The sequence below is a fragment of the Besnoitia besnoiti genome (assembly GCF_002563875.1).
Source record: "Besnoitia besnoiti strain Bb-Ger1 chromosome Unknown contig00007, whole genome shotgun sequence".
NCBI classification, from domain to species: domain Eukaryota; phylum Apicomplexa; class Conoidasida; order Eucoccidiorida; family Sarcocystidae; genus Besnoitia; species Besnoitia besnoiti.
Window position 1 is genome coordinate 2,943,855 of NW_021703915.1, and position 136,867 is coordinate 3,080,721.

Below are 136,867 nucleotides of genomic sequence, written 5' to 3' on the forward strand. Positions count from 1 at the left end.
GCGCCTTTTCAGGCCGCAGCGGAGATTGCCTGGCGCATCTCCGCCGTCTCGCCTCCTGCGAGCCGCGCGCTCAAGCTCTGCCGAATCCAGAATCTAAGTGTCCACAAGTAGGGCCGTGTATATATATATATATATATATATCTATGCATGCGTATAGGCGCATATATATATATGTATATATATACATTGAAATAGGCGTCTGAGTTTTGCGTTTCTTGCCTGTAAATTTACGAGCACCTGCAGCACCGTTCACGCACAGCCGCGGAAGTTCCACTCAGGTGTTGCCTCTGCGTGGTTGTCTTCAAAAAGCGTCGGGGGCCCTCATGATTAGCCTACACACGTCCATACATTGGCGCATATGTAGACCAATATATATATACAAATATACACATATTTATAGGCTTTTGCCTTGTTTATGTCTGCTTATATTGATCTAATAAATTGTAAATATAAATATTGACCTATGTAGAGAGAGTTACGCATAGACAGATGTGCTGATCCTCGAACAGACCCCCAGAAGCGTGTCAGGCATCGTCGGCTTTTTTGAGCGTCAACTACCACTTGGACTGGCTGCAAAGGAAGCCTTTTGGATGCTGTGCGATAGCATGTTTTTCTGAACTGCATGTCTGCCGCTGAGCTCAATGGACACGTGCGTGCTCACGACGCATGCGTCTAGTGCATTACTCGGTTGTGTGTCTGTGTTCTTCTTGCGGCTTCATGCTGGGATGCTGATGAAGGGGTTTGCGTGTTTCGTTGCCCTAGCCGCTCCGTGGGGCTGCGTCTGACGGCGAGCGAACAGGCTCCTTTTTGCACGCCCTCGGCAGGAGGAATCTCACACGTCTGTGAAATATCCTGTCGAGTGCATGGCGGCCTGCGAGGGAGGCGTGTGAGGCAACATGCGTGTCACGAGAATGAAATACGTTGGACGGATAGACAGCGTGATAACGCCGATTAAGGCGTCCACAGAGTTCATGTAGCCAGATATGCGTCTTTTAGAATGGACGACGCGAGCGCGGACGCGAGGCGTTTCACAGTCGGCGACACCCACGTCCCGGAAGCGGGGAGAGGAGACAATTTCTTCGGCGCCTGGCAGAGCGCACTGTGCGAGTCTCGCGCCGCACGAGGCAGTTCCTGAGAAGACAACGCGCTAGACGAGGATGCAGAGAGAGGAGGAGGCGGAAGGCAGGGGGAGTTGCGCGACGGCATTCCGGGGGCACCATCTCGCTGAGGCTCGTTCTCTCCCCTGCTGCGTCCTTCTCCGCTGCTCTCGACTCGCGGCTGCAGAGCCTGGGGTCTCTCCGCTGCGGCCTCGCTGTCCGCCACCCCGGCAGCCAGCGGCGAAACACTCGTGGACGCCGAAACGACATGCAAAGTCGAGAACGAAGGACAAGCAGAAATCAGTCCCTCGGGGGACGCCGGCGCATTCGAGGACGAAGACGAAGCACAAAACGGAGACGGCGCGCCAGCTGGCGCATCGAGAGGAAGCCGAGACATGGATGACGACGGACGAAAAACAGGAGAAGACGCAAATGCAGAAGAGGATAAAGAAGCAGAAGAGGAGGAAGTGGATGACGCGGGGAAAGGCGTAGTCGCCTTCACGGCAGGCGCTTGTGGAGAGATCGCGGTAAACAGGGGCGCTGCAGACGGGCTCGACAGAGAAAGAGGCCGAGTGCGCGAGAGAGAGGATGAAGACACGCAGCAAAGAGAGTGAGAGGAGGCAGCTTCAGGGCTCGCCGCGGAGAACGCGGGATGCCGAGGCGAAGTCCCCGCCGTGCCTGAGGCACCTGGCGAGACAGGCAAAGAAGGCGAAGGAATCGAGGAAGGCACGCAGGGCTGCGGAGGAGCGGCAGAGGCGATCGCAGGACAAGCCAGCAGCGGGATGTCGCAGACTGCCGCACAACAGTTCCCCCTTCCTGGCATAGACGCGCCCCAAGGAGACTCCGAAGTCCAGCCTCGCGAGCGGGCGGCGCAGGCACAGGACGGGCGCGTGCTGAAGGCAGGCCTGGCCTCGGCGGAGACGCCCGTCGGCGAATAGCCGACAGGACACGCGAGGGGAGCCGGGAGCGGAAACGAAGGCGAGCAACTGGGGCTAGCTCGCCGGCAGCAGAGAGACGGAGGAGGACTCGCGGGCGACGAAGAGTCCCCCTTTCGGATCCAGCTCTCGTCTTCCGAGCCTGGAGAGCAACGCGCGCGAGCCAACCGCGAGGAAGTCGCGAGGGACGAGCGCCGAGCTGCGCGCCTAACATCCGCCTCGGGAGAAGACGCGCACGAAGCGCCCGCCGGTCTCGCCGACGGAGAGGGGGACGGGGAGAGAGACGCCGCGGGCGCAGAGCCGAAAGTCGGGTAGAGGAGACGCGCGGCTGCGGGGCGAGGCGGCGGAAGAGGCGACGCACACGGGGGCGACGGCGAGAGGCGCGGCACAAGGTCGGACTGCGGCGCAGAGGGCTCCGTCCACGATGAAGGCAGAGTCTTCAACGACGAGGCAGGAAGCGAAGACGCGGACGACAGAGGCCAATGCGGCGCCGCCGGTGCGACGGATGGGGGGATGTGAGCCGGAGTGGTTTGTGCGCCATCCGCAGAAGAGTGGCGAGGGAGTCGAGCCGACCCGCGGATCGAGGTGGGCGCGGTCAGCGCGGCGTGAGACTCCGGCGGCGAGGCACACTGCGGAAGGAGTTGAGAAGCACACCTGGCAGACGAAAGCGGAGGAATCTGAGACGCATAGGGCGCGGCCCAAGTCGTAGGAAACGCACACTGAGGAGGAGAGGCAGCAAAGGAAGATGACGAGAAACAGGGGAAAGCTGCTGAGGCGACCACGACGCAAGCAGATTTCTCAGGCGATCGCTGTCTGCAAGGACTCAACCGTGTGGACGCTTCAGGACAAGACGGAGAGCTGCAGGCTTGCGACGCCATTGACCGGGGAGATGCGAGAGTCGCAGAACGTGTTTGGCGACGCAGAGGATAAGAAGGAGGCGGAGGAGGCACTTCTGGGGGGGTTGTATTCGACGAGGGAGCACAACGGGCCGTGTGCGCATTTCTGTCTGTCGCAGGATGGTACAGACCTCCATGGAAGAGGAAAGTTTCCCGCTCAACTTCTAGGCGTTTCAGCGCGTCTTCCAAGGCCATCTTCTGCGCGTAAAGGGCTGCCTTGGCTTCGGATTTCCACCTAGCGCCTTCGTCTTCGTCCCACGTTTTGCACATGAGGCCCTGCCTCGCGATGTTGCAGCTGATTCCTGCACATGCCGGAGTCCCGCCGCCAGGGTCCGCTTCTTGCGCGTGGCCGTCTCTCCATCCTTGTCGCTCTCGTTCTTCTCTCCGGTTCATTCGCGGATTGCAATTGCGCCTTTGTGTCCCACGTCGTGTTCCTTCTCGCGCCTGTCTATCTGTTACGACGCTTGCCTCCCTCCTACTCTCGTCCACCACCCTCAAACTCGCCTTTTCTCTCCTGCTGCTACTCGCCGCCCACGGACCGATTCTGCCCGCTTCGGCATTTTGGCGAGGCCTTCCTAGCGTCCGCCCCGCGTCCTCTCTGTTGTCTGTCTCTCTTCCATGATGGTCGCCTCTCTCGCCGCCGCACAGGCATCGTTTCGGCGCAGTCCAGTATCCTCCGAGCCCGTGCGTGTCGCTAGCTCTTGAGGCACGCGCAATACGCCCGTCCCGGGGCCTCTCTGTCATTCTCACCTCTTCCGCGAGTTCTCCCGTCTCTGCAACCCTGGTTCGCATCTCTGTGTCTAGAAGTCTCTCTGCAGCACCATCTTCTGCTGTGGGCATTCGGTCAGTTGCGCAGAGACTTCTCGTGTGCGCGTCACCTTCAGCTCCTCGCTCGCCCGTCGCGCCGGGGTCGTCTCGCTCTCGCTCCGCCGCGTTGCGAGGCGTCTCAGCGACAGTCGTCAGCGTCGGCAGCTCCAGCGACGGAGGAGAGTCGCGGCGGGAGGCGGATGCGCAGCCGAGCACTACCTTGCAGTCCCAGTCTAGGTCTTCGTCCTCAGCTGCTTCTCTCGCGCTTCGCTCTGCTTGTCCCGGTCCACGTGCCACCTTTCGGGTACTGACCGTCGCTGCCCAGCCTCCAGCGTCGCCGCGAGTCTTCTTCGCTGCAGACTCCGCGTCCCTGGAGGCACTCCCTGGCGGCGGCGCACTTCCGCACTGCGCGGCTCGGCCGGCGCCGCTTCTCTTCGAAAGGTGCTGCGTGCATCTCTTCTCCAGTTCGCGTTTTGCGTCGCCGCGGAGCACCGTGTGAGCGATCCGAGGCCGCTCGAGACAGGCTCGCGCGGGCCAGGAAATGGACTCAATTTCCTTTGCATTCCGCGCGATTTCCGCGCTGCCGGGGAGCGCGAGTACTGGCGGAAGGTGCGCCAAGTCGAGAAGCTGCGCAGAGCTCCCACACGGGCTGTCCAGCCACGACGACGGCGCGACTGAGAAGAGCGGAGGCAGGGGGCACATCTTCGCACTGGACGAATGCGGTAGAATGGCAGAGGAAGCAGGCAGAGATGGCGAGCGCCAAGACGCGAGCCGGGCGAGAGAACGCGAGGACGAAGCCTGGAACACGGGACAGAGAGGGCACGACGCGCACGCGCAAGAAGGCGAGGCATGTGAGGACGAAGGAGAAACGAGCGACGCCGGAAACGCCGTGCGATGATGTCCGCAGGATGACCAGGGATAAGAGGGCGAAATCGACGAAGCAGGTCGAAAGAGGGCCTCGTCCGCACCGCCAGCCGCAGACATGAAGGAACCACAGACGCGAGACGAAGGCGGCCTGAGCGGGGCGTGGCGACACTCAAGAGGTGGCTGCACTCCTCGTGTCGACTCATAGCCTGGGGCCGGCGGCCGTACAGCAGAGACGGCTTCTGCTCGCCGCGCAGCGCCCTCGTCCCGTGTGTCTCCGGCCTGCGCCAGAAAGCCTCGCTCGCGCGCTTTGGGCTCCAGACGAGGGCCTTCCCCTTCGCAGTGTGTATCGTCGCGCTTGCGGCAGCTCCGCCGTAACACTGTCGATAGCCCCGAGCGCGAGGCAGCGGAAGCGGAAGCAGAGCCTCCGAGGCGCTGAGGCGAGGGCGACTGAACCAGCGAAGGATCATCAGGACGCGAGGGAGACGAGGCGGCTTCAGTCAGGGGGGGCGCAGGCGCAGGCATCGCTGACGGCGAAGAGGAAGCCGGAGGCCGCGCGCTCTGTGCAGGCGCCGGCGTCGAGGCCTGCGGCGACTTGCGCGCCTCGGCAACGCCAGCGGCAGCAATGTCGCGGATCGCGGATTCCATTGAGGCGAGGAGGGGACCCAAGGCATCGCGAATACTCACCTTCCGTAAGGCTGGCTCGCGGCTTTCTGGGGGAGGAGACTCCGCGGGAGAAAGAGGCTCGTCGCTGTGTTCAGTTCCTCGCCCCCTCGGCACCGCGCTCTCGCCTTTCTCCCGACGGAGCGACCTGTTCCCCGGTGCTGGAGTCGGCGTCCTGCGGCACCCTATCGGTCGCTCAGTCTGCTCGGCATTGGGGGGATTCGTCGAGCTGCGGGAAGGAGAATATTGAAGCCAGAGTGATGACGATGGCGACGGAGGCAAGACGCTGTCTCTCGCGACTTTGTTGACGCGTGAAACGGCGCTGACCTGAGCCTCTTGTGGTTCGACCTCCACGGTCCATGCGAGAGGCGCTGCGTTGGTGTCGAGCGTGCGTCGTTCGTGTTCGTTTCCTTGCGTCTGCATCCACGAGTTGCTACTCTCTGTGCAGTTCCGCCGCCGTCGCCCCTGCGCCACCGGCGTCTGCCATCGCTCCGCCGCACGTGCCCAGGAATCGAACGCGCGCGGAGGACTGCCAGCGGTCCGGCCGCTTGCCCGCGTCCTGCCTTTGTTGTCTGCACTCACGGATTTCGGCTGCTTTCGATCTCCGGCTTCTTCTCGAGAACTCTCGCCTACACTGTCGCTCTCTCCCTGCGCGGCAGCGGGCAGTGTGCGGCCCCTTTCCTCGGTGCAGCTGCCAGGCGAACCGCGGCGTCCGCAGTGCGGGGCTGCATCCGCAGCGCCTGCACGCGATGCAGAACGAACTGAGCCACGAGGGGTTTCTTGCGGCGGATGCGCAGCGCAGCTCAATGTGGCGGGCGGCCCGGGCGCGCGCGGAGAGCGTGGGGGCAGACAAGCGGGTTTTCTGCGTCGCCAGCCAGCGAGCACTCCCCAGATCAGAAGGAGGCTTTGCTGAGCTTCGGTGAGCAGTTGCCGAACTAAATGTTCCTGTTCCTCCATGGCACGCGAAGTGGGTGAGTGGGTCTGAGCGCTCAGGCGTTCCCCCTCTTCACGCTGCAGGGTGCCCGGCGTCGCCTTTTGCATTGCCACAGCAGCCGCCGCATTTGTGTCAGGTTCTGCGCGCTCCGTGGCTTCCTCCTCGTCCGGTGGCGGCCCGCCTTTCCAGCCTAGCCCGTATGTCGCTCTGTGGGAATTGCGCTTCGTTGTGTCGCGCTCCTCGAAGAGCGGCCGCGGTGCCGATCCTTCACTTCTTACGCCTTCGACCTCCCTCTGTCGCCGCTGCGTGCCTGCGGGCGCAGCCTCAGCGCCGCCTCGGCACGAAGGCGGGCGAGACACTCGAGCCGACGGGGAGAAGGGCTGCGGCGCTGCAGAATGCAGCGAACCGAACGCAGCTTGACGCGAAGACCCCGCGGTGGCGGAGGCGCCAGAGCCCACGGCAGATGGCAGGAAAGACCGAGAACGCGACGCGGAGGCGGGAGCAGAAGACGCATACAATAATGACGGATGCGACGACGGCGGGCACGCCGTAGAGCACGACGAAAATCTCCGAGACAGAAGCGACAGTGACGCCCCTGGCCCCGACCCCGCTACTCTGCTGGTCTGGGCAGGCTGGTCGACCGCACGCGCTGCGCTTGAGGAAGGTCCTGCGTGCGGCGCGAGACTTGCTGGGTCGTCCGGAGGGTGGCGGCGCGCGAGCGGTGCGCCTGAAGTGCGGAATGTGCCTCTGGGTGAGTCCGCTTTCGCACGTGCTCTGCGAGGCCACCCGGACGACCTGCCGAAGCCTTGCGGAAGCTCCGCTGGCGGCTCCGGCTCCGCGCCGTGCAAGGAGACAGCCGAGCCAGGGGACGGCCGGAAAGAAAACGATGAAGACAATGAAGATGCCGCGCACACAGGGGCGCCGGAAGGACACGCGGACGCACTGTCGTTGGACACTCGGTGCCTGCGGGAAAGCAAGCGGGCGCGGGATGGGTCCTGTGAGGCTTCGCTGGCGGCTGCTGCGGCGGACGATGCAGTGGCGAGACCGGCCGGGAACGACGACGCACCTGCAGCCCCCGCGGATGCGGCCGCAGCTGAAGACGCAGAAGATGGAATGCATGGTGGGCAAGGCAATGGCCTCGATGGGGAGTTGCCAGATGACCCAACAAGCCCACATGAGGCATGAGAATGAGGCCGGCGAGGGGCGGCGACGTCAGCGGAGAACGGCTCCTGCGCCAAGGCGCCTGGAACGTTCTGCATGGAACTGCGGTCTGTATGAATGCCGAGCGAGTTCGCCGCCACGTTTGCGGGTGGCTGCGCCGCAGTATTCTCCGGAGAAGCAAGGCTCTGACTCATCGATCTCGCAGTGGGAGAGTGCCTAGTTTGCCTAGCTTCGTGTGGGTCATCGACGTCTCGCACTGTCCTCCAGCCGCGGTCTACGCACGCGACTGAGGCGCGGGACGGTGCTGCGTGAGGCGGTACGAAAGAGGGAGAAAACCGTGGGGATGAAGCAACTATCCGAGGCGCAGTGTCTGACGCTTGAACAATTGACGCCTTTGTACGTTTGCAGCTGCCCCCTTCGCGTTCACTTAACGCACAGGGGCGCGGCGCTTCAGGCGATAACGCCCCGCCAGCGGCGCGCACTCTACAAAGCTCGTTACTCGAACTCCTTGCGCGGCTCGCTTTTTCTCCCGCGCATGTGGTTTCGTTTGGGAATCGCTCGCTGCCTGGATTGCCACTTCCTCTTCTCTCCTCTCGATTCGAATTCGCTGTGCCTTCCTTCGTTTTCCGATGCCCTGCCGCCTCCCGCATGCCTCTGGGGCTATGCTTTCCACGCGTATCAGAACCTGAAACTGCGTGTCTTTCTTTCTTGATGCTCAACGACTTTGGAGTCCCTGTTTGCGTGCCCCATTCGCGCTGCAGCTTCGCATGTCGAACGCCTTTCCCCTTCCACTTCGTATTATCGGCGTTCGCTTTGTGCTCGACTTTCGCTGGTGGCGCCAGAGGGATCTGAGCTCGCAGACCGTTCTCCGCCGGCGGCGTGCGTTTCCTCTTCTCGCTGGCTGTTTTCAGGAGCGAAGAGTTTTCGTCTCGAAGGCACTCCACGGAGGAGCGTTTTCGAGGCGTTTGCGAAACTGACGGCGACGCAGGGCGATGACAAGGGACAGACGCTGGAGTCGAAGGCGCTCGCCGCGGCAGTACAGTTGGCGCATCAGCGCGACAGTGAGAAGCGGCAGGCACAGTCTGGTGAGGAGGCCGCGAGGGCGAAGAATGCGAGTCCCACTCAGGTTGGCTCGGCTCTCTGTTTGGTAGCAACGAAGCCCGTCTACGTGTCGCTCCCGGGTCTCGCGCCGGAAGCGATCTTTTCTGCGTGGCGGCCAACTGGGTGTTATCTTGTCGCTCAGCTGTGGTTGTCGCTCCCTGCTCGGGCTCTGCGCGTCTCTGCACGCCAGCGGTTCCCAAGAAGCCGACGGCTGGCATCCCACGCATGTCGTCTCTGCATGGCTGCGGAGTGTCCTCTTCCGCGCGTTTGGGCGGCGATGCGAACGAGAAAGCACAGCACGAGGTGGCGGGGGAGACGCGCGACCCCCGCCCTCCGCCATCGGCCGCTAAAGACCCCCGTTTCCCCGAAGCTTCGGGCAGCTGACCTCCTGCGTCGGCTGCGGGTCTTTCGCCCGCGGCACTCCGGCGCAGGCTGTCGTCGGCGGCCTCGGGCCTGGATCGCCACGTGCGGTTCCCACGTTTCTTCTCGCTGCATGGTCCCTCGCCCTTTCTGTCAAGGCAGCGTATCTTTGGAGGTGATCTGGAAGGCAAAGCAGCTATCCCGCGTTGGGTAGTTCCACCCGAGAGTGATCTTCTTCGTGTTCGCTTACTCCACCCGTTGATTCTCGCCTCCTTCTTCACCCCTCCCCGGCGCTGTGACCTCCTGGGCGACTCGCTTGTTTGCCTTGTGCGGGGTCCCTGTGGGGACGCTCGCTGTTCACGCGGTCCAATCATGTTCACGGTGGTCTTCCTTTTCTCTGCAGTTGGTTTGCATCCTTCGAGCCTCTTCTGTTTCTCTCTCCTCTCTGATGGAGTGTCGGCGTCCGACCGGAATCTGATCTGCATCTCAGGTGACAGATCACGGGGTCTCCGCCTGTCCCCTGCCCTCTTTCGGGACCGCGTGAGAGATCGCAACTCAGGCGCTGATTTGCCCTTCTTCACTGCGCCTCGCCGTCCTTTTTTCCCCCCTGGTGAGAGTGGAGAGGCAAACGAGGAAGGCGAGCCGCCAAGACGGGAGTGGCGAGCTGGGCAGAGGAGAATCGCGGCACGCGTCAGTGGGCTGGGAACCGGTGTTTCGCCAGTACGAAGGAGTATCGGCGAGCGCAGTTTGCTTGCTCGTCTCCACACGCAGGCATTGTTGGCGAAGCGAGTGTCCCTTGGTGACGCCGGAGACAGCGAGATACTTCGGCTTCGTCCCCGAAGTCGCTCGCTGCTCGCGCTTCGTCTCTGTTGCTTGGGCGGTCTCTGCAAGTCCACATCAAACGCGTCACTCCTTGCTGCCGGTCCGACGCTTTCGCTTGAGCTGTCCAGTGCGGATAAGGTGGAGTCGGCAGTGTGTGAGAAAACGTCTGGAAAGGAGAAGCGCAGAGGAATGAAGCCGAAATCCTGTCCGCTCTTCGCGGGCTGCGCGAGAGTCTGATTTCCATCCTTATGCCCTGCTTCGCGGGCTTCCCCTGTGTTCGTCCAACTCCCCTCCGCGTTCTGCGTTTGCCCGCAACCTCGTACATGCTGCACTCGTGGCCGCCCGAGGCGTGCGTCGTTGGCCCCTAGTCGTGCCCGTTGACTCCATCCAGGTTCACTTGAAGACCAAAAGTGTACGGACGGGAGCAGGGGCGCCTGCAATGGCGTTTGGAAGAAACCAGACGCCGGATCGTTCGGGCCATTCTTTCGGTTTATAGTGTGAGCTGCTGGTGGCGACAAAATGCTGTCTGGCGCGTCACACAACCTGTCGGTGCCTTCTCGTCCCAACGCATCTGGGCTTGAACCGGCGAGGTCTTCCAGGGGAAAGAAAGACCCTTCTCCATCATGTTGGCTGCGAACTGGGGTCGACCTTTTCGTAACGTCTCTAGGAACGCGGGAAATTGCAGAATTGGCCGCATATCGGGAGACACTCAGGGAGGGGCCGGCGTTCCCTTCGCGGCGGTGCCTCAGAGGGTCATTTTTTTTCCACTCTTGCTGCTGAGATGCACCGCCTCTGTTCAGGAGGGAGCGAACACGATCGAGCTGAGGTAAACACCATGACGGCAGTGTATTTGCTGCCGCCGTAATCGGAGAAGGAGTTTCTCGACTGTCAACAAGACAGTTAGATTCGGATGCCAAAACCGGTGTACAGACACTGCTCCCGAGCTCATGTAGAGGGAGTCTATCCACCGTAGGGCGAAAAAAAGGGGACCTGCGCCCTGATGCGTGTGCAAGGAAGACATTCATGGGCACGCTGAAGAGCTAGTTTCTTGTCTAGAAGATCGAACCATCTTTGTTTAACGTCTGCAGGGGCTGTGTTCTAAGGCGCGGCGGCGATGTCTATCCGCGCTGCGTGCCGCACTTCTGGTAAAAGCCAGGTGTAGGCTGCCTAACGGCGTTTCATTGCCCACGCGCGCCTGGACGGGCAGTGGTCCGGCTAGTGTCTACGAGAGCTGCACACATCTCTAGTTTTTTACCCTTCGAAGCAACCTCCACAGAAGTGCGGTGAAACCTTGCACGCGTACATACAGTTTTCAGTTTACGAAGCGACAGAGATAGTCTGTAGGGCGGGCGTCGCTCACGGAACTTTGCGGTTGAAGAATTTGCCAAACGCCAGATCATCCATGATTACGCGTTGCGAGATACAGAGCTTCAGGACACAATGAGTCAGCCAACTCTGGAGAGGCGTCTGATTCTGTTGACTCCACGATCATGCAACTGCGGTGCCACGACGGGCGCATCACGTCCTAGGATTGGTGATCCCAAAGGACACGTGAGCTCATTTGCAGCCGCATCCGTGTAGTTTCCTCAACGTAGCAATAATTCAAAGAGTATAGCATGCGGAGTCGTATATGTTTGCTGGTTGGTTAGCATGCATGAAAGTCCATGCTGGGGTGTATGTTTGTTTTGTCGTACCAAACAAAAATTTCACGACGGTCATGAAGGTGCCCTCCGTGGCAAAAGATAGAGGAAAAACCCCTTAGCCGAGGTACTGGCGTTCGACACATCGGATGATCGGATTCGTCTGTATTACAGTTGCCTTCCGTAGGCGTCCTTTTGCACGCACATGCACCGCCCCTCCCTCTGTGTGGATCGATTTTTGGGGCCGCCCCGCAACCGAGATGGTCATAAGCTTCGTGATCTACACGGAACCGCGGTTCGCGCAAGTCGCGGATCAGTGACTATTAAAAGACATAAAATAAGAGAACTGAGAAGGGTTGCATACCGGTGGCCACCGCATGGTGACGCGTGACGCCTTGCTTTCTGTATCATTGCCGCATCTAGACTAGTCTGCCCCTCATGACGAGTGCAACCTGGACACACGTCACACGAGGAATAACGTTTTCCGGAGAGAGGATACGGAAACGATCAGTAGCCAGTTTTGTCGAAGTCTGTTCGATGGGCACCCTGCGCCAGGCACATGGGTTGCTAGCTAGGACTCGAGGACAAAAGTAGTCCCCTGTACGGTAATAGTGGCATGCAGCTGGACTCACTCGTGGTTAGTCTTCACTTGCAGCACATTAGACCGAGCCGGGAGCACCACCAAGACAGCCTCCAAAAGAAAGTCGTGCAGTGCGTGTTCGAATCATAGACTTGAAATCACAACTCTGACGCGCAGGTGTCACCATTCGCAATTTCAGAAAAAGACGCAGCCTTGCAGCTACTCTATGGAGACCGAGTACCACACACACACACACACACACACACACACGTCTCCACTGATACCAGTAGTCTCTCGTTGTCGGTTTCCCACAGAGGTCGGCCTTCTTTTTCTCAGCCACAAGGAATGTGAAACACATCGACTCCTTTTATTGGCACCTTTTCGGGCAATACAGTCTTGTTGACTGTCATGCACGCGACCAGCCGTGCTGCCATAAAGCTAGAGGCATACGCGGTGGTTGTTTCCCGTTTCAGCCCTACGCTCTTTATCTGTACAGATATTCCTGACCCTGCCTAGGGTATACACGTCTCAAGGGCCCTGGGGAATAAGAGTATGAGGGCAGATGGGTAATTAGAACTTTGCGCCGCCTCTTAGCTGCTGTAAAGAATGTAAAGCATCCGCGTGCTTATCTAAAGGCACTGCTGGTACTCGCGGGCCCACCTTTGTTTCCCATCCTCTGCGCCACATGCGTTAGCACACTGCTCAGCTACGAGTGAGACTTATGGGCCTTTAAAGAAGGGCATCCACGCATGAACAATCTTGTGTTCTATGCTACAACTTATCGCTCCACTGTTTTCCCGTGTCCGCACAGCGATTCTTCTGCGGCTGCTCACGTTGGATCCCGTGCTAACCAAGTTGGCGGGAGGCATCTCCAATGTCCGGAGATTTCGTCAGCAATGCCCAAAACAGAGTCTTCACTGTCCGACTGGACAAGTGTCCCGCGGCATTCCTGCACCTATCGGATTCCGCGTGTCCTATATCCAAACATCCCCGCTGACATAGAACACTATGGAGCATCTGCAGAGAACATATTAAATGCATCACTTCGTTAGTCCCAAATGGATATCTCATGGCCTCGCGATAGCAACTCCTGTATGAAAGCGCAGGATTCGTAGACGGTGTAGATGCGGTTGGCATGCACCCATGGCACAGAAGTCATACGGAAGACAGCACCATTGGACATTCGCTCTGAACCCACACTTGCAACCTACAGTACACTCCCTTAAAAAATTGGCGATGGCCTCCAGCTATTTAAACAGCTGTAGGTCTTAACTAAGAAAACTGCGGGCACACCACTACGCTAGGCGATGCCAATTTTCCCCATATCTACGTCCGACTCCGTCGCATGTATTCGACATCGATGCTATTCAGATGCCGTTTGTCAAGGCGAAAATGCCAGCTTCTGTACGTAACATCCGGTGAACATCAGACTTTGAGATGTCCTCTACTGCGCGAAAGTAGATCGACAGCATCCTCCACACGAGGGCGTCCCACGGGGAGATCATACGCATGTTTTTTGGCAAGGCCGCTTAGTCGCCCTGACGTTCCCGGTATCACGTAGCTTTTTACCGCATTGCCGCTGGCTAGATCGATTACGTGAACCCAGCACAACTTCTCCTTGCCGTTTCGTGCAGCGGCGTGCTTGCTTGACTTGGGGCTACGATGCATATGTTTGAGCTATCACGCTTCCGTCACTTTCCTCTTTGACATACATAAGCCAAAAACGGTCATCTGGTCCCCGCCACGAGAGCAGTGTTACGCAGCTCTCTCGTGATACTAGGATTCTCAGCTACACTTCTCAAACATGGATCCCTGACAATTTTCAAGCCTAGGGGCTGACTCAACTTCTGGCGAGTTGTCGACGTCTGCGCGCCAGCTGTGAACCCTAAACCCTAATTACCAATGGGTATTTGCAAATGTGTTTTGGGCAGACACCCTGGCTCACTACGAACCGACACGGCAATGACTTTAACGCTGTATCGATGTGACTCGCGCAGCGATCGCTTTGCTAGTAGTTTACTCTGTCTGATATAGTGAGCCGCAGCCTGTTTCCCAAGCTTGCGCTCGTTTTAGCGTGTATATTCGTCATTCGTGCACGTGTAAGTGGCGTGGATGATTCATATTGCTGCACTGCAAAAAGCGATTGACCTGGTCAACCGCCAACAGAAACCCGCGCCGCTGGGAAACCTCGACAGCAGAGGATATGCTACCAGTTCCTTTATCAGAGGACACTGGCAGGCAGAGAATAACGCAGCCCAGATATGTATTATCCACCAGCAATCATTATCATCCCTCTCCCGTATTCACCTTCCATTTGAGGGATTCCCATTTTCTGCACTCGGCATATGAGACAGAGTCGAGATAGTCTCTGTTGGTGGCATACCCTGCACAGGCACAATCGCCATCATCATTCCATCTTTCGGCGTTTTGGTGGAGACTGTCCGACGCGGGGAGTCGCTTCAAATTGTTGCCAACAATAGAGCAGCGTGCCACATCGGGTTTTCTTTCAGTTTGTCGTCGTGTTTCCCTTCGTGCCTCTCGGATACACTAGAGATGGACGGCGTCGTTCGCCCTCTAATCCTGCATGAGGGACGGAGACGTAGACTCATCGCTTCGTTGGAAACATCTCCGCTCGAGTCAGAGCGTCTTGCGCTCCTCCGTCAAGGCATAGGCCTTGCGTCCGCTCTTGTCAGGATCGCGTCGTCCTCTCTGTCTCACCGCATCTCGATTGTTAATGACGCACACTGATTCTCCACAACCTTCTGGCCTTGTCGTCAGGGCACAGCGGCAGGCGCCGCAAGATGAGGGTGCGCACAAGTATGCTTCCTGCAGCAGAAATGCCTCCCAAACCGCCGGAACTCGTTGCAGGGGGGCGGGGTCACTTGATGCAGAAGGTGAAGTGGGGGAAGAGAAACAGGAGAAGGGTGAAGCAGCCGTCTCCAGTGTGACGCGTTTGCCTGCTCAGCTGAGGGAAAGATGTGTACAACAAGCACCTTCAAAGCCACCAAAAAAGGCAGATTTCCCGATGGCGTACTTTGCCGAGGCACTGAGTGCCCCTCGGGAACGTGTGAGCATGCGGAAGAACAAAGTGCTGTTTTTCTCTTCTGACACGCCTTCGTCCTCTCCTGCAGCATCGCATTCTCGTGATCGCCGCAAGCCTCCGTGCCTGACCCCCGTGTTTTCCCCTGCCTCACCCTCAGCTTCTGTGTCTTTGTCGCCTTTCTCGAGGCCGTCCCTCTGGCTGTCAACGCCTACTGCTTCGCATGGAAGGGTCGATTCCGATCCTGTTGAGGACACCATCGACAGCGGGGGAATTCGTACTGAGGAGGAGGTATCGCGAAGTTCCTTCGACGCTCCTGAAAAGGTAGCCAACAAGCCGTCTGCTCCTTCGTCTTCGTCTTCGTCTGCTTCCTCTCCACCACCCTCATCTTCTTCTTCTGCGATCCAGTCGCCTCCCGCTTCCAGCTCCGCCCCCACACCTGTTTCCAGTGTAGGTGAGTCGTTATCATCTCTTTCGAACCCGCAGTCGTCGTTCACAGGGTCGCCTTCGGAGCCAAGCGGATGCGATGCTCTGCAAGAACGGCCGTATGATGAGAGCTTTCCGTCTCACAGTCGATCGTTCGCGTCTTCCGGCCCCCCCTCGCTGCTGTCTTCAATTTCCCAAGTCTCTGGTGAAGCACAGGAGCTGGACGCGACGTCGTGTCGCAGAAGTCAGGGCATGAGCAACCCGAGCTTGCTTCGAAGCAATCTGGCGCCTTCCCACGCAACGGCGTGTAGTTCCTTGCCGTTCGCTAGTTCTTCAGCGTCAGGATTTGATAGCGCTGGCTTACAATCTTGGGGCCAGAAGACGCCTGCGGAAGGCGACCCAGGATCGCGCTCCACACGCCTCGACACCGAACCTGTCGCACCGCTCGTGGCGTCGCCTCCGGTGTACGGCCAGTCGGTTGTGCCTCCGGCGCTTTGTCCGCCGCTTGTCAGTCCTTTTCCTTCTAGCGCGCCATTGTCCACTTCTGTTTCCTCCCAGTCATCTTCTTCGTCGCTGCAGAGATCCTTCAACTGGCCGCCATCGTGCATGGACCTGACGCGGCGCGTCCTCGCGGCGACGCTCCACAACCTCCACCTGCGGCAAGCGGCGGCAGCGCCATTTCTGGCTGACGAAAACGAATGGATCGCCACCCAGCTAGCCAACTGTCTGGCGGATCTTCAGCTCCTCCTCACTTGCGTCTGGGACGCCTGTACGTGTCCCGTCATGGCAGCGGGTTCCATCTTTTTCCTCGTCCTCAAGTCCGCTCCCGCTGGAGTTTCACCCCTCGCGGGCAGCCAGGTTGGCCAACGCGCCAGCTCGTTCTCATTGCATCAGGACCCCGGAACCGGGCTCCTCTCCGCAGCGGCTTCAGAAGACGCGTTTGTGACGCGCGAGCTGTCTCGGCTGCCGCTCGCGCACGAGGCACATCTTCGCGAAACGAACCTGCGCACCCCAGGCACGCGGCGAGTTCGCGAGAGACGACGGAGTCTCTGTGGCGGAGAGGCGTGCAGCTGGGCTTGCCGGATGAGAGAAGAAGCTGGGGAGCAGTCCAAAAGGAGGCTGGAGCACGAGGGAAGGGCGCAAGCCAGGCGTGTGGAAAAGGACCTCACTTGCGCGTTGACATCTTCGTGCATCAAGGCTCGGGACATCCTCCACAGGCACCACAATGCCGGCGCCCCGCGTGCCGTCTCGCCGACTCCCCGGCGCGAGGACACAGAGGAAGGCACAGACGCGTTTATCCCCTCTCTTAAGTTGGGCTGGGGGATGAGGCTGGAGAGGGCAAGGCGCTACGGGCCGCGAGCGGAGCATGGAGCGGAACGCGGCGCGACATGCCGAGGCAGTGCGGGGTCGGCCGGGGCTCGTGGCTCGTCGCGGTCGCGGCCTGTGCGCCTACAAACCGCTCGCCAGTACATGGAGACCGTCCTCGCGTGGTGCGTTGACCAGGTTCACCGCGGTCAGCTGTTTCGCGATCCGCCGAAGAAAAGCCGCGAAACCCGACCTGCGTGGTTTGAAGCCCACGAAGAAGCTCGGCGGCCCTGGGAGAGAGAGGAAGCGAAGGCAGACTCAGCGGAGACTCGCGGTTCAGAGCTAGCACCTGACGGCGCGCAAAAGGTTGCGGCGGGGAGCCTCAACCAAGAGGAGGATGGCGCCCCCTGTGCGCAGGCGCCGGACCCAGAGGGGCGGGGAGTGCCTGGAGGGCGCGGTGAGGCGGGGCGCCAAGGGGCAGAGCGTAGGTTGGAGACTGAACGAAAAACCTACGTCCTCTTTCCTTCTTCCAGCGTAGGTTTGTTGTTCCCTCGAGGTCAGGAACAGGGCCGCGTCGCGCGCGAGCAGACAGAGCGCGAGGCGGAGCATTCCTCTCTTCGGGCAGTCTACTCTGCTAACCGAGCAGGGGAACAAACAGACGCGGAGGGCAAACGGTTCTTGGATATTGCGAGGCGGATGTGCCGGCGAGTCTTTCGGTGCTACGCGCATATTTACCATTATCACTTGGATCTCCTCTGTGCGCACGATGTCCTGGCACATGTCAACCGCTGCTTCAAGTTTTTTCTCTTCTTCGCCCACCAGTTTCGCCTCCTCACGCAAACAGATACTCATCCTCTGAGGAATCTCGTCTCCCAGTTGCTGGTCGGCGATTCGCCGCTCGCAGAAGCTAGTGGCCATGCGCGAATCACGCAACTCTTCCCTCTCCCCGCAGCTTCGCCCCTTCCACCTGCTGGCCGTTCCGCCCCTTCTTCGCGGGAGGGCTTGGCTCCCTCGCACACGCTCTCTCGGTTTCCGCCACCTGCGTCGTCGTCGTTCTTCTTGAACGATCCGCTGACGGAGCTGCATGAAACCTACAAAGGGGCGGTCAAGGGTCATATCCGCTGCGCAAACGACGACGGAGGTAGCAGAAGCGAAGACGATGCGTCAACGCAGCTCGCGTCGCCGGCGAGAGCTCAGGAGCACGCAGCGCGGCGGCCTGGAGAATTTCGCGCTGCTTACGAGAAAGAAGCCCTTCAGGGCTTGACAGCGGGCGCGCCACAGGAGCCAACCCCACCGGATGGCCTGAACCCTTCTCGACTGCCTTCCGTCGCTTCCCGCAGCCCATCCGTTTCCATGGCCTCTGCCCTCCTGCCCTCCTCGTCCTCCTCTCAGTTCCCTTCTCCGCACTCGCCTTTTGCCGCCTCATCTTCTCCCCCATCCCCCGCGTGGAGCGAGTCTTCGTCGCCAGGTGTGGACAGGCGCCGCCAGGCAGCCGATCTGTCGTTCCCTCTCGCCTCGCGGTCGTTCGCCGTTTTGCCAGCGCCAGGCAGCGAGGACGCTGTGCATGCGTCTGTGGCGACGTCGTCCTCGTTTCCTTTTGCGTGTTCGTCTGCATATCTCTTGTCGCCGCTGCACAGTCGCGCCGCTTCGCAGTCATCGAGCCAGTCGCCTCCAACAGAGGGCCTTTCATTTCAGCTGGCTCCGCTGCAGGAGGAGCCACACTCGGAGCCCTCTGAGAAGCGATCGGCCTCGCCTGGAGGTGGCGGCGCTGCGTCCGCTGCTTCGTCCCACCAGACTTGCTGCCCCCCGCCGTTCTCCCGCGTGGTCCGCGCGCCGGCGCCAGGGCGAACGGCAGACAGAGGCGACGCGAGCGCTGAAGAGAAGAGCGCAGCGAGCAACCGGCAGGCTGTAGCCAACGGACTGCAGCAGGGACGGGGCAGCGCAAGCACGGAATGCCAGGAGGGGGAGGAACCGCTGCAGAGCGAGGAGAGCGCCGACGCCGCTGAAAGAGACTCTGAAAAGGGCCTGAGCAAGCGAGAACCTGAGGAGGAAGGCGAAGAGGCAGGGCCGCCAGGCCGCACGGAAGGCAAGGCAGTGCCTGACAGGGGGCAGGGAGGCCGCGCTGCACAGACCAGAAGCGCCGAGCAGGACCCGGTCGCCCTTGAGGAGATGCCCGAGCGTGGGAATCCCAGAGAAGAGACCTCGGCTGCTTCTGACAGCGAGGATGAGGAGGTGGGCACACCAGAGAGGGTATTGATGATGGCATTGAAACGCGACATTTGTGAGATGAAGCAGCAGCAATGCGTTGATCACGCCCTCAGTTTGAGGCAGGACCTGGCTGGTTTCGATGAACACGGCTCGCCGGACACCTGCACATGTGGGCTGCGGAGAATCGAGAGCTTCGAAGAGCTGCCGCTCCTTCTAGGGCACGAAGACGCCGCCGAAGGGGAGGGGAGGAAAGAGAATGCGGAGCCTTGGGAGCGGAGAAGACCCACAGGAGCGGAGGAAGCGGAGCGACGTGAAGAAGAAACGAGCAGAGAAGACAACGAAGCTCAGCGAGACGGGAGCGCACAGAGATGGGGAGAAAACCAAGCGATCATTGCGGCGAACGCCCGCGAAACAAACGCACAAGACGCACCATTGATGCCACAAGAGCGTGTGGGTGGCAGACCGGTCCAGGAGGACCTGCTTGCGCCGCACGAAAAAGAGAACTCTCGTTCGGGAACCGAAAAACCTGAAGCGAGGAAAAAACGGAGACCCGTTCTGTCTCCCCTACCTTTCAAAGACGAAGACTTCGATGAAATTCGAACAGCGCTGAAAGAAGCTGAGGCGCTGAAGCCTCAGACGCCGTTTTCCGAAGCGGAACAAGGCCGCAGACGAGCCACCAAAAAGCTGTTGGAGTCGCTGCTGCTTCAGCAGCAGCCGTACCTCTGAGCCGCATGTGCATATGAATTTCCACAGACGTAAAGAGAAAAAGACTGCACTGGTCATGCCCACAACAAGTGACGTATATATGTATATAAGCATATATGTTCATCTGCTGTATAAAGAATGTATGGATAGGTATATTGTTCCTTGTGCGAGACAGCGTCACCGTTCTTCCTTGCTGCGCGGGCTTCATTCTCGAGTCTTCTGACTAGCGAAGATGATTCAGGCTTCCGTCGACTTAACCCAGGCGGGGCCCATGACGCCGTGTTCAGCCGTTTCTTCGCGGTGCTCACCATGGCTCGTGCAAACCGATTAGAATGCAGAGACAACTGCAGAAGAGCTCCTCACCAAGTCTGTATTCGTTTCAGCCTTCGAACGAAAACCGGGGAAGCACGTCGAAAAAGCACATAGCTGGTCACGGTCGCTCAACAAGGAAAATTTCGCAGACTGTACAGCGGGATTTAACGCTTATGGCAATGTTCGCACACTCTAAGGATGAGCTCGTCAGTATATATATATATATATATATATATATATATATATATATATATATATATGTAGCAGATTTTTTACATCCACATATACACACGGCAAAGAGTGGTGCTCGATTCAGCACAGCGTGTTGCCCAAACCTGGGCGTATTTCCAAGACCCGCTCGACGTAGGCGTGGATAGCAGTGCCGCAGTGAGGCCTTTCAAGAAACTATATATATGTATATGTAATGAGTTACATATACATATTGTATATAGCAGTTCTATGCGTCTAGTCTTCAACGTGCAAGTTATGTTGTTTGAGAGGCAGTGATGTGTGGGTGGCTAGTAGCGTATGAGTGGCATCCACCGGGGTTTTACAACAGGCGGGCGTTGGTCGACTGTGGAGCCCGTCCTCCCTGCGCAGGCCGCCCTCCAGGCGTGTCCCAGTGACAGCGGCCGCCCCATTTTTTCAGGGCACCCTAGATGGGCCGTGGTGGAGGCGTGACGATTTCTCGGTAGGACTGAAGCTGCGACTCCGGCAGTTACGCGACCAATCTTCTACGACGGAGCGGTGGCTGCAGCAGGTTCAGAGAGCTCTGATAGGGAATACTTTTGTCGACGGCACCTTGATCGTTCTCTATCCTGAGCGGAAGAGTTCCACGGCGTTCTTTCTCTGCTGCTCTTGTAATCCCCTCCTTGCGTGTTTCCGGGTCGCACTGGACTGCCTCTTCGCTTCCTCCTCTCAGGTGTTCTGCATATGTTTCATTTGCATTTGTTTTTGACACTGCGAGGGACGCGGGGACACGCCGGGGTCTGTTAAAGGATCCAACCAGTACTTCCCTCTCGTCGAATTCTCAGGAGACTCTTTCTCTGCTACCTGTGAAAGCGTTCCTGGCACCGCCTTGGCCTCGCGCTTACAGTGCGGCCGTGAACAATGGTAAAAGGCGTGGCTGACCTCTTGCTTTTGTCGACGCCATCTCGCACCAGCCCACAGCAAACATTTCTTTGGCCTGCCCCCTCGCGCGTGACGGTCAAAGATGCGCATATATCGGTCGGCCCCTCTCCCTATTGAGAGGAACCGGCGACACGGCGGGAAAGCTGGAGCGAAAACTGGCCGCGAGGCAGAGTCCTCTGGGCCAGAGAAGAAGCACGACAGAGTCGAACAACAGTCAGGGCACGAGGATGAACAGCCAAATGGCGGAGGGTATGTTGCAATGAGAGACAGATCGTCGACAGGCTCGTCTCCGCATGGCGGCGAGAGCGATAACGATAGTTTCCCGGAGGTGAATCTACGCTAGCGTGTCAGAACTAATACCGCACCAGAACCTGATTGAGAGTGCTGCAATGCCGTGGTCCCGGTGCTTGTGCGTGTTCAGGCCCAATGCTCTGCTGACACGTCGAATTGACAGTCGCTCGCGCAGTGCGACATGGGTGAACTCTTGCCGTCGGCACTGCGCATGGTGAGGCGTACAAACGAGAGACCTAAGACTTCTAGCTTGATCTCCGCGCACAAGCCCCTGTCTCTCTGGCTTCGTTCCGGGGGGTTCCCTCTCCCGCAGCACTCATTAGTGCGGTTTTCCACGTGTACCCGGTACATCAAAGGCCACGAATTATTGAACCACTCACTCGGCGTTCATGTCCTGGGAGAAACTACGCTACTTTGTTCCGTTTTATATGGGTGCCAAGATGCACCCGACGTCTCATCGTCTTCGCTGTCAAAGTGAGCAGGTTTAACTGGTTTTGGGGTGCCCGTGCAGTTGAGATACGTACAAAGAAAAAAGCTCCCGCTTCTTTCCTCTCCTCTGGAAGTCCACCCCGCACCCTTCGGGAAGGACTTCTCGCCCTAAGAACTTCTTTTCCTCAACAAACCTCGAGTGACATGGACATGCTCGCGACAGCCAGAACGGTACGGAAAGGATGCAGCTCCGCTGAACGACGTGCCTCAAACAAGTAGTGGCCGCTGAATAGTTGGAAACGACTGCACTGGCGGCGCATCCGGAGTACGTAGTTCTCAACTTTTGCACAGATTGCGAAACCTGCGGCATCTTGAGATCAGCTCGGTCCTATCCAGAATTCAGCGCCCGCTGCAGTGGAGACCACCGCTTCACTCGCGGTTACCCTCCACAGGCTACTGAGGGAGGTATGTGGGTCCGGCCCATGGCTGGAAGTTCCCCCCCCCCCCCCCCCCCCCCCCCCCCCCCCGCCCCAATGCGTGTATGTCCGCCCGTGTTCTGCAATCCCTGCAAGGAGACTGCTACCCCGTTGAGCGCGGCTTATAGACGGTCACTTTCTCACGGCTTTGTGCTCGCCACGCAGCGACGCAGGGAGAGACAGGAGGAGATCATGGCACGTGTCTTGGCTGCTCTCGAGTCGGTCCACTGCACGCCTGCGACGTGTACGGGCATGTAGAAGTCCGCAGGCCGCCCTTCCCAAGTTTCGCCGCCACCCTCGCTCAAAGAGAAGGCTGAGGGAGGCGCCACGTGAACGCAGTTGGAATCGCCCCTCGTCCGGCGCAGTTGACCTGCGCGGCCGACTGCCACGCTCCCTAACGCTGAAGGGTCTTACTAAGCGTCCCGGTATGTCCAACCGCAGAGAATCTAATACAAGGCACGTCACTCGATACAAACGAAAGTCTCGACCCCTTCTACGCAGAGGCGAAAAGGCCCTCTCAACACGTATGCAGACCTGCATACTTGGAGCGATTACATGCACATGGCGCGCGGTTATGCACCATCACTGAGCAGACTCCTGTTCGCAGGTCATCACCGCAGAGAAGACAGCGAGGCATCGCACGAAGTTGCACACAACGTGCGAGGAGGCAGCTAATAAACGAAACAAAACGCGCGAAGACGCCTCGCTTGACTGCAGGCGACGAAAGGCGAGAGCGGGCGCCGAGCAGCAGCGACGGGAGACAAGCGCGCGCGACAGAGACAGAGTGCTCAGCGAGGGACGACCGCGAAGGAAAAAACTCAGGTAAGAAGAAAAAACAAAAGCTCGAGAAACAAGTAAAGTCCGCACAAGAGAAGAAAAAATCAAGAGCTTCTGAAGCGTCTTCAACATGACTAGGAGGTGTGAACATCAATACAGGGCCACAAATATGATACGTACGCACACAAGTACAGCATGCATCGAGGAAAAATTGATCCCAAGCGATCCTCGCTCCGCTGATTCATCACCTCACGTGTGCCTTCGTCTCTCCGAGGCACCCCATCCGAATGGAGAAAAACCTAGGCTTCCCGGGCCCTCTGCAGACACATGCCGCCTCTTCAAGCCCCGAGAGAGCCGCCTCCCCGCAGCCCTCTCTCCTCTCTCTCTTCTTCGCCCTCTCGCGCGGAAGCTACCGTTCTCCTCTCAACCCTCCCTTCCCTCTCTATTCTCGTGGCCATTCCAGCTATCTTTCCACCCTTTGTGCGTTTCGCGCGCCTGCTGCCGCAAGGTCGTCTAGTCCCTCTAGACAGCCGCGCTCCCTTAATAGAGGCGACTCGCGTCCTTCCTCGAGTCTGTGACGCAGAGTCTCCGCACGGCTCGCAACCTTCATACATCACCCGTTGAAGCGCAGAGAGACGGCAGCTGTCGCGAGACCTCCTCTTTACGAACTCGCGCCTTCGCGCGCGCCCGAGGGACAGTTTACGCCTTGTCATCGCCTGCCTTCTCATCCTCTTCGTCGTCGTCCTCGAGCTCGTCTTCAGGGATGTCGCCCTCGACGCGACCCATTCCCTCATCCTCTTCTTCCTCTTCCTCGCTGCTGTCGTCTTCGTCGGCCTGAGATCACGCACACACGGGCGACACGAGACACATACATGGCCTGCACTCCCCATGCAAATATATATGTATACACACAGATATAGCTACACAGATGCGCAGAAAGAGGTATCACGAAATGAGAGGCGGTTGCAGCCACCAGAAGAAAAGAGGACTTGGAAAGCTGAGCAAACGGAATGCGGGCAGCTGCGCCCGGATAATGCGCATAACCATGCGCACGGCACGCACTTTTCCCGCAGCGCTTGTGACAGGCAGGCAACGCCTCGCGTGGTGACGCGGAAGAGAGGACAAGAAAGAGAGAACGACCATCCGCAAGTCGCCGGCAGACACGGCACGACGAGGCTGAAAAACGGCTTACCTCCTCCAGGAGCTCTTCCAACCGTCTCTCCTCTTCGCCTCCCATGACGACAATCTGAGTATAAACGCCACACATGCCAACGTCCTCTGTTGCCGTTTTCGCGCAGCTCCACAAACGCAAAGTCACCCCACAAAGACCTGCCTCGAAAAGCGGAAGTCCATATGAGTCTAGAAATATATGTTTTCTGTTTCTACGTGTACACTGTACATAGAAAAAATGCGTGCCAGTTGATCGGCCGAGGTCCAGGCAGGTTTACATCTGCACGTCGCACGAGGCCAATATTTCTACTTCGACCTCTGACAGCAAAATGCATGCATACTTACATCATCCATACGTAATATATCCATATATCTATAGGACTTACCTCCCCCTGCTGCTTGAAGTCGCCTCCGCTGGCGCTCTTGATCTTGTCGCTGATCGCCTTCATCGCCTGGAGGCAAACAGAACAGTCGAGTCACGCGCTGCTGTCTCAGCGGACAGCGGCTCTTTCCACATCCTCCTTATACTCAAGCATAAAGTGCATGTGGATCCTGTCGTCTGCGCCTGCACGCGCATTGAATATACATAGAGATATACACACAGACACATAAATACACATGTACATACAAAAATATATGTATGGCCATGTATTTACCTCTTCGATTTTCCTCATGCCGAGTTCCTTATCGTAGCACGACGTGACGACAACGTACTGCGGAGGCGCAATAAGCTTGATGTTGATAGTCACCTGAAAACAGAGGCGCGCTCGCCGCGGCAGGCGCTTGAGAAAGCCTCGCCTAGCCGCGCAAGTCAAGCCCCGAGGCCGGCTTCGCAGACAAGAGGAAATGGCTAAACCACGCAGCGCGATTCGCGGCTGTCACGTGCGAGACGCGACCCCTGGAGTGCGAACCAATATGCAGGATCGCGAGAAAAAGCAAGACAGATAAGAGAGACGGCCAGTGGTGCATGGCCTGGCTACCTCACCTCCTTGTCGCCGACTTCTTGTCCAGCCTGCAGCGCAGCCTTCACGGCGTCGATGCCATCCTTGCCGAAGCACCACACATCCACGCGCGCGCTGAAAACAGACACCGCGCAGCACCAGAGGAAGCAGGACGCCATGTAGGTCCACAGTTCCCAACCCGAACTCACCCGAGGACTCCCAAGCGTCATGCACGAAGGGCCCCTCCGACGCAGCAGAGAGGCACATCTGTAGCTGGCGGCTGGGAGATCCTGGCCTGTGCGTGCATGTCTGCACGCAGGTACGGACGGAACGCAGGCCTCCCCAGCCCCCTCCCCTGAAGCAGGTTCGCAGCTCGTGTGGGCGCATCGACCACCCGGGACGTACGCTCTTCTCCTTCGACAAACTTTCACCTTTACATGAATATCAATATATATGGGATGTGCACACGCATAGATACACGCGTGAAGACCCGAGCGCCGCTGAGCCGCCTGGGTTGTAAGTTCTTATCTGCTTACCGCAGTTTGAGAGCCTGGGGCGCGAGACGCAACTGGATGTCTTGAATGAGCGACTTCCGGACCTCTTCATCGACTTCGAGGCCTGCGAAAACTTCGTCTGGGCGCATGGCCGCCTCCTGTGAGCAGGGAAAAGTGGCACCAAAAACCCGAGTCCAGTCTTCAGAGGCCACGCGGCGATTACCGAGTCCCGAAAGTCACGCGCACGAACTCGAGAAAATATTTAGCAAAGCGGTGCCTCCCCCCTCCCCCCCATCAGCCGCGACTCGCGAGCCAAAACCGCGTAAGCTAGAAGGCAGGGCGTGTTCGGAGTGCTCAGGACGCTGTACCAACTTGAAGGCGAGTCTCGCTGGCGCAGCGCCAGACATCGCAACCCCGCGGACACAGTCCTCTTCTCTCCCCTCTCCCGTAAAGAGAGAAAGAAGCAAAGTTGGTATCTCCCCCGAATTGACGCCCTCGAGCCGAGGAGACTGCAGCACAGGCGACGGAGGCGCCGCCGTGCACGCAAGTCGAGCGGCTGAGAGAAACACGGGAGGGAGCAAACTGGCAACAGAAACGCAAGAAAAACGGAGAGAGACAGCCGGAGCCCTAACACGTCAACGCTGACGAGGTACAGCGTACGAATGGTTTATGCAGATGCGAAAGAAAGTACGACCCTCCACAGAGCAAGGATATCCTCAGAGATGGCGAGAGAAAGGGGAACAGAAATTCACCAAACCTTACGAAATCCCACCGTGTGTCAAGCTTGAGCGACGCGTTGTTGTTGCCCTCCCCCCTCCCCCCGCGACGTATACAGACAGCTTGTTCAGGTGTATGTACAGACCGTTCAGGGCAACTGCGAGATAACAGCGTGACTTTCCGCCAGTTCTCGAGACGCCAGACATTCGATCCACTGCACTCTCATCCGCTTATCGCAAGCGAAGAAAAGTGAGGAGAGACAGAGCATCCCCTGCGCAGTTTCTCCTCTCATTGACCCTCTCGTCCTATGGACGCAGCAGCGCAGCCAACCGCGAGGTGTCAGACACTCCGCGAGGAGGCGCGCACGCATGCGCAATGCAAGGAAGTGAGGAAACACGGAGAGGAAGAAAGCCACGTGTGCACAGATGGAGCACCTGCACTGCAGTCGCCGCTCTGACGCTACAGCATTGCGCGCGCTCCATTGTTTGGGGCGTTCTAAGCATCGCTTCCTGTCCACGTTTCAGCACGTACCTTCAAGGCGTCAAGCGCGTGGCCGTACTTTCGGTACAGCGGCCAGATGACGGAACGGTTCAGGTCATCAACCTTCATGCCGTGCTTCTGCGCGACGTGGCGGACAGTCTGATGCACCTTTTTGGACTTGCTGAACTTCTCTTCACACTTGACGATATCTTCGGGGCTCACACTGTATACACATCCGAAACGCGCATCGCATGCAAGCGACGACAGCGAAAGTAGGCAATTGCAGAGACCAACGTCCTCACAGTCGTGACGCGACGCCTGTCGGCTCTCGTCGGAGACAGCTGTATGGTCGCGAGCGGGAAGTCAGAGGCCTGGGCGACTCAGCAAGGAGTATGTTCCAGCGCTTTTCAACGGTAAACAGAAGCGTTCCGTAAAAACGCGAAAATCAGAGTCACTTCGAGCGCATCAATATCGAGGAAGACCACAAAAAAACGAATCCACCGATTCATGGGGATCACTTGCTGAGAATGAAAGCTGGTCCGGAAAGGCCATCCGTCCAGTGCATGCTCCCCTTTTTCAATGGCGTTTGCCGCCTTTCAGGAAGAGTGCCGAATATCGAACGACGGGTCGGCTCCACCCCTGGCCGTTCGCGGAGGAGAGTAATAGGCGTTGGTGGCCTTGTCTCCATGTGCTTACCGTCTCTTGCTCAAGTCGATGTATCCCTTCTTGGGATCAACGCGAAGAACCATGACGACCTCGTGGCGTCCAACGCGAATGAGTTTGTTGACACTACGGAATCGTCGCTTGCTCAGTTCACTCATGAGAATCATACCCTCCATGTTGTTGTACTCGAGAAGGCTGACGTAGGCGCCGAGGTCGGCAATTCGGTTGACTTTGACCATAACCAAATCTTCCACATCGGGGAAACGCTCCTCATAGAATCTGCAGTCACCCAAGTCTGCCTTCGGCACCGCAGCCATGCCTCCCGCCTGGGGGGCCGCCACACCGTTTGTAGCCTCCATTGTGAAAGACAACGAGATGAGTTTCAAACAGAAAGTGTGCAACCTTTCCCTCGGTCAAACCCTCCCTCTGTGCTAAAAGAGAAAACTGCAGGTGAAGAAGAAGTCGGGCAGACTGCACAGCGTAGCACTTCCAATGTGCGTACGCCGAAGGGGATACGACCGAAAAAGGCGCGGAAGATACTCCTTCTCAGACGAGAAAAGCAACAACAGCAAATCAAAAACAGCCAGAACGTACAGGAGATACACTTACGGAGAGAGAAAGAGGAAGATGCGAAGAGGCGAAGCTGGTTCCAGTTGACTAAAAAAGAAAAAACGAGGTGTGGGGAAAGCCGCTGTCGGCTGCGTGACCTTCCGTCAGAACGCGCGAAGATTCGCGGAAAAATACAGACGAGAAAAAGGGAGAAGGGGCGCTTTTGAGAGGAAGAGGACGGAGTTTCGACAGAGGCGCGACAGGACAGCGACGAGAGGCAATCCTCGAAAACAAGGTGGGAGAAAACAAAGACGCGGGCGCGCAGTATCGCAAAAAGAGAAGGCAGCGTGCAAGCTGTCAAGATAAAAAACTACCCCCGTTTCCCTACCCGATGGCGGCCGTCCGAACACAGCATGCGCCAACCACAAAAACAAGAAACGTTTCTCGTGAAGGCGTTTAGTTTCTTTCTGTGTTTAACCGGATACTTAATGTTCGGATGGCAAACGAGAGAGCCGGAGGGCGCGACGTCCGGGGCTGCCCGAATATACGGAGCTTCCAGACACTTCCTAAGCCTTGTCTCAATCGAGATTCAGAGGAAAACCAACTTTCTATGTGCTTCGTTGCACCACTTCGCGGAACTATATCCACTAACAGGCGAGTCGCACTACAGAGGGACATGGTGCCAACTGATGCATCGATATATCTTTTGTCCTCAAAAGCATCGAAAGATGCCGGAGGGGAGCGTCACTGGAATACACCCTAACTGGCTTTTTCAAGGCGCAACGTCGGCGCAACATCAATATACTGTGATACTGCCTTCCAAGAGGAAAGTGATACGAGTTCCTAGAGCAGGGCCACACTACGCGGCTATCCAGGCATTCGGCTCGTGGTAGCGGCATGGTAGTGCTACATCTAGATTCTCTTCTTATAATATTGTATTGTTCTTCGGAATTCTGCTTCATCGCTTCCGATGACCTACCTGGATTCCATTCATATTGTATGCTTGGAGGACGGTAAGTGTCTGTGCGATCAATTCGAATGAAAGCATACCGGTAAAAAGACACGGTCGACCACATGTTAACAACAAAGAGACTTACTTGGTTGCCGTACCTGCGGAGCACGTAGCAGCTACTATCTCGGCCTACGCTCCATCTTGGGTTGATTTGGTCCACAGTAAAATTCCTTGTTTCGAAATCACCAGTGGAGTGGCTGTGGACTCTTGCAGCTCTCGTGTAGCGCGGCTGCCCACGACGCTGACAAAACGCATTTCGCGCGCACGGGTGCCGGAGCGCGAAGACTCTCGGTACCGCGCCAGTCCTGAAGCCGTCGTGAACCCCTCTTAATTCACGTTTATCAGCAGAAACAGTACTCTGGTGTGCTGGCCGTGCTCATCCCATGAAGAGCAGATATTCGGTATCGCCGGTGGGATCACCGGGGAGTCTGTCTGTCGTCTGGTGCCTCTCAGCCGAAGCGGAGCGCCTCGTACTGTATCACGCTGAGTAAGTGCAGGTACCGACTGGAAATGCATTACAGTGGGCGGAACAGAGAAGACTCGTTAGCTTGCGCCAACAAGTCATTCTGGGAGTCCAGCCGCCAGCGGACACGGTCGGAAGACCGGTGATGGCAGTAGCTGCAGAGTATACTTGCTCCTAGACCTGCCCAGACTCCCGATAGCATGTGCCGCAGAAATTTGAGAACGCTGATACGATTAAGGGGGAACGTTCTTCGTGCAGCCGCACCGGCACACTTCACGCTCCAGCCCTCTCTGACGAAGTTGGCAAAATGTACGTGTCTTAACACAGCGAGAGTAAAACGGTAGCAAACTAGTCGGACGAGCGACTGTGAAACGCGTGCATGGAAAGTGAGTAGGAAATGATAGTGTGTTCTGTGTAGTTTGGGCACGACAAAGCTGCTTAGATACACGGGTCAGTCAGGCCGCTCTCTGATGGTAGCTCTCAGTCACTGCTTGTCTTCTGCAAGCTTGCTGTTGCTGTCATTACGAAGTCGGTCAAAGAGGCTAGGAGGTCCTCGAGGAAGTCGTCACCGGAATGTCGTTGCCGGAGGCCTGCGTTCACATGGCATGCAAGGCAGAACAGACTTTCCGGCTGTTGACAATTTTTTCCGAGGTTCTTTAGCATAGCGTGACAAGAAGTATGGCAAAGATTTCCGCCAGCGCTGATCGTCGCTGCAGCACCATAGATATGCCGCAAGCTTGCCCATTGCAGTACGGGCACAGCTTCGCTTTCTATTACACACATTTGCGCATCGCCCCTACTAAAGAAACCGAATCCAATGACGTACTGGTAATGTTAAATGGCCGGCACTGAGGAAAAGTTTCCCCCCGAAAGTGGGAAAATCACTCTTACGGTCTACGTCAAGCCACTCCTACGATTAGCCTTGCAGCAAACAATCAAGAAGCCAATCGCGTTTTCAGATACATGGGTGCTGGTGGACTTACCTCAAACGGAGGCTCCAAGCGAACAGTTTTGCGGTGTTCTTGTTTTGCTGCCACGATGACGATGGGAGGCTGGAGTTGAAACTCTCTTAGTCGAAATCCAACACAAGCACTGATGATATAGGAGAGCAGTGCGATGGCGGCCAAGAGACACTGCAGAATTCGGAGGGTGGCATACACAAGCAGATCTGCTGGATCTGCGCCGGTGTCATCCACACGGCTTATTTCTTCCTCGACGGTGATCACTGTGTAAGCGCCGAAGGCGATCCAGATGAGTTGCAGAAAGGCCATGCACAGAGACGAGGCCGCAAAGAGCAGACTGTGAGCCGGATCTGCACACGCAGGCAATGGAAAGTCGCAGCTGTTCTGTCGAGTTTGAAAGGATGCCAAATGAAAGCTCGTACAGAGCGCAGAAAAGCAGAAGAGGTGACGCTTGTATGAGCGCTTCAGATGCGCGGGTCGTGTCCGCTGTCACACTGGATGATGGTCCAGTACCTTCCCCAGTCTACGCGCCAGCAGCTGCTTCTACTTGCACCTTCAGGACTCCCTGTTGGAGGACTACCTTGGATGCTTCTAACTGACGGGTAGGTGGCCCGCATAGTACAATGTCCGAGTATTGCTTCTAATGTCTTAAAAAATATGTTTTCTTCGATTTGCTGTGACCTCGGATCCAAAATGATGGAAGACAGTCACTTATCTCTATCGGAGAGGTGCTCGTGAAACAGCTATTGTCGAGATCTCGCGTGGCGCTCTCGTTCTTTAAACAGTGTACATATGCTTTTCCAGCAGTCAGTACCTTGGTAGAGGCTGGCTTGGCATGCAAAGAATAGAACCAGACCGGCAAGAAGGAGCTCTAGAACCCCGTACGCGTACAGCTCTCTTCTGTAAGCAGTCACGATGGATAGTGCAGCGCATGCCGCGGCCACCAAGAGAGAAACTAGACCAACAATAAGCACTGCCCGAGCGCGGCTCGCTAAGACGTCGTTTTCTGCTCCTCGTCCTTTCAGCACGTTTATCAAACGTGAGCATATTTGGCCTTTCTTACGGAAACCGTCGGCCTCAACTAAATCGTCACTAGACGAGCAGTTCTTCACAGCTGGAGAGTCAACTGGGTGGCTGTTTGTCATGGGGGAGAATTTCTCCTCCTCTGACGAAGTGCCAACGCTGCCAGACATCTCGCCCGCCGGTATGTGAACCTATATATTCCATGGATTCATGAGTCGCCGCTCTTTAGCGGAACACAGCCACCATGGTGGTGAGGCGACACGACTGATCATCGGCGAGGCTTGTAAGCGAAGAAAAGATATCACAGCCCTGCGAAGGCTCTAGGCACCGCAGCTACAGAGATGATACAAAAAGTCGACTGGCCGTGTGAGTGTGACTTTGCCAAGAGAAAACCACGCTGATCTCAGTTCGGGGTCTAGCATCTTGGTGGACCATTACTTCCAGACCGCCCCAAGTCAAGCGGAACTTATGCCCCACTATCCGCAAACATGGCCGCCCCCCAAAAACAGAGTTTTCCCGAGCCGCTCACAAATATGCGAGGTCCTTTGAACCGCCCTCCTCCTCCACAATTCTCCACAATATCGCCACCCTTCACCGTTTCGGCTGGCACTATCCTTTCCATTTCTCATGTCGCTCTACCTTGATTTCCAACTTACCGCAGTGATGCATTTTTCTCGCATCAGCGGGGACCTAGCGCATATGCGAAGCGGAGGAGCCATGGGTTACAATGCAGTAGCGGCCCGCACAGTACCATCCGCCTTTGTAACGGTTTGTCAAGCGGGAAAAGCCCAGACTTGGCGCGAAGAAAGCTGCTTTCGACTGTCGGCGATGTGGAGCAGCTTTGTCTCAAGACGCTGATTCGGCAACGGCCATGGAACACGCACGCTCGCAGCAGCATTCACGTTGCCACCCGCAGGCAGACGGATCCACTCTATTCCCTACAGTATGCGGTTTTGTGAAGGGTAAAGTTGCTCCCACGTCAGTTCGCTGACCGGATTGCTCGAAGATGCCATGATGCTGCCGAGTGGGGGCGAATCGCTGTATTCGTGCTCGCGTACTCAGTTCACCGCTGGTCTATTGGACCGCGGGGTTGAGATCTGTCGTGCGAAGATGCCATATTTTTTGAGGCTCCTCGATGACAGCCCTGATCACAGCTGCTTATACGGATGTGCATAGTCCACGGTTATCTCGAAAAGCGGCACGTAGAAGTGGGCGGAAAGGGTCACATTTTGAATAGCGAAACCGGAAGAATCAGGTGTGTGAGACTACGTCGAAGAAAACAGAAACTGAGTAGCAAATATCGGTTCATGTTGAGACTCAGTACCACAACCACAGGCATCCCAGCACAGCTGCGGGAGGCTATACGGCGTATCGAACACAGGTTCCTTGGAAGGAAGCCTGTTCGGGGATCTCTTCTTTCGCCTGTCTGCTCGTTCAACTGATACTGTACTTCGACTTCCCAATTCTACCGTGGTAATGCCGTTGATGCTTTGACACACTTTCCTTAAAAGAAGCGTGTATGACACTTCGACTTTGATCCCGGTAATATGCGGCTCGGCTTGAACTGATATCCTAGCCCCCAAAGTTCTGATAACTTCTTTGGTACTTCACTGCCACACGCAACTGCATGGGAGTTCAGATGCCCCATATAGAAAGCAGCACGCTGCAAGCACGCTGCAACTCAGCCACTACGTGAGACGCCTCCTTCGCAGGTTCGGTTATACTTGCGTCAGCGTGATGCTGTAAGTATCACTTTTCTGTGGAGGCCTCGCGTGGGATCGCGACCTACAGCTATAACGTTCGTATATCGATAGATACTAGACAGCGGTGCCTCATCGTGTGTCGCGCTGGTCTCGCTCAGAGTGGACGTCGTGATAGTAGTCAGTATTCACTCAGCTTTCGAATCCGATGTCACGAAGTCACCATGCGAGAGAATGAGCGACTATCTCGGAATCATATTCACTCAAGTGCCTGCCGTCTAAGCTGAAGGTGGGGCGTCTTACGGCAGACCAACCAGTTCACCGCTGTTTCGCCTCCCACGTAGGACCTGTAGCCTTAGTCTCTGAAATGTGATCCAGCATACAAACTCACACCTATATTTATGCGTACCAGCATCCTTATACTAGCATTTATCAGGTAACGTGCCAGTCCCAAGCGTACTTCCAGGCCTGCCGTCGTCGGTGACTAGCTGTTGAAGCCCCAATTCATCACTACTTATATATTAAACTTTGCGTGGTGCGGCACCGTGAAAACTGAATAGTCAAGGCCCGAGCCGGAAATTGCGTCGGCTGGCCCATTTTTTACGGCATGTGAGGAATAATCTCATAATTTGCCTTGAATCCCTGTGCGCGCTGGCCAGTTTACTCAGTTGTTGAAGCCGACGTTGCCCGTCTGGCAACCCGAGCTCGTCAACAGAGGAACTCCTCTGCAGCAGCTGCAGAAACCATCGATAGTTGCGGGCGGTGTTAGCTAAAATGCGCAGGCATTACGACCTTGCGGGGAAACTTCAACGCAGGGATGGAGTAGCTAGGCTCACGCCACTCTCGCGGCATGCTGGGACCCGGCCTGCTGAATGACTGATCGCGGCGCGGGATTTGCGACTTCTCCGCGAGGAGACGTCCCACTTTTCGCACAAGGCTGCAGGTACGAGTCACAGCAGACACACATGAGAGTGTCATTTTTCGTGTGCTCTCGGGAGACACGCGTAAAACCCGCCTCTTCTTTCTTTTCTGTTGTGTCCTAGTCCTATGTCCAGGGTCTCTGCCGCCCCCACATGGGAATTTTCTTCGCTGCGCCCAGTTAACTCGCGTGACTCGAGCGCCGGTTGGCCGCCTGCCCCGCGAGGGCGACGAAAGACAATGCGTTCGCAGACGCCTCGCTTAACTTTCTTTTATGTCTGTTTCATCTTTTTGGCTATTCAGAGATACCTGAAACTCACGAATCAGCTCTGTGGGGTCTCAAGGAACGCGCCTTTTGGGGCGGAGAGTCGTGCATATGCCGTGCCCTCGCAGGGGAGTGGCCGCAAACCACCAGTCGCCTCTGACCTCGTTTTCTTTCTCGGCAGCACCCAGCGAAGGTGTCCTTTATTGTATTCCGATTGCCTTTTCGGTTGAGAGGAGTCCAGCGTATCTCCGTCGGGCGTTGGAACAAAAGATACCATGTGGGGACTTGTGGGCAAGTCAGCACTGCCTTCCGCTAGCCGCCTCCCGGCGCTGGGGTCTAGTGCCTTTGCGCCGGGGAAAACTGAGGGCTGGCGAAGCCTTGCTCAGAGGCTGGGGCTGAAGGAGAGGACCCCGATCTGTACGGCTAATGCAAGCGTCTCCGCAGCGCCAGCCTCGCGTGTCTCCGCGCCTCGCTCCTTGTCCGTGCGCCGTCATCTGCCTTCTGCCAATGCGTCGTTTCCCTCGTCTCTGTCCCCCGTCAGACCGCGCTTTTTTTCGAATGCCAAAGCAGAACTGGACTACGGGTATCAGTCTAGCACCGACTACAGAGAGGAAACCCAGACGTCGGCTGCAAGCGGCGGTGCGCCCCCACACAGACCTGATTCAACTAGCTCTTTCTCCTCTGTCCCTCCTCCTCCTGTCTACTCAGGGCAAGCCCTTCCTCCTCTCTCTTCCTCTGACTCCTGTCCGCACCCCTACTCACCTTCGTCATACTCTGCAGACTTCGGCCCTGTGACGTCTCCGCGTGAGCAGGCGTTCCCTCCCTCTTACCAGAGTCCTTACGCGTATTCTCAGGGCTTTGCGCCGCCGTATTCGTCTCCCTCGTCGTCTCCTAACGCATTCCCGCCTCCGCCGAAGCAAGACGGTAGCTACAGCGTGTATGGCAGTGAGAATGCCAGCGGTTTCGGGGTTCCGTCATATGGCGCTTACGGCCAACCCGCTGTGCCGTACAATGGCCAAGCGAATGGGGCCTACGCGCCCGCCGGGTCTTATGCCCCAACCGCAGCCCCCAGGTGGGCTCCTGGCCCCAGCGGAGGCTTTCAACGGGGGCCGGCGGGCTACGAAGGCCCTCAGAGAGGTCGCAGCAACGATATGTCGTGGAGACACAGCCAGTGGGGTCAGGACGGTGGAGCGGGTCGCCGAGGAAGGTACGAGACAGGCAACATGGGCGCAAACCTCGTTGAGCCAAGGTGGAACGAAGAGCAGCTGGCGCCGATAAGAAAAGAGTTTTACGTCGAGCACCCGAGTGTTGCTTCGCGGTCCGACGAAGAGATTGCCGCCTTCTTGGATGCCAACGCGATGCGGGTCGACGGACAGGCGCCCACGCCGCGGCCCATCTTCTCATTCGAGGAGACCGGGTTCCCTGCTGCTATTCAGAGCCAATTGAAGAAGATGAACTTCACCGAGCCGACTGCGATTCAAAAGATTGGATGGCCTACCGCGCTCAGTGGACGCGACATGATTGGCATTGCGCAGACAGGAAGCGGAAAGACGCTGGGGTTTCTCCTTCCTGGGCTCGTCCACGCCTCTGCCCAGCCCCCGCTCGCGCCAGGGCACGGCCCGATCGTTCTGGTGCTTGCACCGACGAGAGAACTCGCGATGCAGATTCGCCACGAGTGCATGCGCTTCACCGAGGGTCTCTCGCTGTCCGCGTCTTCCGTTGAAGACGGCACAGCAGCCCCTCAGGACGACAGAGACAGAGTCCGGTTCCGCACGGCGTGTGTCTACGGTGGCGTGCCGAGGCAGGGACAGGCGGCGGAACTGCGCAGCGGCGCAGAAATTCTGATTGCGACCCCCGGGCGTCTGATTGATTTTCTAGACCTTGGGGTCACGAATCTGAAGCGAGTCTCCTACATCGTCCTCGACGAAGCAGACCGAATGATGGACATGGGATTCGAGCCACAGGTGAGAGACCGATGGAGAAGACGCGGAGGTATAGACGTGGCGGCTGATGCGACAGATTTTCTGCACACAAACGTGAGGAGTGGAGGACCCGCGAGGCACGCAGCGGCTGGCCGAAGGGTCTCCTGTAGCGCCCTATGCGCTGTACAGGCAGAAGGCAGACAGGACCGAAGAAGGGGGCAGCATACCCGCATACCCGCCGGAAGAGGGGGCATACTTTACTCCGTTCACCAGACGTCTCACTCGATGGTACGCCGATACAGCTACCGTAGACGCAGCAAATACAGTCTTCGTGGAGCACGTCTAGAGGAACGCGTATACGCCAGTGTCTGTGCTGAGCTGCGCTGTGAGTGCAGTCTGGGGCGGTAGCGACCAGCGATCCAAACGCTGACTTTTGTGCTCCACGGTCCTGCGTTGTGTACCTTCAGGTGCGAAAAATCTTTTCGCAAGTTCGCCCTGACCGCCAAACACTCCTGTGGTCGGCGACCTGGCCGAAGGAGGTAAGACTATCTGTACGCCTGCGTTTTGCATCGCAGCACGTTCCTGTAGATGGAGACATGTGCGCATACGCATACGGGAGTTATACGGTGCTGAAACGTGGCAGGTGTGAACGAGCGGCGGTCTCTGCTTCCCGCTTGCGTATGAGCGTGGATTGTGGCGGAGTACCGTTTGGTGCATGCAGACGGATTCCCCTGGCGGGCTATATGCGTTTTTCTTCTGGTCGCTTTGTTCTATCAGCAGAGATCCTGTTCACATGTTTTTTTCAGGTCCGCGGCCTGGCGAGCGAGTTTTGCCGAACAAAGGTAGTCAAGCTCCAAGTTGGAAAGGCGGACTTGCAAGCCAACGCGAACGTCACCCAGGTAAGATCTGCAGAATCGGGAGACAAAGCGTTGTCTGCTGCGGTTAGTGCGTTTATTTTCTCTTTTTCGCCTCCGTTGTCGACTGCCGGTGTCATCCGAAGTCCTCCGCGAGAGCGTCTCTTTTGGACGGCGCAGAGGGAACGCGAACCCGGCTTTCTCGCCTGTCTTTCTGTGTGCCCAGCGCGTGGAAGTGGTCTCGTCCAACCAACTTCAGCAGCGTCTTTTATCAGTTCTTCAAGATGAAGTTGCTGGCCATAAAACTTTGATCTTCTGCGAGACGAAGCGCCAGTGTGACCAATTGTGCCGGGAACTGCGCTACCGCCAACTCCGCGCCCTCGCCATTCACGGAGACAAGGAACAACGTGAACGGGACAGGTACGTCCTTTAGGCATCGGTGGATTCAGGATGCATGGTGGACGGACATGCCGCATGTCTAGCGTGCCCACGTGGAATATGCCCTACACACTGCCGCGTCTGAGACGTGCCTCGTCAGTGCGTGCTGAACCGGCAATGAGCAGCTTGGGCACAGAGCTGTTGCTCCGTGCACAGTAACCATTATCTGTGCTTGGCGTTCATTCGACTATGTCGTTGCTTGTCTCCATGGAGATGTTGGGTCTGTACCGCCATATTTATGCACAAATGCTTTTGCGCAGTTGTTTTCGTACATGCGAGCGGACACCCCTGTGAGCCCCTTGCAGCTGTCAAGCGCTGCTGTAGACAGACTCGCATTAACCGGGGGAAAAAGTATGTCATGGGAATCCGATGTTTTCCATCTTCAGAATCCTCCACGATTTCCGCCGAGGGGACTGCGAAATCCTTCTCGCGACGGATGTCGCCAGCCGAGGGCTGGACATTCAGGATATTAAGTTCGTCATCAACTACGACGTTCCTAAGAACATTGAGTCTTACATTCATCGCATTGGTAAGTGTGGAAGCCTCGTTCTCTCCCCGTGTTCGCGGGAGATGGCAGACCCATTCTGTGCGTGCCTGCTGCAGTCGGATCACGCAGACCTGTGGTATCATGTGACTCATGAGCTAATCAAATGCTGTGGCGGTGCTTCCGTCACCGCCAATTGGATTACTACAATGGATCCATATCCCCAGGTCTTTCTATAATTGAACACGTGAGTATCCGTAGACATCGTATGTTTGTGCCACACGAGCGAGTGTATCCCGCCAGTGCATGTGTGAACGAATCAAAGACAGGTAGCATGTTCGCTCCGCCGGGGGCGGCAGCTCGCTCAACTGGGTGTTGGAGCAAACAACGTGGCTTGCCTCCGTTCCCGGTATACGTACGCAGGTCGCACGGGACGTGCAGGGAACAAAGGAACAGCGATCAGTTTCTTCCAGTACGACTTCTATTCTCCGGAGAAGGTATGACGTTGTCGCCTCCCCCTCAGTGAAGGTGGTATAGATTACGAACACAGAAGGCTTTTTAGGATCTCGACCGTAAACCACTCGATCATAATACAGTATCATCTAAGTTGCCGAGAGGCTCGAATTGTCGTTGTCATAAATTTTGAGTGCCTTTCTTCTGTGGAGCCGGAGGGTAAACAGTCGTGTGCTTACGCATCTGAATGCATTGTCATTTGTAGGTTACGATGGCTCGCAAAATCTCCGAGGTCATGAGAGCTGTAGGACAAGATCCGCCGGAAGAATTGCAGAGGATTGGAGCTTCACGAGCTTCGTCCAGAAGTAGGATGTAATGCGTCCAAGCAGCGGAACAATGGGGCAGCCGAAAATGAAGGGCCTGACAACGAGACGCGTGGATACATTGGTACTGTTGCAATATTTTACCATTTCGCTTTCTCTCTATCTTCAGCCTCGTCACGTAGACAGTACACGTGCTTTCCCATATACTGGAGCAATGAAGCGTTCTACAAACAGAAAGGGATGTAGTGCGTGGGCATACCATCCTATTAGTCTACGAAGGCACCGCTGTTTCAGACTCGCCAGATTCGTGTTGTTCAAGTTCTCATTCACGGGGTTTCTCTCTCGCGGACAGAAGGAAGAGTGTCCGTGTTATTTTTTACTTGTGGTGGCGTGGTGTCTAGTCTTAATCGCAGATTGTTTTCCTAAGTGGCAAGACACTTACTTTCAACCGTTGGGATTCCCGGTACAGCCAACGTGACATTCAGGGGAGCCAGCAAAGCTGCAAAATACGGAAGCAGGCAGAATCCGACGATGAAGCAAAGCTGCACTCGGATGCACCTAGCATGAATTAGCTAGGAGGTGACGTGGTAGTAGAGGTGACAGAGAACTGAAGGTAGACGAAGCAGATGCAGATTTCGATAGAATGCTTAGTATAATCTAAGGCGCAGACACTGGGAGAAGAGGAGCCGGATTACGAATACAGAGACCTTCACTACCGTGCGTTGCACCAGAGACCCTATGGACGACGGATATGCGTTCGAATCGTGCTTCCCAGTAGAAGTTACGCACGTGCGTCGAGCTGGCGAAAAAGGCGGGGAAACTCATCGGCGTTCCTTCAAAACAGTGGCCTAGCTTTCAACTGGGATGAACATTCAGAGGCCTTCAAAGTGGTCGAGCAGCATCAACCTGTGTCAGCCTCAAAGCAAACTGGAACTGGTGAGTAATCACTTTTCGAACGGCCCCGGCTCGTTGAGCACCCTCTGGACGGTGGGTGGTGTGGTGGTCTAGTGTGCTGCCACAGCAGCCCCTAGGGTCACGTGGTTCTAACGGCTGCTGTGTTCACGAGAGCGAGGCCTGCCAAGCAACGAAATCGCTCTTCAATACCTCGACGGTCCGTGCCGCAGAGCGGTGGGTGTAGAGGGACTGGCACCGGACTGCAGTCTAGCAAGCAAGCAGGGCCGGCTAGCCCGGCACCTTCTTAGGACCCGCCTCTGCCCAGCGGAGGGTTCCGAAGAGGATTAGCAGAACACGCCTGCCCCCTCATTGCCGAGAAGGCAGTTGCAGTTTACTCAGAGTAAACGGGTGCAAATAAAACAACAAGCGTTCCAGTGCGCCTTCATGCCAAATCTTTTACGCCGCAGTATATTTGACACTGACCGTTTCTATAGCTCATGAATGTCCACGGCACCACGGGGGCTGGTCGATGCAGTTTTGCGGCTCTCACACGGAGTACGTCTGTATTGTGACGGTGCGATAGCAGAACCGCCCCTTTTCGTGACGCGAAAACCAGAGCAGTGGGCTGAAGGCCCGACGGCTGCTGAATGCCGCGCAAGAACTCATCCACCTATTTATAGGCCTCTTTCGGCCATCTGACTCGATAGACCTGTGTACTTGCTCGCACTCGCACGCGCGAACGCCACCGGTCTTCTGTGTAAGGGGTCGAACGAACAAACACGGCCCGCAAGAAGACTTGCCCGCCCTTCCATATTCAACGGAGCTAACATGGTCAAGCACCTTGGAGTCTGACGCGATTCAGCCGTGTATTCGTCTGCATCGCTGCATCTGCGCATTGATCACGCGGGGCTCGGCTGAGTGCGTTTGTGTGCTTCATTCTCGAATTCTACGGCCTCATCCAGGTGTTGGGGCTAGGGACATACCGAACAAGAATCTCAAAACGCAAAGCTGGCTGCACAACGCACAGCCATTTGGAGGAACAGTGGGACCGTTCTGTGGTGGTCAAGCGTCTCGGAGTCTGACGCGATTCAGCCGTGTACTCGTCTGTATCGCTGCTTTCCCGCCTTTCTCGTACGCGGTTTACGTGGTTAAGGAGTCGAAGGCCGACAGGGCGACGTGAGGTAGCGGCAGTAGGCGTCGTGAACGGAAGGATTTTGGGGCTGCCTCGGTAGATCTGCCCGTAGCGTGAGTGTGGCGAATCGTTCGTGTTGTGCCATTGACAAAGAACTGGGCTTGTTCACGTCGAAGAAGATATTCTTAGACGGGAAGATAGGAAGGAAACAGAGAGCGGCGAGGCCCCTTGGGTAGTTGTGTCGCCCAGCTCCTACAGAGTACATGTGTACGTGCACACGGAAGGAGCTCTTTTTGAGCTACTATCGCCGGGGATCGTGGGCCCTGGTACGGCATGCTTGAAAAGGCATAACGAGGGGGGAAACCCTCGAAGAGGAGGCACTTCTATTTCCTACGCTGGTGCGCGTTCCGGGTTCGGGCCGGGAGAAGCACTGCGCAGGGTTCCTTGACGAGCGGCCTGTTTTAACGGGGAGTACTCCCACGCTTGCAGCAGTGTGTATCATATGATTGTTCGTGGTGACTTTCAGCGAGGGTCGGTTCAATCTCTGGGATTCCGAGTGAAGCTGTTCACATCCGAAGAGTAACATGAGGTTCGACGGCATGGCATACCCGAAGCCTGTAGGCAGGCCCAAGGGAGACCGGCGGCACAGCTACGTCGACGACATCCGGCCCCGGACTCCGAGCGACAGGTAAGTGCGAAAACACGGGGAAGCGAGAAAAGATATCCTGCTCCGTATGATATACACAACTTCCTTTAGCGTAGGTAACGTATGCACATAGCTGCGCGGGCCACTGTGTACGGAAGACAGAGGCGTTTTGTGACGTGTTGTCTTGCTTGCTCAATCCGGTGCGCGACAGTTTCTGAATCGGCTTATATGCGGACGCGAGAAACACCAGTTTCTCTCGGTCGCGGCGGCGTTGGGGGAAACCCCCACTGCATGTTTTCGCAAGGAAGCACGCGCGCGGGAGGGAGAGCGTGTCGGTTGGAGGGAATTGTTGCTCGCCGCCCGTGTCGTCTTCTCGTCTGTGAAGGCGAGCAGAGGAGTGGCGGAGGCACGACTGCGAAAAGCGCACAGGGGGGTTACACAGCCCTCGCCTGCGTGCGCGGTTTCTTCTCGCTGTTGCCTTTCCCCTTTTCTCCCCTGCCGCGCGTGCTTGTGTGGCCGAAGAGAGGCGGAGAGCGTGAGGGAGGCGTGAGTGAAAGGTTTTGGACCCGGGTGAAAAACTCAGAGGGTGGCAGCGGAAAGCTCCGTGCGCAAAAACACCACACAAATGGCACTATTTTTCTGGAATTTTTCACGGTTGCTTGCGAGCAAGCAAAGAACGCGTGAAAAAAGGGAGGACGACTCACGAGATGTGGCCAACTGTTATACCTCTTACTCTGCCCATAAAAGAAATTGTGCTCCGCGGGGTGAAAGAGCTCCTGGCGTGTAGATACATATACGCATACACGTAGTACAGACGTATTTCTTGATAAAGGAATACGCGTATATGCTCTCGGAACCCGTTTCCTTTTTTCTGTCTTGTTTCTTCTCCTCGTTTTATCCACGGTCCACAGTCCCCGTTTCCCGTTCTGACCTTTTTTTCCTCCGGCAGCCAAGCCGCGTGCTTTTTTCTTGCTCAGTCTTCCCGGAGAACTCTGGCTGCCGTTTCTTGTCCTATCGGTTCTCGCCCCTCCCTCCCTTACGCGTTCTGTCTTCGTTGTTTTCTGTTTCTTTGTTAGCCCCTTTTCTCGCCTTCGGAGGACGAGTTCCGCCCGACGAAGCGCGTGCCATTTTCGAGCGCAGACTCGAACCGTTCCGTCTGTGCTTTCCCTTCCATAGTTTCCTGGAAGTTTCAGCGGTGGAGGGGAAGGCCCTTTTTTCAGTCCTCCCGTTTTTGTCCCCGTCGTGTACCCGTTTTTTTTGCCGACACGGCATAACCCTCTCCAGAGTGCATCGGTGGCGCATCGCATTTGGCTGGGAAAGCGTTGCAAAGCGCGTGGGGGGGGGGGATCTGGGCCGTTGTTTGATTTACTTGTTTTCGTCTCCGACCCTCTCTTTTCTGTCGCTCTCGGTGCGTTGCCATCGCCCGGCTTTTTCGGGTAGTGTCGCTAGGGTGGGTAAGGCGTGGAGCGTGTGGATGGAAGGTTGATGGGGGGCAGTTCCTCGTCTGTTTCGCATCTCCCCGTGCTCGTCTCTTCTGTCTTCGATTTTCCGCGTCTGTAGCGTCGCTGTAGTTCGCGGACAACTTATCTACCTCGTCGCACTGACCTCTGTCGATTCCGGCGCCGAATGTTTTTTCGTAGAGCACGCGGAAAGGCTAATCCGGTGTCGAGGTCGGAATTTCTATCCAGCGCTCGCGCGTACCGCCCGCCTTCTCGTGGGGTGAGATTTCCTGTCGGCGAACCCCCTGGATTGAGTGAGAGTGTGGAGCTGGGGCTGTGAACTCGCGCTTGCTCATGTTCTTGGGTGCGTTTACACCTCACAAGGCTTCGCTACGTGCAGAGCTATTCTCTGTGCACACAGCCGACGAGGGGTTTTCAGCAGAACCGAGAGGCAACGGGCACTTGGTGGAAAACTGCAGAACTGGCCTGCCTCCGTTTGTCGTGACGACTCGGGGCAGCCAACGCGGTTCAAGGGGTGCGCCTTGCATGGGGCAGTCGCCTCCGCAGTGTCTGCGAGTTTAGAGGGGAGGACAGGACCTCGTTTTTGTTGTTGCACATGCTGTGATTTCCATTCATCGTCCAGTATTCCGTTGTTCTCGTCACGCGTCCCCGCCTGGCGACACGGCCCCTACATGAACAGGAGGGTCTCCCGGGGCCCGTATGCATTGTAGGGTGCTCCCGGTGCTTTCGCTTCGGGCCTCACGTCGACGGGCGACTTGCCTTCGACTCCAGACGGCCTGTTTCCAGCTGTCCCGTTTCCGCGGTTTGGAGCTGCTGTGTGGTTGGGTCTGCGTGTTGTTCCGACGAAAGGAGGGAACACAAGAGGGAGGGCCTCGTCCGCCTTCGGGTGCGAAGATAGAGCTGGAGGGGCGCTGCGACAGTCTGCCTAAGTCGGCTATGTGTGCTGCTCCGCGGTCTGTCTCCCGTGCTCTCCAATTCTCCCTCCTAGGCCCTCGGAACGCCGTCGTTCTCTCTCTCGTTTTGCGCCTGGAATTTCTTTTTCCATAGAACGGTGTACGCCGTTTTTCGGCGAACCCGTCTAGTTTCCTGTTTGCTGAGAGGTGCAGCTGCGGTGAAGCTGTCTGCTTGCTGCGTGCTGTGGCTGGTTCAGTTGTTTCAATTCTGCCATCACGTCGTTCATCGAGGAGGAGGTCTGTCGTCTGTCTCGTTTCCACCTGTCGGCTGTTGTTTTTCACTTGTCTCAGTTCGCTTTTTTGCCTCGCGTTTGTCCGCCGCAGTTGGTCTCCCGTCGCACGTTCTCAGTCGCTCGCTGTATTCTGGCCGTACCTACTGGGGGTCGTTCGCCGCCCGTCTCTGTCTGCTCTCTGACTTCTCTGTTTTTCTTCCTCTCTGTCTTCCGAAGCAAGATGAGCGGCATCGGAGGCGGAGGCTCAAGCTCCAGCGGGGCGGGTCGCGGGGGCTCCAAGTCCACGGGTCCGAGGCCCGTCAAGATTGCCGCGGTGTCTCTCGTTGACTTGAAGGAGCAGGCAAACAAGGTAGGACTGAGAGGAAGGAACCGTGATGCATATCAAGTGCTTGAAGGATGGTGGTATATCCAGCGTGAAAAGCATTGGCGCCCCGGGCCAACCTCGCGCAGCGCTTCCGCAGGAGAGAAAACAGGTTCTGCCCAAGCCTGCGGCTGTGGAGGCGCTGCCGGCAGTACTGCTTATTAACTGTTCTTTATGCTTTTCTGCCGCCTCGCCCCGAGGCGGCAGAAAAGCATAGAGACTGGAATGGGTGAAGTGCAAGGATTTCAGAAGGGGCGCGCTGGGGGAATGTATGTGACTACGCGTTCGGCTCGGTCTCCGTCGGTCTCGCTGTCGCTGAAGGTCGCATACGCAGACATCGCTGCCGTCGTGGCTTTCGTCTTCGCGTGCCTTCCGATATTTTTCTTTGTATTTGGCTTCCCGAAATGTGCAGGCTCCGACGCAATCTCGAGGGTGGGGGGTCATCCCGCAGCCCGCGGCTTCGAGCGAGGCCTCCGGTGTCTCCTCGTCTCTCTTTCCTCCGGTCACTGCACTGAAGCAGCAGTTCCATTCTTCCTCGTCGTCCGCCTCCTCTCTGAGCGCCGCTCTGGTCAACAAAGGGTCGGGCCTCGCGCGCGCCGGTGGCACAACTAGCCACGCCCTCGACAAGAAACGAGGAGTCATGGAGCAGACGGCGGGAGAAGGCGGAAAGAACGAGGGAGGCCAACAAGGCGACAAGGACGCAGGTAACGCCAGCCTCGCGAATAGAGACCAAGAAGGAAACCGCGACAAAGCGGAGGGTGCTGGAGCCCAAGCGGGTGAGAAAAACCACAAGCCTCGCACGAGATGGCAAAGAGGGAGCAAGGGGGGGGGGGGGGGGGGGGGGGGGAGTGTAGGGAGCGGGGCGGTGAAGAAAGAGCGCCGAAAAAGGGGGGCAGCAGGGAACCTCAAGCGACTTTGAGTGGCTCCGGCCTTTTCGGCGGGACGGCAGAGGCCGTTTAGCTGCGCGGGCTTTCGTGTGTGGACTGTCGCCCATGCTTCCGCATTCCTCGTCGCTGCGTGCGGTTCTCAGGGGGCGAGGACAAACCCGCGACACGGGGCGAGTCGCCTGCGTCGACAGGGTCTTCAAACGCGGCAGCGGCTGGCGCCTCTGGCTCTTTGGAGAAGAGCGGAGAAAAAGAGGAGAAAAACCAGAAAGCCGAAGGCGACAAAAACAAAGCAGAAGGGGGCTCCTCAACAGACTCTACGCAGCAGCCGACCGCAGCGGAGGAAGCCCTGCGAGCGGGCGGGACGGCCATCTCGCTTTCCAAGTTGATTACGGCGACAAAAAAAGGTGAGGAGAGCAACGCATCTCACCCGAGGCGGATTGGCTGTCTTGGCTATTTAGGGAGAACCACAGTGTGGGAATCCTCAACTCGTATTTGTGTGTCTTGACGGAATTGCGCCTTGGCACTGTAGATATCTCTGCGGACGAAGTGGCGTGTCTGCAGAGCGGATGTGACCCTTTAATGGCGGAGGCTTCCCCCAGTGCTTTCCTGTTGGCGCTCATTTCAGGTTTCCCCTCCTTGCCCTTTTTTCTGGTTCTCAGTTGGTATCAGCGTGAGCGTGCGCGGCCGCGCAGTCAACACAGCAGCGGGGACGGTGAAGCCTTCAGGCTCCGCTTGGAAGAGCGGGGTGTCTGCAGCGGCCTCATCGTCAGGATCGTCTGCGTCTGCGCCCTTCTTCGCTGGAGCTGCGTGTGCCGCGGGGGTCGCCTCAGCGCCGTATGCGGCGCGCGTTGCGGGTAAGGCTTCATTATCATTCGCGTTCATTCGCGTGCGATCCCGCCCCCGTTTGAGCCAGCGGTGCGGATCCACACCTTTATTCCTGTCTCTTCTGCTGTGGGGGTGCGGCGCCTTTGCGGCGGAGTGTTTGTCTGCCATCGTGGCGCGAGAGGCCGGGTTGGCGCCGTCGGTAGAAGAGCAGTTGTGTCTCTCCGGGCGTCTCCGTTTGCAGGCGCAGTCCCGACGGGGGCGGTGGACGAGGAGGCCTTCCCCGACTTGATGAAGAGCGCGGAGCAGGTGAAGCTGGAGGCGCAGAAGGAGAAAGACCGCCAGAAGCGCGCGAAAGAAGCTCTGCGTCGCGCCGAGAAGGGCGACGACAACGCAGGTGGCAGCCAGCCGCACGCCCGGCGCTTGGGCCTACAGGAACTCATGGAGCTGACAACGGACCCGTCCTCGGCGCTTTCTGGCGGCGGGGACAAGAGCGGCGACAAGGACTCCGCGGCGCGCCCCGCTCGTCCGCAGCGGCGCTGGGCTGACGAAGAGCCTGAAGAGGAGGAGGATTTTCTGCAGGGAGGGAATGGGGCCGACGCTGAGAAAGGGCTGTTCTGTCCGTTCGACGGCCGCAGAGATTTCGGCGGAAGAACGCCAATCAGCCCTCTCCCCCACTACGTCTTTCCCGGCATGGAGGGCTCCATCGTCGCGGGTTATCTGTCCTTCATCTCCGTGGGACAGCGAGACCCGCCCCCCTCCCCGCCGCCTCTCGACACCTATCCAGTCCAACCTGCGGGTCCGCCCCGCCAAGGCGCGGCCGGACCCGTCGGGGTGCAGAACTTCCGCACCAACGCGTTCTACAACCTCCCCGCTGCCGGCAACTGGCCCGGGGCTCCGGGCGGGCCGCCCCCGCAGGCTGGGGGCCAGATGGCCCGTCCCGGGCCCTCGCTGTTGCGTGAGAAGAACTGGCGCCAACCGGCGGCGGCGGCCGGCCCTGACACGGTCGCGCCAGGCTCGCTGCTTCCGACCAACGCGTTCCAGGGCAGCGTTCCGCCGCAGCCGGGTCGTCTGCATGTGCTGCAGAGAGACGCAGGAGACAGGGAGGGCCTGCAGCAGCGCACGCTGCCCCCGCCGTACGCCGTGGGTCAGCCCCAAGACCCGCCGCGGTTCGGGCTGGGGGGCGCGGGGCCGCAGCGCGGAATCCCGTTCGCGGTCACGGAGGCTGACATCGAGAGGCAGCGCGAGCTGGCGAAGGCGAAGGCGGAGGAGCGCAAGAGGGAGGAAGAAGAGAGAGAGCGTGAGCAGAAGGAGCGCGCCAACAGAAAGCTGCAAGAGCTCGATGAGAGACTCGCGCGCAGCGGGAAACTGCCCGGCGGAGCCGAACAAGACCCCAGTCAGAGAGATACTGCGGCCCCGTCACTTCAGGGCCCGGGTGCGGCTGTCGCGCTGCCGTACGGGAAGATGGATCGGACGCGTGGAGCGAGTGTGCAGGACCGCGGGGGCCCACGGGGCCACGGCGCGATGCAGCGGCCGACTTCGTCGATGGTCAGTGGGGACGAGAGAGAGAACGAAGACTGGCGGCGACCTTCGCCGCCAGCGGACACGCCGTCGGGCGGGAAACGGTCCCCACGGGCCGCGAACGCCGGGGCGCCTTTCCCGCCCGCGTTGTCCTTACCGCGGAATCCCCCGCCGCCTCCGCCTCTCGCGGCAGCTGGACGAGGGCGTCATGATTCTTCGCAGAAGTCGCTTCTGGGAGCTGCCGGCAAGAACGTGCACCACCTCACGCACCCGCATGCAACGGGCGCGTCGGGAGATCCCGCGTCGCCTGGCCCGCTTCTCGTCGCGAATCCGAATGCGTTGATCGGCGGGGCGGATGTGCATGGACCGCGCGGTCACCTCGGCAAGAAGGGCGCGCCCGTGAAGGGTGAACCTGGAGCCTTCGGAAACGACGGCGTCCCGTTTCAACAAGCCAGCCTTTTGGGCCCCCAGTCGCAGCCTCCGCCGCCGCCGGGCGGCGTCCCACCTGCTCCATTCGGCGCGCCGGGCGCAGGCCGCGGGCCCCACGGGAAAGGCATAGCAGGAGGAGGCCCAGGGCCACTGGCGGAAGACAGGGACGACATGAGGTTCGCCAGAGGGCGTCAGGGCGGCGATATAGGCCCGCACGGGCCTGTTGGGCCCGAGCTGGTCCGCGGGGTGAACGGGGAGGAGCCCCTTCCGCCCTTGTTGAGTCGCGAGCGCCCGCGCGGAGCTGGCGCGCAGTACTCGGCCCCGCCGCTTCACCCTCAGGACGGACACCGAGAGATGGAAGAAGGCGGGACTGGGTTCGCGGCTGGGCGAGGCGCGGCCTCGCAAGCCGCTGCTGACGCCGGAAGAGAAGAAGGAGATGAGCACGATGGCGTGGACGGCGAACGGCGCCAGGCCGCGCGACCCCGGTACAGATTCGGAGCCCTGGTCAACCAGCACCTCGAGGAGAGACAGAGAGAGGAAGACGCCGGACGCGGAGGCCCACAGGCGGCAGCTGAGCCGGAAGCAATCGGGGGTGCTGCCCAGTTGCGAGAGAAGAGCGCAAGGGGCGCGGGCGAGCGAGGACGAGGCGCGGGTCAACAGCCGACGGCCGAAAAGGGTAGAAGCCGCAGCGCACACAAGCGCGAAGGCGCAGCCGGCCCGGGTACGGAGGTCAAGAAGAGGTGGAGAGAAGATATGCAACTTCGTAGTTACCAACTCATTCGACAGGACATGGGTTTTTACCTGCAAGCATGTGTGATGTCGTTTCCACATGTACATAGACTATAGATATTGGCATTGGTAGATTCATTAAGTGTGGATGATGTGATGGATCACCAGCTCCACCCTATGCGTTGAAAGTCGGGATCTCTGCGCGGGTTGCACAGTGTATGCGCATGGGACACTCTGCGCGTGCCCGTACGTGCTTGAAGCGTGAGTCTGGATGTTGTCGCTTCATTGCTGTGCATCGGTAAAAGACGGACTTTCGTCTCGTGGATTGCTCAACTCAGCCATTGATCTCCCTCACCTTTGTACTGGAGATCTGCCAGCATGAGAAAAGAGTGTGTGAGAAAAGGGCGTGCTTCTGGGTGCTTCTCATGGTCTTTTCAGACGCAGAAACGTGGCGCCAGGCCCCCGGAGAAGAGCGGGAAGACTTCCAGCAGGGCAGAGAGAGAGGACATGGAGAGGCCGGCGCACACAGAGGCCGAGGACCGAAGCGCGTAAGTCGGTGTCGAGGGAAAACGCGAGCGCGAGATGCTGAGCAGTTGCCTTCCTCATTCGTGGTGGGGGGTGTCGCCTCAGCCTGTGTGGCAGTACTGCCACCTGCGGCGCACCACGGAAGCTACTTGACTTGGTGACGGACTTATTGGGGGGCGAGCCCTGGCAGCGGTATGCGCTGTTCGGGTGCCTGCGGCTCCGGGGGGGTCCCTCCACGCAATAAGGATGTTTTGGCGGATTCGTTGTTTGCAGGACATGTCTGGGAGTTCCAGTCAGCCAGTTCTTCTTCCAGGCTCATCGCCGGCGGCCGCAGGCTCCGCAGCAGGGCCTCAGAAGCCTCTCCCTAGGGGTATGCTACCCTTCCCGTCGCCCATGCGCGGAGGTCAGCAGCCGAACGGGTCCCAGCCGGGGCGAGGCATGGCGCGCGCGAGCTCCCCTTCCGCGGAAAACAGCGTGGAGGGCGGCGCCCCGCAGAGCGCAGGGGGAGGCTTCACGGGACGCGAGCGAGCGGGACGAGGTCCGAAACAGCCGTCCAGCCCCACGAGCGACAACTGGAGGGCGGAGAAGCCGGCGGCGCCGGGTGCGTATGAAGAGACTCCGCGGCTTGGTGAGGGTGTCGTTTCTGGCGGACGCGCGCAGGGCGCGCAGCAGCACTTCCCTCACGGCGCAGGTTCGCAAGCCTCGTCGGTACCTTCGCAGGCGGGAGCGCAGGCAGGTCCTCAGCAGCCACCTCTCATTGCCAACGTGCCTCTTCTGGGTTTCCCACCTTCCTCTGCAGGGCCGGCCGGTTCCGGGTCAGGAAACGAGGGTAAGGGCTTCCAGCCAGGAATGATGCCCTCTGCGTCTGCGGGAAGTTCTTCAGCGAACGGGGAGCCAGGCAAGCTGCCTGGCGGTGGCCCCCAGACTGCAGGAGGGAATTGCGTCAAAGACCTCCACAAGAATGCGACTCTGTGGCAGCTGTCGAGCGCTTCTTTCCCCACGAAGAAACCGGGGGCGGCGAACGGGACCGGCGGCGGAGCCGATGCGGCCTCTGGGGCGGGCCTGCTGCGCAAGCCCAACAGCTCGAACGCGTCTGTGGAGGACCAGCCGCCGGCGTCGGCCGCTGCTGGGCCTTCGCAGCTGGCGCCAACGGGGGGCACCGCAGGAACTAGCGACCTCTCCTTCAAGGCGCTTCTCTCTGCGCGGCCTTCTCCCGCGGTTCTGGTGGCGACGCACCACGCACCGAAGGGCGCCGACGACGGACTTCATCTTGCGCCTGCGCCCGCCAGCCGCGTCGCCGAGAGCGCAGAGGCTGCTTTGAGCGTGAGCGCTGAGCCGAGCGCTGCCGCTGGAAGCGCCAAGCTGCCGACCGCACACGGACGTGGTGGCGCCGGGTCCAGGGCCGGTGAAGGCGGCAAAGGAGGACTGGCGCCTCAGCAGGGAGGCAATTCCGCCCCCGCGGCGCCGGCAACAGAGACAGCGGGGCACGGCGCGGGCAGCGGCCGAAATCAGGGAGCGGGTCGCGGGAGTCAGCGCGAGAGAGACTCGGCGGCGAAGGCCGAGGAGACCGAGAGAGGCTCGCGGGGCGCCGGGTCGTATCGCAAAGGAGGCGGCAACGCAGGCGCAGGGGCCCAACGCTCGTGGGCGGTGGTTGAGAAGCTAGGGAAGTCGCAGATGAACAAGGGCGACAGAGAGGAAGCTGACGAGCTCCGAGGGACCTCCGGAGCGGACGCAGCGGCCTCTCGCGTGGGCTGGGGGGAAGGCACTGGCCGAGGCGCCGCGCTCGGTGCGAACAGCGCGAGGCCGCAGAGAGCGGGAGACTGTCGGCAAGAGGAAGAGGCGGGTCACGCGGGTGAAGGAGGCGGCGCTGCGAGAGGTGGACGCGGAGGAGGAGCGGCCCCAGGAGGTGCAAAGGACCCGAGTGCTGGTCGGAATTCGGCTACAAGCCGCGGTCGCGGTTCCGGCGCGGGCGCAGATGGAGGAAGGGCGCATTCCCCGTCAGGGGCAGCCGCGTCCTCCTCGACTCAGCCTCCTCCACGCGGCCCAGAGAAAGAGCGAGGGTCCGGTGGCGACGCGAGCGGCGACCACCAGAAAGGCCGGGAGCAGGGCCAGGGGGGCGCGCGCGGGGGTCGCGGCGGTCGAGGTGTCCGCGGAGGAAGCACCACGACCGGCGGACGGGGGGGCAGTGTGCACGCAGAAAAGGGCGAACAGGCCCCGGGAGCGAGCCCGTTGAACTCACCGCAGGGCGAAGGAGCGTCGGCGTCTTCGGCGTCCACAGAAGAGTCCCGCCATCGAGGCCACGCAGCAGGGCGCCCTGCCCCGGCTTCCTCTCGGCAAGCAGGCGCGGCAGGAGGCTCCGAGAGAGGGGACAAGGAAGCTGGCGCGAGAGGACCCGGGCAGCGCGGTGGAGCTGCAGGCCAGCAGCAGGGCGCGGCGACGAAGGCTGGCGGGTCCAAGGCGTCGGGCGGAGGACCGGCGGCGTTTGGGCGAGAGCGAAATGCAGGCGGCGCAGGCGCAGCTGTTTGGCTGCCCAAGGGCGCAGCGGCCAAAGGTAAGCGAGAGGTGTGCGGAGTGCTTGGCGCGTGGAAGGCTGCTGTCGAGTTAAACTGGCCGCGAGCCTTGCCAGGCCCTAGGGCCTAGGCAACGCGGTGCCTGCAGGAGTTTGCGTTTTCCAGTGGTAGCGTCGGAGGCTGCAGCCGGGGGGGGCGGGGGGGGGGACTAAAGAGAGTGGGCTCTCGCAATTTTCACTATTCATTCGCGTCTGGAGCGAAGGCGGGGGAAGAGGGGGGGGGCTGGGGGCGTTGGCGGATAGCATTACTAACAGGGCAGGGGGGGAGCGGAGGGTTGAGCGCAGACCGACGACCGTCGACAGAAAACAAAACCTCGGGCGTGGCGTTTGGGCGGTTAGCGTACAAGGTCCTCTTTTCGCGTCTGCGGCTGCTCACGCCTTCCTGCGTGTGTTTGGCGCCTGCCTGTTTGTTTTAGGTCAAGCGGCGGCCCAAGAGGACGAGCAAAGCGAAGAGGTGGCCGCGGATGATGAGGGATTCCAGTTGGTCAAGAGCAAGCGCCGCGAGCAGCAGGAGAAGCGAAAGAAGGCGGAGCAGAAACAGCGAGGCACGGACAACAAGGGCGCCGCGGCGGCGAATGCTGGCGGGCAGACGACTCAGCAGGGCTCGGGGCGCCAGAACGCGCGGCGCGACAAGGGCCAGCATCATGGTGCAGCAGCTTCGTCCTCTTGGAACGCGGGCGCGCCGACGACGACGCCAAGGGCGCAACCCACAGAGGAGGCTCCTGCGGGATCGACGGCGGCGAAGTCCGGCGCACAGGACGAGGCCTCAGCGGTCGATCGGAAATCCAAGGGCGAGAAAGAGGGCGAAGGGACCGTCGCCAGCGGCGGAGGGCGCGGTCAAAGACACGAAGGAGGCGGTAGAAAGCCGTCTGCATCTCCTCGCGGAGACGGGCGATCCGGTGGCGGGAGAGGAGGCTCGCAGGCGCCGAAACGCCACGGCGAAGACTCTGCCTCGCACGGCCGCGACAAGAAAGAAGGGCGGGCGTCTGGCCAAGGCGAGGGCCGAAAGGACTTTAGCGGCAGTGGCAAGGGAGGCACGCGAGGAGGCGAAGGGACGCTGACGGCCGCGACCACCGTGGAGATCGCCACGAATGCGTCTGAAGGCCCTGCTGCCCTCGAAGAGCAGCGTGCGACTCGCCCGAGAGGGGAAGAGGAACCAAGGGTCGCACGCGAGGCAGGTGACAGCGCGGAGAAGAAGGAAGCGTCTGCGTTTGGTCTTCTTCCGCTGCCTGCGGGAACGGCGTCGTCCGGCGCGTCCGCCCGGCGGCAGAGTGGCGGTGGAGCCCGAGGCGGTCGCGGCTCCTCCCAGCACCGCCGCGGGAATGGTGAGAGTGGCCAAGGCAAGACTGAGGGCGAGGAAAGCCGCAAAGACGAAGGCACCAACGCGCGAGAGGAGCGTGGCCATGAGAAGTCGGGGCGCGAGCGACGGGGGTCTGCCATGGGGAAGGGGGGCGCGCGGCGCGGAGCTGGAGGGTTCGATGACTCGAAGCGGAGGCAAGGCAGCCCCGCGGTGCTGGAGGGCAAGGCCCGCGAGCAAGGCGCTCAGAGTGCGGCGACGACGACGAGGGATCCTTGGCACAGCGCTTCGCAGCAGGGCTCCGCGTATCCCTCTCAGCAGGGAATGGACGCGGCGGGCAACTCTGTGCATGCTCAGCCGCTTCTGTCTGAACAAGGAGGAGGCGCGCATCTTCCGGTGGCGGGCGGCAGCCCGCCGGGAGATCGAGGCAGGACTGGGGCGTCGCCGACGTCGTCCGTGGGACCAGCGTACTCGCTATGGTCTTCGAACTTCAACCAGCCAGTCACGGCGTCGTCGCGCGTGGCGCCGGAGACGATCGCCGCCATCTGGGCCCGCGACACGGGCTCCGCTCCGACCGCGGTCGGAGGCGGCGCTCCGAGGGGAGGCCGGATGCCGGGGAGCCCTACCGGCGCTCCGGGCGAAATGGCAGGCCTAGCACCGCACCACCACATGACGCCAGTGGGTAAGAAACGGCACAAGCGTAGGAGGCGATGAGAGACAATATCTGGAGTTTCCTTTCGCAGGTGCGCACGCCTCATTGTTGATTGCGAGGCAGCAACATGGAGGAAGGAGCACACGCTTTTCTCTTCTTCCTCTTCTGCCGCGCTACAACGGTCGCCTGCCATTCTCTCTTCGTTTCGTTCCCTGGTCCCCTCTCCTGGATTTCATGTTCTGTCTCTCAGTTGCGCAAGAGAAAGAAGCAACTTTCACCATCTTCTTTCTCTTTCCTTGCGCTGCGGTTCGCTCGCGTTGTCGTCTTTTGCCTACTTTTTCCACCCCCTAGCACAGTCGTCTGCCTTGTGCAACAGAGAATCACGGCCGGGTGTCTTCTTTTTCTCGGCTGCAACGCAAAGGGGCAAGACCCAAGAGTCGTCTGGCACATGGTAGCTCTTTCTTGTGTTGGCTTTCTAAATGTTTGGATTTGGATGCGACAAGCTCCAGCGGTGTTGTGCAAGGTGACGATGTAACGAGAGACGCGTATTTCGATTCGTCGTGCAAAGAGAAGTTCGTTCCTTCGGGTCCCTTGCGTTACCTCCCTTCCCCTCGACCCGCTCCGTTCCACCCCACCCCTCCCTTCCCCCCTCCTCCCTCCCCCCCTATCCCCCCCCCCCCACCGCACCCACCATTTCCCGCGCCACCGGTCGTTTTCCATCGCGGCGTGCGAGTTCTTCCTGCCGGTGTTTCGCTTCCTTTTCACCCTTTTCTCCGCCCGCTCTCCCGCCTCTTCTTCTCTCCCTCGACCCCGCGCCTCCGTCGCTACCTGTTTCGGAGTTTCGCTCTCGTCTAGCAGCATTTGTCCATCGCAGTTTTAGGACAAAAGAGCCTTGTCGCGTCATGTGGTCTCGCTGCGTGGCGCCTTGTCTGTTCCTTTCTAGGCATGCCGATCCCTCCACACCACCAAGGCGGGCCAGCTGACCCGTTTCACCAGGCCGGCGGGCCTCTCGGGCCTTCGCCGCTTCACTTCCCGCCTCAGCTCCACCGGTCCATGCAGCCGCCGGGGGCTTCCCGGGGAGCTTCCTCGGGCCTCGTGACCGCTGCAGACGGCCAGCTAATGGGCCAAGGCGGTTCCCACCGTGTTCCCCCTTCTCACGTTCTGCATGCGTCGCAGCACCTGATGCATGGGTCCGGCGCACCTGCGCAAGTAGGTGGAAGCCTGAACCCCCGCGCTCCAGGCGTGCCTCCGTCTTCGATGCCTGGATCCCCGGCGTTGTTCCAGCCCGGCTGCTATGGCGCCCCTGGGGGAGCGGCCGTGCCCCGCCCGGGGGCCCCACGCATGCCTGCGCAGCGGAACGTCGCGGGGTCCCTCGCGGGCGCCCCGGGCTCCCTCTCCAAGGCCGAGATGCTGGGCCCGCCGTTGCTTCCTGGGACAGCGACCCCTGGCCTTGTGACGCTTCCTCCGGGGCAAGGAGGCCCTGCCGGTGGAGCGCACGGGACCGGCTCGTCGAGGATGGACTTGTACGACCCGCGCAATCCGCTGGCCGCCTCGTCTTTCGCGCCGGTGCCTCAGGGCTCCTCCCACCCTCATTCTGCAGTAGTCGCTGGCAGCCACCCCTCCTACGTGATTCCTGATGCCAGCCACCTTCTCCCCGCCTTTGCGCACCCGCAAGGCCCGGCGTTCTCGTCCCCTCTTGGCCATGAGGGTGCGGCGCCAGGGGCGCCTGGCGGCGGCCGAGCCGGGGGACCTGGAGGCCCACCCATGTGGGTGGCTGCGGGGAGCCCGGGTGCGGGCCAGGCGGGCGCATTCGTGGCGTCGTCCCCAGGTCCTCACCATCAGCAGGGCCGCGGCGGACACCCCATGGGGCGAGGAAGTGATATGTTGTCCCCGACTCATGGTTTCGGCGCATTCATGCCAGCCCAAGGTGGAGGACGGAACGGCAACGGAGCGCAGCAGTTCGGGGGCATGGGGGCTGCCGGACAGCGGGGCGCAGGCGCAGCCGGAGGAGGGGGCGAGTTCTACATGTGAGAGAGGTCTCGGCGATGCAGATCTATGCAGAAGAATTGTGCTTTGCAGAGGGCGAGAGCGGAGGCAGGCAACGGACGGAGAGGCGTTCCGGGCCACGAGAGATGTGAAGGAAGCAGCGCTGATTTTTTTTCGTTGAGCGAAGAGGTTGGGTAGAAGCCAAGTCAATACTGACTGTGGGAAAAACAGCCGAGTGACCAACGGCCTGCAGGGAAACTGAGGAGAAAACGGAGGAGGCAGAGTGCGACACGGCTTCTGGAAGAACGCGATTTTGCGAGGAAGACTGTGCATGCTTTTTTTTTGTGACGTAGAGAGATTTGCGCGAAGGAAAGAAAACAACGGGGAAGTGAGAAAGTTTAGGAGGACGGGAGGCAGAGTGATGTGTGCGGGAGCCGACAGGAAGGGCGAAGGATGAGACTGAAGGGCAAGGAAGTGAGAGAGAGGGAGAAGGAACAGAGATGCAGATTTTTTGGTCCAAGAAAGTATGGCGAAGGCTCAGGAGCCGCAGAGAGAAAAGGAAGCTGTGAGAGCGCGTTTGCGTATGCGTATGTAGAAATAGGTGATTTTATGTTTTTGTTAGATGTCGCCTCGTCTTCCACCACGTGGGATACGGGGATCCTTCGTTCTGACGCCTGGTCTCAGCTGCCGTACCTACCTGCGTGAAAATCAGAAAAATTGCCTTCGCCGTCTTCATATAATTTCGTTTTGGCCTCGAAAAAGCACGCTCTGCTACTGTGAAAAGCAGTTTGGAGCGAAAACCGCCACCGAAGAAAAACGACCGGTCAGATATATATATATATATATATATATATATGTATATTTACCCACCTAGATGAAAATAGTCGCGCGATTTAGCAGGCGATAAAGCACCGTCGACCCACGTCTTCGGTGTCCTCCGGATTTCTTGTCTCGTCGTCTGCAACGCTGTGCACACGGACAGTGCCGGCGCACGCTGCAAACGAATATATCTTGCGGGTCGGTATTGAATAAATGCCACACTCGTATCTTTCCCTGCGAGTCTTGCTCTACAAATGTTTATCCGAGCTGGAGAAATCCGCCGCAGCGCTGCCTAGCCCACCGTGGAAGCGTCACTACGGCAGGGATTATTAGGGCGACCACAGGAGCACGCACACTGCGTGTGCGTTCGTATTGAAGCCTACACAAAGAAAGGTGCTATGTCTGTACATGTGAAAATTAACTACACCCCCCTGCATATATACCAGTAGACACGCATACATATATATATATATATATCTGCACGCTCTAACCAGCGGCTCTATAGTGACAGAGGCAGCGAGCGTCTCGCCCCGGGAGCCGTCTGAGCTATGGGCATTCAGGACACGAAACTGGTGCACAAGAATGGCCCGTACTTGCCTATGGTATCCCCAGCTTTCGAGAAGTGAAGAATGAGAAGAGAATCGATTGTGGGATAGCGAGGCTGAAACAAAGTCTCGTCTCCCTGAAATGGCAGCTACTGGGGCTACACGCAGGGTCGTGTCTGTCGAGCTGGAATAGATGTAACTGTCTACTCTCCGCACCCGGAGAGTAGACAGTTAAGGTTACATACATATATGCATATATATGCATGTAACCTTATATATAGAGAAAGATGGATGTGTAGCTAGTGAATTTGTCATTTCTCGTCGAGTCCATTTCCGATTACTTATCGACAGATAGGTACACATTTTGAAGAACAGGGGTTTCGTATGTCGTCATGTGATTGCATTTTCGCGTGCGACCGCGGCCCTGAGAAGGGAAGAAATTTAGTCGTCCGCCCTCGCCTAGACGGAGGAGACAGATATTACGGAACAAATTTTGTGCGTTTTGTCGAATCACGTTTGCGTGCAGTTATGTGTTTCCGACAGTTCTTCTTCGTTAGCCCAGAAAACGAATCTGAAGCCGTTGCCGTCCGCGTCTGCATCAGACAAGACGAATAGCCCCCTGGCGGCGACCGCGTACTCACAGTGTCGCATGCACTCTCCATTGACTCTTGCTTGAATAGACGCCTTTGTCATGAACAGAGGCCGCGATACAGCGCGGATATGGAAGGAATGTGGGGAAATCTTTGCTGGATTGCAACTCCGTCCCTACGATACTTGAGCATGGATATATGCCCTTTGTTCTTTCGTTTCGTGTGCAGAATTGCGTGAGCAAAGCGGAGACAGCGCGGGCACACGCGCGGCAAGAAAAAACTCTATTTTTCTTAGTTATCGAGGCTCGGGAATGAGAGGCTTCCTCACTTTCTCACAACCGCTTGTGCCTTCCGCATGGATGCTCGTTATTCTCTTTCTCAGAGGACGAAAGCCTAACCAAGCTGCAAAACTGGAATGGGAAAAAGAGACATGCACGCGGCCGCGTTCCGCGGAAAAAAGGTCTTGTCGCGGTTCTCCTGGCTCTTTTGCAGTTCGCATCCCGGTTTTCTTTGGCATCTGAGATCCGCCAGAAGTCGCAGCTCTGCCAGATTGCGATTTCCTTTCTGTTTGACCTGACTCTGGATGCCCCGACACTCGAGAGGCCGAAAAAATAGGCGCCAACTTGGTCGCCTTCACTCGCAAAGAAGGCGCGTCTTTGTTTCCTTCCCACGCCATCCCGTTTCTGAGGCATTCTCTTCTTCTCCGCGTTTTGGCGACTTCTTTTCGTGTCTTTTCTCTGATTATCCCCATCTACTGCTCCTGGGGTGGCTGTTTTCATCTCGGCTGTGACTCTCGCCTCTGTCGTCCTCTATCCGCCGCCCAGGCCTCCGCGTTTGCCCACAACACACTCGTGCGTCTCTCGCTGTGGCTTCGCGGTCATTTTCAGGGGCACCTGCCGTCCGTTATGACTGTGCTTTCTCCGTTTTCTTCTCTGGTTGCTCGCCTGCTGTGACTCTTTGTTTCCAAGGTCTCGAAAACGACTCCATCCCCCTGCGCTGCGTGAGCGTCGGCTCACGCGTGCATACATGCTCGCGGATTATGTATGTATGATATTCTGTCGTCTGACTCAGTCACGAGTAAGCGACGACGCCATGCAGATGTAGGCCTTGATGCGTGTCCTTGAATCGTCTCTGTCTTCTAAACTCCCAGTCTACCCATTTTCATCTACCTGTGTACTTGTATGCCTGGCGAGCGTACGTGTGCATAGAGAGGAGTCTGAGAGTCGTCAACTTTTCGAGTTTTGAGGATGACTGGCACTTGGCGTCTCCGTCGCGTGGTGTGCCTCCGGGGCCATGTGGGGTGTGCGTGGGACGCCGCCTGGCGGCCCGACGGGGGTCTCCTGGCGACCTGCGGCTCGGACAAGCGGATTTGTCTGTGGGGCCCAAGTGTCTCCTTCGCCCTAGGGCCGAACGCGCCCGCAGGAGACAGATCGTCGAGACAGCCCGGAGCCTCAGGCGAAGACGGCGAAACAGAAGGCCGCAAACGGTCTGAAGCGACGGCCGAAGGAGGCGCATGCGCGCCCGAAGAAACCAGGCGAGCGCGGGGCGACTCGCCGTTGGAGAATCGAATGAGTGAAGACGCCAGCGATGCTTTTGCAGAGACTACGCGGCAGGACGAACACAAGCGACGGAGAAAGACTAGCTACCCCTCGTGGTATTTGGTGGTAAGAGGAGCGGGGGAGGGGGGGGGGGGGGGGGAAGGGCGGGGGCAGGTCTTGCGCCCATTCTTCTCCAAGTGCGTCTCGAGAGCTCAGTCTCCTGCGATGACGCTCTCAGCGTGTCGCATATCTGGTTCGCGCTCCTTCGCTGTACCCCCTCTGTCGTCGCTTGTGTCTTTCAGCTCGCCTCGCGATGCGCTGTCCCCAAAGGCGCGGTGTGGCCCTCCACGTACGCAGTGCAGTTCCTATACCTACCTATACATATATATGTTTATGCATTTATTTACGTGTTCATTTATTTGAGTGCGACGTGTGCGTCAAGCGGCACAGCGTATGCCCCCGGTTAGGCCTGTCGTGTATCATCTGAGTTTGCAGCGCCGTGTATGCCGACTTTGCCGCGGCGTTTGCTGATCCGTGTGGGATAAGCGTCGGTTTGTTCTTCTTCGGGTCCCCAGGGAGTGCTGGACACCACAGCCACGCACTCGCGGACGCTGCGTAGCGTCGCCTTTTCGCCGGACGGCGTGTGGCTGGCCGCCGCTTCGTTTGACGCGACTGTCTCGGTGTGGGGATCCAACATCGCCGGCGTCTACCGGACGCCCTCGCGCTTCCACCAGGTGCAGGTCCTCGAGGGGCCTGAACACGAGGTAGGCGCGCGGATGGAAGGGGAGGGGTCGAGGGGGGGAGGCCAGGCAGAGAACGGGAAGAATGTTGCAAGAGACGGAAACGGAGGAGGGACGCAGAGAGTTGCGCACGGCTCAACGCGGAGACACAGGAAGAGACGGAACGCAGAAATCCGAAGAATGCGACTCAGTTAAGAGCGCGCAAATACCACTGGCACACGCTTATATATATATATATATAGGGTTTAGGGTTTATATATATATATGGTTGCACCATGCTGAGAGGCAGAGCGAGGCCCGGCCCTTTCGCTCTTCACCCTTGTCGCACTGACTGCCTCTCCGCTCAGCCAGGAACATGTTTTGTTTCAAATCGCGCCCCCATGTGGGGCTTTAGGGGACAAGCCCCAGCCGCCTCGTCCGCGGAAATGGCAACGGGTCTGCACACGTGGACTTTTTATCGTTCTTTATGCTTGCATCTCCGTTTTTTTCAGGTCAAGTGTGTCGCGTGGAGCAGAACGGGGCGGTATCTGGCGACCTGCAGCCGCGACAAGACTGTGTGGATTTTCGAGAACGCGCAAGGCGACTTGGAGCCGATTGCGACCGCCGCGTGTCGCTCCAGGAGACGCGCTCTCACACACCGAGTGCCATCACCCTCGCCCCGAGGAGGAGCGTGTGATACGACAGAGGGCCGCCAGAAAGCAGACGCTGAGGCGCCTGGCGCAGCGGACGCGTGCGAGACAGAGCGCGAGACCGAAGGGAGCGCCGACCTCTTTCTCGAAGAGAGGCAAGACTGGCCTGAGGCGTGCCAGCTCGAAGTCGACGTCGCCGACGATGAATTCTTCTTCGTGGCTGCGGTCCTTAGTGGTCACTCGCAAGGTAAAACCGGTCGAGCGCGAGTCTTTCCGTCTCGCGATCCGCGTGACTCCACTGGAGGCCGCTTTTTAGTTCGTTTCGTCTCAGGCGTGGCCTCCGCATAATGATTGCCAAGGCGTCTTCACTCCCGTATGAGCGGCACGAATGTGGTTGTGCGGGAGGCGTCTATCGTCAGGCAGCGCTGTGGACGAGAATGAGACAGTTCCGATACGTTCGCGTGTTGCCCAATCCCGTCGCTAGGCACACGCCTCGCGAGAGGCCGCGGCAGTCGCGTGGAGAGTTCAGTCAGGCTCTTGGTCAGCGTGCGGCGCCCCGTTGGAAGTCTGTCCCATCAGCATTCAGGAACTGCGCTTTTTCTCTGCGGCATGCAGACGTGAAGGCGGTGCGTTGGCACCCAATTGAAGACATTTGCATCTCGGCGTCGTATGATGACTCGTTCCGCGTCTGGGGGCTGCGCGGCGGAGCGGGGTCTGACTGGTAAGCGAGCTGAAAGAAAATCTGCGTGACGCACAAGGTTCGACGAGCCGCAAAGCCAGCCGAAGACGACTACATACCCGCGAGGGAGACTGCCTCTCAGTTGTTTCGTGGCTAAGTCGCATCGCTGTGGCACTACGCTTTCTTCGTTCTGTCTCCAGGGGACTTCTTCAAGTCGTCAAGGCCCACAGCTCGACGGTGTGGTCGCTCGCCTTTGACCGGCTAGGCGGGCGTTTGGCGACCTGCTCGGATGACCGCAGTCTAAAAATTTGGACCTGTAAGTTCTCCTCCGTGACACTCGTGGTGCAGCTCCGGTGCTTCGGGTTGCTTGCTGCTTCATTCCGCGCACGATTTACTCTCCATCGGGTGGACGGCGCTGCGTCGTGCTGAGTCGCGTCTCTTCGCGTTGCCTGACTCGTCCTGGCGGGCGTCTCACTCGTGCGCCTTCGTGGCGTCTTGGGTGCAACGGACTCGTTCGCGTGATTAACTCCTTCTCTTCCAGTTGCATGCGGAGAGCAGGTTTCTCAGATCGGTCGATTTTGTTCCTTTTCGGCAGCGTCGTGTAGCGCCTTCTAGGCGCTGTCCGGCGTGGCGGCGTTTCTTCGCGGGTGTCACTCTGGGAGCGCTGGTGCGTTTTCTTTGCTCTGTCTTTTGGATGTGTCGCTCACGCATTCCTCAGTGCAGTCTTTTTCTGTGTGCGCACCGGCATGCGCCTGGAGAGATATGGCATTCATCGTGAGTCTCCGCCGCGCGTTGCTGTCCGCTTGTTTCGTTAGGTCTTTCCCCGAGCTGGGACCAGATACCGACAGCAGCTCTGCTGCATCGTCCTCCGCTCGTTCGTCGCCGCCCGCCTCGCCGATTTCAGCGTTTTCTTCTGCGGTCGCTCTTCCTGCGCAACAGAGTTCGCGGCTGCCCCCTGCCGCGGGCGCGGGCGAGTCGCCAGAGCCTGCGGCTGAGGCTGCAGGTCTCTCGCCAAGCGCCGATGCCTCGAGCGGTTCCACAGATGAACTTCCGGGGCAGAGAACTCCAGCAGCCGCAGCACCTCCTGGGCAATCCAGCGCGCCGCCAACTGCGCTCGCGTCTCGCGTGCTCCCTCCCTGGTTCGTGACGGGGCTCTTTCGGGGCGCGGCGCTGGGGCCTGCAGGCCCGTGGGCCCCGGAGGGCGCCCAGGGGGAGGCGCCTGGGGGAGGTGGAAACGGAGACGCCGGAGACGCCAACGAACAGAGAGAGGACGAAGGCGAAGGCAGGGACGCTGCCGCGAACAGACGGCGTCGAGGCCACAGCGAAAATGCCGACGACGGGGGGGCCGAGCCGGCGGGCGGGAGCGCCGGAGCGTCGGCAGAGGAGGCGGATGGAGGAAAACGGGGGATCGACGGCGGAGTCGCGACGAAACGTGCAGAGAGCGCGAGCAGGCGCAGGAGCGCGAGAGACGCGGAGGAAAGACGCGACAGAGACGAAATTAGCCGACAACAGCCCGGCGGATGGAGACCGCAAGCTGCGCTCCTCTCTGGGTTCCATCCCCGGCCGGTCTACTTTGTCGACTGGCATCCGACGCTAGATGTGATCGTCACTGTAAGCGGCTCGCGTTTTCGGCCTGTCTGCCTCTCGTTTTGCGCTTCCGACGGCACTTTGTCGACTCTCAGTACCTTTCTCTCTGTTTCTGGGTGCTGGAACACACACATATATGTATGCAGAGGTCTGCGAGTGTATACAACGCTTGCTGGGATGTCTCTGACAGTCCCTATAGCTTTTCTACTCTGGACTTCGACGGCGGCTCCCTTTCACAGGAAACACCCCGGTTATGTGCGCGCACTCCCTCGTGTCATGCGTATCTGCGTTTCTTTCCGCACATGTCGGTTTCGGTCATTCCATCTCGGATTTGTCCTCCAACGCGCTTTCTGGTGTCTGCACCAATTGCTTGTTTCAGGCTAGTGGAGACAGCGCCTTACGGTTTTTCTCTGCCGAAAATGCGGAAGTTGAAGACAGCTCCTGGGGCCTTTTGCTTTCCAAGGTAGGGCCTGCCAAGGATCCGGAGGCTGTCCGCATCTGTTTGCTCTCATACACATGTATATATATATATATATATATGTATATATATGCTTTGTCTTCTCAGTAGATGACAGCCGCCGGATCGCATGCATATGTATATATATATATATGTATATGTATTTGTGTGTATGTATTGCTCGGAGTGCAAATGTATAGATTACACACGCCTAGCTATGTGGAGTCGCAGGTGCGCGTTTATCTCTGGATTCTGTTTGTACCGAGTGGTATTACCGCAGTGATGCAGAGGAGGAATCTCTCGCGCGTGAACGTGTTTATGCTGCGTGTTGGAGTGGAAACGTCTCTCGAAAAACAGTAGTTCAGTTTTTTGTGTGATAGAGACTCGCTGAGCCTCACGCATCCTCTTTCCGCCTTCCGTTTCCTTCCCTGGCGCCTCAGCCCGACGCACACTACAGCGACATCAACTGTGCAGTATGGAATCCTGCAACGCCGTCGTCTAGCCGTCGCTCACAAGGTAACTCCCTGTTCATTGAGCCCCCCGTTGTCGCTCAGATCGGCGGCCGCCCGAGTAGGAGCTCCGCGGCTGGGATAGAGGCTCGGATCGACTTGGTTCGATTTGTTTGCTCTGTTTAGACTAAACCGTAAACCCTTGTCTTGCCTGCTGTCCTCTTGCAGTTCTTCTGGGGACGCCAGAGTCCGAGGTGACCGCGGCCCTGCTGGCGTCAGTCGATGACGACGGAAAAGTGGCAATCTGGGCTCTGGAGGCTTGCGCGTAGAATTCAGCGCGCGAGTTTTTCAATCCCGTGGAGAATTCAGCCGCGCCAGTCCAGCGTCTCTATAAAGCTTGGTCTATCTCTCACAGACAGACTGCCTGCGGCGCATGGCGGTCCACGGTTTTTTTTCGAGTGTGTTTCTGTCTGCGTGTGGGTCTTTAACAAAGGCTCGCCTTCAGCGGCACACCGACAGCAGGAGCTAGGGTTGGATTGTTTTTGGGCTTCGGCTGCATTGAGCCTCTCCAGGGTTTTGTAAACAAAACTGTACTGTGGCGCGCCAGAGACACCATCGCGCTAGACGCGGTCACCCACCGAAGGGCGCGGGGAGCAAGGTTGCCGCGCGCGACTGTCGACGCTTGCGACGGGAGCGACCGCATGCAGTGAACTGACTGCAACTCTTGCAGCGGTGAACACATTCATACGCATATATATGAATTGTTGACAAAATACTGGCCAGCCGAAGAGCTGCGCGGGCCAATGGCCCCCTTTAGTGACCCCAAAAAAGCTTTTTAATGCAAAAACAGTGCTGTGAAGGGGATACGTGGCCGCGAGCAGACTGCAGGTTTCTCTGCTGTAGAATGATAAAAGCTTGTTTACTCGCACCTTTTCTTGTGGCAGAAGGTAAATACAAGCTGATGTCTTCATAGTGGGAGAGCGAGTGAGCGCCATCCACCCCCGAGGGGTACGTAGAGACAAGCGTGACAAGAGTTGGTGTTTGAAGCAGCGCCTCGAGAGCCAGTGAATGTGCGTTGGCAGCCAGATCCGCGATGCAAGTCTGGAGAAATCGGAAAGTCTAACGGAAGATCGGGGACCTTCTGTACACAAAAAAAGGTGTTGACAACCCCGCACGAAAACTACATGGACCTGTATGCAGAGGCTACGCATATGGAAAGAGGAAGAAAACAGAGGACGGAGGTCAATGCAGAAATGCATATCGGTGTGCTCATGCGTGAGCGCACCAATATGTGGAGCTGCATCAGGCCTTCTGACACGCATCCACGTAAAACGTACGCACACAGCAGTGAAAGGAAGTGGACAGAACCACTATTCATCATCGAAAAAAGTGGCGTCCCTACAAAAAATTCTCCAACGATGCGGCTCTTATTGGCTCGTTGTAGCCGCCCCTGCCTCAGCCTACGGTTCCTCAGCTTTTTGCTTCGTCGTCGTCTTCAGCCTTTTCGGCGTCTTCGGCCGCATCACCTTCCTTTCCAGTTTGATTGGGCGGCGGAGACGGCGCGTGAAAAGTTCGCACGCCCGATCTCGCGTGCAAAACTCCGCCCTCGATCTGCATACGCTGCTTCTTCTTCCCCTAAAGATACACACAAGAGGAGAAAAGACGCCGGCTGAAGCTCCTGCGATCCGCCCACCAAAGTCTCAAGAGGCCTACGTCCACGACCACGGGGTGAAACGGTCTATCATCAAGAAGGCGAGGCGGATGGACAGAGCACGCAGATGATGGAAACAAAAATATAGACAGCGCGACGCGCACAAGCATCTTCAGCCGATGCTTCTCACCTCTACGTTCATACATATTCATGCAAAGACAATTATATATGTATATATGTATACAGGTGATTGTCTCCCTCTGTTTGAGTAGTACGCTGGTATGTTTTCGGAATGCCGACGGCCCGCAGGATCGGAGGGCGGCATGTGAAGACAAATATGACTCGTGTGTACGCGCAGCAGGCTTTGAGCGCGTCCGCGACGACTCCCAGCCAGGGCGCGCCACGTGAGGCGAGAAGATGCGTGGCATTGTTCGAGAAGCGTCCATACCTCGTAGAGCTGGTGGTATTGGCGGGGGTTGGAGAACGCGCTCGTTTGGTACTCTGCTTCCTTTTCGTCCGCCTCGTCGTCCACGACGAGCTCCACGTTCTGGTGTCCCTCGACCCACTGCACATTTTTGCCGTTCTTCCAGATGCCTTTGCGCTTTTTCCCGCTGGGGGAGATCTCGACCACGTCGCCCTCCATTTTGTTCTTCTCAAAGATCGCCACGTAGATCCGCCCGTCGCGCATGTAGAGCTTCCCGGGGCCCTCTTTCAGCCCCACAAAGTAGGAACCCTCGTACTTTGAAAACTGACCCTTGGGCCACGTGTAGAGCCCCTTGCCATGCATGTAGCCGTTGTGCCACTCGCCCTCGTACATGCGGCCGTTCGCCCAGCGGTAGACTCCCTTGCCTACGCATCGCACGAAGGGCAGCACGCAGCGGCGGCTCCACGCCTGATGCGCCTCCATCAGCGCGCGCCGTCCACGCAACAGACTTGCGCCAGAGTCCTCCGAGAGGACCCCCATCGGCGGACAAACACGCATCTGGCGCGGCTCCTGCCCCAGACCCGACCCCCCAAACAGACTCGACACAGACACTGTGGAGCCGGCTGCGACAGAGAGAGACACACACACCGAGTGGGTCGGGCGCCAGACGTCCTGCACATGCGTGCAGACTGAGCGGCGATCGGCGAGCCAGGACAGGCAGAAACGTGAAGGCGGGAGAGGAGACAAGCGCGTGAAGCGGAAGGGTTACCTTCGAAGACGTCGTTTGCGAAGGTGCCCTCATAATTTGATCCATCGGGGAAAGTGATCTTGCCCCTGCCCTGCTTGTCTCCATTCACAAACTCGCCCTCGAAAACTGTGCCGTCTCCCCAGGTCTCCTTTCCCTCGCCGTTCTTGACGTCGTCCTTCCACTGCCCCTCGTAAACTGAGCCGTCGGCATGGGTGAACTTCCCCGCGCCGTTGATGCGATTTTTCCTCCACTGGCCTTCAAACGTGTTGCCCTTCCCGTCTGTCCACACGCCCTCGCCGTCGCACTCGTTCAGTTTGAACGACCCTTCGTAAGTCTCCCCCTCAGGCCAAACGAGCTTGCCGTGGCCGTCGCGTTGCATATCCTGCAGACCCAGCCGCGAAGGCACACACACGCCGCAGCAGCAGTCACAAGGGTCCGGTATCATTCTCTCGGATTTGCAGACAACTGAATGCATGCATCTATGATACATGCATCTATATGCGCAGTGTGGGCGAGTGCGCAACCAATGTGGATCTGAGCGCTTCCGAAGAAGGCTGTTCGCCGGCCTCCTTCCAGGGCTTCGCCCCTTCTTCAGTCTCTCATGGACATCAGTACCTAACTCCTCCGTCTCTGTCTGCCTATCCCTCCTATCCAGCAGGGTCTCGTGGGGCGAGTTTCCGAGGAAAAACGCGTCTGTGGCGCAGCAGGCCCAGATCTCGGCGGTCCTGCCCATGGCTTGGCTGCCACCACTCGCTCGCTCGTTCCCGTTATTCGATCGGCGTTTCCTCCACGTCCCTAGCTCGATCTCGCCCTCAGTGTGCCCTGCACGGAAGGTCTGTCTGTGCTCGCCCTTCTTCCTGCGTCGCCAGCTTGTGGCCCCCCCCCCTCGCCCCCACCCATTTCGAGAGTTGGCGGTTCTCCGAGGCTCTCAGCGCCCGGTGAAAGCCCCTTCTTCCGCCAGTACGCGCCGCGCAGGTGTCGCCTTCTCGCCAGGCCCTTACCTTCCACTGGCCCACGTAGACGGCGCCGCTCTTGAGAGTCACTGCAGGGCGGACGAGTCTGCCGTCTTCGGTCGGTTCGCCAGGCACTTCGGCGAGGTTCGTCGGGGGGCCTCCCGCCATCGAATGCCCCGACCGTCCCCCAGGCGGCGGGATGTAGCTGGTGCCGACTGTGTCAGGCCCAGCAGACTCATCCGGTGTCACTCCAGCGTCTTCGCCCGCTCGAGTCGGAACCGCGGAGTTTCCCTTTTTCAAAGGCCCTGCGCCGCTGGGCGACACTGCGACGCCCTGAGCGACTTGGCCGCCGCCGCACTCCTCCTTGCCCCCCGAACTGTGCTCTCCAGGCGTCGCAGCCGCCGCCGCGCCCGTCGCCTCCTTCGCGGTCGACTGTGTACAGCCCATTTTAAACGGATTCAAGAGACGAGTCAGCGAGCGAGAACTGGCGAAGACGATACCGAAATAAAACCCTCCAGCAAGAACAGCGAGTTGAGGGAAGACAGGGATCCTGGACGCTCACTGGGCTTGAAGAAGAGGAGCGGCAGACTCTCGACAAAGAGGGTACAAGTGAGTTGACACCCAATTTCGCAAGGCGAGAGGCGCAGCAAGATAAGACGGTGTGGCTATGTTTAACAGTAGACAAAAGGGCGGCCGCGACAGAGAGAGTCGGTATCCCTACGAGCAAAACTCAAGCAGGGCCTAGACTAGGGCGGGAAACTGAAAATGTTTTTCATGTTCGCTACAGCGCGGACATGGGATCGGGTCGAGTCAACCACGAAACGCGAGACGCTCGCAGACAGACCTACAACGAAAACCAACGCTGCAAGGTTATGTGGCTTTGAGAAAAGAACAAAGGCTGTCTTTTGGCGGGGCAGCTTCCGATTTTGTGGGAGCTATGGTGACAGAAGAGTTCAACAGAATAGAAGTCGATGTGGCGACAGGATTCAGTGGGAAACAGCGGGCAGGTGTCCGTACAGCTGGCCGAAACAAGTGGGACGGAGTCAGAGTGTGAAGACGCCAGCGAATAGGCCTCGTTACATCTTTGGATATGTTGTTGTGAAACGCGATCCTGGCGGGAGGATTGCAGGAAGGGGTAAATGTCAAACACACTTTCGGGCGAGAGCGAGGGCAAGGGCGCTCGCGGTGGGCATGCAGGATCTAGCGGAGGGCGCGCCGGTGACAAGCGGTCAAGCATGCGAATTCTTTTTTCTTCTACAACAGTGGACTCGGCGAGACTGAGGTGAGCAGCGCATATCGTGTGAAAGAGAAGAAAACGGCGTTCCCAAGGTAGATCATGCAGGGGCTACCTTCGGAGAGTGCGGACACGTTTGCCCCGACCCCATCACGGCCTCTATACGGCCCCCCCGCTCGCATCGCTTGCTGACAGCGTAAATAGCCCCTGTTCCAAGTAGCTTCGCAGGGGCAGTCCAGAGGGGCAGTTTCTGAAGTGAGCATGCAGCTTTCGCTACGTGAAATCTTCCTTCCGCGCCCAGGAGCGAGTCCACGCAGTTCCGCGGCAGCTGCAAATCTCACGGGGGCGTCCCTGGACACGTGGATTAGCTGCGTTTTCCCCCTACGTGGCTAAAAACAGCCCGCGGACTCACTTGTACAGGGGGCCTTTACCCGTGTCCGTGTCAGGTGATCTAGACTGTGGAACGAATAAAACCCTGCAGAGGTTGTCAGGTCACATTTAGCGAGCGACAGCTTCACGAGGTCCGCTCTCCAGCGATAGCTTTCAGGTTGTGTTGGGTGCAAGCACCAGTTTTTCCACAGCTCTAAAACAGTCGCAGGAACTGTGACGTGGCACGAAAGAAAGCTAAACACCGCTCCCCCGCTCCGTGAGAGTCCGTCGCTGACCGTGAGAAAGGGCTGCGAATTGATGCACCAGGATGTGGGAGACGTCACAACGCCCAGCAAACTGCGCATGGTCTGCAGAGATGTGTATTCAGCAAATGAAAGAGTTCAGTCAACGCTCTCTGGCGACTTGTCCTCGATAGGTGACCCGTCTTCGATGACGGGCAGACAACTGTGCGGGCATGGAAGCGGCTGACGAGGAACTCTCAATCGATTTCGAGAGTGCGACGACACTCACAAAAAATGCCGTTGCTTTCCGTGTCGTCCGCCGAGGCTGATCCAGACCACACGTATGTACTGGTATTGGCCGCCGACTCTGACGCTGACAACGTGTGAGCGGTTCTGGGGCAAAATGCCTTAAGCTAGATGCTCCGGTAGACGGGACGACTCCCGTGTAGTTGTGGCCGAATGTACGAATGGGAACCAGCTGAGAAGCCGTCGCAGACGTCGGAGTTACAACTGCAGCTCTCGCATTTATTTAAGGGAAAACGCACGCTGGGGCACGATCCCAGCTTTCGCGCTTTAAGACGGTCTAATATTTGGCTCGTACCCATGCGAGGAAACACGACACCGTGAGACAATAAGAGGAGTGGACAGGTAAAATCACATTACACCCAGCAGGCGAAGGATCCTCCGCACGCCGCCTGACAACGATTTTCAAAAGTTGCTTTCATAGCCTTCACGCTAAGCACATTTTGTGTACGGGAATCACGCGATGACTTCAAAAACCAGCATCCGTACTCTCGTTACGATGCCGCTGATGGTAATGCCTCTGAGGACTAGCTGACTCGCCGCAGTCCATATGCGCGGGAACGATTTCATATATCAAACCTGAAATGTTGGAAAACTCAACCGCTGCCCTCTCGGGCCTTCCTGTGCCTCGTCCCGTATTTGTACAGCGCTCTGAACGCTGTTGCGCTGACTTAACTGCGGCGGCTCGGATGTCCTTTGCCAGAGTCCAGCGAGGCATACTCCACACTTGCAGTGTGTAGAGTCCGTTTTACCTCAGTGCCCACGTCATTGCCATCTCTGTCAGAAAAATGACCATCACGCACTAAACCGCACGTTCCACCGATGCGAGTAAGCTTCCAGAGCTCCTCCGCTTCCCGCGGAGCGACCCAGCTCTGGCCGCAGACGTGCGAGCGCTTCCTTCTATCTACAGCATGTTGTCTGCAACATCTACGCTGCTTGTGACCATGAGGACTCAGCTTTCCCCGGAAGAGTATGGCATGATGGCGCTAGGGAAGAAACAGGGGAATATATGCGTTCTGAGCACACGAATGCGGCCGAGGCGAATGGACTCGCGAGTCAACCAGTTGAGCCGCTGCGCATGCAGGAGCTAGACACACACGTCGACATGGAGGCCTCAACCGTGACCTTGTACCGAGGATTTTTTTTTGGTCGCGAGAGCTCTAGGTCCACACGCCACATTCCTCTGAGCTTCCTGATCTTTCGCTTATCCTGGTCAAGCTGTTTCATCGGGAAAAAGGAAGGCACGCAGCAAACAAACTTTTTCTTGCTTCCGGGCACATGCCGCTGGAAGTCTTTCCTCAGCTTCTGGCTTTCGCCACTCAACGGGATACCCGATTCCACTTCCTGGTGTATTTTTCTAAGAGTGTTTGGGCAAATACACAACCACAGATGATTCTTCTGCGAAGGTAGAGGCACGAAACGGATGAATCATGCGCATGTCGTCGTCGGTCGCAGCTGTCATGCATGCGCCACTGACCAAGGCTTCCAGAAAAGTAGATGTCCACGATATTGTCTTCCCTTAAACAAAATTCTGAGAGACTCTTTCTCTCTTGTGGCAACTCATCCTCGATACGGGATCGTCTGGCTTGTCCGGCTCCGCTGCATGCCCTCCTCGCTCCTCTCTATCGGCGTCAACGGCATCCCGTAATCTCAGTGAGAAAGCGGCATTTTCCTCATCGCCAGAGTCTACGCGTTCTTCATGTAAAGCCTCCCCTGCCCTCCAACCTGTCTGCATCCTCCAACGTTTTCTACTTCTTGTGGGCCTCCCTGAGTCCTCTCCGTTATCGCATGCGTTAACTGCATCTAGAAGCTGAGGCGCGCAGACTTCTCCGTCAAGCAGAAGCTTCTCCAGCATCTTTCTCTGCCCTCCCCGCCCAGAGTTTTGTTTCGACTTTACGTTGAGACTGGAGAAACGGGGCTAGTTAGCTTTCTTGCGAACTGGCCTGGCCATGGGCTGCACTCCCGCGGGCATTCGTTTTCTCGTGTTTTCGCGCCTCATCGCGTTATCTTCCCTCGTCTCTATTTTTATTCTTTTTATGCCTTGCTTAGGAACCACATAAACGTGTGGGTCACCTACTGGCGAGGGCGTTGTTTTCCTACGTGTGTGTTTGCTGCCTTTTCCGCATGTACGTGATCAGTCCCGCGCGACTACACATCGTGCTGTCTTGACCTCGCTTCAAGCATCCGCTGTCTTCTTTCGCGTCAGCGGTGTGCCCGAAGTCTTTGTTTTCAACGAGTCCTTCTCTCTGCAGCCACAGGGCGAGGCGAGCCTCACGAGGCGTGCAAGAAGACCCTTTTTATCGACAGTTTGAGGTGTTCCATTGTCGTGGCTGTGGCTGTGTTTGCCTTCGCCATCTGGGCGACCCCCGCTGCCCTCGCGGCCTCGTTCTTCGTCGCGTCGTGGCAGAAGTCTGCGTCCAGCCGTTCGAGTCCTCGCTTGAGAAGCATGACCGGCGCGCGCCGGCGGCGCTCGTCTCGCGCGGAGGAGGGCGAGGCGATGGAGGCAGACGATGCGGAGGCGCCGGAAGAAGCAGCCTCTGAAGGCGGGGCGGGCGACGATGACGGCGGGGAAGAGGAGGAGAATGAGGAAGAAGACAGCGAGGGAGAGGACGACGAGGAGACGTCCTCCGAGGAAGAAGAAGTGGGGATTGCGCTCCAGCTCCCGGCGCGCAGCACACGAGGCTGCTCGTACCAGCGGCTGGTAGGTGATGCGCTGCGGAACGATCAGGAGTTTTGGAATCACTCGACGTGGGAAGAGGAAGATGACGACGACTACAACTGCAGCGAGGGCGAAGAGGCGTACAAGGACATCATCGACTCCGACTTTGACGCGCCCGAGGAGGAGGGCAGCAGCGACGAAGAAGGAGAAACGGGCAAGAAGAAGCGCGACGACGGCGAGAAGAGGGCGCGCCGGGGGGAGGCTGGTGACATCGTGGAGGACGACGACGAACGCGCGAGGAAACGGCAGAAGCGCAACGCGTTCCAGGATTTGTGGAAGAAGAAGCAGCAACAGCAGAAGCGCCAGGAAGAGGCGAAAAAACGGAAGAAAGACGCCGGCAGGGTGGGGCGAGACAAGCAGAGACGCGGGAGAGAGCGCGCTTCACCTGGAAGAAGAGGCCGAAGAGGAGGTGACGATGAGCCCTCAGAAGGTGAGTTTCCCCAAGAAAGCAGCGGAGGCGAGAAAGGCGAGAGAGGTCAGGCCGAAGGCCGGAAGAGAGGAGAAGAAGCGGCGAAAGAGAAGAGGCGGCGGAAGGAGGGAGAAGGAGAGGCAGAAGACGGCGGGTCTGAGACGTCGCGGCGCCGCACACGCGACAGCACTCGCCAGCACACACAGTGCGTGGCGCGTCGCCTGGAAGAAGAAGAAATGCATCGAAGGAAGAAGGAGAGAAAGAAGAGGGCCTCAGCCAAGGGCGCGGGTGGCGAGAAGGAGAAACAAGGCGGGTGTTCTGCCTTCCGCGAGCCGACTTTGGAAGAGCACCTCGCGGAGGCGAAAATCACCGAAGCCCGCAACGTGGCGAGCCTCATGGTGATCGAAGAGAAGGAAGAGGCGCGCAAACTGAGGTACGTAGATGTAAAGAAGAACATCTACAAGGGGGACTTTGATTCATACATCTCCTGGGCCTCGTGGCTGGTCGTCGGCGACCTGCCGCCGTCTGAGGAAGAAGAGCACCACGCACCTGCGGGCGCCACGGCGGCGGAAGAAGCGAACCGGTCGCCGCCCTCTCCAGGCGCCTGTTCGCCTGGCGAGCAGACACTTGCTGGGGCAGAGGACGCGCCTGACAAAGCTGCGCCGTCGCCGAAGGCGGGAGAAGCTCCGCATGTGAGACGGGAAGCAGGGGAGTCGCCTGAGGGCGGATCCCAATCCGCCAGCGAGGCGCACAGACACACAGAGAAAAGGACGGAGAACGGCCGAGGCGACTGGGGGCCCGCGGCGGGCTCGGGGGTCTCCGAGGCAGGCCCCGCTTCTGAAGCCCTGCAGAAGAGCGCGCGACCGCGAGAGGAGACAGCAGACTCGGGGTCGTCCGGTAGGAAGACGGAAGGAGAATCAGAGGGAGGCAGGCGTGAGCACGGGCGAACAGAAGCCGCAGAAGGGGAGAAGGAGGGAAAAGATGATGACGCAGAGGCAAACTTCGACGACTACGCCATGGAAATGCGCATGTTCACGGATGGAAAGTTTCCCGATATTTACCACCAGCAGCCGCTTCCAGGTAGGAGCAAAAGAGTCACTATGGGTGACCGAGAAGGAGCTGTGCTCTAGTCTATGAAAAACGATTTCTTGATCCAAGATATATTTCTGTTTTCGCTTCTGCGCCGGCGGTGGTAACAGCTCGGCGCCTCATGCCTGTGTATGGGAAGGTCTTCAGGGCTGCTGAAGCGCTCTATCACGCGTGAGTGACTTTCTTTTCAGGCCCCCCTCCACACGTTTGCACTGTGGTGCATCAAGGAGGCGCTTCTCCGATCTCTCGTCTAGCTGACTGGGTGGATTCTGGATTGTTCAGCGCATGTCAGCCGACCGTGTGTGCATCTGGGCGGACAGGCCGGCGTCCGTCTGTCCCTGCGTGGAGGCGGCGTTCTGTTTGTCAATTTTTCGTGCGTTCACTTTTGGTGTCCTCTCTTTGTCTGCTATCTCCTTTCAAACCACGCGCGGTGTCGTCATCTTTAGAGACCTGTGCATCGTCTTCATAAGCCTCGACTTGCGAATCTTTCCGCACGAACTTTATGGCTCGGTTCCCGAGGCACCTCACGCTTTCCTCCGTGTGTGTGTTTAATCAGAGCGACAAGTTCACATATGCCCCGTTTCGGGCTTGGAGGCGAAATACCTCGACCCTCTCACAGGCGTGCGTTACGCGACAACGCATGCGTTCAAATGCGTCCGCGAGGCCTATCATCGCCTGCGTGAGCAGCAGCTCTTCCAAGCCCTTGCGCAAGCAAAGGTGAGTGACCTGCGTGGTTAGAGGCGGCGTCTGCGTTTGAGAAGGCGCAGTTACCTTGTGGTGCAGGCCCGGACGTCTCCCGCGATGCACGCGAGAGCTCCTCCATGTGGCTTTACGGTAGTGTGTGGGCTATCTGTCTGGCGTGCGACGCTGGATGGGGTAGGAACGTGTGCGTCTGCGTTTGTGCAAATGTGTCGAGGACTCAACTTGCATATCTCGGCTCAGACACCGAAGCTGGTATCTTGGCTTTTCACCTCTTCGCGAGTCTCACCTTGCGTGTTAGTCTGTCCCGTGTATGTCCTCTCTTTCTTGTGGATTTCTGGGCCTCCTGCCTGCTCCGTCTGAGAGCGCGCCGGCATCTCTCGACCTTTTTGGCGGGTGCCCGCCCTCGCCGTGCATGCGTTTTTATGCGTCGCCGCGCGGGTCTCTTCTCGCGTCGTCTGTGTGTGATTGGCGCGGCCGCCTCTCGCGGGTCACTGAGTGTGTGTGTGTGTGCCGATGTCGCGTGTGTGAGCGTCACGTGCAGCAAATGCTGGACGTGAAGGCAGAAGAGCTGGGCGGCGGCGACGCGGCAGGGGCATGTGCAGTGACCGCGCGCGCCTCCACGTCGGTCGCGGCGAAGCCCGAGGTTCCAGCCCCGCGAGCTGTCTCTGCGCAACACGCGCATCGCACGTCAGCGGGCGGCGGCGCCTCCGCGCACAGCCGCAGAGCGAACAGCTTCGCAGGGGTCACCGCGGGCGACGTGTGGGTGCCTGAGCCGGCTGAGAGCAAGAGGGGGGGACGGAGCCGACGAGGTGCCAAGTCGACGGCCCGCGGCGGCCGCGGCAGGAAAGCGAAAGCCGAAAAACCGGAGACGCATGCGTTCCTGGTGGCTCTTTAAAGACAGAGAAAGTCTATGCAGAGAACGCCTCTCTGCATCTGTTCAATATGTGGACGTAGGGCACTGTAGTGTGCCTCGTCCCAGCGTCTCCGTGACGAACTGTCTTCCTTGCAAAAGACGGCGTCATTTTTCGCAGAAAGTCTTCTCTGGTTTTGGTGAGACTCTTGAGGGACGAAACCCAACTCGCGTAGATCTCTGCCTGCCTCTCCCTTCTTCATGAGCCACAGACTGCGAAGGTCTTTTGCTCGTGGCGGCACCTCTCTATTGATCTTCGAATCTGAGAGACTGTAGATATACATCTACAGTTTGTCATTTCCAGCCAGCCATCTTCGCCCGACCGGAGTGTCGTGGCTCAGTCGCTCACAACTCGCTTTTCCCCATTCGCAACAAGAAGATCGACTGGCGTGCGAAGATAGGACGCCTTCGGCTGGCGTCTTGGCGAACGTTATTTACCTCTAACAAGAGAATACCACGAGCGCCATGATAATTCACACGAGGAAGCGAATTCCTACACAGGCGTTGACACGCACCGACGCGTTCACACTCTGACTGGCAGGGCGAACTCGCCGACTTCTGCAGGTGGAGGGGAGAGATTCTTACATACTTTTTTTTTGCGGAATGCAGTCAGTTAGGGCACTCCTCAGGGCGACCACGCGGAGTTACGTGTTTGCAAGGACAAGCCCCGCGAGATTCTCTATTGTAAGGCACAGGCATAGCCTGTTGAGCTCCTGGTCCGGTTGTTCAGGTTAAGGCTTCTGGCGGCAGAAAAGAAAGCTTGCACGCAGTGCCAGGGTCTCAGAGCGCCGTGTCTGAGCATCCTGGAAGACTCCGTAAACCGCGGCGTCTTTCTTGTTTCTCGCCAAAAATCGGGGCTGTGTTCATCCTCACACGCCCCGCAAAGCACACCAACCTCCCCGTGCCAGGCGACAGCGGACTAGCCTCACGGAACACGGTCCAGACCGTGCTGCTTTCCTGAGTACGGGGTGTGGTGTCTCGCCACAGTAGAGGAGACAAGAGTCTGGAAGCGCCGCTATATCGCCTTGCGTCTTCACTTGCCTCGCCGAGCTCTCTCCTTCTCATGCTAGCGACTCTGCGCTTCAGGTAGCTTCCCTGGGCCTGCTTTGCGCCTTCTTCCGATTCCATCGCGTGTACCGATTGGGCACTTTTCTTCACCTGCGTCTTCGAGCATCAGCACCGGTCGAGGACGTGGAAGCAAACTGTACAGTTTCTCTGTCGCGAGGGGGCTCCTCACCCCCCCCATAGCAAAGGAAATACTGGGCCTGTAAGGTGTAGCCCAGACCTAGCTAAGGTGTGTTTTCGTGGCGTTCACTCAATGTGTCGCACATCAGTTGGGGTTTGGAAGACGTTCGAGTTGTTGGCTTCTACATAGAAACCGCGGAAGGCTTAGAACTGCCCTGCTGTCTCGAAGCTCCCGCCGCACGCCGCCACACGCCACTGGGGGGGATCTTTTCCGTGCAGTCTCGTTCGATTCTCGGTGCACTTCGGCACTCTCACGTAGCAGGCGGCCGATTGTAGGCCGCACGTCTCGATTCTCGAGTCAAACCGCGGTGGTATGAAGGCGACGGCATCTTTCTCTTCTGAAAGAGTCCGCACCGGTCTTCCATCTGCCTCCCGAAAAGAGGGGCGTCGCTTCGTTCCGCAGAGCCGCTGATGGATTCGTCAGCGCGTGGAAGATGCAACAATACTAGATGGTTTGACTTTTTTCGCCTTTGCATCGAGCTGCGCGCGCCCCTGCGCGTAGCAGCTCCCTCGAGCTCCCTCGAGGCGGGCGCCGAAGAGGTCGAGCCTGATCAGCCTTTGGCGGGAGATGAAAACAGGGAGATACATGCGTGCGTGAAATCGGCGTGTTTCCATTCAGCCCGTCAATTTTTTTTCTCTTTTGTTGGCTCCCTTTCCCCGTTCCACTTTCTGCACGCGAAGGCGCGACGCTGCTTTGATCCTAACCCGCGCGAGTGTTTCTGCCGCTGACGCGCTTTCTCCCGAGTTTTCTGTTTCCTGTCAACAGTTCCACGTTTTTCGCGGCGACAGAGTTTCCACGTTCCGATTACGTCTTCTCAGAGGGGTTTTTCCCTTCGGATCTGCGGCCCTGCATGGTTTTTCCTGTGGCAGAGAAGGGTGCTCATTCGTCTTTCCTCTCGTGTGCAGCCTCTCCCTCCCGTGGCGAGCTCGCCTGTGGCAGCCCAGCGGCGATTATTTTTTAGCCTTCCTGGCCTCTCGTCGCCTATCCCGCTTTTTGCGCCTCTTCTCAGATCTCTCTGTATCAAAGCGAGAGAGAAGGGACGCCTTTTCACGGCTCCTTTCGTACCCCCCTTTGCATGCGCGCCGTCTCTGCGTGGATTCGCCCTCGCAGAGCCTTCCATCTTTTTTCGCTTCGTCAACCGTCCACGGCCTACCTCTCTACGAGTCGCAGAGCTAGGGCAGCGAGCCTTGCCTTCCTGCCTCGCGCTTTCTCCAATCGCGCGCGCGATTGCTCCCTGCCCTTCGCCCGGCTGCTTCAAGTGAAAAGCCCCGCCAGCACGATGTCGTCGTCTCCTCGATCTTCCTCTTCTTCCCCCCCCTCCTCTTCTTCTTCCTCTTCGTCGTCGTCTGCCGCAGACTTTTTCGGGACTTTCGACGTGTGGAGCATGTTTGGCAACGGCGGCGCAGCTGAGAAAGCGTCCCCTGGGAGAAGAGCCAAGAGGACCGCCACCGAAAAGCAGAAGGAGCAGGAGTCCTCAGGCGGTGCCGCGCCATCCAGATCTTCTTCGTCCAGCAGCGGTATCACAGGCTTTTTCGATGGGTTCTTCAGATGGGGAAGCACCTCCGACCCCTCGACCTGGAATGACAACTGTACAGGTAGCTCTCCCTGCAGACAGGCCCTACAGTGAAACATCTAGACTCGCAGCCCAACTCTGAAGGGCTGGAGTTTTCCTGTCCGTGGCTTCCTCTAGAAGCGTTCCCCTCTCCTTTTTTCCCTCTCTCCTCCCTGCTCTCCCCACTTCCTTGTTCTGTGACTGTCGTGTGACGTGGCTTCTCCCTTTTCACTGCTCGCATTTCCTTTACCTGGGTTTTTCGGTGCGCCTTCTTCATTCCTCATCCCAGCACCTGCCTGGTCTCTGTCAAGGCTCTTCAGTATCCGCCGTCCTGTCCCGCAATTCTTCCTCTGCGACGTCCCTCTCCCCTTCAGGTTACTCGCTGCCGGCCGAAGCCGCGGAGGTCCTTCAGGGGATTAAGACAGACGCAAGCGACAGCGCGTCGGGCGAGACTCTCAAGGCCCTGCCGTGGAACGAAGACGACAGCAAGGTGGAGAAAGGTGCGTCTTCCGCTGCCTCGCCCTCCTCGTCTTCGTCCGCCGCAGCCTTCTTCGCCGACGAGCCGAGCGAGAAGCGAGAGTTCAAAGAGAAGTCTGAGACCAGCAACGCAGCGAGCGCGACTGGCGGCGTGGGGGGAGAGGAAAGCAAGAAGAGAGTCGTTGACACGAGCTACTACGACGTGCTAGAGGTCTCACCCGAAGCCTCGTCCGCGCAGATCAAGAAAGCCTACTACAAGCTGGCGCTCAAATGCCACCCTGACAAGAACCCGGACGACCCCGAAGCGAAACTGAAGTTCCAGAAAATCGGTACGGATCCTGCTTTCTCCGGAAAGAGGAATCTTGCAAAGTCAGTGCATGAGGAAAGAACAGAGCCACGCGATCTGCCCTCGCGATACTCCGCATAGCGGTAAAAGGATGCAGATGCGGTTAGCCGCCCCAGCCGAAGCTCAGAAAGCACAGAGTCTCCACGATGGTGGCAATCTGGTATCGATTAGGCTCATCGGGGGCACTGGAGACTCTTTTCGAGCTCATCAGACCAGCCTTTTCGCTGGGATGGGTCACGCGCCCCTGCATGCTCTCCAGAAGGCCCTCCGCGCAGAGGGCGCCAAGATCAGAGGGCGGAGGCATGCGCTCCGTCGGAGGGCGGAAGCAGGGGAACGCCCAATAAAGCTCAGAGGCGATAGAGGAGATAGAAGAAGCGCAGATAGAAGAAGCGCAGCTCTTTTTTTCCCCGATTTCCTTCGAGGTGGCGCGAGCAGCTTATGCAGAGATTGACGGGGGCTGAATGAAGTGGCTCATTCGCGCGCGTTGGGTTTTTTCGCGTGTGTGTTTCGCAGGCGAAGCGTACCAGGTTCTGAACGATCCGAAGAGGAGAGAGCAGTATGATAAGTACGGCATGTCGGCGACGCAGAACATGAATCTTATCGATCCTGCGCTCTTCTTCATGATGCTTTTCGGCTCTGAGCACCTCGACCCCTGGATCGGCAAGCTGAAGATGGCGCACCTGGTTGAGGTGCTCACCCAAGACGAGGGCGGCGGTCTCTTTGAAATGGACGAAAACACGGTACGAGAGGAAATCTAGTCCTCCTCATTTTCCACCGTTTTCCCTGTCGATTTACCAGTTTTCACACGGCAGTCCGTTCGGCCCCACGGAGTTGTGGCTCTACATGCCGAGATGGATAAAGGCATATATATAGATATAGATATGTATAATTGTGCGGACATACATGTGTGTGGTTGCGCTCCGCGCCATCGATTGCGTGTAGAGTGTGTATGCTGAGTCGCCTTGCAGCAGGCAGGGGCCTATTGTTTTTATGGACTTCTTGTTCGCCATAGCAATATAGCTACTATAAACCTCATTAATGTGCGCTTGCCTACGCTCGCATTAGCCAGTCTTAAGACTGCCGAGTTGGAGCGTTGCAGAAAGCTCATTCCTTAACAGGGAAGATTTCCACACTATCTCTTTCGGCTCGTCTCCGCATGTGTGCTTCTGATTGCCTGTTTGGCTTGTTTTAGGAAGCAAAGTCCGACGCGTCGACCAAGCAGCGCGAGAAGATGATGAAGGAAATGGAGAGTGAACAGAAGAAACGTGAAGTAACGCTCGCTCTTGAGCTTCGCGACCGCATTCAGCCCTTTGTCGAAGGCCACGAGGTCCAGTGGCGGCGTGACATGAGCAAGGAGGTCACTGCTCTTTGCGAGGTAAGAAATCCGAGAATGACCTTGCATTCACCCAGCAAGGGCAAACAAAGAAAATAATATGTCCGGTAGCGAAGGCCTCCAGTATGCGTGTGGAGCAGGTTCGACACAGCGTCCAGCGCCTGTTTTCGCCATCCCATCTGGGCCCAGGGCGGGGATGCCTTCGCGCACGTCTGCCGTTGGAGGCTGTCGTTGTTGTGTTCTATTCGTCAGCGACGCCGACATCGGTTTTCTTTCATGTACAGGCGATTTGCTCGTTCTTCGGGTTTCTCTTCCCCTTTCCCTCTCTTCTCGCTGTCCAGGGAGGTGATCGTCTGCGCACTCCCTGCGCCCTTCTTGGTCGCTCTGCGTGCCGACCGGTTTTCCACGTCTGGCGTCCCTCCGCGCAGGCGTTTTGAGGGTGCGCGAACCAGCTCTCGCTTTGGAAGACTTCACCGTGCTCGCCTCCCCGGCGGCTGTTTCCTCTTTGTTCGCAGTCGTCGTTCGGCGACTCCATCGTGGAGTCTCTGGGGTGGACCTACGAGAACTTTGCGGACGCATATCTCGGCGAAGTCCAAACTGCGTGGGGTCTCGGCGCGACGCTAGCCAATGTCCAGGCGACCGGGCGCAGCATTGGTGAGTGATCCAATCGCAGCAAGTGGGAAAGGCGGAGACACGTGATTCATAGACGCGTCGACTCGCACAGAGATACGCTCTAAGCACACAGCGTGTGTGCGGTTCAAGGCGGCGACCCCAAAGCGCTGTAGACACAAGCGTCAAGCCAGCGGTCTACTCCGTGCGCCGAACTGCCTCCCTTTCTATGCAAGTCGATTCACGCCTGCGCCAAGTATAGCTGTGTATCCTTTGTGTCTGTTTCTTGGGCTGTCGCTTTCCTGCTTTGCAGGCAACACGTTTGCAGTGGCCAAGTCGATGGTCCAAGCGGCTGTCGCAGCAACGGACATTCAGGCCCGACACGAACAGAAAAAGAAGGGCTCAGCTGAGGGAGAGAAAGAAGGAGACGCAGAGAGCGGAGAGCAAGCCCATGCAGGACCAGCCCATCTGGATACTCACGAGGTGCGCTGCGTGCTCCTAAAATGCGCCATGTTGATGCTTTGCTTCCTTGTGTCCCAAGAGACATTCCCGGATATAGGATGTCTTTCACAAATCACGTGTGCAGCCATTTAAACAAATGCATATATATATATATATATATGTATATGGCTGGTGCGCAGTTGAATCTTTGGAGGCACAAGAGGAGGACGAGGAAAACTCTACACTCAAGCACGCAGCGCGGTCAGTGAGCGATACTGTGCGCAGTTGCTGTCTTATTTCTGTGTTTCAGCGGTCATCCACTCACCTCTTTGTATCAGACATATATGTATATATATATATATATATATGTATACATCGTGTACTACGATGTGCGTGCGGGGCGGAGCGGGTACCAGTGTGTGGATTTTGGTTTTACGTCTTGAAATATGCGTGTACGGACGGATGAGTTATCTGCATACACGTGTGTGTTTGAACTCGCGGGAGGACACGCAGTGTGACGCTGCGTCATCAAACCCGAGCGTATGAACACTTTCAGTTGGTTACTCGACGTACTCCGGGTGCGCAGCGGTCTCGTCGTCGTCGCCTTCTCTACTACGTACCTCTGTCGGTCGCGATATGCTGCACGCTCCATAGCGGCACGTGGGTTGAAAGTGGAGAGCCCTATCATGCCAGCGCAGTGCATTTCCATTTCATTCGCTTTCCCTCCCTCTCCATGCGTTCTCGCAGATGGGCAGAGTGGGAGAGATTCTCCAAAGCATTCTGAGTATCGTTCTGTACGACGTCGAAGATACCGCGCGCAAAGCAGCCGAGAAGGTAAGGCAGAGGGCAGACGGGCGGGGAGAAGAGAAGGCCAAGATCGCTGCATTGTGAAATGACGACAGCAAAGTCGAAAAAGGAATGCGCATGCGAGGTAGAGCTGAGGGTACAGGTCTAATAGCGTGCAGGAACAGAACAAAGGAAATCAACTGCGCGAGTGAGGGCGCTGTGTTTGCGATGCCTTCGTTGTGCGGTCGTTGCAACGTTTCTCTGTTGAGAGGGCTGCTCTTCTGTATGGAGGCTGGCACGAGCGCCGTGCAGGCAGCGCCGGGTTTTCTTGTGTGAGGTCGTGCTTACTGTCGCGTGCGTTATTTTCGTTATCAGCTCTCCTCGCTTCACTCCTTTCCTCGATTGATTTCTTGTCGCTCAATCATCAGGTCTGCCGCGATGAGTCGGTAGATTTGCGCACGCGCGTGAAGCGAGCAGAGGCTCTGAAGATCCTCGGTCACCTCATGCAAGAGAAGGGAGCCATGTTCAAAAAACTCAAGGAGAACAAGAAATTTGACGTGTCCAAGCACATGGAAGACGCATTCATCAAGTAAGAAAAAGAATGTCTCACTACTCACGTGCATGTGCTATTGGACTCTTCTGTATGCACTGTACATTTATATATATATATATATATATATATGTAAATGTATATGTGGGTATATGTGTGTATATATATATATATATATATATGTGCCTGGGAACACCCTCTCCGTGGCGGTGTTTGCAGTACGCTTGATGCGGGGACGCGTTGCTTGAGGTGTGTCTCCTGGGGAAAGTGCAGGAACGCCCCGTTGCTGTGGATGGATTTAGTTTTTGCTTCGCATAGACCTGAGAAGACAGAACGCATTTACAGTTTGTGAAGTGTCTAGCGAAGAGTTGAGAACGCCAATAAGTATGTGCACGTAAGACACCGTGCAGGAGGGTCGCGAGCAAAGTCGCTGTTTATCGGTCTTGGCGATGTTCCATCGCAGGGCTACCATTGCGGCAGACGAAAAGAACCACAAGGCGCGCTAAAGAGGTGCGAGATCTCCCGATCTGGGGAGTGTTGACCCTTCTATGGAGAGCTACGACTCCAAGTCACAACGAGCAAAATGCCGCGGAATGATACAGAGGGAAGCGAAAGCACGGGAAGGAGTTCGTCACTAGCCGCGCAGGCGGAACTCGAGTGACGACGAAAAGGTGTTCCGTATAGCCGTTACCGTTTTCCCCCCATGTTGAAAGAGTGAGGCATGTCCGCTCATGTGCATATGTGTGTCTACGGGCGATGATGTCCGTGCGGATGCGCCGGTGTGTAGACGAAGGCGGTACAGGCTTTCGTGTTTCTGCGGATAAGCTCATGTGTCTGGTACTGACATGTGTTGAGCTCTGCCGGACACGGCAGAGGCCGGTTTTGTATTTCACTCTATCCATCATATGTTCTTGTGAAAATATTATCTTTGGGGGGCGGTTGCGACTCGGTCTGTTACCGCCTGGACAGGAGGGGGAACATGAATCCAACTCGCCCATTGAGGGGATACAGATACAGGAGGCAGCGAACTCTTCCCACTGATGCCGGGAGTTGGGGGGCGAAACAAAAGCTATTTGTTCTGAGACACGCACGGCCACAACTGGCTAAAGATGCTGCGTGACGAGGCAGATTCACCCGCACGTGTATCAGACATAACTCTCCTGTGGAGACATGCGGGTGCACTGCTTTGCATCTGGATGTGTTTTTGATGACGGCTACACGGTCCCGGGTGCCGGATCGCCGTATCGCTGTCCTTTTGAGTTTTTTCTCGTCTCGTCTCTATTCTGTCTGGTTTTTCCCGTCATTCATGCGCGAATTCACGTATGGTCATTTATTCGTGTGTGATGTGCATATCTGCCTTTGCGTTTGTACACGTGCTCTCCACACGCATATACTGGCCGACGGAGCATGCTCTTTTTATCGAGACAGAAGACCAACTAGCTTATCTACCGTATTTTCTTCAGAATCTCAACTCTACGAGCAGCTAGGTGGACTCTGGCGAAGAAACAAACAGACCCTAAATAGAGGTGATAATACTAGAGAATTTAGCACGAAGGTAAATTACCCTCGTCGTTTATTCGGACCTCGTTTTTATCTGAGCACTGGCAAGTTGTGCAGCCCGGTTGTTCGGCACTATCGCTGTTCGTCGTGTTCTCTTGTGGACTTCCGCCGGGGAGGCCGCCCATTGCGGACGTGACCTGCCCTTGCGCCGCTCCAACATTAATATGAAGCTAGGAAGAGTTCTATAGCGAAGCTCTCGGTAGTGGCTTTTCGTTCTGTGCATCTCAGGGCGGTGAGTGAAGGAAATAGGGTGACTGTGTGTATCTGTGTATTTGTTCGGTCAGTATCCATTGGTCCACTGTGTCAGGAAGAAGTAGTAGCAAGACAGAATAAATTATGCAGGATAATATGGATGTGCCGAAGCGTTTTATGGGAAATGGATAGCTGGGTAGGTGAAAGAAATGTATGTTGTGCTGGTCATAGCGTGTCCAAGACAGTCAATTATACGCGACGAACAAGACACACGGGGCATCACCGGTTTTCCCACATCAAGGTCTGGCGAGGCCCCAGTCAAAACTAGGTCCTGGATTAAGCATTCTTTTCGAATGTGTCTAAATCCACGTTACAGGAATCTCGACAAGCAATGTTTCAACTTGCCGTGCTCAGCGGTGTAACTTGTGCCGATAGCGGTGTCAAGCTGATAGCAAGTTCGCGAATTCGCGTGAGTGGCCGGACGCAGTTTCTGTTTCAAAAGCGAGTCAAGACGCAGTGTTGGTTAACAACTGCGAGGTTTGGCCGGCAACAGTGTGGAGCTGTAAAAGATATATCATCGGAGCACTTTGGATATTGCTTGAATGTGGTAACTGGGTATCGTAAATAGCGAAAGATTGACACGCTGCGCTGAACCCAGACCACGTCCAGTTGAGCTGACTTGCGGTTCAAAGAAAAGGGTAGTGAACGACCCAAAAGGCAGTGTTCGATGCCCGATAACTAGAGTAAGTTGACTAGATGAATACAAGCTGGCTGTATTTCAAACGAGCAGTGCATCTTTTCTGCCGCACCAGGAGCAGGCACTCCTTAGTTGGGGCTTCGTGTGTTGGCCACCAGCATTAGTCTTTCGTCGGGGCTTGCTACTTTGCGAGCATCGAGGCAAGCTTCCGGTCCCTTCGCTCTCCGTTCTTCCGAAATGGTGCCCCGTTTGTGGGGTGCAGCGTTGCGTCATGATCGAGGATCCTGCCACGGCACAACAGAAGCAGTGCCGGAAGGCCGGAACATGAGGAGCATCATTCAACGGACCAGCAGCCGTCTTGTTACAACCTATAGCAGCTAGCCAACATCGATGGTCACAGGTTTTGTGGGCATCTTCGGCTGGCAAAAGAGGAGAAGTCTTATTGACCAGTCGTCGTGCCACTCGGGCAGACCTGTTACACGCAAAACCTGCCCTGGGTCCTACGGAATGTCGGGCAGCGTGGATAATCTTGCTGCGGACGGAAGTCGAGATGCAGACACCGTCCCCGCCTAAGTACCGCACTAACGACGCGCGGCTGTCGGACACACGTTACACGAACGGGCGTGAAGTCGAGGCAAACCCGCTGTAAAGGCACTGCTACAAAAATATGTTACGTTGAACCTTACATACCACTCGCGCGTGCTGAACGGGAAACTGTAAACGCAGTGTAAATGCTGTAGTTATCATTGCTGCCTAGGGGAAACAAGCGCAACTGTGATTGAGAAATCATTGTGTGTATAGCGTTCGGATGAGTCAACACAGATGTCATCTTATCTACTGGCCAGTCACCGAAGATCCGCGGCTTCTCCAGAGCGAAGAACGCAAGATAAGAGGATACAAAAGCGAGGACGTAGACAGGAAAAAACAAAGAGACAGCATATGTTCTCTTCCGCACCACTTTACAGCAGAAAGACGAGCGTATGTAGGCCGATCTGAAAATGGTAATTGGTGCCGGTAATCATAATGAGACGAACGGTGGTGCTCGACCTCTCAGCACGGTTCAGGCAGGGGCGCGGTCACGATCCAAATCGGGCCCTGCATCTCCACTGAGGAACTTTTCGGAGCCTGCTCCTCCAGATAGGACGCAAGAAGGCATTCTCGTCCACAATCTCTCTCCCGAAAAGATTTCCAAGTTGCTGTTGTCCCCTGTGGACCAGCATTTCGTACGACGGTGCTCGGAGCCACCCCAGTGTATAGATCAATCCGCTCCGTTGAAAATTCAGGCCTCCAAGGGGGACTACAAGACTTCGGTTGTCGGCGTGTCGCCGCTGAGTTCATATAGTCGGCTCCCAACTCGCCCGCAAGAGTGGAAGAACAAGACAGAGAAAAAGAGAGGGAAACAGCTCAAACCGGCCCTCTCTGCTCCAGGAGCTGTGCCGTGGAATACAAGCGTTCTGATCGAGCCGTGGGAGCGCAAGCAGAGAGAGCGAGCCTACGAGATACCAATTTCCCCTCCGTTACGTAAAAACAGTTTTCTTCCGGAGTCGTACACAACTCCGCAAGTGAGCGAGCAGCAGCATCAAGCGGAGCGATGCGCTTCTGAAGAACCGAGCGCATCTGCAGTCTCTCACGTCGAGTCCGTCCCTGAGATGCAGTATTGAACGACGACTGCTGTCTGCAACATTGGATGTATCCTGTTGGTTGTCAGGGCGTCGCTTCCGAAAGCTTCGTGAAAGGCTCTGGCAGCCATAGCGAAGTAATATTGTCTACAGAGGCATGACTGGTGTGCCTAGGCTAGGCGAAATAAGAATCCTTTCCGATCAAAAGCACGTGGCCAGTAAACTCACTCGAGGATATATTTAAAATCCGGGAAAAACTCAGATTTTAGTTTGTCACCGAGGCCGTGCGGCGCCGGTTTGCGTCTGCGATTTTGAAGATATGGGGAGTGCAACTATCTGCATTTGTGTTTCTGCCTTCGCACACGTTGGCACAACGGGTGGGTTTATGGTTTAGTACGCATATACGAGACAGCGCGACCGCGTAGTCTCGTTGAAATGCCTCTCTGCGCCGCCCTGTGGATATGAGAACCCTGCACACTGTGCGTATGTGGTTCCCGGAAGGCCAGGACGGCTGCAATCGATGAATGTCTTCGCAATGAAAGAGAAATATTCGCAGAAGAACGGGCAGCACTTTTCGAACGCCTGCAGAAAGAACTGCGGGGAGCGAGCAGGGAACGGTGCTGGGCGGAAGTGAGGCGAATATTCGGAGCAGCGATGGACCACGAGAAACGTCAAGCACTGAATCCCAATTTCGCAGCCTTTGCGCGGTGGGCCCACCATGCTGCTAGCAGAGGTTGAAGCTCTATGTTGGGATGCATTCAAAACATGTTTGAACCTAGTGGCAATCAACATCGATGCAGTGCTCACGATTGCTATTACGCAGGTGTACGCTTGGCTTGCCGCTAGGGGGGTCTGCAGGCGCTGTTGAAACTGCCATACCATCCAGTAGGTGTCTTATTTCCTGGTGATGCGCATGTTTTTCAGGAGCCATGATAGGTCGTCGGATAGCCGACGCCTCATGGGTCCGATGTGTGACAAAAATGCGGAAGCACTAGATAAGTTTGGCGTGCTCCTGTCTAATTACCAAAATCATCCGCATACGTGAAATAGCGGAGCTTTGTCACAGCTATTATGCAGAGTTCCAAGGAGCGGGTAGACTCTCATGAACGGTGTCTGTGCGGCGCGTGGTAGGTTGGGAGCAAAAATAAAAGAAAAATGGAGCAGGCACATTACCCAGTATTTCCTACCGTCGTTCCGCGCTGTCTATGGATACTTTCGTTGCGGTCAGGCCAAATCTGTCTCTCACGGCCAGAAGCAGGAAATACAGGGAGTACTTTCATACAGGAAGATTCGATATCTGCGCCATCGATGGCCACGAAGCGTGGTCCTGCTGCTTGCATCCGGATAGAGCAGCGCGAGGTTGCCACGCGCGCGTTGTTAACCCAGATTCGTGGTGTTTGCTGAGTCCCTTCTGATCCTACACCGGCTTCGAAGCTGCCTCGATCCCTGCGCGTGTTGAGGGCATGAGCGTCCGATGCGCAGGTCTCTTGAAAGCTATGCTACATGCGTTCCAGTAGGATATTCTCATAGGAGCCTCACTCCTTTGCGCCCCCGTTTCGTTTGCAATGTGTGTGAAAAGACGAAAAAACTTCGGTTGCTCGGGATTCACGCACCTCACCACAACCCGTGCGCGTGCATCTCCTGTCTCTCCACACACCAGTACAATCGCACTACAGCGAAAAACCAAGAAGTGCGGGACTTTTCGCATCTTCCTGTGCACTCGGTCCCCTCCTCATTGGAACATATACGTACGTTGCACAGCATACGGCACGAGCAAATGTACGGGACATACATACCTACAGCACCACTTTAAAGCATCCAAAAGCGTTGTCCTGATTAGCGCACAGTAAATAACACAGTACTTATCGCCCTCTCGCCCGATCCCCCCCTACTCGTGAATGTGTCCGGATACGTTTAGCAAGATGGCTTTGCTCTCGCCTACAAGGCCCTTGTTGGACGCTTCCGATGTAACATACCGCAGGAACAGGACACCCCCCAACCTTTCTGAGAACCTGAGCACCGCCCAGGCGCTCGGTGGTGTCTGTACACCCCTACCCCTTCCTCGCAGCATTGTCAGGCACCTGGATCGGGCCACGCCGCTTTGTTGTTGCGGCGCTCATCACACAAAAAAAAAAAAACTACAGCAATCGCTGTCCGGAATACCCATTAACCCTGCGCATCCCCTCCACGCAAGTCAAGGTTGTGTACGAGCGGGCATCATAACTCTCCTCATTGGCGCCGGCACCGGCTTGAGGCCAGTTAGGCATCTTGAATGAGAAGTTTGCTTGACCGCCCTCTTCACTGGCTGTGCCTTGCATCGGCCGTCTTCATCTTAACCCGTCATCCGTTGCTCCCTGAGAGCATCCGCCAGGCTTCCCACTTCCGATGCTACGTCAAACTCAAAGAAATCCCGCGCAGGAGTATCAGGATATTGAGGAGCGCGCTGCTGCTCCGAGACTTGCGTACCAATCATCGTTCATCACCTGCGTGAGACCTCAAGAAAAACGGCGACGCTGGAAAAGGCAGCGAGAAAACTTACCCTTTTCCCACGTGAACAAAACCTCGCTCATGGACGGAAAATTGGGACGCAGCAGGCCAAACCGGCAACCCTCCTGCTTTGAAAAAAACTCGGGCGCCGTCATTGCTCGATGCAACCCGAAGGCGACAAAAGAGAATAGGACAACGGTGAAGGCAGGCACGGCACGCCTGCTCTTCCCTGCTGTTTTCAAGGCACAAAGTAAAAAGAAACAATCCCTGCGCTGCATGTTAGAAAGTTCACCTACGTGCCGGAGCCCCTGAGGTGTCACGCTCAGAGTGCTCAGTGCGTTTCGCCGTTTACCTTAAAGAAAGTACAAAGGAGACGCCGAAGAAAGACGAACATGGGCGTGAGCGGAAGCCCAAAGGCGTAAAAACAAGAGTGTGGGAGACAGGAACCGATGAGCACGAGTGCTGCCATACGAGGAAACGAGTGAAAGAATAGTACACAAAAACACAGCAGCATAGTGCGAAGAGGAAAAACTGCACAGGCATATCACCTGGCCTTGATCTCTGCGCCATGGGCGCAGTCGGTTCGCGAGTCGAGCTTCTCTAGTCCTCCTCGTCCCGTCTCATTTGGGGCCCGCGAAACTTTTGCAAGTGCCCATCTGAAAAACTCCACTCTGGGAGGCCACTTCTTTGTCTCCTGGTCCTTGCTCACTGGTCTTCTCCAGTTGTTCATCCTCTTCTCGCTTGCTCATCCGGAGAAAACGGCTCCAACTACCCCCCTCTTTCTTCTGCAGACAAGCTCGTTCATTCTGTCGCTTACTGCCCGGCTTGCTCGGCGAGCAGATCGGAGAGAGTATACCTTAAAATCACCTTCCTTAGTTCTGTGAAGACAGGATGAGAAACGAAAAGTTCCCTCAGCGTCGGCCGAGTCTCGATATTCGGGTCCAACATCCGCATGATCAAATCCTGCAAAGGAAGCCAAACAGCGCCACCAAACAGCAACCATGTCATACTGCGGCACTGAGCCACACAGAACGGATACACGCGTTCAAAATGGGCATATACATACTTGTGTACGGAGAGTTATGCGGCCGACTGTGTGCATGTAATTGTGTAAGGCGGGAGGAGAGTCGCTCGCTCTGTCCATGCCATACATATGACGAACTTGGCTGCAAACAAGTGTTCACGGAGATGAACCCTTGGGGGCGAAACTATTCTTGGGCCGAGCATGTCCTCGATAGTCGTCACACTCGAATTCCAAATTCAGCACTGCCGCGCCTCGCGCTTTGCATCCGGCGCTTTGTGAAAGGAAACATCGGTACGTGTCACTGTGTGTGCATATGCATATATATAATATACGGCTAACGGTGCATAGTGGGTCACGTGCACACATCTGTATACGCATACAATTTGTAAGCGGAGTGCTACAATTGCTCGTCTACGCGCGCTGAAGCACACGCATACAATGCAGATGATTCCAGATGAACACACACAACTAATTTCGCATATCGGCATGACGCATGCACGCATCGTCATATATGGTCAGGGTTGTTGCACTCGTGCATGTACATGCCGTTTTCGTTCTGCCCCGAGTGAACTCTGGCATCCTCGCCGCGTGGAGCTTACTATCATGGCCGTGGGCATGTTTGGCGAGCACGGATAAAAATCCAGATCGCTCTGGGTTACCTCCGCGACGCGGCCTGAAACAGGTGAAAGGGGAACCCATATCAGAGGTAGAGGCATCAGGGAGGGGAATAAGAGATGCTAAATCGAATGCATACACAATGACGACTGAGACTGACGGGAGTGCATACGACGCAAAAGCACACAGGAGGAGAATCAGTTTCTATTCCCCTCAAATCATTGGTCTTCGCAGCTGTCTACAAAGATGTTATATATTAGTGGATCTATACATCTGCAAATGCTTGCAGGGAATGGCGCTCCTCCGTGAACGTGTGGATATATGGGCAGGGATGAAACGCCGGCTGATCGTTCTGAATAGTGAATTTCCTTTTCTGGCTCCTCACCAATGACCTCGTCCGACTGAAGCGTGTCCAGCTGGAAGGGGAACAGATTTCGACACCAGAGCTTGTAGAGGGCAACCCCCACCGCCCACGTGTCTTTCTTCGGGGAGAGAATAAGGTTTTTCTGGTGATCGCGGATGCACTCCATATTTTCCGGTGGCAGAAAGCGAAGCGTTCCTTCGACGCACGGGCTAACATCTCCGATGGGCTGTGCGAAGCAACAAAATTCAATTTGCACAAACAGGGATAGGCGACTTGAAACGCCGTTTGTATGCAGCTTTCGCTGGAGTCTTAAAGTCCACACAATTCTCTGTTCTTTTCCGTTCTCACTGCACACCTGTGGGTGTTCCTTTTCTCTGTGGTACGGTTTGCTACCGTTGTTTCCTGTGATGTGGAACCGCCTTCTTCGTTCATTTGCCTAATCTTCGCCTCTACGACGGAGACCCCATTTGCAACTTCTGCAAGTAACATTTCACTGATCCACGCGGTTCGCGCGTTCGTGCCGAATCCCTGTGAGCGAACAGCTATAACTACAGCCAATTTGCGTGCACTTCTTGCTTTCCTCCCGCTTCAGCGCAACTCGCCCCTCTTACGCGCGAAAGAGAGTAGTCTCCCAAGAAGACTCGGCCCTCGGAAGAAATAAAATAGTTCGCCAGCTTGATGTCTGAGTGAACCATGCCTGTGTCGTGCAGTCGCAAACAGGCCCTGGAGGCACAGAAGAAAAAAAAAACACACGAAACGTTCAAAACCCTGTGAACAGAGACTCTAGCGCGGCAAAGCACCCAAGCCCGCGTTCTGCTGTGCAAGTAAATGTGTTATCCGCTGTTTTCAAACCATTGCATGGCTGCGTGGACCGAGCCCAGGTTCTCGGCAGCTTGTACTTTCGCAATCCTTTTTCCGCCGCCCGCAGTCTTAATCTCTGCATGCGCGACTCACATGAACATCTGCTTCGACGCGTCCAAACGCGCCTGGCCAGAACCACTTCGAAGCTTCCTCAGACGCGTGATGTCTCCTGCAGAGCGGAATCCAACAGTCAGCGAAACATGAGGGGGACTCCGGACCAGAATGCGGAAACCACGAGGGGACAGTCGGCACGCAGACGCACAGATATATACATACATATCTATGTGTATACATATACATACATATACATATATATTTATACACAAGATTCATACGCGTAAAACAAGAGGCCACTTGATCACGGATTCACGTCCAGGTGAACCCGCACACGGACAGAAATTGAGTGCAGGCTCTGGATGCAGCCGCACTTCTGCGCACAACTGGAAGGGCCGGCCGAGGATCCCCTGGCAGGAAACAAAGTGCAGCGGCTATAGGTGTACGCGTCTGGATACGGAGACTGCCTTTTGTCAGCACGTCTAAAGAGAGTGCACGTATATGGAGCCTGCGCCCGCCCCCCCCCCCCCCCCCCCGACGGCACTGGATCAGCATCTCCTGCAATCACTCCTGCGCGTTGGTGTGTCTTTCTCACCGGCGAAGTGTTCGAAGATCACCCACTGATGCCAGTAGCGCATCGGTTCATCCGGAGGGGTTTCGAGCTTCTCCACCGGCTCCACGATATCCAGCGGCATGACCAGGTGCGCCAGCTGGGACCAGACATACGAGGAGATGTCCTTCGGCGCGTACTTTAGGATCGCCGTTTCCCACCGGAGCCGGCGCTGCAGTCGGGAGATCTCCAGCAGCGCCGTGTTTGCGCGGTTCTTCTTCGTGATGCGGAAAATCTTCACTGCCATCTGCACGTCTGGGCTGTTCGCGTCCCGTGCCTGGCAAACACGCAGCGGACCCGCGAGGAAGCAAACACCTGAGAGCTGCTTCCCTTGCGCTCGCGGCTGCCTTGGATAAAAAACGGGCAAAGCGAGACGAGCGCGCAAAGCGCAGGCAAGAGACGAAGGAAAATGGGATTCACCTGCCAATCACGGACTACCAAGTCTGGCAATGACACAACGCTAGCGGTACGAACAGGCGACACGACGAGAGCTGCGCAGTGGAGACAGGAAGCCCGGATGCCCTTACCAGAACGACGATGCCCTGGCCTCCGGCGCCCAGAACATCCTCAAAGATGAGAGCCCTCTTCTTTTGCGTCGCCAGGCTCCGGACCTCAAAGGGCCTGTCAAATGGAATGATTCTAGCCAGCTTCTCCTAAAGAAAAAGAGAGAGATAGCGAGATAGAGCGAAGTGAAAAACGTGGTGGAAGCCGTAAACCCTAGACGACCCGGTGGACGCCTCGCTGCACACGCATCTGCATACCGTGGCTTCGGAGAGCACCTCTGCTCTCCTTTTTCTAAGCGTTGCCCATAGCTGAGCGGCCGGGATGTTCTGTCACGATATTTGGACGCATACGCATGTCTCCATACGTGAGCAGAACCGTGTCTAAGAACTGACTTGCGATACAGGAGGATGCGCGTGCCACGTTTTCGCATTAGCGAAGCAGATAAAGCGATCCGACTTCTGCTGCTGCTGGCTAGCTCACTTTCTCTTGGGGCAGCCCAGTTTTCTCCATTCCTTCGGCGGCTTTGACGAGGCTCCGCGACGGTTTGCTGAAAATCACTTCGGGGAGGTCGGCAAGGCGCAGCGGGTGGGCAGGGCCTGCGGGGCTGCCAAGTTGGCTTTCCTCGTCTTCGATGGGCGCAACCCGACCGTCGACATCCCCACGTCCCGACAATTCGTCGTTCGATCTATCGAAATCCGAAAGAGCTGCCACGATGTTTGTCAACCGAGCCCCGCTCTCGCGAACTTCATGTCGCAGCGCCGAGTTGCCCACCACAGATCGCGTGAAGACACGCGCATCTTGGTACGAGCGATGAGCGTGTTCACCCGGCGTCTCACCTGCCTGTTTTTTAGTCTCTTCGGCTCGCGTTTCGGGGCCTTGCGTGGCCGCCTCCTGCTTCTCTGAGTCATCGCCTCTCGCCTCTGCCGCCGCCGCTCCCTCCGCCGCAGCCGGCAGGCCTCCGCCGCGCGCCTCCTCGCCTACCGGGCTCTCGGTCGCCGCGGTCGGAGCGCCGGCGTCGGGCTCATCGTTCTCCACGGGGGACGCGTAGGGCGAGAGCGAGTCTCTGCGGTCGCCCTCGGGCTCGTCGCCATCGACTTCTCCCTCGTTCTTCAGGCGCCGCTCGGCCGACCCTGCTCTACGAGCGAGGCCCACAGTCTCAACCTGTGGAAGCAGAAGGCGCGCATCCCCGTAGGCGAGGTCGGCTTCCGCGAGCGGCGGGAAAGAGGGGAAGGCAGCGACGCTCTCTGGTTTTTGGAAGCCTGCATACACGCCATAGTAGGGATCTGCCTGTCCGCCAGCAGGAAAGGAGACTGCAGCAACCGCGTGGAAGTTTCGGCCGCCCCGCTGCCGGCGGTCGACGTCCCCTTTGTGGGAAGTTCGCCGCGGAGAAGAAGAGCCAGAGGACGACGCGTGCTCCGGGCGCCGCTTCTTGGCCTTACGGGTAGTCGGGTGCGACGAGCGGCTACGCTTCTCCTCGAATCTCTTCCGCTCCGCGTCAGAAAGGAACTGCACCTGGAACAACGTGTTGTTCTGCGAGAGAAGAAGATCGGGGAGACGCAGAAGCGCTGCATCGTCTTCGGTAAGCTTCCCAAGAGCCAGGAGGTCCTCGAGCTGCTCCTCTTCCTCAAGTCGAGCAGGCGAGCGGTTTCCAGAGAGCGCAGCTTCTGTCTTTTTGCTCTGCCCGTTTATCTGTTCCCTGCTGCCTCCGTTTTCCCTCCTCCCGCGCCCCGCCGTCTCTTCTTCTCCCTGCCTCGCAGAACCGGAGGCACGAGAATCCAGTGACACCGCGGGCGCCGATTCAGCGGTGGAGGCCGCTGGGAGCGAAGAAGGCGACGCGTGCAAGTCAGCGGATACCTCCAGTGCGTTCGGAGACACAAGCCCAGGAGACTGTTTTGAAGACGCAGGTAGTCCTTCAGGTGAAGGCCATGGAACAGAAGAGGGGGACGACGCGGCGCCGCGCCCGTCAGCCTCGGGCGGCGAGTGAGACGGAGGCGAGTTTCCAGTCTGTGCTGCGCGAAGACGGGGTGACTTAGTAGAGATATCAGCAGACAATGTGGGAGAGACAGAAGGCAGAGTGTCTCTCAGCCGCTCAGCGACGGCAGCAGCCCGGCGCCGTACGGAAGGTTCGTGCCCCGTGTTAGCGGCGCGAGCAGAGCCCTTCCCTGTAATGTTTTCGAGGAGGCGCAGCGCTTCTTTCTGGTCTGACGGCGAAGATCCATACGGGAGGACCTCGCTGACGCGGGGGGAATACGGCGAAGGCTCGGGAGAACGCAGTGAAGGCGTGCCGGATGACACGACGTACGGCAGCCGCGATGGAGACTCAGGGTCAATCTGCTGCAGGCGCCACAGAAAGCACACTTCGGAGACGAGGAAGACGAGAAGAAGAAGCATCGCAAGTCCAAGAGGTTTGACGAGCCAAGTCGGCCAGCAGCCGACCCCACTGGCGCCTGTGGCTGCCCACTTCATCTTGCTGCGCGTCCTCCCTCGGAACTGTGGGCGCCTCGAGAAAGTAGAGAGCTTCTTCGGATCTTGTGACAGAGACAAACCTGCCCGCGAGTCCTCTATTCGGAACGCGCCGCGGCTGCTTTTCGCAAACACTTGCCCCCTCGTTACATTTCCTTCGTGCGGAAGATGTCCAAAATGGACGCCCCTGGCGGGGGATTCAATCCACCCTGTCTCCCCTTGCTTGAGTTCTCTGTCATCGGCGCACGAAGAACAGGAAGAGAGAGCGCAACAAAGAGATACAAAAGTCAGTGAAGTGGACGTTCCCGCCCTTCTCGCCGTACTCCTATTCCCACCTCCTCCTCCACATGCGCACTCATGGGCCGCGAAAACGGCCGCAGGAGAGAGAGCCTCCCAATCGGTCTCCAGTCCTGTGAGAGTTCTCGCTAAGGTAGTCGAAAAGAAGCTGAAATACTGGAGCAGAACGGCCGCTTCGCCAGAAAGCGAACGCGCAGAGAGAACCGCTGGGCGCGAGAGCGCAAGCTCTGGCGAGTAGTGTTAAGTGGCGCCAGAGCTCGCGCGACAAAGTGCAGCAGAAAAGAGTTGGCCTGAGCGTGTGATGGTCTGTACGCACAGCCGCGGTACCTTTTGTAATGGACAGACACCTTGTATTTAACAGTTTTTTGGCACGAAATTGAATTACAAGACGGGCACCTTTCACGCACAAGGTCGCTACTTCTATTGCGAGAGTAGCTTTTCGTCTCTGGCGGTGGCAGTGGCAAGCGGACGAATCGAGGGAGGCGTAATCGGAACACGGCGCGGGCGGTGTGTCGTCTCGCTGGGGTCGAGCCAACAGCTTGCCCTCGGGTTGTGCAACGGCAACGACGGGCGTGTATTCGTTTTGCAGGCTGTGTCGCAAGGTTGCACAGTAATTTGACAGAACAGTCCGCCTGCCGACTTCCACGACAGATCGCGGAGAGTATCGGAAAATCTCGCACTCATTTTCACCCGGGCACTCAGGTGACACGCACGCTCAGGGCGTCCAGGTCGGCGCCCCTCCCATGACGCATCGCATGTGCTGAATGACAACATGAACACGTCGGGGAAGGAGGAGGACGAGGCGGGACAGAGGATTTCCACACGATTGCTGCGTCCTCAGCTGTGTCGCACTGACGGTGTCGTCCTTCTAGAGCGTTACACGTGTGGGCTAGAGAGTCTGCCGATCACAAGGTGACCAGAAGACGCTGCATAGTTCTTCCCCCGCGTCCTTTCGTGACCGGGAGACAGAGTGTCGTGCCTGACACGTGGGAAAAGCATGGTAAAGGGGGAGACATTCCAACGAATGTCACAGCTGTGTCGCTGCGTGACACACGGTACGCTAGACAGCGGCGCGACCGGCGGTCACGGTCACTGCGCATAGAACCCAGGAGTCATCGAGATAGGACAGTACGCTGCACTTGTGTCCGCGGCTCGTCTCTTTCGTGCCTGGACACTTCGGCTTGTGACTGTCGAATTCAAACTCTGCCGCTCCACCGTGTCCGGCTGCCCTCTGCGAATTGGGGGTGTAGGCGAAGGCGACACGGGGCGGTTGGAACCAGAGAATGCCCGTGGTGCAAGGATTCTGTCCGTTATGGGTGTCATTCGCTCTCCGGTCGTCTTTGGTGCAAGCGCATCACACACACGGGGACGGAGTCGCGCAGGGGTTTCTTTCTCATGTGGAACAGCGGAGCTCCCTGAAGGGTTCGCGCCGGCAATGCGCTCACGTGCTCGGGAGCCCCCGGCACACACGCGACACGCAAAAGCAGGGCAAGAAGAGGTCCAGCGCGCTGCATCATCTCACGGCGGCAGTTGCAAACGCTGGCGGAGTGCCTCTGGATCACTCAGCTTCTGGCGCGCCGCGATGCCGCGCGTCTCGTTTGCGAAGATACAAAGAAAGAAATAGTCATGCAACGAGATGCGCGGTTGAGCCTGTTGCATTCAGTGACTGCATCCCCTCCCTGTGATCTTGGTCTTATCCCCTCTGAGACGCGAAATCAGACAGTTACCAGCATGCCCACTACACGTGTGCAAAGGTGAAAATATATGCAAAGCTATACTACAGGCAAGCGCCACGAAAGCTGTGATCATCCTCGTAGACAAAGATATCTAGCTTACAGCGGCCCCTATTGTTCTAGACCTGCCGCGATAGATATGTGTAGAAAGTACGAGCAAGTCGTAGGCACGTCGTCCGATGGGAGATGCCAGACGGTGTGTAAGGCCTTCTGTGTGTGTCCGCGCACTGCCGGAGTAACTCGTGACTGCGGCAGCGGGTGGTTCAACAGCGGTGCTAAGTAGGTGATGATTTGAGATGGAGCGGATCTTCAAAAGAGTATGTAGTTGCCTCCCGAAGATAAAACAGGAAAAATTTGTTCCCTGGTGTGCGCATGGAAACGCCAATATTCTCGCTTCTTTTCACAAGAGACCGAAACGCAAAAACATTGCACAGAAGAGGGACCTGCTTCGGTGTTACTTGCGCCGCGGAGTGTGGAACGTCCGGCTCTCCACGTCTATGTAATTCATCAACCCAACAGGTCGTTTACTCCGACGTGTTGTGAAGAGTCGCGATGCCAGACGCCGGGCGTACGTTTCGCTGCTCCCCTCCGTCTCGCCATGTGCGTCGTGATTTTCGTCCTTCTCGTCTTCTGTGTGCTCTCTTCTTTGGTCTTCAGAACGCCTCTCCTCGGCGGAGTCGCGCCGCCAACCTGCCCCCTCTTGTAGCTCCTGGCCTTCTTCACGCGCATCTTCGGCGGCGCCCCAGACTCTGCCTCTCAGCCGCGAGGCGCGTGTCTCTGCATCGCCGCCAGGCGTGACGCGAATCGCAGGGCCGCCGTCCGCCGGAGTCGGCTCCGGGGAGATGAAATCCGGTTCTGCACGCCCGCTTGAATGTTGTTTCAGCGCGTCGGCTCGAGCAGAGTCGCCGTCCGCGGTGTTGTCGATGCTAGGTTCCCACATAGCCAGCAACGGGGAGGTTTGACCAGATCTCGTGCCCACTTTGATGGAGCGCAGATGGCGATGCTTGTGCACATCCGAGGGAGTCAGAAACGCACTCCGCTCCTCATGGCTGCTTGAGCTGCTCGAGCTGCTCACGCTGCTCAAGCGACGTCGCCCTGGTGATGAGTCGCGCGATGTCACCGGCTCCTCTCCCTCGCTGTCGCTGGAACACGAGTCCGCGGGCGGCAGTGGCGGGCGCTGGCGGTAGCTGCCTGGGGGAGGTGCGTCCCGGTCTCTGAACAGTTTGCTCCGGATCTTTGAAACTAAGTCGGGGAAGAAATCCAGCAAGTCTGATTCGTCTTCCCCCACCGAGTCCGAAGACAGCCCCCAAATGGGTCGCTTCTCTCTCGACGGATGATGCACCAAATTCTGAATAGAGAGAGCGACTGGCCTGAACCACGCAAACATCGAGGAAAAAACAAGGAACCACCGGTTGCTGCGGCGGGCCTTGAAACACCCGTGCGAAATCAACACGCAGGAAAGCCTGAAGATGGAAGAGTTCAACCCAAAGGGACGCGAAATTTTCGCTCTCTTGCGCGGATAAAGCTCGAGAGATTGTGAAGGAACAATCCAAGCTTTTGCCTGTGTTCCATTCCGCACCCTTCGCCAGCGTTTCAACCCTCGCGCCTCCTCTCGCAGAGGCTCAAACCCCGACTTTTCCAGCTGCTCCGTGGCGCTACCAGGTCAAGCACGTTGCGCAGATGTGGGCAGCGAAAAAGGCAGACCGCCAGCGTGAGACGCCTCTTCTCCAGATTGATACACGGTCCGTGGCCAAGCGATGAAGCGGAAGCGCGTCCCGTAGAACCAGAAAACGGCGTAGTGCGGTGGACTGTACCTGTACATATCCACGGGGCGGTGCGTCTTCCGCGCAGACTTGAGAGACGGACTCCCCTCCGGCAGCGACGACATGGAGTCGGCCTTGGCTTCATATGTCTGCCATGTTCTGGTCGCACAAGGCACGGAACAGAGAGGGGGTGTTTTGATCCGCGCACCGCCCACGGAAGAGCTAGGAAATGAGAAAAAAACAAACGCAGCCTCAGAGGCACAAACTTCTCTTCGCACGCGCCCCCTTTGTCGAGCCAAGTCTCGCCGCTACCCCCCTCTCAGCTGTGAACTCTACAAATAGACAGTCTGCAACCCTGCTAGCAGACCTCACGCCTGGCGCACTCTACAAAGGGAGGAGGTCTTCTGTCGCTCGCAACGGCTGGGGGCAGGCATCGTTCCATCCCGTTTACCGCCGGCAGCGCTCAGGGGCCCTTCAGCGATTCTCACGCCGAGAAGGAAGACTCACGCGGCGGCGAACGTCGAGAGGTGCTGCGGAGGCGCGGGAAGCGAGAGCTGCGAGCCGCGCCTCCCGTACGGGGGCCGGAAGAGGCGAGACACGAGGGCGCTGATGTCATTCCGAGCGTCTTGGAGCTGCTCAACGAGGCGTTGCTCCGTTTCCTCCTGCGACACACACGGAGAGAGGAGATGAAACGCATGCAGCTTCTTCTGTGACGCGCGCAGATGATTCACGCACGAAACTGCACCACAACAGTCAGTTTCCGGTGTCGGCAATGTCAGTATGAGGCCGATGTAATTCTTGATACGCGACTTTGCTCAAGCCCGGCAGTCACTGCTGGGAACGTCTGCAAAATTCCCGGATTTGACGTTTTTGAGTGAAACATGGCAGGCGGCCATGTCTTATATGTGAAATATGCATCCACAAATCACCTCTGAGACCTATATCCCACTCAGGCACGTGCCTGTGTATGCACACAGGAAGGGCAGATGCGCCTGAACCCCGTCGACAGTTGTATGACTCGGGAAAGCGAATAACGTGAACACTGAAGCAGACGGATGCACGCTAGGCTGAGCAAGACACGGAACCCAGACAGCGAAGCCCAGAGTTACTCATTCCCAAAGAATTCAACGCGGCGTGTGGTTTCTTAAAAGGGGTCGGAGCTGCTTCAGTGAGAGCCCGAGCCTCGTCGTCACCTACCTTTCGGAGTCCAAGATTCTCATTCACTTCGAGCATCTGTCGCACTTGCTTTTTCCTCTCGTCATTCTTTTTCTGGAGACGCACGCAGAGCCCAGTCACGCAGATCACCGACATCTTTCCTCCACCCAGAAGCCGCACCATGCGGGGATACAAACAGACAGACGGACTGCGTATTCCTCGCTGCCGTATGTGAAGACGTCACCGCCCGTCGAGGGTCACACTTCCGCCAGTTCACCTTCACCTCGCTATGAACACGAACTCCAAAAACTGGACAGGAAGGAACCGGGTGAATGCGTCACTGCGTATTCATCCGTCTCTCTGCGAGACAGAACAGCGAGCCAGGCCCCCACTCCCGAGTTTCTTCGCGGGCGTCCGCCCTGTTGCAGCCGGCGCTGCAGCCGCCACCCAGGCCGCGACGAAGCTGTGAGAGGGTGATACAGGAGTCTGGTCAGCCAAACGCAGGCGACTGATTTTGCAGATCAGCGGGTATGTGCAACTCGAGGCGAGCGACTTGCGTCTTGTCTTTCGAGGTCGCGAACTCACCTTCAGGAGGGCTTTGAAGGCCTCGAGGTCTTTTTCGCGTTTCTGCCTCGTGGTGAAGACTTCTTCTTTGAGCATGGCGCAGGTGCGCTTGAGGACAGAGGTCTCTTTGGAGGCGGCAGCGAGCCGCGTCTGAATTTCGTTTCGGTTCGCCTCCAAGTCCACAGCCAATTTCGCCACGCTCTCGAGACTTTTCTTCGCCTCGTCTACGGTGGCCTGCTGGCTGTCGCGACTCGCCTGCAGCGCCGCGACCGTCTGCAGGAGCTCCGCTTTCTCTTCGCGCGCTTGCTCCAGCTGGGCGCGAATAGAGGCCGCCTCTTCATCCAGCGTTTCCTGCTTGGCTTTGACCGACGCCAACTGCGTGCCGACGTGCGAAAAGACCTCTTGCTGAAGGGCATTTTCTCCGCGAAGCTTTTCGAGCTGGGCTGCCACGCTCTCGTAGCGGCCTCTCCACTCTTGGAGCTCTGCGTCCTTCGCGTCCTGCAGTCTCTTGACTTCTTCGCGCTCCGCCTCGAAGCTCGCTGTCAGTCTCTCCAGCGTCTTCCGCAAACTCGCCAGGTCGGCATCCCGTGCTGCAAGCTCTTCGTCTCGCTCGCGTCGATCTCTTTCCAGCTCTCTCTTCTTCTGCTCGGCCTTTTCCAGGTCTCCCTTGAGTGTCGTTTTCTCCTCCGTTGCCGAGGACTGCAGACGGCTCAGACGGTTTTCGAGGTCATCCTTTTCTCTCTTCGTTTCCTCTAGCAGGCGCGCAAGCCTCTCTCTGTGCGCCTCCACCGTTCCCAGTCGGCCCTCGAGCTCTGCGAGTCTGCTCGCCAGCTGCCCCGTTTTGTTGTCCGCAGCAGCTCGCAGGGACGCGGCCTCCGCTTCGGAGCTACGCAGAAGACCTTTCACATTTGTCAGTTGCTTCTCAAGGTCTTCTTGCTTTCGCTCCGAGCCTTCCAGGCGCTGGCGCAGCGACGCCTTCTCCTCCTCGAGAGCGGCTTCCCTCTGGCGGGACTCTTCTCGCCGTTTGCATGCATCTTCCTCTGCGAACCGGGCCGCGTCCTCTTTTTCTGCTTCCAGCGCGTCCTTCTCTCTCTGGAGGGCGTTGATTCGCGACATGAGCTCCTCGCGGCGGGCCTCCGCCTGGTTGCGTTCTGCCTCTCGCTGCCTCTCCAGTCGTTTCTGGTCCTCCCTGAGTGTTTCAATCTCTTTGTCTCTTTCGCGCTCGAGTGTCTCCTTCTCGTGCTTCGTGGCCGCCAGCTTCGCCGCCACGTCTTCCCGGCGGCTGCGCGTGTCTTCTCTCTCCATCTGGGCAGCTTCATACCGCTGCGCGAGCGTCTCCTCGCGCTCCCTCGCCTTCTCGCAGGCCCGCTCGGCTCGCTCTAGATCTTCCTTCTTGACGTAGTGCAGGAGCTCCGCCTGGAAGTGTTTCTCCAGGGTGTCGTTGTACTTTTTCAGGACTTCATTGCGATCCAGAATCTGCGCGTGGTTCTTTCTGAGCTCTTCGAGCTCATGCTGAAGCACCTCCGTCCGCCGCTCTGTGCCTGCTTGCGCTTCGCGCGGCGAGCGGCCCAGAGACCTTTTTGCCGCACTCTCGCCTCCTCCCGCAGACTCGCCCGCGCGAGTCAGAGCGGACTTCCACCCTTCGCGCTTCGCTGGCTGAGTGCTTGAGGCGTCCTCTTCGCTCGCGCAGTCGTCCGGACGCGCCCTAGAACGCGCGTCCTCCGGCCCCTCGCCGCCGGCGCGTTCCGCCTGCGCCCTCGACTGCTCCTCGAGAAGCTCCCTGGCCAGCGACGCCTGGTGGAGCCCGGGCTTGCGCGCGAAGTCGATCGAGTTCCTGCGCGCGCGGTCGAGCTCTCGCCGACGCCCTAGGCGCTCGCTCAGCGCGGCGCCTCCGCCGAGAGCCGGGACCCGCCTCACGATCCGCAGGCGCACCTGCTGCGCCAAGTCAGCCGCCAACGGAGACGGCCGCGAAAGGCCCTCGCCGCCTTCCTACAGAGAGGCAGGTCGCAGGCAGAGAAACGGAGACAGAAACTGCACGCGAGGTGAACCCTGTGCGCACAACGGAAGAGGCCGTCGCGCCAGCGAACCGGCCGCCGCAGCCCCGCCACGACGACAGAGAGGACGGGTGAGCGACGAAAGAAAAGGAAACAGGAAAAGGAGGGCGAGCGCACGAAAACGTTTAATTAGTGAACAAGAAAGAAAGGCAGAGGTGCGAAGGAAAGACACAGCGACGGAAACAAACTAGGCCACTCCCAAGCTCACTTCAAACGACCTGGTTTTCAGGGCATCGCCTCCCCCCCTCCCTACCCCACCGCAGTCACGGTTCTGCCTGAAGACGCATCCAGCGTGTTGTGCGAGAAAAGGAAAGAGCGTCATCACCTACCGCTATGGGGAGGTCGAAGGCCATGCTGCCGCAGCTGCTCCTGGGGAGACTGCGGGCTGACATCGTCGAGTTTTCTTCCCGCGTGGCGCGCAGCGCTTCCTTCAGGTCTTCAATCATCGAGTCTTTCTGGCTAGTCAACGTGGTTAGACGCTTGACCTGGGAATGAAGCAAACATCAGCCACGGGGGATAAGGCTCGATTGTTTCCACGTCATCCTCAAGTTGGCTCACTTGCCTCAGAGGGGTTCGCGATGAAACACAACCACGAGAGACGAAGCAAGAAAGCTAAACACGCGCAGAGTACGCAACTCAGAAGCAAGCACCGGCGTGTCGGATAGAAGTCGCACTGGAGCAAGCGAAGGCGGGTATCATCTGCCTAGATTCGATGCAGCAGCACGTCTCTGCAAGCAAGTTGGGTGGATGTCTCTGTTGCTGGTGCTCCAACGCCCTGAAGCTGACGCTCACTTCGCGTCGCGCGCTGTCGAGCTCGCCGAGTATTTCCGCCGCCCGCGCCGACCTGATACGCACATGAGAAGCAAAAGATGCAAATGCCAGCGTGAGGAGGGCGTCCTGCGAAGGGTTTTTGCCGCGACGACGCAGAAGCTCAACACACTAGGCGCAAGCCCCAAGAAACGCGTGAGCCTCAGAGGCAACCGCGTCTCGCAGCCGCATCAGCGGAGAGTTTTGGCGCGTTATACAGGCGCGGAGTAGAACTCGTCCGCCCCGAGTGCAATCACACGCTACGGCGTCTGTTTCGCGAAAAACCCGCGCCTGCAAGGCAGGAAAGCGCCCTCACCCTTGCGTGTCTGTCCTCTCTTTCGTCTTCCTCTCGAGAAACACGAGCTTCTGCTCCAGCGTCGATTTTTCCTTCCGCTCGTCCTCTAAGTGTTTTTCTGACAGATCCAACTGCGCCTTCAGATGCTGGAAACAGCGCGTGCAAAAAGAATGGGCACTTCAGTTTTGCCACGCAGACAGAGATAGAAAGCTTTTCGGCACCTGAGAAAAAAGGCGTTCCGTCTCTCTGCTACTCGCACGCGAGAAAGAGACATTCCCATCTCCGCATCGAGTCGCGGGTCAACGCCCCAGCTTTCTCGCTCGTCGCTGCATCTGCGCGGCGCGCTCTGAGAGGATTCTCTCGCGCCCCTGACTGAGCGTCGGCTGACGTGGACCCGATGCACGCAGCAGAAAGTACGCGAGTGAATCATACGAAGACAAGAAACACGCGACAGTGTGAGACGAGAGGATCCGCGTCTCAGTCCCCTGTGTCTAGGATTCGGTTGTCAAATGCCTTGACACACTGCATAGCGCGATGTGTGGCAGGTCGGGAGCGCTCCACATCGGTGGGGTGCTGCCAGCATGACACGCCAATCGCCTTCGCCACGTGTGTTTTGGAGTCACAACGAAAGTGGAAGTTCTCATGGAGCGGTTTCAGCCCTGCAAAGGGCGTGACGTACAAAATTCTCAGCTCTGAGCTTCTCCATGGCCTCCGTCAGATGGTGGCGACTCTGCGACTCGGTTCTCCGCCATTCCTCCTGCAAGTCGTCCATCTGCTCGGTCTGCAGGAAGATCAGACAGCGGAAACAGGCAGTCGCGGCAGGCTTCGAGGCCAGGGACAGGGATGTTCAGGCGCAGCAGTACCTCAAACGGGAGGCCAGAGAGAGCAAGAGACGAAGCGGGCAGAGGCCCAGCTCCGCGATGCGGTTTGTACGGTCCCTTTCACGTCCCTGGCCTGGTCGCCCTCGTGGCGAGGCCTCGCCGTCTTTCTCCCAGATCTGCAGTTCGGCTCGTCGTCTCACCTGGTGCTGATTGAGCTTCTCGGATCTCTTCAGCTTCTCCGCGAGGTTGGCGTTGCTCCTGCGCAGCGTGTCCGCCTGACGAGAGAAACAACAACGCCACCATGCGAGCGTATGGATTTAGAACCCTAACTCTATAGACACTCTGCGCAGTCACACAGGTGCTTTACAAGAATGATGCACGCATATGCGGCGCGACAAAGTGAAGGCGTGTCGCTGAAACTGCGCTTCACGCGAGCGCTCGCGCTTGCGCTCGAACGACATGACGGCGGAGTAGAAAGCTGGATCAACTACACGCCGCGTTAGCACTGCGGCATGCAGCGACAGGGACACCTCAACGTGGGACGGCGAGGGCAACCGCCGCCGGCGGCAGGACCGTTTGCGTCCGCGAGTAGGCTCCTCCACAGGGGGGCGGGGGGGGGCACTACCAGATTGCGTCGGGCGCGAGAGAACGGAAAGCGGGGTGTTCATCTGCCACGCTGCGAGAGAGTGTCACTTCAGGGGACAGCATACAGTCAGCTTTCCTTCCGAGCAAGGTTTCATCGCACCTCGGCCTTCGCCCGATCGACGGTCGGAAGGAGCTCTTGAGTGAGAAATGCGAGGAGCTGCTTGATCTGCTTCTCCGTGCCGCCAGTGGACGGGAAATCTAGACTGAAATCAGACGCCGAGTTCAGCGGCGAAACCGAAGAGGCTGTAAACACGCAGCAAACACAGACACCCGCGCTGACTGCGTGCCTGAGCACTGCCTATGCGAATCTCCGGGGCCTCCCGTCAGTCGCAGGGCGAGGGCAACGGCAAGGACATGAGGAAGGATGATATACTGCGAGCGCACGCAGGGCGAAGACGCACGCGGCAAAAAGGAATACTATACGAACTGCATGCGAAGCCTCGAGCAGCCTTCCTCCACCAGATAAAGCTTCGCATGAATCGAGTGTGAGCCGGAATAGGTGTTGGTAGCGATTCGGGGCCCTTGCGCCTTAGTTCTGCGTTCGCCCTATCTCACAAGCAGGGCGCTATGGAGGACGGAAACGATGCAAGTAAATCCGCAGGAATGCGGAAAGTCTCGAGCACTCACTGGCATGCAACACGACAAACTTTCTCCGGGGGTAGCATGTCACAGAGCACATGGCTGGGCAAACAGCGCGCCGCCTGTCATACATACGCCCTCTTCAGTCTCTTGTCCCCAGGCATTCGAGCACCACGCTTCGCGTCTCCAGTCTCACTCGTCAAGGAGGTTGTGCCTCTCCGGCGGGTCGTCCGGACATGGAACCCGCTCGAGATCTGGTGCTGCAGTGGAGGAGACGCAGGCCTCCCCTGTGTGTCGGAGGGGGCTACGAGGTCATCGAGATCTCGCTTGCAGTCCTTCGCGAGGTCGCAGATCTCTTGGAGCATGAAGTGCGCCACGTTGCCTTCCTTGAGCAGGTTCCTTCTCGTGTCTCGCTCGGATGCCGCCACCGGCCGCGCCATCGCTGAGCTACCGCCTTCATGGTCACGCCCCTCGAGGGCCTCTGGGGAGGACAGAGGCTCGTGGAGCCCCCGGGATCGCACCCGGGCCGCGAGGCCCGCGGGCCCGCCGGCTAGACCGGTCTCCAACCTCCTCGCCGCTCTCCACTCATACTCGTGGCCGTCTTCTCGCAGAGACGGAGAGGAGTCCGCCGGCAGCTTGTCCTCGCTCCCTCCGCCGAGGGAGCTGCGGGAGCTGAGTCTAGCAAGCCTTCTTTCCGCCGCTTCCCTCGCTTCCACCTCGCCTCCGCGCGACGAGACCCACGGGCTCGCCCGCGGGTCATTCCAGTCGTGCGCCTGTTGCGAGCGGCTTCGCGCTGAGGAGGTGAAAGGGCTCGCGCCCGCCTCAGCGCCGCCGTCTTTCCTCCGGCATGCCTCGGCCTCAAACGGCGCCCCGAACGAGCGAGCGGAGCTCATGGAGAGGGGAGCGTCGATTCCCACCGGAAAGTCGCGCCAGCCACGCGAAAAGCCAAAGTTCTCAGATGAAGCGGCGGGAAGGAGGCAGGTTGCACGGCAGGCGGACGGGCTCATATTGAGCGGGGGGCTGCGGCTACACAGCAGGCGAGTCACCGGAGAGGCGAAGGGAGGCGTGGCAACCAAGCAGATCGCCGAAACCAGAGGCGCCGCACATTGCAAAAGACGGGGGAAGGCGTGAAGAAGTAGGGTTAGAAAAGAAACAAGCGGAGAAGCTCGTCATGCGAGAGACAGCGGGAGACGGGTCCAGGTTTTCCGTACCTGGGCTGCTGCTTGCGCCATCCCAGGAGTCCGCGAGGCACACGCGAGTGAGGACCCGCGGGAGAGCTCTTTGAGTCTCTCAAAATGGAAGGCTCACGGGGGAAAACGGTGCATGGAAAGAGCTGAAATATTCCAAGGATGCTACCGTTTTCTCGATGCGCGCCACTGCGCGGCGGAGGCGCGGGCAGTCACGCTCGTCCGAGGTGACCCTGTTCACACAGGAACGTGTTCGCCTGGAGAAAGTGCGACTGAAACGCACAGACGACGTTGCCGTGAGGTCGGCGTTTCAAGCAAAACAACTACGTTAAAAATGGAAGCGTTGTGCGCTCTAAGAAATGTATATCTCCCGTAGATGTTCCCCTCTCCGCGCAGCGCGTGGACTGCTCCGCCACGCCATGTGCCTCAGGTTGGAATGCAGAAGAGCCAAAATAGATGAGTTCTTGCATTTAGCAAGAGAAGTCGCCTGGGAGGACCCTCCAGTGACACCAACGTTTTCGCCCTTTGACAAGGAGCGTTCGTTTCGAATTGAAACCCGGGACGAGGGGCCGTTGAGCGGCTTGCTAGCGAGAAGACAACGCACTCTGGCGTGAGAATTGGCGCCAGTAAGGAGTTGAAAATATTGCGATCACGTTTTCGACGGCAAATCAGTTAAGCCAGTGAATTCTGCGTGGTTGCGGCGGATAATAGAGGGGAGAGAAACGATGCTGCGGCATGCTTGCCGTGTTTCGGCGTTTTGCCTCTTGCATGTGATCGTCGATATCGCTTGCAACCGGTTTGCGCGGCGAGTATGTGGACGGTGCATGAAGGGGCTGTGTCGTCACGCTCTCATGGAAATTTCTCGCCTGGCTCCTTGGAACCTGCATCATGTTTCCGGCTGGAGTTTGAAGAAGAGAACCTGGAAACACCCTAAACGCTCCAACCGCGTCAGAAGTGTACCCCCATGCGACAGAACTGCAATGCGTACAAATACGCGGATGGCATACTACACAGTGCCTGCAAGATTGAGTCCCAAATGTTGTGGTAGCCCTCTTGTGTTGACTCCACCGGTTCCTGATATTCGCTTCGGCAAACGTTCTCTGAGGCGGGTATAGTTTTCTGTCGCTGCTCAACGTTCTACGAACGGTTGTCTGAAGCCAGGGAGCGCCATGAGTACACGCACCAATTGGGGGCAGTACATCTCTTCTGAATACACCACTAAATCTTTTGTGTCTGCTTGATGCGTTTCTCAGAGCTGAATGCTCACTGGATCAGCAGCATGACTGAAGCAGATTTCTCTTGGAGGCAAGAAAGGCCCCACAGGACTCGCTATTGCTCGAGTCTTGCTAGCCGACGAACCGGCGAGCTCGTAGTACGCCAGAGCGAGAAGTATGAACCGTACCGCATCGGCGCACACGTGGAGAAATTGAGTTTATCATACAGTAGGCAAGTCTTCGGCAGCCACCATCCAAACCCTGCATCTTTTATGGATCTACGAGGTACCACAAACTCAGTGTCAAGAGGCCCTTGCGTAGTCTCAGCTAGATCCGCTGCGATATCTGGTTGCCTGTCTACGCCTTCTGCGGAAGATAGTGCGCAGAGTCGCAGCCCGCCGGGAAGAAAGATCTCGGTATGCATCCCGCGCCGAGCGTGTCCCTGCCGACCAAGCCTCGTGAAGGACAGGAAGCGAGAGTAGGTGGTTCACAAGAGTGAGAAGCTGCGCGGCTCGTAGTTCCAGAGCTCGCTTACTGCTCTGCATTGACCGCTGTGTTATTTCGTATGCCACAGTGTTGCACCGTCCTCCTGTTTGACACGTCGAGGGTCTTCGGTCCTGGTCTGTAAAGCACGGTCGACATGCCCCGCGACGTCATAGTAAGCTTGAGTCGTCGGGATTCGCTCCCGACTGCTTTCTTGAGACTCACTAACCCCTGTGAATCGATCTAACCACAAAAGAAAGCGAGCTTGTCAGTTACCCTGTGTCAGCAGTTGTCTGACGGCCCAAGGCGACGAATTACGTGGGAACGGCTTCCCTAGTTAGTGTCCGATGACAGACACCGGTCGCGAGTCCTCCCTCCCACCCCCGCTTCCACCCTCCTCCCCCCTCGTTCTCTTCGCCCTGCGAGGGCGCTGCCGATGTCCTTACCAGTGCTGTCACGGTTTCTGCGCCGACGCGTTTGCGAACACACTATGTGAGCCTGTGGAGGAACCTACCACGCCTATTCATGCCTGTGGAACATCCACACGTTCTTCCCCACCGGTAAGCACTCTGACTTGGGGTGCTACGTACTGAAGCTATTAACTCTGTACCCTAGACCATCTCCAGTAGTGCGGCTCCGCCTGGCTGCCGGAATACACAAAAGTCCTCCGCGAACGCGTAGTCCCGCGGAAAGAACGAGTGGCTCCACACAACATAATGCACAATTTCAAAAGACGCCGTCTGCGAAACTGAGTAAGAGATGTTCGACGATGAGGGTATCAATTCGACTGCGCGCCTTTGCGACTCTGTCGCCTGCACATGAACGCAAGTCGCGCGCGACTCTCCCGCACTACCGCAGATACGAATACCGCCGTCTCAGCGAGCTCGCGGCAGACGAGCTACAAGGCTTGACGATAGTCCGTGCGTCGTGGCAGTCCAAAACAGGGGCTACCGCAGAGGAAGGAATGCAACGAAACCTTCGATGGTATCTACTCTCGAGGGTCGACATCCGTTGCGTGAATTGCTAGACACGCCTACGCAGCGCCTTGAACGCGTTCTAGCACACACCTATGCCGACGAGCCAGAGTCCGCCACCTCCAAGCAGGACTCCGAATAGACTTTCACATAAAAAAAAGATCCTGCAAATCTGGAAAGCTTTGTGCTGGGCAGCTAGGGCATCGAGTTCGGCCGCATGCACAAGGCGCATTTTTTGACGCTTGTATCTGTGCATGCTGGCGGCTCGCTGCCGATCCTGGGTGTCTCGCCGGTGTTTTCCTCGGTTATTTTCTTCCTCTTGCAAGTCGGTGGATGCGAACAGCGCCGGAATTTATAGTGCTGATCTGCGCGAGAGATGGGCTTTCGTGAGCCCCTTGCCCTGTCATGTCTCTCGCGCCAACTTTTCCGAACTGGTTCATGCTCTATTCTCAGTCCCGGTTGCCGTATCTTTTGTTCTACTTTTCCGTCCGTGCCATCTGAGCTGCATGTCTGCCCAACTAGTCCTTTCTAGAACGTGCGCGGCCACCTTTTGAAGACTCAGTGCCTCTGGACGGCTCAACTTGTCACGCTTTCGTGAGACAAGCGGAGAGTCGATCCGCAGACAAGAATCGAGCGTGTGCAAGCCCTTCTTTCTTGGTTCTCTCCTCCAAAAGTCCTGCAGCCTGACTCGCGGCGCCTGGGGCTTCGCCAGGCGAAAAGTGGGCATTCAACTGAAATAAGACGCCTCGCTCTCTGACCGTATTCGTGTATAGTTGCCTCAGGTATGTCCACTTCTCGCACTGTAGACCGGCTGCAGCACCGCGCAGTCTCTCGCCACTGTATGTCTGCGCAGCCTCGTCACGTCGGCTACACGTGCAAAGGCAGAAAGGGGAGATGCGGGAAAACTGACCTTCTGGCTTCTGCTGTAAAAACCTTTTCCTCTTGACTATCCCGCGACCGGCGGCGGCTCGAGACACAGCACTTCGGCATCAAGAAACAGCCAAGAGTTCGCTCTTCCGCCACACTCCCCTTAGGTGTTCAGCAGCGCCCAGGGCCGCGCTCTACCTCTCTTCTCATTACGCACGCCCCCGAGTGGCTCAGTCGCTCCTCCAAACGCGCGGCCGTAGGAGGGCGCGTGTCTGCTGCTGCGTGTATCGCGTTTTTTCGACAGACCAAAGATACAATGACAGCAGGAAAGGAGGCTGCGGGCCTCTACAAAGTCCGGCTCACGGAGAAGCTCATTAGAAGGTAACCTCCAGCAGAACTCCAAGGTGTCTTTATGCTTACTCTGCTCTACATCTCACCTAGCAGCATGCTTTTCACAGGGAAGGGGTCACATCATCAAATCACTTTGGCGGTTTTTCCGTCCTCAAGAATTATCATTCTTCCACGCCTCTTCTTCTTGCACAAATAGCCACCTCACGCGTCTTCGACCCCAAGCGTGGTTCCGGTGGTGAGTCTAATGCGGCTCTCCACTGCGTAAGCCTCTCATGGCTCTTCCGCGTGTGTTGTCTTTGTCCCGCGCCAGCCTACGCGTCTCGCTCACGGTCGACTGCGTGGCGGCCTGCCGCGGCGCGGAGGCGAGCGCCTCGTCGGGCTCCTCCGCGGACGCGAGGCTTCGCGGCGAGGAGAAAGACGCATCCAGCGGCCGCTGGCGAGTGTCTAGCGTCGACTGGTCTCAGGACGGCTCAACAGTCGTTCTGGCGCTCTCTCCGCGCGAGCGAGAGGGCGCGCGCTGGGAGGCAGACGCCGGCGGAGCCAGCGGGAGTGCGGCGCTTCGCGAAGCGGAACGCATCAGCGACGGCCGCAAGGCGAAGCTCCTCTTCTTCAGCACGCAGACTGGCAGGTAGGCTCCAGCTGCATTCGAGGCGGTCGCAGAGAGTTGAAAACGGGATGGGGTGTGTCTACGCGCGCCCGGTGTCGCCAGGGCAGAGAGAGACGCGGAGGGCAGTTTGACGGATGTCGAGGGGGTTTCGCTTTTCTCCTTAATAAAACGCGGCTGGCGCACCGCGGCCGCTGGAGTGCATGGAATGCGGAGCGCACGAGAGCCCGCCGACGGCAGTTTGCTTTCTTTCCGCTCGTGTTGACGTGCAGGGAAAGGCGGGAGGGCTCAGACTTCACCGGCCGAGAGATCGGCGTCTGCAGGCACACGCAGCACCAGGTCGGGATCGGTTCCCGAGTGCTGACGGAAACTCGCTTCCTGAACCGTAAATTCTAAGCCCTAAACAGAAGTTTCGGGGTCGTCGCCGTTGTCTTTTTGGCTGTTCAGCTTGACACACATTAGAGAAACAGAGTGGCGCTCCATCGACGCGGTGCGATTCGTGCAAGGAGGCGCGCGGAAATGTCTCGTCGCGACAAGCGACGGCGCATGTAAGGACGGCAGATCGATTCCGCTGAGAAAAGAAAAGTCAGTCCGTGGCAGTCATCGCGCTCTGCTGCAAAGCTCTGCGGCCAGTGGAGGACGCGCGGGGCTGGCGGCGTCGCTTTCCTCTGTCGCCTTCCAGCCTCGCACGTGACGGTGTCGCTTCGCAGGTGCCCGTGGCTCATTTTCGTCCTCCTCTGAAGCACAAGAAATTCAAGAAATACGTGTACTTCGCGGGGGTGCGTTGAGTTGTCGAGTTTCTCGGGAGAACGCAGCGCGCGTCCCCACTTACGGCCTATCAATACGCTGCTGTCGACTGAGCATCTTTACTATGCCACTGTCTGCAAGACTATTTTGAGTTGGGGTGTCTGCGGGCGAATAGAAATGGTGTTTCCGCAGAGAGTGCGCTTTGAGAGATCGATGTCGCGCGTGTGGCTGCGCTGTTTTCGCCTGTTTAGTCCCTGTTCGCGTTTGTCGATCTACCATCGCCCATACTCGGGAACCTAGAATAGAAATACAGCCCATAGGTAAATCAAAGATTGTCCGCCAAAGACAGATCGAAAAGCCTCCAAGCGTGTCCTCGAACTCGAGAGTCCGTCTGACATGTGCTTGCCTCATGGGGGAGGGGCTGCTTCACACACCTTTTCAGTTGAACAGTGTGTATGTTGGTCCTGATACCAGCGTAGTTCCAACATCGGCCGTTTGAATCATGCATGAATATTAGGAAATACTTTTTTTGTTGTATGGCATTGTCAGGTTAAGGTCGCTCTCTTCTATGTCCTAAAATGGTTTTTGGCTCCCGTCTTCCTAAAGAACGGAAGAAGGCGTCTCCGAACGTGGCGTCGTCCGCGGTCCTCCTTCGCTCCTGTGCTGTGCCCCGGAGGGTATCTCCGCCGTGGTGCTAAGTCCATCTTCCGCGCGCGCGCGCGCTTCCTTACGTCGTTTGCCTCGATCTGCGGCGATGTTTCTCCTCGCAGACGCAGTGGTTCTGTGGGCGCTGGACGAGAACGTGCTTCCCATCCGGTACTCCCTCCCCGCCCCGTAAGTCGTTCGCCGCTCTCAGTCCGCGTGCAAAGTCGTCCTTCCTCGTTATAGCTCCAGCAGATTGCTCGCAGAGAGTCCTCTCTCTCTCCGTTCCACGCGTCCGCGGTGCAGGCGGGTCGCGGTAGAAGAAGAGAAGCAGAAATTATGGCGGGCACCATATGTCGCTCTGCTGGCAAATCGCGCGAACGCGCAGCTCTCGAGCCGCTGCGGCGAACCGCGCTGCTTGGTAGCGAACGGCATATTGTCAAACAGAGAACACTTCCAACTTCAAAACACGTACTTCCAGTCAAAATACAGAACCTTTATGGGACTAGAAAATAGGGCCTTTGGGTTTTTTCTGGTAAGGAGACCCTACAAGTTGGAGGCGTGGCAAGGAGGAGTCATGCCGCATGAGGGGCGGCCGTGGCCAGGCACCACCCTCGTCTGTGTTGGCTGGTTGGATCTCACAGGCAGCGTCATCTTCAGTCTCCTGCTAACTGTAGTGTGTTTGTTCGCTTTGAGTAACGCATCTCTGGCTCGCGGAGCGTGCGCGAAGCGACGGCAGCTGCTCGCGATATGATGGCAAGTATTTTTAACCTAGCTAGGTATCGTTACCCAGCAGATGCGAAGCTCGGCGTCTCCTTTGTCTGCAGAGTCGTGCCGCACACAGGTGTCGACGTGCATCCGACGAGCGACCTCTTTCTTGCGTCCTGCATCGACGGCACCGTCCTGCTTTTCCATCTCGAGAAGGCTCAAGCGCTGGTCAGTGGTCCCGGGGGGCGAGTCACAGCGGGCGCGAAACAGTGGAGAGACACACGAACCCGGACGAAGGGTGTGGGGAACCCCGCGCAAGGATTTTTGGAGTTTTCCGCCGCGCTTCCCTTCCACTTGGCCACGTTGTGGGAGAGGAGCGGGCGAGCGTGCAGTCGCAAGCTCTCGCGCTCAGCCGTCTTCTTCTCCCTCAACAGGCCGGTTGGTACTGACAAGGCGGCGCGTTGTTCCCATTTTCGCGCGTTCCACGGATGACTTTACTGATGACAGCGGGCGCCGGAGGCCGCTAGACTGGCTGTAGCGGCGGATTTCGCGTTAATTGTCCTGGTGTTTCAGTTTCGTGTCCTGGGCACAGCGCTGAAGGGGGGCACGTCCTCGTCAGCTATTTATTTGAGTTGCTTGTGTCGCGCATGCAATTGTTTCAGGGACATGTGCGTGGCTCGAGCTCGTGTCCCGTCGCCGCGTTCGACTGCGAGGGCCTCGTGTACGCTTGTTCTCTGGGTAATAGAAAAATCCACCTCTTTGGCTGCGACGACGATGCGATTGAGAAGGAGCCGGTAAGCCTGCATGTGTTTGACATCGTTGTCTCCCATGCCGGAAGCCGCGCAAGGGAGGTGGAAAGCCTCGAAGCGCAGAAGACAAAGGCGTCGAAGGACGCCGGGGACCCTGTCTCGCGTCTCACGCTTTAGTAGAAGGAACTGTGAGTCTCTGTCTCTCCTCTGTCAGTTGTCAATGCCTCTCCGCTGTGTGGCTGCGGAAATGCGTGCGCAAACCCCCGCCTCGAACGCCTTCTCCGTTACTCCACTCAACTTTTCTCCGTGCAGGCTGGGCAGTTCAGCAGCTTCGACCTCTCTCCCTTCCTGGCCCCTGGATCTCATATCACCGTGAGCTTTCCCGCAGGATTTTCGCTTTCGCTGGGCGACTGCCTCAGCTTTTCTCTAGGAGACTGCGTGTGTATCTGTTTTTTCATGTAGTATGAAAGAAAAAAGATGTCCTGTCTCATGCATCGCGGGGTGCGGCTCTATGCAGTCGGTTGCCGTTTCCTAGATGACGAGGAAGTGACAGTCGACCCCGAGGACTGCCTGCGAGTCTCTCAGCCTCGGCGTTTCTGTGTTAAGCCACCCAGACGCTGCTGTGTGAAACGGCTCTTCGCAAAAGAAGCCGTGGCGCCGTGAGGACAAAGTGGCTCAGGCCGAGAGAAGCGTTGGCGCACGCCGTAGTGGGAATCGGTGCTCATGCGCTCTCGCGGGGTTCCTGACTTCTCGCGCCTCCGGCGATGTTTTTTCGGCCGCAGTCCCTCGCGTTCGGCCCAGACGAGAAGACGCTTCTCGTGTGCAGCAATCGCGGTCAGGTGCTGCTCATCGACGCCTTCGACGGCAACAAAGTGAGCCATCTTGCGCACTTTCGGTGATGTTGCGCCCGGGTTTCCATGCGGAGGCGCTCCAGAGAATCTAGGCGATAGGCGACTCGATGCGCGGAGCACCGGCAAATCAGTGAATACGCGGCGGGTTCAGGTGGACTCATACATTTTGATTTGCAGGCGTATATGCATGGGCATACCACACAGATCATATCCGGTGGCGGCTGTTCGTGCATGTATTCGCATGGGAGGGGTGTCGCAGGCTCGGTGGGTGTGTTCTCTGCGGCTGGGATGGTGTTCTGTTGTCGCTGTGCGCGCATTGTGTTTATTTCGGTTGGGCGGTCTTAGCATCGTCTCTCTTTCGCATAGAAGCTGCTAGTAGACGACGCACGTTTTGCTTCTACACTTCGCCAGCTCTGCGAGGGCCGTGGAGAGAAGCGCCGTGTCCTGCGTGTCGGCGTTTTCCCCCTCCGTGCAGATTCACGAATACCATCCGGCTCAGTCCTCGCAGTCGCTGCCTCTGTTTCCGTCGTCGCATCTCTCTTCGCGCTCGTCGCTGCCCTCGTCGAGGCCCTGTCCGCCGGCGTACACGCCCGACGGCAAGTTCCTTCTCTGGGGCAGTTCGGCTGCTGGCGGCGCGCTCTGCGTTTGGAAGGCGATTCAGAGCCCGGCCGAAGCGGGTGTCCAGGTCCCCCCCGCTCACGCGGGGCGCGGCGCGGAGAGGAAGAAGAGCGGCGACCCGCTGCTTGTGGCGAGACTCCGAACCGGGGTCTCGAGTCAAGACGGAGAGGCTCCAGGCGGGGAGAACGCGCAGACGTGCGACTTTGTCCTCTGCAGCCGCGTCCACGCACTCATGATTACAGGTGAGAGAGGCACCGGAGGGGAGGCCGAGTGACAACTTGCTTGAAGAGCAGTCTGAACAGGAGCAACGGCGCCGGGAGGGGGGAGGGGGGCGAAAGGGGGGGGAGTCGCGGCCGCAGGGCAGCGGGCGCCGCGTCTTCTTCAGGCGTCTACGGGAGACAGCAGATTCCAGAGGAGCCTGTTCGAAGGCGAGGGAGGCGAAAGAGTGCGCGAATACGCGTCTGCGGACGCCCATGCGTGACTCGAGGAGGCGCGGTGTGCTGGTCGTAGCGACCCAGAGACGTGCGTAGACGTCTCTCTAGATGTAAGGCCCAGCTGGCTGTCAGTTTGCTTGCCGCCCATCGGGAGCGCTACTGCGGCGTCCAGCTGCGCCTGCAGTGCCACTGCCTGGGCGGCTCGACTCGCGCCTTTTCGGACACGAGCGCTGGTGCGGCAGGTCCCGCTGACTTGCCGGCACGCTGTCGAAGAACAAAGGCTGTGTGGGTGTCGGTTGTGAATGCGTTTGCGAGTCTGTTGGTTATGTACAGCACGAGTCTCTGTGACTGCACGCAGTGTCTTCTCTGCCATTGCGGGCGACCGTGTTTCGTGTGAATAGATTGCAGAGGCGCCTTCCTAACGCTCTACGCGTGCTTTCTGTCGCGGGTGTGGCGTACTGGCGCGTCCCAAGCATGCGGCGTGATGCAGTTTTCTTTTTCTGTGCAGTCACGGGTGAGCGGCTATCCTTCTGGCAGCCTCCAGTTGTTTGAAGAGGCGCGTGGGTGCCCGCAGGGGCATGGAGGAGAATGCTGAAGAAAGGACTCGGCTGAGGGAGCGCGCGGCTGATCTTCGAAGGAGCAGGCCCAGGCAGTGGAGCCGAGCAGAGGCGGAGACCACCGGGATTTTCGAGGGACAGGAGACGCGTCAAGGTAGGGAACTGGAGTCGCCGGTTGTGAAGTGGGGCTGAAAGGGGCGAGAAACGCCGCAGTGTGCGTAGCTGACAACGCGGTCGATGACCCCGATGAAGAGGGCAATGATGTGTGCGAGTTCGCGTTGCAGTCGCCAAAATGCGTACAAATAATGGCAACTCCATAGTCGCCGTTCTCGGGCAGCGGAGACTGAGAACCCGTTTTCTCGCTTGGAGCGGCCCACACATTCCCATATGTTTCGCGTGTACGCTTTTTTGGACGAGCTCCGTGTGTGCCTTGTGGCTCGGCCTCTTTTGAATGCGCTGGGGACGGTACGCACGTGTTATGTTCGGCGTCGGTGTGGGGTGCTGGGCGAGTCCGCGAGCGCATGATGCGAGGCGCATGTCTCCCGGCTGTGGTTGTGAATTCCTTTTCAAGTGACAGTCACCAGATTCCCGTCGTCGCTAACTCATCGCCCAATTTCTGGCGTCTGCCGCACGCGCTGGTTCGGCCTGCGTCCAGCAGAGGCGTGAACAGACAACACGTGCGTCAGTCCCCCGTGCACATATCTGCAAGAGAGCAGAGGGCAGCAGGAAGAACAAGCGGCTGCTGTGGCTTTCTGGGCCTGCGGTCGCAGAGTCCCCTCACCGCTGAGGGGGAACAAGCTTTGAGCCAACTCATTAGAAGTGGCTCCTGGCCTTTGGCTCCCATCCCGCGAAACGTGGTCGACTAGCCCGGTTTGGAGATATGTTTGAAGCATCTTTCAAAGGATGTTCCTTGGAGGGTGGCGCAGCCAGCACGCAGCGGCCCCACCCCTCCCCAGCACAGCACGGAGGAAGGAACACTCACAGTGAGGCGTGGTTGTGTCGAACTTAAACTTCGTAATGCCACATTGGCAGATGGAAAGTCCGTCAAGAGGAATGTGCAGAAGCAGTAGTCACGAGAATGCTGCGGAAGCTGAGGTGCCCATTATTGAGGCTCCCGAAATCCTTCGCATTCTATTTGATAGGGCCTGCTTATTGAGAAAGGCTTCAACTCAAAAACGCTCAGTCTCCCACAATCTCGCAAGCTGCAGTGCCCCAGCTGTTCTCTTTGGCCAGTTCGATGAGCACAGGCTGCTCGCCCAACAGTAGGACCAAACTCCTATGCATAAAGCGGAGATCCCGCGACGCTGTGCGCTGGCTGTGCGCCTCAGCGGCGCTACTTCGTCACAAGCTTTGAGAAGACGCAGCAACTGTGCAGCGCAGCGCTCTTGGCTGCGACAACGCGATTAACTGTCGCTTCTCGCACGTCGTGGGCTGCTGCGCTGAAGAAGAAGGCACTGTCACCTGACGGGCTGCCCCCCGTGCCCAAGTGCAGTCGCTGCTGATGCGGTACTCCTTAGTTGAAGCGTCCATTTTATCTCCCCTCTAGACACGCTAAATCGACTAGTTTTCTCTGTGGCGGTTCCCTTAAGGTCAGGTGTCGAGAGAGCCACTCGCAGAGGGAACACAAAAGACACCACCACGGCCTCGTTACATGGAACAGTTTGCCCTCCCAGGCACTCGTCCTTGGGCAGTGATGCCCAGAGCGTGGAACGAGCGGTAGTTAGACAGAACTCCTTCATCGTCAGAGAGTCTGCCACGAGGTGACAGCGGCGACGGCGCTGCTTCAAAAAGGAATGAGGGATTTGCAGAAGCTCAGGCTCTGCAGCGTCTGAACCTTCAACCGCCTCTAGGCGCGGTGACTTATGTCCTGAGTAGGACGAGGCAACACCGCGCCATCTACTCCTCCCTGACGTTCCACGCAAAACAGGTCAGCTTCTCTACTGGTCCCCAACTGCTCGTATGGAGAAAAGAAACATTTTCTCTGGGTACAAATATGCAGTCTCAGCCCCCTCCCGCGGTTTCCGCGGGAGCTAACCCCCGGCAGCTTGTCCAAGGGAGCTTGCAGGCTAACGAGACATTGCATGTATGCAGGGCCTCAACGAGGCCGTGGAAGACGCAGAAGAGGACCCCGGGGTGCTGAGAAGACGGATACACAGACAAAAGAGGGTGAACACTGCGCGCTACAGCAGCTCTCGTCTCTTTCTCTTTGCAAGGATTGGCGTGAAAGTCACCAGGGACCGTCCGTAGCTCGCCACATCTTCTTTGCCGGATTTCCCCGTTGACCGCCGCAATCGCAGTACGCTTTCGTTTTTCGTACCAGGGTCGATTTGCGGGAAAAGTCGGCGGCAAAGGTGTTCACGGGACCACCAGCATCTGCAGCTCTGCAAGCTACAGTTTTTGAGAGCGTAGTTATTGTTTGCACTCGTTGTCGATGGGCAGGATCTGATTCTCACCGCTCGCAGTGGCTGTTTATCGTCCGCTTGCTTTCTCAGCCAGCGGTTGCTCATGTCGCATTCAGCGCCTCGTCGGTCGAGATTGCCAAGTCAGCCTTAAAACTCATGTTGGTGTGGAAATTACCCAAGTTGGACAAGCAGAAGGCGAAGAGCGTCTGCGAAGCCCAGCAAGCGGCCAAACCCCCCAGCGTCAGCATCTTGTCTGAGACGAGGGATAGCGTCGCGAACTTGGCTAACCGCCTCGTTTTCCTGCGGCAATGCAACCTCGTTTGTGCTTTTCTTCTTTCTTCTAACCACGCGCGACAGCTCGTGTTTACAAGGGGTCGCCGGCGGTGTATGATGTACCGCCACGCAGATATCCCTGTCTCATCCTTGGGATTCTTTATTACGTCGCATGCGGTCGAGCTTTTCTCTGCGTTTTTTGTCTAAGCTTTGTAGCACAGCCTCACACAGTTGGGCGTTCTCGTGTAAGCAGGATCCCTCTTCTTTGTCTGTGGAAGTCCGCCCAGTTCGCTGTCTTGCCGCGCCGTCCGCGGCCCCTGGTGTGGCGTGGCGACTCCGTAGCTCACTTCTGCTGTGGATCTCGTGGGACGTTTTGCCCGCCAGCTCGTCTGATGCTGAGACATCTTTCACTTGCACATTGATCCCTTGCTTTTGTTCCGCTCGTCTGCACCTTGTCTTCTCTGCATCTCCCGCGATGCCCGCCCTCTGCTTCTCACCATGAGGCTTTCGCGTTCTGTGCTAGGTAACCTGTGTTCCAAGGCGCCGTCACTCGCTCACAGGAGCAGTGAAGGACTTCCCCTTCGGATGTATTTTATGGATGACGACGTAATCTTCGGAGAGACTGCGCGCGCTTGGCGGGGCCGGTCTGCTTCGAAGACAGCACGGGGCTAGCGCTGCAGCACTGCCGAGAAAGAATGCGTAGAAGATTCTGCTCTCTCTAGCGTCTTTAGTGTGCACTAGTTCCTCTTGAACTTCGTCTGCGTACTCCTGTTCGACGCCCCCTTTTCAGGGCGAGAGGTTCTCTGCGTCGTCAGTAGATCGTTAGGGAGCTCTGCAGCAGCCGGGACCGGACGCAAGGAGTTTTGTCGCAGAAAAGTCATCAGGCCTCCCCTCTTTGGCGGCCGGCTTCATCCCTTCTCCGGTTCAGCCTCAACCCTACCTCTTGGCTGCGGGCGTGAGCCACGCTGTCTGTTGTCTGCTCGCCATTACTCAGTGCTAATTGCAAGGCAGGATTTTCGAAGTGCGGACGGCCGTCGTCTGCGACGCTCTCCACGTGGAATGGCTCGCAGATCGCCTTCGCTTCCATGCCAGCCGCTAGTTGATGGTTCTAGCGGCGTCTTTTCGTCTCTACGTGTCTGATTTTCTCCTTTTCGTGCCTCACCTCTTCGACGTCTTTCCATCTGCCCTCGTCATCTTCTGCTGGCTCCAATGCCTGTGGAAAGAAGATGGATGCGCCCGACCGAACGCGGGGGGCCGAGTCCGGGGCGCTTCACCGTCCTGTGCAGAGACAGGCCGCAGGGACAGGAGCCGAAGAAGGTCGCCTGGCGGGGCGAAAGAAACAGTCTCCGACGCCGTCGGTCGGCGCCAGCGGTGCGACGGCAACCTCGCTTCCTACGTTTGAAGTTGGGCGAGGCGAGGAAATCGGGTATTTGTTCCGGAGAGACAACTCTCCGTTGTCGCCTTTGCCGCCTCCGTGCTTCGCCTCGTTCGCGGCGCTTGCGGCGTTGAGGGCGGCGGTGGAGTCCCACGCGAAGGCTCGGGCGGGGCGTGAGGGACAGGACGAGGAGACAAAAGACGAAACGCCTGTGAGACGAAAACGGCGCAGTTGTGTCGAGCGCGGTGAGGCACAGCCGCGAGACGGGCACGTGTCTACATGCGCCGCCAGCGTCTGTTCTCCTCAGAGCCTCCACAGGGCTCGGAAAAGTGGGCGCAGCACTGTCCCTCGTGGCTCGTCTCGCAGTCGCAGGCGAGCCCGGCAGCAAGTGGAGAGTGACGCCTGTCGCGTTTTTGAGTCGACTCCTCTTGACGGGGGAACCCGAAGCAATCTGGACACAAGGCCAAAAACATCTTCCAAACGCGCAGATTCGCCTTTCTGTGATGCGGGCGAGGGCAGATTCTGCGTCTCAGTCAAGGATTCTGCTTCGCCCTCGTCTCCACCGGTCGCCGAAGACTGCGGTTTTTCTTGTGGGACGACTCTTCGCGCAGATCTGTCTCCTCTCAGGCTTTCTCTGCGGGCGAAGGCGCGGTCTGCTTCGCGAGCAAGTCTCCATTTCGCAGATCTCGCCCCGGGTCAGCCCTCCAGAGAGGGAACGGTGGAGGGCTCTGCGGGAGCGGTTTTGCCGCCTGATGTGCAGGCGTCTGGCTGCGGCGTCCGTTCTGTTCTGTTGTGTTCATGGTCAGGTCTATGTCGACGAAGTGAGAATCTGAACTCCGAGAGGGCGGGGAAAAGGAGTGAGGGCGTGAACTGTCGTTCGTCCTCGTTCCCGCGCTGTGGCAGAAGTCAGTCGCAACGTGGGAGCGGCGCACGGCCGCGGTTCTGGGAGTTTGGAGGCGACTGCACTGGGGGAAGAGCCAAAGAAGCCGTCGACGAGCTGCGCAGGCGCTGTGGAGCTTCTTGCCTCACAGTGCGGATGCCAGTCGCGTCGTCGCCCGCGCAGCTGTCGCTCTCGTCTCGCAGCTCTCTTGTCCCTGCTCCTGAGCTGCCGTCGTCACTTTCGTCTGACGAAGCGAGTGCTGTACAGGCAGCAGGGATAGAAACGGGGCAGGTGCCGGGGCGTCCCTGGCTCGCGCCTGCCGCTGCCTGTCTCGCCGAGCTGTCTCCTTCCGGGCCTTCTTCGCCGCTGCCGCCGTGGCCTTCAAGCCGACTCCAAGCCCACGAGGAGAAGTCCACGTCGCCGCTCGCGCATCGATGTGCCTCTGAGCCTCTGTCAGCAGCTACGGCCGCCTCTACCGCTTGTCTTCCTTCCAGCGCCTCTGCTGCGAGTGTCGTGGCACGCGACCTCGAGGGAGAGGGAGAAGGAGAGCTGCGCCTGTCTACGCGCGGAGGGGGGGAGCCTGTTGAGCGGTTGCCCGAGGCTGGCGGACTGGAGGAGGATTCCCTCGGCACAGCAGGGGTGATTATCAACGAGGAGCTTCGCCGTTTGTTGTGCGCAGCTTCTCAAGAGGCCCGCAGTGAGTGTGACGTTCTCCAAGAGCGACTCAGAAAACTTTCGGCAGAAAATGCGCGGCGGGCTGCCGCTCTCCGCCCGCACGACTTCAAAGAAGACAGCTCGCTCTGCCGCCCAACTGACGCGTCTCCCGAGGGGGGCGGGGTGTCTCCGGGGCTCCTCCTCTGCGCGCCGAGGCGTCGGCGCCAGGCGGGGACTTTTTCGTCGCGCGATGAAGCTTTGTCGACCCCAACTCTCGAATCTCTGGAGCGCGAAAATTTGAGGATTTTCTCCTCGCCTTCGGGGTCGCGTCCCCAACTTGTGGGTAGGCGGTGTTCGGCGGCGTGTGCCCCCCCCTCCCCTGAGTTTTCTGTGCCCTCGGTCTCCTCACGGCAGAGCTGCGGGCAAGTGCTCTGTGTCCCGCCCTCGGCGCCAGACTCGATCGGGGATGATGAGGGAGGGCGAGCGTCTTTCTTGCGGCGCGAAAGCTGGGGCAGGGCCTGGCAGGAAGAGAGCTGTCTTGGCTCCTGCTGTCCGTCATGTGGCGATGCCAGCAGCCACCCTTGCGCGACGTATCCCCACGACGGCGCCCAGGCGCGCCGTCGTGGGAATACATCGTTCGTTCCGCTGCGCTCTGTTGCCGCTCACTCTGGCGACGCGCCTTTCTCGCTGAGCCACGCGAGCCGCTTCATGCCTCACGCCTCGGAGGCAAAATGCAGAGAGGGTGGTCTGTCTTGCCACTCTCTGGATCCAAGTCTCTCATCTCCGGCGCAGCAGCAGCAGCAGCATGCGTTGGGCCTCGGCAGCAGCCGGCAGGCGGCTGCGTCGGTCCGCTCCTCTGGACCCGAGGGACGGTCAGCGAGTCTCGCTGCCGCCGAAAATAGGGAGCAGCAGTGGGACTACTCCGGTTTTCGCCGTCGCCTTCCGCTGGCTTCATCGAGTGTAGAAGGCTCCGATTTCGGCACTATAACTCTACGGCGTTCGCAGAGTGATGAGCTGGCTGCGCGCGCCTCCTCTGGTTCGCGAGGCTGCGGCAGAGAAGCGGAGGCCTGCGTTCGCGCCTACCAGTCTACAAGGCGTATGTCGCCGCTCTGTGAGCGACTCCACACGGAGCCTCATGACGAGAGGGTCAGTCGTGGAGGCAGTGAAGCGTGTGGCGGCGAGACAGAGGCAAGCGCGAGACGTCTGGAGCGTGGCTCAGGGGGAGGGGGGGCCTTGCGGAAAGTCTCTGGTAAAAACCCGCCAGAGGGACAGCCCGAAGGCGAGTGTGCGGCCCAAATGAGCAATCCGCCTTCGTCACAGGGCGCGCAGAACGGGTTTCGAGCGTCCTCGGCTTCCTCGACTTCGCCTGGAACTAGCCGGGGGTTCTTCGGGAGGGTTTTCTCCTTCCTTCGACGAAAGACGACGCGGCAAGAAGTGTGCGAGGGTGTCTGCGATGCTTCCAACACTGCGGCTATATCGGCAGCAGAAATAGGGACATGTGCGGAAGGAGGGCGTGATATGAGAGGCGCTGTTGCGCGTGCTGCAGGCCCTAACAGGCTTGCCACATATGGCGGAGATGCCGGTTTCCCAAAGGCAGACACTGACGCGAGCGCCTCATTCCCCGCACGGGGGCCACGCGAGAATTCGACGCGTTGCGGCAGCGACGACGAAGGAGGCTCGTTTGAGCAAACAAGAGGAGTCGTGAAAGCGAGAGAGAGGGGTTCGACTGCAGCGCTTCGCCCAGCAGGCCAAACCAAATGGCTAACGGCGCTCTCGGGGGAAGAAGTGAGGCGCGGAACTTGGGACAGCACCAGCACGCGGACTAGCAGTCAGACGCGAGCGAGTCGTGGGGGCCGCGGCGCTGTCCACGTCTCTTCTCCCGATGGATTCTCGCATCTGTCATGTCTGACGCCGGAGTCGTTTCCTGTGGAGACTGCCGCACCTCTCGAGGCCTCGCCTTGGGCTCCCACTGCGGCGTTCAAGGAAGAAAGGGCGAGGCCGCAGCTGGCGGGTGACGCCGACGGAGGCGCGTCGGCGGGTCACTGTCTCGACCGCGTGCTGTGGACGCCGAACTTGGAAGAATCGGACTATTGTTGTGGAAGTGCTTCAGAAACAGGTACACAGTCGTTTGGCCGCACATCGGGCAGAGGGGGGGGAGATGGTGAAGGCCTTTGTTCGTCTTTTTCAGTTGTGAAGAATGTCGCAAAAGACTGCCCGCGTTGTCGGCGACAGGTATTGCTAGAGGTGTTGCGAGTCCTGGGTGGCGCCGGGAAGGATCAACGAGTCGGCTGTGCGCCACGCCAGAGGAGACGAGTTGTCCGGGCGGCGCCGGTGCAGCCCCTAGGGTTTTGTACCTGTTGGGTGCCGAAGAGGGATCCTAGAGACGAGGGCGGTCCGACATTCGCGGGAGACAAGTCAGCGAGTCTTCGCGAAGAGCGTGGCGTTGTTCATGCTGCTGAGACTGTCGTGGACTCATCAGGAAGTTACGGCTCCGCGTTCGTGAAGGGGGCAGCCGGCATGCGTCCTCTAAGCTCCGGTAGCCATATGGAGGCGGCCCCCGACAGGCCTGCAGGCAGCTGCTTTGAGGGGGCGCGAGCAAGGGGGCAGGAGGCCCTCAGGAAGGCTGGCGAGCGAACGGCGGACAGCCCGGAGGAAGCGACGGAGGCCGGGCTCTGGGTGAAGGCGATGATGCTGATGGACATGTAGCCTGCGGTCCCCGCGAATCCGCACCCCTGGAGCCAGAGAGCTCCAAGCTCTTTGACCGGAGAGATTTGGGCAGTGGGCTGCCTCCATAATTCCTTGAAGGTACCGCTTTCGGACCCAGTCAAAGGCACGCACTAGGCCGCTAGGTCTCTCAAGCACGCATGGTGCTTGAGGTTTCAGCACCATAGTTTCGAGTGGGAGGGAGGACAGTTTTCTATTCGAGGCGTCCAGCCGTGTTGCGCGTGGCATAAATCGATATTGGGCGCGCCGAAATCTCGCTTTGCGCTTCAGTGGTAGAGTCGCGGGAGCAAGCCCGCAGATGTGTGGGCGCATATACAGTCGTATGCAGGTTTGATCGGTTCGTGCGCCTCTATCGCACGCCTATCGATGCGTATGTTTCCTGTTCTGCGCGTGTATGTGGTGATGTTTTATTAGTTGCATTTGCCGCCGAACTTTGAATTTGCAGTATTCATTGAGACAAGGTAGTCTGCACTATTCACGCACAGGATACCATCCTCCCGGCTTGGATACTTTGTTTGAATAATTCGGCGCAGCAGACGGCTGGGTATCCTGAGTAGCAGGAACTCGCGGCTCGCATGGGAGTACGTGCTGTACTGTTTTCCACGGCAGAACTGTTCGCAGTTGTCAAACTTTAAGACAGCTCCAACAATAACGTGGCTGAAATGTACACCATTTAAGATGGAAAGTCCATTACCAAATGCATTATTATGAATGTAAAGAGATAGTCCTAAGTATTCCGTATAGACTAACCCACACAGTCGCAAATGCATTACGGTAAAGCAGCACTGTTCGGCGGCCGCCCGGACTCCAGGGCGCAAGACCGCCTTTCGGTTGACAGGGACGTCTACCGAGTCGTTTAGAAAACTGTGCGTCGCACGCAAGGCACCGTAGGTTCTACGCTATACAGGCGTTGGCAGCCAGCGCTGTCGCCATACACCTCCTGCTCTACGCTCATACAAACTTCCACGCATCCGACTTCATGTCTGCGCTTCAGCGGCTGTAGTTTTTTTTGAAATGGCGTTTCCTGCGTAGGGTAATGCCCCCGACTGTCACGACCAGCCACTAGGACTCCTGATTGTTGTTGGAACTGGGAACGCGGACACAGGTCCCAAGGAGATATGTTTCTTTCGTGGTGATCCACCGTCGCCCTCGAGTGTAGCCTTAGCGGGTTAAGCGCACCGTTTACCTGGTTGCCTCACCCCGGACAAACCAGGTGGACCCCGTAGGGTTAGACCTGCATGCCACCTCCGGAGCGGTGGAGAGGACTCGAGCAACACTGTGGTCTCCCTGAATAGGTTCTTTCATAAAAATAGCATTGATACATGGCGTCAAGCCGTTCACGCAGCATGTCCCCAGTTTCCCATGTTCGCGCCTCGACTGACAAAACGAATCGGTGCGTGCCGAGATGTCATGAAGCCCATAAACCAGGACGCGGGAATTATGGTTACAGAAAAAAATCATAGTATCCTTGCGGAGAAACACATCCGTGCGGCAAACGACACGGGATGCTCTTGCGTCGCCGTCCAGTAGCGTGTTTGCGACGACCTTACGAGCGGGGAGGTGTACGTGTACAGTGCACCTGCGGCATACATCTGAAATGAATTATGGCAGTCGCTACGGAACTCCACAATGCTTAGTAGCGTCGCCGGTGGACGCGGTCAACGCTACGTGCAGCGTTCCGTACTGCGCTGTGCAGCCCGCGAGGGGAGGGGGGCGAAGGCGGCCATGGAAACCTGCCGTGCAGGACATGCCTGAGTCAACGTGCAAAGTGTGTCGTAGCACATTACATCCAGTCACACAAAAATATATAGCCACCAGTGTGAGAGGTTCACACGTATCAACCGCGAGGTCGCTTGCGTACAGTGGGCCAGGTCCCGAACCGTTTATTGCAGACAACGTGAATCACGGAGCGACTCCCTTGCCGTGCACTGGTGGTGGGTTTTCACCTTCACCTCGAAATGCCCTGCTTGCCAATTCGGCCTTCGTGCGCACAACTGTTTTACGCGCAGGCGGTCCTTAGAGGGGCGTTCCAACATCTCAATCACCTAGATTCGGTTGCGAAATGCGTTTACCGTGTTTATCTGTCGTGTATCGCAGGAAGTTTTCCAGAGGGTAACCAAGCTGGTCGAGATATTCTGCGAGAAGGTGGCAGAATGGCGGGTCAACGCCCACAGCTGGGGAGAAATACCGCAATGCCTACCGACGAACGCGGCCGTCTTCTCATTTCGTTCCCCTAGCCCTTGCTGCTCTACCCCCTTCTGCAGGGTATCCGAAGTAGGAAACTGCCAGACGGCAGCGGCCGCCCCCTGCCACCGTCTCAAAAACAACACACGTTGCAGCTCTGAGGTGATACCATAACCAATATACATCTCGGCTTGCACTGTCCAGGAACGTGGGGGCTCTCACCGTCCCTCTGCCATGTCCTCATTGCCGCGGTGTCTGCAGAATTCCTCACTGAAACGGCCTAGGGACCCTTTTGCTCGATGCCGCTTCTGCACGCGGTATGCCTTAAATGTGGAAAGCAGCTAGCTAAACATCTTCCACCGTCAACTGGAAGGTGTCATCACCGAGAATACGGCTCGACCACTCTTTCAAAGAACACGGCCGTAGGCCATGCAACACACCGAGGAGGCAACGGACCAAAGCCACCATGCTGCCAAACTCATGCTTGTCAGAATCCTGAGAAGCCTTCTGAGTGGTGGCGCACTGACCGTTGGGACTCCCAAACCAGTTCTCCACTCGGCAAGCCAAGGGGATTGACACCTATTGATCTTCCAGGGCAGTAGTCCAGCGCGTCTCAATTCTCTGGGTTTCCATTACGTGTCAAGTCGCACCTAGGAGTCGCCGCGACACAGTCGGCAACTGCTGGAGGGGCATCCAACACGGCCAGCTCACAGCAGCAGCGATCGGCTATTACAATCTCGATGTAATCAGTCTATCGGATGTTTGACCCACCCGCATGTGTCCGATTCGCATTCTGAAGACGGGGTCCCACTGAGATCTGAGAGAGCGACGAACTCACCTCCGCCATTGCGAGATGATGTGGATGACCACGGCGAGCTGGGCGGCGACGAGCCGAGGGGTGAAGCACTACCATCTTGGGGGACGTACATATCCATCCCCGAGGACGGCAAGTCTGGAGAAAAGAGTGAGGGGGAATCTGCAGTGCTGTCGGATATGCCCGGTGACAGCTCCTTCTGCCAAGCTGGTCTTGTTAGCACGTGCTCATGCACCGTAGGCCTACGCGTGGAGGCCTCCGTAGAGCCTGGTAATGGAGATGTATCTTCCGATACCACTAACTTGTCTGGAGACGCCCACAAGCTCGGCGATGGGGTCTCTCGCGTGTTCCCTTCATCGGTTGGTGCGACCTGTGTCAGAGAATCCGAAAGTGAACTCAGTGACAAAGGCTTCCAGCGGCCATTGAGTGTTTTCGGAATAACGGCGTGATTCGATGGCGGTGAAAAACGCGTTGAACACACGCTGGTCCGTCCCGTCCGAACGCAGGATGGCGACTTCGAGTCATCTGTATCTGGCGATGAAGCATCGCCGCTATATGACTGCCCCTGACCAGCGCGGCAGCGAAATGCACTCGTGCGCCGCCGAGTACCTGCCTTGGCGCGACGGCGGCGCGGTCTTCGGCGGCGCCTGCCAATTCTCGAGCTTGGTGGGGACGACCGCCACCCGTCTCTGGTGCAGGCTTCCTTTCTTTGCCCGTCTGGAGACGCCCCTGATGCTGCAGGCGACAGAAGGCCTCTCAACGAAGCAGGCTCTCTGCCGTTCAATGTCCGCTGCCGCAATTCCCCCGAGGCTGCCAAATGTGTTGACCCGTTCGTGGCCTCCTTCGGCTGCACGGAGTTCACACCCTCTGCGCCTGAAGGGAGTCTCTCCGGAAAAACCATCGGGAAGCCTACATCCGCAGGCGTTCTTGCTTCGAGCAAACCCACAAGGGCCCCGTGTGACCGGCTACCGATGGGTGACAACGGCCGACTACGCATGAGAATGTTTTGCGACTGGGTCGTACGCGAGCGCCCATGAGCGAGTCCAGAGAGAGTCGTCTCAGCAGTCGGCCCCATGCACCCAGAGCCTCGTTTTTGGTGATTGCCACGTAACTGCGTCAAAAGTTCCTCCCACTCGGGATTGTACTCCGAGGGGCCGCCCCACAGGTGTGCCGCCTGTTGACATGGACTGCCAGTGTGCTGTACCTGCTGGTTCACAGCAGGAAATCCCATAGGGAATCCTGAAGGCAGTTCGGTTCTTTCTGCCCCCGGAGCCTGTGAAACATGAGGCGCGCTTCCCCGCCGCATCGATTCCGCCGCGTCAGAAAAAAACGCGTCAGGCCGCATAGGACTAGGCGCTGGCACCACATAAAGAAGGCCCGGAGTGCTTGAGGGGCGGCCATGTCTTTGGACTGGAGCGTGCCACGGGCCCCCATATTGGTTGTCGACGTCCGTGGTGAACTCCTCGACGTGTGCCACCTGCCGACGAGAACCACAGATCCGACAAGCTTGTGTGTGCATGGTTGAAAAGGCCAACGGAACTTTACCTACTCGAGGAACCTGGGAAGTTTGAGGCGTGCCTCGTTGTTGGCCACCAAACAGTGCGGCAGAAAGCACTGCGCTGTCACACAGAAGGCCCTGGTGTTGCCTAGGACTGTAAAACCCGTAAACAGCAGCATGATTAAGGTGTCGCTCTCTTGAAGACCCGTCACCGTTCTGATAAACATCGTTGTGCCTGGCTGTCGTAGGGCGGCACCGTTATCGCGTGACTGAAAATTCCATCGCCCCCTCCCCCCCCCCCCCCCGACGGATTTGATTGCTGCTGTTTTACTTTATCGCAGGCGCCGCACACTCCGGCGTTCAGGTGGGGGACACCAAGAGAAAAACCTACGCTAGTTAGTGCACTGTCGTCTCCAGAGGAGCCACACGCACACGAAGAACCGCACCCGAAGCGACCTTGCAGTTGTGAGCTGTGCTTTGAAGCGAGACGCCGCTCCGTGATGCCATCCCTTGATAGACTTCCTGCAGGACAAGGGAAGGCAACTGCCGGGAAATACAGGAGCGCAACCGCTACGATAAAGCCGGCGTTTGCCGCCGTTACCCCGCGTGTGTTCATGTCGGGGACTATTACGCTTCCTCTGCACCTGTCGCGTTACATCATACTTCGCTAACATCCATGAGAGAGAAACCTTCGCGATTGGTAAGTAACGTATCAATCAGCGGCAGCGTCACGGAAGGCGATCAGTGTAAGCCACTCATTGCCGGCGCGCGCAAGATCAGCAGCGAGCGCTCGTCTCGACTTCCCGCTTCTCTAACGCTTGGTAGCAGCATTGGCGGAGTACGGACACCGTGTGTGCACGCGCGAAAAGCGCTACGTGCGGGAAGACTCCCGTGTCCCCCGCTCCGAAAGAACAGGCGGCGTTGCGTGCGCGAGCCCTTTCCGTACCAGGCCGCCCCGCTCGCAGTGTGTGGAGGCTGTAGCCGCAGAGCGCCCATCCCGCGCCCTCATGTGCCGGACTGTGCACTGGGGTACGCGAGCGAGAAGTACGTCCCGGTCACTCTGACAGTCTCCGCCGCTCTACGCGAGTATGCGAATATTGTGGTTTGCTTGTGTGGTCAGAGTGCGACTCCTGAGGAATAGTGACTCAGAGTACGCTCGAAGTTGGTGTGGAGCGTGACGATAGAGCGTTTCTCTACCACGACATACACTGAATCGCGGCTTCGAGGTCGCAGAGATGGGGGCGAGTTGGGCTGACGAGGGATAAAGAAAGGCACGGGTTTCTTGTTAAGTATAGTCGTATCCATGCGCGAATCAATCCGAGTGACGCCCGCGGGAGTGGTTCGTTCCAGCTGGGGTGGAACTCCATGACGCGCGAGTGCCCAGGGGCTGACCTAAACCGACCGCTGAGCTGCACATGACGCCTGCCCGACTCGAACGAAACTGCGTACACTAGTTCGCTAATACGCGTGGAGACAACCAGGCCGCGCCCGAGTATATGCAGACTGCCGTCCGGCCCGCTTGGTTGGATTTCGCAGCTTGCGTATCACATGGCAGCATCGACAATCTGCAGAGGCAGCACGTAGGCAACAAAAGTGAAGCTGCAACTGGCTGCTTGGAATAATGTTGCCGTGCAGAGACATCAAATCCTGTGACGCGGCCAGCCTGGTCTGCTACGTGACTCTGCCGCTGTCTTCAGTAGTCAACCTGCGCTCCCCAGGATCTCAGACATTCACCGTTAATGCCTTTAGCACCCTGGCGCTCCTAAGCCACACCCTGAACCAAAGCGCGACAGCGTTTGCGACTGATTAGGCAAGGATTTTCACATTGGAAGTATGGTGGCGGTAGAATCTCCCTACGCAATGGTCCCACCGAAACACGTCTCCTCCAGCCGCCACTTGTCTACTCGGCATATAGTCGAGACGTGACTTGCAAACCCGATCCTGCTCGTGAATCGCTCGGTCCGTCTGCAAAAAAGGCCAAACGGCTTGTGTGTGAGGCCTTGTTTGCGCCTTCTCGAAAAGCAGGGACAGCCAACAGAGCAAGCGCGCGGCTCACTTTTGTGCTCGGAATACCACGGAACGCGAGTGCGCCGGTCGCCACCCACAGAAGTCCCCAGTCATGCAGCCGCGGAGCGGCAAACAGAGAGGCCGTCTTCTTGACGTTGAGCGTCTCTTTGACAAACGTGGTTCAGGTGGGGGCGAAACGGCCATGAAAAACGCTTGCACACGGATTTACGAGCTCTGCCAATGTCTGGATCCAGTCTCTACGAAATCAAGGCACTGCGAGGAGGCAACGCTGGTGCTACATGCGAGGCAAGGGCCTTTCTCATCATTTCTGTGCTGCCGCGCGACATGAAAAGGTTTCCTGACTGCTGCCAAGGAGAGGAGGGAGGGAGGCGAGGACGGTGGAGAAGGAAAAACCGGGGGGGGTGTTAGTTTCGTATTGTTTGACAGCCTTTCCCTTCCTTCGTGCTTTGCTTTGGTCTGAATCTCTCTGACGGGAAGATTTTTTCTGGGCCTTCTCTCTCTTTTGTTTATCTTGCTTCCCCAGTCCAAATACTATTCTGAATTTCCTGTACTCGTCCCGAGGCGGCTTCCCAAGAAGAGGCGCGGCTGGGTCAACTACGCCAGACTGCAGACTTGTTGTTAACAGGTCGGCTTTCGTGACGCCTAGTATTCTTCGCACCGGTCTCATTTATGTTTCCAGTTGGCATGCTGTACGCTTTTCTTCGCATCTTCTAGCTGGTAGCACTTGCCGACCCAATCCCGGCCTGCGACTTCTCTCTTGTTGGGCTGGACTGACTTCGACACCGTTCTTGAGGTTGTATTATACCGCGCGATCTGCTAAGGTTTGTCTGAAATCGTTTTGCTAAGAAACACACGAGGAAGATTTTTTCGTTCCAAGCCGTTAAGTCGTATGCGACTTACGGGTGAACCGGGGACCAGCGCCATGCGGCCAGGCCAAATGACTGGGAAGCTCGGGGGGTTCATTTTTCGAACAGAGAGCCAAACTGTGCGAACACCGCAGCTGGTTGGAGCTATATTTGCTTCGAGGTTTCGCTCGTTGCAAGAAATTTAAGCAGGAAGGCGCGTTCCACGGCTCCATTTGTCTGGGACCCCACTGGACAGGCAACGAACTGTTTGCCGACGGCCGCGCTCGAAGCGTGGCTGTGCGCCAGGAAGAAGCGTTGTTCTTTTCATGTTCACCAACCGCCAAACAACAGGAAGATCCTGTTCAATCGTATTTTTTTGTCTGCATTGCTTCCGCTCTCCGTGCGACCACTGCTTTTGGCTGCAGTCGACTGTTTCACTTTTCAGTCGGCAACCAGCGAATTCACACCTGAACTCTGCTCGTCCTGAGCTCTGCGGCCTGTCGAACGGTGTGGGTTTTCTCTCCGGTCTTGTTGTCTCCTTCCTCGTCCTGCGAGTGGTAGCGAACGGCGGCCGACGACGGGTGCATCTACGCCTATCGCATGTGTCTTCTTTCTTTGGTGTATCGTGCTTGGCATCGCTTCCTGGCTTCTGCGCCCGGCGGTGGGTGCCTCATGGTTTCGTGTCGAATATTTTTCAACACGTGGTGCGCCATGCCGCCGTAGCCGCGTCACCTAGTCAGTTCACTTTATTTCTGCTGTGCTTGTGAACTTTTCATTTATCCTCGAGGTGTCGCTCTGTCAGGGATTCCGCTTCGTCATTGGATAGCGGGCGCTAGCGCGTCATCTTTTGCGGCTGGCCGGCCAGCGGAACTTTCGGTTCTGGGGATCGATCACCTTTCTGTCTTTGCGGTGTTCAACGTTGACGCTCTCGTTTCGATCTGTTTTTCCACGGTCTCGTCTTCCGTCTCTGTTTCGCGTTCAGATAGGCTCCACTCGTGCATCTTTTGCTATCTGCTCCTTCGTGCTTTTCGCTTCTCCCGCCGCGGTGACCTCGACTCTTTTCTGTGCCCATCCACACTGCTGATTATGTGCGGCTTCATCTGCGTTGTCTGATCCCGATGAGTCCTCCTTTTGCGGTGGATGATCGCGGGCGGGGCGCTTCTCGGAACTCGGGGCCGACTTCGTCTCTCGCGGGATTCGCTCCGCCGAGTTTTTCTGCCTCGTCGTCGGCGTCCTATCCGTCCTCCTCTGGTTCCTCTCTCGGCTCGTCAATGTCTTCAAATCCCCACTGTCCCCTTCCGGCGCCGTCGGTGCTCTTTGGACGCCACAGTCGGTTCAGCTCGGCGCTTCGGTTCGACCGAAGCAGCCTGAACGGGGCGGCAGGTTTGGCGGGCGGAGACGGCGGCCGAAGTCGCGTGGCGCCGGGAGTGTCGCCGACGCAGCAACATGCTTGCATGTACGTGAGTCTACAGCGCAAGGGCCTGAGAGACTCCGACATTCGGGACTTTGTACAGTGGCTGTCCGCGTCTTTACAACAGCAATTACGACAGCTGTCTGTTGGGCGCGGCGAGCCGCTTCTGCCAGGCGGCGCGGGAGGAGCAGCTCCAGGTGTCTCGGCGTCGGCCCCTGCGGTCTCCGGCGGCGCCGTGCCTGGGGCGGGGGGCCTCTCCAAGGGAGATCGGGGCGCAGGGGACACTGAGGGAAATGATAAGGGCGGCGAGGGAGCAGCCGCCGCTGGGGTTGCGTCCGAGCCGGTATCGCCCTTCCTCTTTACTTGTTGTTTAGATGTCTCTGAGAACTTCATCACTGCTGACGGCTTGTCGCATCTTCTCGGCTTCTTCCAAGCCCATCCCTCTTCATTTCGTCTCACCAAATTAAAGCTGTACAAGAACCGCCTCGGTGATGCAGGTGCTCGCGTCCTCGCTGCCTACATTCAGTCTTCGCCGCTTCTTTCGTCTGCCTCGCAGTCCACTGCGTCTGGGCCTTCTACATCGTCTTCTTCTCTTCGCGCGACTCGGAGCGTCGGCATTGCCACCGCCTCTCGGCAGGGCAAGCTAGGGGCAGGGGGCGGGGCGCCGTCTGCGCCGCTCCTCCCGCCACCAGCTCTGGAAGAACTGCACTTGTCTCACTGCGATATAACGGCGAAAGGGTGTCTCTGTCTCCTGGACGCGGTCGCCGCGGTGGCGGACGACAAGGGCCGGTACCTCTACCCGCGATACGACGCCATGCGTCGCTCGCTCGTCCCGCTGTGGCTCCGTCTCGAGTATAATCACATCCAAGACCCGCTGAGTCTGCTCAAACAGTGGACGGCAAACCTGAAGGACAAGCGCCCTGCGCCCGCTGGGTCCGGCGCGCCGGCGACCGCGTGTGGGGGGATCTTCCTCTCGTTTGCGTGCTTCGCCGAGAAACTGCCCTTGTCTTCTGGCGGCGGGAGGTCAGGCGCGGCCGCAGGGGTGGCCTCGGGAAGCGGAGATGGCTCAGGCGCCTACTTCCACTGCACACCGGCGCGCTGTTGCCGCGCGACGGCTACCTTCGCGCCCATCTTCCACGTGTACATGATCACGCATCAGAGCAATGGGTCGGCGCCAAGCTCGAACCCTGCGGCTGGCGCAGCTGCCTCTGCGCTCGCGTCGGGAGGGAACGGCGTCGCGGAGGGCTCCGCGGCGGCGGGAGGGAAACAGGCAGGAGGCGGGGGCGGCGGCCCAGCTGCTGCGCTTCCGGCTCTCATCGGCGCGCACCCGAGTGCGGCTCATCTCCCGCCGCGGGCGACTGCTGGGGACGCCCACGGCTTACAACAAGGAAGGAGACGCTCGCTCGGCGGAGGTCAAGGTGCCGCGCCGCCTTCCGCGGCGAGCACGGCTCCCCAGGGGGGGGGCTCTAGCGGCGGCGGCGCCACTGGGTCATCGCAGCAGACGAGTCGCCGAGGGAGCAGCGGAGGGAAAAAGCAGAGCCAGGTGCAGCAGCGCGGCAGGGCGCGGAGTAGCAGCGGAGGAAAGGACGCACGGGCGGGTGTGCCGGGCGCTCCAGGTTCTTCAAAGCTGCACGCATGCAGAGACAGCAGCGGCGAAGGAAGGAAGGGGTCGGCCGCGGCTGCGTGGGACGGGGGGCGTGGCGAAGGCGAGGAAGACACAGACAGAGAAAGAGAGGCCAAGGGGGGACAAGGTCCGGGCTCGTGCCACGCGCCCTCTACGGGCGGGGCGAAGCGAGCGGATGCAGAAGCCGAGGAACGGCGAGACAGTGCAAGGGCAGCGGCGCGTCGCGACCGGCGGGACGTGTCGCGCTCGTCCTCCCAGAAGGGGGGCGACCCGAATGGGGAGAGGCTAGCTTCTCAGAGGGCGTTTCTCGAGAAAGAGAAGGCGCGCGGATCTGGAGGAGGCAGAGAGGCTTCCCCGCTTGGTCTTGGAGTGGAAATTGACAAGGCGGAAGTC

General features: G+C 58.0%; 16 protein-coding genes across 16 annotated transcripts in view; 10 read left to right on the forward strand and 6 right to left on the reverse strand.

Moving 5' to 3' along the window:
• Nucleotides 1-969: 969 nt before the first annotated feature.
• On the reverse strand, nt 970-10,665 carry BESB_074200 (uncharacterized protein; the record flags this gene model as incomplete). The annotated part of the gene is made up of 1 exon (XM_029365793.1): nt 970-10,665. One exon carries the CDS (start codon nt 10,663-10,665, stop codon nt 970-972), a length of 9,696 nt encoding a protein of 3,231 aa, XP_029218277.1.
• Nucleotides 10,666-14,594: 3,929 nt separating this feature from the next.
• On the forward strand, nt 14,595-19,565 carry BESB_074210 (uncharacterized protein; the record flags this gene model as incomplete). The annotated part of the gene is made up of 1 exon (XM_029365794.1): nt 14,595-19,565. The coding sequence occupies one exon, from the start codon at nt 14,595-14,597 to the stop codon at nt 19,563-19,565; it is 4,971 nt and encodes a 1,656-aa protein (XP_029218278.1).
• Nucleotides 19,566-23,659: 4,094 nt separating this feature from the next.
• On the reverse strand, nt 23,660-27,784 carry BESB_074220 (eukaryotic initiation factor-2, alpha subunit; the record flags this gene model as incomplete). Its single annotated transcript, XM_029365795.1, has 8 exons — nt 23,660-23,794; nt 24,153-24,206; nt 24,517-24,582; nt 24,787-24,879; nt 25,116-25,206; nt 25,608-25,723; nt 26,814-26,985; nt 27,459-27,784. 8 exons carry the CDS (start codon nt 27,782-27,784, stop codon nt 23,660-23,662), a joined length of 1,053 nt encoding a protein of 350 aa, XP_029218279.1.
• Nucleotides 27,785-29,991: 2,207 nt separating this feature from the next.
• On the reverse strand, nt 29,992-31,604 carry BESB_074230 (uncharacterized protein; the record flags this gene model as incomplete). Its single annotated transcript, XM_029365796.1, has 3 exons — nt 29,992-30,039; nt 30,433-30,761; nt 31,226-31,604. 3 exons carry the CDS (start codon nt 31,602-31,604, stop codon nt 29,992-29,994), a joined length of 756 nt encoding a protein of 251 aa, XP_029218280.1.
• A 2,988-nt stretch (nt 31,605-34,592) lies between these two features.
• On the forward strand, nt 34,593-38,844 carry BESB_074240 (putative ethylene-responsive RNA helicase; the record flags this gene model as incomplete). The annotated part of the gene is made up of 7 exons (XM_029365797.1): nt 34,593-36,281; nt 36,707-36,778; nt 37,046-37,138; nt 37,320-37,513; nt 37,918-38,060; nt 38,439-38,512; nt 38,734-38,844. The coding sequence occupies 7 exons, from the start codon at nt 34,593-34,595 to the stop codon at nt 38,842-38,844; spliced, it is 2,376 nt and encodes a 791-aa protein (XP_029218281.1).
• Nucleotides 38,845-44,329: 5,485 nt separating this feature from the next.
• Nucleotides 44,330-55,932, forward strand: BESB_074250 (uncharacterized protein; the record flags this gene model as incomplete). Its single annotated transcript, XM_029365798.1, has 9 exons — nt 44,330-44,458; nt 44,883-45,246; nt 45,501-45,761; nt 46,017-46,211; nt 46,424-48,850; nt 49,297-49,406; nt 49,657-51,934; nt 52,369-53,931; nt 54,845-55,932. The coding sequence occupies 9 exons, from the start codon at nt 44,330-44,332 to the stop codon at nt 55,930-55,932; spliced, it is 8,415 nt and encodes a 2,804-aa protein (XP_029218282.1).
• Nucleotides 55,933-59,088: 3,156 nt separating this feature from the next.
• BESB_074260 (uncharacterized protein) lies at nt 59,089-64,249 on the forward strand (the record flags this gene model as incomplete). Its single annotated transcript, XM_029365799.1, has 9 exons — nt 59,089-59,505; nt 59,955-60,143; nt 60,611-60,995; nt 61,364-61,469; nt 61,628-61,743; nt 62,146-63,038; nt 63,394-63,477; nt 63,912-63,987; nt 64,149-64,249. The coding sequence occupies 9 exons, from the start codon at nt 59,089-59,091 to the stop codon at nt 64,247-64,249; spliced, it is 2,367 nt and encodes a 788-aa protein (XP_029218283.1).
• Nucleotides 64,250-65,390: 1,141 nt separating this feature from the next.
• Nucleotides 65,391-68,143, reverse strand: BESB_074270 (MORN repeat-containing protein; the record flags this gene model as incomplete). Its single annotated transcript, XM_029365800.1, has 4 exons — nt 65,391-65,555; nt 66,020-66,420; nt 66,765-67,125; nt 67,745-68,143. The coding sequence occupies 4 exons, from the start codon at nt 68,141-68,143 to the stop codon at nt 65,391-65,393; spliced, it is 1,326 nt and encodes a 441-aa protein (XP_029218284.1).
• A 4,147-nt stretch (nt 68,144-72,290) lies between these two features.
• BESB_074280 (YL1 nuclear protein C-terminal domain-containing protein) lies at nt 72,291-75,658 on the forward strand (the record flags this gene model as incomplete). The annotated part of the gene is made up of 3 exons (XM_029365801.1): nt 72,291-74,052; nt 74,618-74,778; nt 75,305-75,658. The coding sequence occupies 3 exons, from the start codon at nt 72,291-72,293 to the stop codon at nt 75,656-75,658; spliced, it is 2,277 nt and encodes a 758-aa protein (XP_029218285.1).
• Nucleotides 75,659-77,994: 2,336 nt separating this feature from the next.
• On the forward strand, nt 77,995-83,519 carry BESB_074290 (DnaJ domain-containing protein; the record flags this gene model as incomplete). Its single annotated transcript, XM_029365802.1, has 9 exons — nt 77,995-78,514; nt 78,846-79,277; nt 79,808-80,034; nt 80,487-80,669; nt 81,143-81,281; nt 81,550-81,719; nt 82,425-82,511; nt 82,892-83,052; nt 83,477-83,519. The coding sequence occupies 9 exons, from the start codon at nt 77,995-77,997 to the stop codon at nt 83,517-83,519; spliced, it is 1,962 nt and encodes a 653-aa protein (XP_029218286.1).
• A 2,941-nt stretch (nt 83,520-86,460) lies between these two features.
• On the forward strand, nt 86,461-87,123 carry BESB_074300 (uncharacterized protein; the record flags this gene model as incomplete). The annotated part of the gene is made up of 1 exon (XM_029365803.1): nt 86,461-87,123. One exon carries the CDS (start codon nt 86,461-86,463, stop codon nt 87,121-87,123), a length of 663 nt encoding a protein of 220 aa, XP_029218287.1.
• A 3,258-nt stretch (nt 87,124-90,381) lies between these two features.
• On the reverse strand, nt 90,382-96,066 carry BESB_074310 (rhoptry kinase family protein ROP27; the record flags this gene model as incomplete). The annotated part of the gene is made up of 8 exons (XM_029365804.1): nt 90,382-90,531; nt 91,192-91,265; nt 91,593-91,797; nt 92,183-92,294; nt 92,526-92,601; nt 93,082-93,373; nt 93,624-93,749; nt 94,081-96,066. The coding sequence occupies 8 exons, from the start codon at nt 96,064-96,066 to the stop codon at nt 90,382-90,384; spliced, it is 3,021 nt and encodes a 1,006-aa protein (XP_029218288.1).
• Nucleotides 96,067-98,547: 2,481 nt separating this feature from the next.
• On the reverse strand, nt 98,548-107,783 carry BESB_074320 (uncharacterized protein; the record flags this gene model as incomplete). Its single annotated transcript, XM_029365805.1, has 12 exons — nt 98,548-99,463; nt 99,908-100,015; nt 100,364-100,518; nt 101,054-101,125; nt 101,597-103,564; nt 103,962-104,114; nt 104,422-104,473; nt 104,753-104,877; nt 105,411-105,512; nt 105,753-105,827; nt 106,298-106,440; nt 106,973-107,783. The coding sequence occupies 12 exons, from the start codon at nt 107,781-107,783 to the stop codon at nt 98,548-98,550; spliced, it is 4,680 nt and encodes a 1,559-aa protein (XP_029218289.1).
• A 4,034-nt stretch (nt 107,784-111,817) lies between these two features.
• Nucleotides 111,818-117,757, forward strand: BESB_074330 (uncharacterized protein; the record flags this gene model as incomplete). The annotated part of the gene is made up of 10 exons (XM_029365806.1): nt 111,818-111,882; nt 112,163-112,480; nt 112,904-113,004; nt 113,974-114,037; nt 114,673-114,781; nt 115,216-115,347; nt 115,615-115,674; nt 116,085-116,174; nt 116,629-117,013; nt 117,714-117,757. The coding sequence occupies 10 exons, from the start codon at nt 111,818-111,820 to the stop codon at nt 117,755-117,757; spliced, it is 1,368 nt and encodes a 455-aa protein (XP_029218290.1).
• Nucleotides 117,758-121,663: 3,906 nt separating this feature from the next.
• BESB_074340 (uncharacterized protein) lies at nt 121,664-126,052 on the forward strand (the record flags this gene model as incomplete). Its single annotated transcript, XM_029365807.1, has 1 exon — nt 121,664-126,052. One exon carries the CDS (start codon nt 121,664-121,666, stop codon nt 126,050-126,052), a length of 4,389 nt encoding a protein of 1,462 aa, XP_029218291.1.
• Nucleotides 126,053-134,557: 8,505 nt separating this feature from the next.
• Nucleotides 134,558-136,867, forward strand: part of BESB_074350 (uncharacterized protein) — a gene marked incomplete at both ends in the record, with an annotated part of 6,269 nt that continues 3,959 nt past the window's right edge. The window contains one exon of the mRNA XM_029365808.1: nt 134,558-136,867. This exon is cut by the window's right edge and continues 2,489 nt beyond it. Coding sequence (XP_029218292.1) covers nt 134,558-136,867 — 2,310 coding nt within the window.